Below are 127,406 nucleotides of genomic sequence, written 5' to 3' on the forward strand. Positions count from 1 at the left end.
GTGTCCAAGGAGGATGACAAACCCAACCAGCACAATGGACTCTGCACAGGAGAAGGCTGGTGAGATGTGGAAGTCTTGAGCATGTCTGAGAATCCATACCAGCTCTATTGATTGTATATCAATAAAATCATCTTCACATCGCCTGGCTGAATTCCCACTTTTGACTCTGCTATACAGAACTATGCCATTCTTAAATGGTGCGCTAAATGTTCATACTGCTCTTGTAGGCAATCCTGTCTTCCTCTTGGACACATTTCTGAAAAGGAACTACAAGTCTCAGCACACAAGGGAACCAACTCAAAGTCGTGTTTTTTTCATACAAAAGGGATTTTTTAACTGCAAAAAGTAAGCCATTATAACCCATGAATGATCTTTCATCTATCCACTGTTGCTTCCTGCTCAAAGCTGTCTTTCCACCATATTGTCATCCTATTTTATTAAATGAGACTAAAAGTGTTACAAGGACAAATAAAGCCATTATTGATCATGGAATTGCACCTACCACTCAACAGGCTGCTGTATTAGGACCTTGGACTTCAGAGCTGAAGGCAAGTTTATGGTATTCATGAAGACAACCAATCAGAAACTGTATTTCATGCTGCGCTGAACAAATGGCAGTTGGGTGCTAACAGGTTGCCATTACTATGAGATCTTCCTGCACTTTTGTTGAAATGTAATAGTTCCTCTTTTTGCTATGTGGTCACATAGGGCGTGCTCTTATCTCTGCCTCCAGTACAGCATGGGTGGTTCAGGGACCCAGCACTCCATGCAGGCAGATATGTGACTTTCTAGTGACAGATGTTTCCCTCATATACTGTCACTGCAAACTACTTGTAACTACATAAGCAGACTACTGTAACAGATAAGAGTGCAGAAGTCTGAGCACAGAGGAGGGTGCTTGGCTGAAAACTACTTGGAGTATGCAATGGAGGAACAGAGAAAAGAAAGGGAGGGATTGTGTACTGGAAGAAAAGGGGGCACTGAGCTAGAAAATGGGAGGTATAAGCTGAGGAGGGGTAAGAGGGACTTTGCAGAATGGACTCACTCTGGAGTTAGGTGCCAGTGAACTGCTACCAGAAGAAGCAATGTAGCTTTGAAGGCTATTCCAAGGGTAATAAAGAGCCTAAAAAGTCCTATAAAATAAGATTATGTTAACAACCGTCCATCATTTCAATACTTCTGTCCTCAGCACACAGGGTTAAAGCAGTGCTACTCTTGCAACGTGACTTATAAAGACAGACAGTCCATCCAATGGCATGCAAGGGCTTGTAGAAGGGATTTTAGGCACTGGAATTTGCTGGGCTGCTATTGCTCTGCATTGGATTCTCATTTGTGACTCAACAGTGCAAAGAAGGGGTTTGATCAGTGTTTTGTCACTTTGTGCCTGTTTGGTGGTGTTGTTCAGTCTGCCAGGAGTGAGACACTGTGGCTGCTTCAGTAAGTGGACTTTAATTCTCTTTCTTTTGTATTTCTTCATTGTTCTACCTGTTATTTTTTTTTTTAGTTTTTTTTTTTTTTTGATCAGTTATAGCTTGGAATGTATTCCTAATGTAAGCTAATGTAGCTTAGCAGACAGTCATTAGCTGGGGTAGACAGAACGTTTTCCAGTTGCTATTCATTTTACCGACAATTCTTTTAGAAGGGTGCACAGTGAGTGATGGTGATGATGTTGAACAGATAGATTCAAATATTTATGATACAAACTGGATTATAAACTAGATATGTATCCATTGCTTAACTTTGTGTTTGTGTCTTTTTGATCATGGTGGAGCACTGTCTACATATGTGTTTGGGTTTAGTGTTATAAAGGAAACCAGTTCAGAATGGCAGAATATAATGCAGGGGAAAACAAGTCCTTTAAATGCAGTTAAGTGTTTGGAACACATCTAAAAAAGTATCAAACATCTACACCAAATGAAAAAACATCACTAATCTTGGATGGTTTGATTCTCATACAGCTTTGCTTTTTAGATACTGAGTATTACTAGAGAGGTATTATTAGAAAGTATAGATTTTAAGTGATTCCATATGTAGGGGGACCAGCAGCAGCCTAGTATGTGGCTGGGTGTGTCCTCCAGTGGGCTGCAGTCTACAAGTTTAGCTCTGATTCTACAATATATGGTGCACAATCCAGCAGAGGGGAGAGAGGGAGTCCCTGTGGACTGAGGGACATTGTTCCTGGGAACAAGTTAGATAACTAGCAGTGTTCTCACACAGGATCTGTGCTGGGAAAACAACACTGTGGGAGAAAACAGAGAGGCACTGTTCTCAGCAAAGGCTGATAGATGTGACTTTGCTCAATTGCTGCTTGGACAGTCAAAAAGGAAGCCCTCCAAGATGATTTCAGGGTGTAATGTTGTGCAATGTGTATTTTAAACATCATACAGACCTGATTGTTAGTTTATGGTGAAAATATCAGCCAGAAGCCCATTGACAGCCAGTGAAGCATGTAAGGGTATATAGACTGGCTCCACTGCTGGAAGGCAAATGGAGTTATTGCTTTGAAGGCATGTGAGGGCTTGCCAAACATCTGATGTTTTATCCCACACACTTCCATATCTGGTCATTTGGAGATGGGTATCTAGCTTTTTTTCCTGGAGTCAGAATAAGCCTAGTAAGAAAAAAATTTCACTGCATTAACCCATTAATAGTCACATTTTCATCTCAGTATACCTGTATGCTGCAGTCTCATACTGTATACCATGTTGTTGTTTGCCCTGGTTTACTAAGGGGTACCTGTATGGCTTTTCTCCTACATTCAATGGCTTCCAAACCTCCATCTTGGCATATCTCCCCCCCCCCCCCCTACTGGGTGTCATATCATTCTTCATCTTTCCAAAACCCTGTAAGATTTCCTTAGTATATATCAGCAAAAGAATGATGGTGTTGTTTCCCCACCCTCCCTAATTCCTTCACCCCCCCCCCACCCACCCATTCCACTTCCCATTCTCTCCCTCCCTGTTGATTTGTTCCTTCTCTCATTTCTTATTGCGTAGCACAGTCTCACATTCATTTTTCATTCTTACTCTCATTCTTTTCTTTCAACACTTTCTTACTCTTCTTATATCCTTTATTATGAATCATTCTCTTATTCTTTGTCTTCTCTCTCTCTCTATATATATATATATATATATATATTTATATATATATATATGTATGCTCTCTTTTATTTTCTCTCTTATTTATTTTCTTATTCTTTCTCCCTCTCATATTTTTGAGTACCCTTCAATCTCTCTCCCCTGCTCTATAGTAAATCCCCATAATTTGTCTTTAATAAAAAATGTTGTCCTCACTTTTTTAAAGTCTTTCCATCATTTAATCCCCCCTTCCCACCTTACACTACTATTCTCCCCTTTCTTTTCTTCTTGTCTACCCATTTATTTCCCATACATATATCCTCTGCTGTGGGCTATCATTTTAACATACAGGCATACCCCACTTTTAAGTACGCAATGGGATTTATTTATCAAAGCTGGAAAGTGCATAATCAGGCTCACTTCTGCATAGAAACAAATGAGCTTTTAACCCCAGCTTGTTCAATTAAGCCTGGTAATAAAACCTGGAAGCTCATTGGTTCCTATGCAGAAGTGAGCCTGATTTTGCACTTCCCAGCTTCAGTAAATAAACCCCATTGTGTATTAAAAATGGAGTATGCCTGTATATATATATATATATATATATATATATATATATATATATATCTATATCTATATCTACATATATCTATATCTACATAGATATATATATATATATATATATCCTTTTATTATCATTTCTATGTCTTTCTCCTGCATTGTCTTTCCTCCTTTTTCTTCTCTGTCATTTGCTACTCCCTCTGCTCTTCCCAGTCTCTCTCTCCCTCTCTCCCTCTCTCTCTCTCTCTCCCTCTCTCCCTCTCTCTCTCCCCCTCCCTTCCTCTCTCTCTCTCTCTCCCCCTCTCTCCCTCTCTCTCTCTCTCTCCCCCCCCTCTCTCTCTCTCTCCCTCTCTCTCCCCCTCCCTCTCTCTCTCTCTCTCTCTCTCTCTCTCCCTCTCTCTCTCTCTCCCCCCCCTCTCTCTCTCCCCCTCTCTCTCCCTCTCTCTCTCCCCCTCTCTCTCCCTCTCTCTCTCCCCCTCTCTCTCCCTCTCTCTCCCTCCCCCCCCCTCTCTCTCTCTCTCCCCCCTCTCTCTCCCCCCCCTCTCTCTCTCTCTCTCCCCCCCTCTCTCTCTCTCTCCCTCTCTCTCCCTCTCTCTCTCCCCCCTCTCTCTCTCTCTCTCTCCCCCCTCTCTCTCTCTCTCTCTCACTCTCTCTCCTATCTATGTTTCTACCACACTTCCTCTTTTAAATGCAAAAATAGTTTGTGCAACAATATTTTTGGAGATGTTTGTTATACTGATAGAATGATTTTTTTTTTCCAGTGCACACAATTCTGAGAATGTTATTTTGGCTTTTGTTTTACTTTTGTTTTCTTACTACATAAACTGTTTATGTATTATACAATAAAAATAACAATAAAGATCAAATAAAAGTAGTTGTTAAAATGGTTTTTAAATTGCAGGTGCTTCACCCTGCTGCATATTGTTACTGACCACAGAGATGTTTAGGTGTATGACTCAGTATCTTAGTCATTCGCTTATCTTCTCCAGCCAAGCTCAGCTCTGGTTAAATATCTTGTAGTTTTCGTGGCTCTGCAAAATCCATTCTTCACTGTCCATGGTAAATACAAATTTAAAGGGGTAGGCATGACATACAGTATAAACTGTCTCAGGAGAGGGCAAAGCATTAACATTATGGCAAGAAATGTGATTCATTTACTCAGTCACACCTTTCAGATACTAAGCTCACATCCTTGTCACAAGTAATCATATAATGCAATAGTAATAACATAGAAAGGGGAGGGGTGTGCAGTTTTTTGAGTAAGATCGCATGCAACCTGTTCATTCTGTGTGAGGGCCTCTACCAGAATTACTATCTAGGTAATAAATAAATTAGGAAAGACTTTTGTTTCTGCCAGAACACAGGCCTATTTATAGACAGGTCCCTGGAGAAAAATTAAAGTGGATGTCTCAACAGAATGAGGGTCTAAGGCCTCGTACACACGACCGAGGAACTCGACGGGCGAAACACATCGAGTTCCTCGTCGAGTTCCTCGTCGAGTTCCTCGTCGAGTTCCTTGTTAGGCTTGTCGAGGAACTCGACAAGCTTGCTTTGCGTACACACAGTCAAGCAAAAATCTCCTCGTTCTCAAACGCGGTGACGTACAACACATACAACGGCAGGGGAAGTTCGATTCCACTGGCTAAACTCTTGGGGCTGCTTTTGCTAATTTCATGTGTTTGTGTGTTAAATAAAAGTTTGGTAAGAGACGATTTGCACTTTTCAGTCTGTTACAGCTTTAAAAATGTATTATCTCCAATCCATTACAAATGCTACTTTTACTCCTGTCTCATACTTTAATCTGAGCAAGCGCGGGTTTCTTAGCATACAGACGTCCGAGTTTCTCGTTGAAAACCAGCCCGACAAGGATCTCGACGAGCCAAATCAGACTACTGTCGAGAAAATAGAGAACTTGCTCTCTTTTTGGCTCGTCGAGGTTCTCAACAGTTTCCTCGCCGAAAATGTACACACGACCGGTTTCCTCGGCAAAAAAATATCTCCCAGCAAGGTTCTTGCTGGTTTTTGCCGAGAAACTCGGTCGTGTGTACGAGGCCTAAGGCAAATATCAAAAAGTAAGGTCTTAAAGGGAACCTACATTTAAAAAAAAAAGTGGAGATGTTCTATCTTATAAAGAACACCTAGAAATGAGAATTGTTACCTAAAGCAGTACCCTATAAAATCTACTTTCTGTCATGACTTACTCCAGAAAAATTAGCCTTATAACTGTATACAGTGTGGGATCTAAGACACTGCTGTCTCTGACTGCTAGTCTCACAAGATGTGATATTCTTGTGATGCTCATTGTTCCCTTTGCTGGAGAGAAAGCTGCACCTGAGAACCTACCGTGCAAGCATCTTCCTGCTTCTGCTTCATTCAGTCTGTGGGGCTGTGCTTCTTCCACTTCTCCTGCTCCTTCTTGAATATTCCCCACCAGTCATCAAATCACCAGTCATCAGGAACACAATTCTGATATAATGAAGCAAAGTCATGTTCTTGTACCAAGATGGCTGCATCCACACCGAGACAAACTTCAGAACAAGGCATGGTAAGTCTGTATTTGGATTTAGTATAGCTACAGGGAACCTACAAAAAAATATTGGTGACTAGTCCTTTGTCTTTTTTGGAGCACACCTTCCACAGTTCAGGTTCACTTTAAGTTGGTTTAAAACATGACTATGATTTTAAAAAAAGTACTTCAGACATTGCATATTTTTACATAGTTACATTGGTCCAGCTTGAACCAGTTTACCTATGTATACACCACACCTGGCCGATAGCCTAGAAGCTGGAAATCACTGCTACTCCAGTGATCGTTGCTTGCTTCCTGTCCCGTGCAAAATGGCTGACCTGATGCATTGCAAACACAGGAGGTTGGCTGCTCAGCATGGGCTCTATTCAGAGAATGCTTTGCATTTTCTGAATGAATACAAAGTGCTCTCTGACTGGAAGTGCAGTCAAAACGCACTGTTCTGTTCTGTGGAAATGCACAGGGCTGCCCTTCATTTGGAATGACACCACTATGCATGTAAAATTGCAGTGCGCATGTGGGAACTTGCGTTTTCCCTGCCTCTGCTTTTGTTTGCGGAAACGCAGGCACAGCAACTCATTGAAATGAGTGGGCGGCCATGCATATGTGACCTGCAAACATGCACAGATGTGAACCTAGGGTCACAATGCATTATGTACCTCAAATACACCTTAAATACCAAAATATGCACTGCACCATGAACCCCAAAACAATCACTGCACCTTATCCTTCACCCCAAATAGACCGAGGACATATTTTCTAGTACACTCAGGCCCGGTGCTACCACTAGGCCTAGGGCGCCTGGCCACTGGTGTTTCTACTCTCTTCTCTCTGCAGCAAGCAACTAAGTCTCAGCATCAGCAGGCAGCCACTGCTCCATTCGCACATAGTGTCAGAGGCGTGGCGGCGGCGGAGGACTGTGTCTGTGTCTTGACTCCCGAATGTATGGAATAAAGCAAACATTCATTGATGGGCATGGGTAGGCTGCATTGATGGGCACTGGTAGGCTGCATTTGATGGGCGCTGGTGAGACTACATTTGATGGGTGCTGGTGAGACTACATTTCATGGGCGCTGGTGAGACTACATTTGATGGGCCCTGGTGAGACTACATTTCATGGGCGCTGGTGAGGCTGCATTTGATGGACGCTGGTGAGGCTGCATTTGATGAGCACTGGTGAGACTGCATTTGATGGATGCTGGTGAGGCAGCATTTAATGGGCGCTGGTGAGGCTGCATTTGATGAGCGCAGGTGAGGCTGCATTTGATGGGCGCTGGAGGGCTGCAGTTGATGAGCGCAGGTGAGGCTGCATTTGATGGGCGCTGGAGGGCTGCAGTTGATGGGCGCTTCATTAAAAAGGTGGAGTTTACATGGGCAGGGAAAAGGGGATGGAGCCAGGGGGGCAGCAAAATGAGATTTCGCCTAGGGTGTCAAAAATCCTTGCACCAGCCCTGAGTACACTTAACATATACATCGATCTTATCTCTTCAGCAGTTCAGAGCTCTCAAAAGGATCAATAGGATGTCACTTGTCAATATGTAGGCAGATCTTCAGCTCCTGGGCAGCATGCTTCTTACTGATGCTAAGCTCTGCAACCCACTGCATTCCAGTCCTGGCAAAGGCTGCCATCACGTGCAATTACTAAAGGGTACTCCATACACAGTGGCTGCTCAGATTAATACTGCAGTCCCATCTGATGCCGCGTACACACCATCACTTTATGTGATGAAAAAAAACGACACTTTCTGTGAAGTAAAAAATGACGTTTTTGAAACTTCAATTTTCAAAGACGAAGTTGCCTACACACCATCGTTTTCTCACAATGATCTTGCAAAGTGAGGTTACGTTCCACCACGTTTTACCATTGATGCTCGCTTCATAAGTAGCTTCTGGGCATGCGTGGATGAAAAAACGTCTTAGAAAACGACGTTTTTTGCTACACACGGTCAATTTCTGTGAAGTAAAAAGTGCACTTTTGAAAAACGACACATAAAATTGAAGCATGCTTAAATTTTTTTTGGTCGTTTTTTACAAGACATAAAACGACGTTTTCCCACACACACAGTCAATTAAAGTGACGTTTTTAAAAACGTCATTTTTTTTCATCACATAAAGTGATGGTGTGTACGCGGCATGAGAGTGTAGACCAGCAGAAATTGCCACAATTCTCTATAAGCCAGCTCTAATAGGACCCAATATAATCCCTTAATATAATTTCCCGGCATTATCCTAATACTTATTGTTACCTTATTTCTGAATATTCGTTTATAGAAAATATAGGCGTCAAGGTCTGTTAAATGTTCTTAATGGCAAACAAAGTGATGGAAACTTTCCTAAATATGGGTGCAGCAAAGTGATATGTAATACAGCGTTGTAGCAATAGGTCCATATAGACCTTTGCCATATTTGATGTCCATAGGTGAGTGTATTTGGGCTGATTTATGAAAAGTGGTAATTCTGTAGCAGTCCTATAAATAACAGCTCTTATTTTGCCAGAGCAGGTCAGAGGGTGAATGCTGATATCTGATTGGTTAACCAGAACAGCAGCCTTATGTATGCTTTGCTGCTGTTTTAATAAATCTGCCTTATTGTTCAGTTTGTTTAGAGATCGTGTTGCTGAGCACTCCGTGTTCTCTTAGGGTGTGTACTTTGGAAGCAGAAGGGCATACAGCTGCCTGTCGCCACCTTAAATAAATTATTTCTGTAGCATCTGTTCAGTCACTGTCTAGTAATCAAAACTGCATCTGCATTGTTAATTGATATATAATCATACGGAATATTTTATAATGAAAAGCACAGCTTTGATTTCAAAGCCCCGTCTTTCAATGCCCTACCTGCTCCTATACCCATTGCAAAAACAAGAATAAAGACATTGCAAAAATACAAGCCCTATGTCATTACTATCTGGTAGTGTCGCTGATAAGGCAGTACAGCCAGCCCTCTTGTACTGGCCCCAGGCACCATCAGTTCAAAAAGGGGGTCCAGGCACCTGCTGAGAAGGGGGGCCAGCTGTACTGTCTTATTGCAGCCACTATCTTCTGCCTCTCCCTGCAGCACTGCAAGCTTCTCTTCCTCTTTCTCCCTCTGCTGGTGGATTGGTCCTAGCGCATGCACCCCTTCCATCTGCTTTCCGGGCACCCCCTGTTTGCCCCCTTCCCCCCAACACTTCTGGCTTCCCTCCTCTTCTCTCCCGCTGGAAGTTACTGCGGGCACAAAGGGGGACGTTTTAGGAGAGTGGGGGAAGGGGCTGGTAAATATGTAATTTACTGGCCGCTTACTTTCTGCAATGAACAGAGTGAGTGATCGGTACCCATCACTCTTGTGTCCATTTATCAACTGCGTTTACAATGTTTCAGTTTGTGAATGAGCGGGAAGCCTCTGAGCGTTTCCAATTCATTAATGTGTGCTGCTAAAGCTGCAAAGTGAGGGATTGATAAATCTATGTTCGCAGTCACTTTCGGCGGGAAGGGGGGGCCCTGTCAGGTAGGCTGTATGGGGCCCTGTCAGGTAGGCTGTATGGGGCCCTGTGATTTCTAACAGCAGCCCTGCTGTCCAGGAAAATGTGGGGTTTGGTTCATCCCAAAGAAGGGTAAATGAGACAAGAATGTCACTTTGCTTTAAAGTAAAATGGGGGTAAAATGTAAAGAAAAGGACTGCCCATATGTTCTTTGGTTAGCTCTTCTCTCTGGAGAAGACAGCTGCTCTGGAAGCCTAATGCCGCATACACACGATCGGAATTTCCGATGAAAAATGGGGAGATCTGGTGTTTAAAAGAGGAATATGGCCAAAGCTTTCTTGGTCATACTTCTCCTGTGGGTCACAGGAGTGCACTTACTTTTGTTCTCCTGTGACCCAGAATCAGCCAATAGTGGGCTATCACCAGCTGATGTGGAAGTAACCACTTCAGGCTCTAGAACATGGGTCTTCAAACTACGGCCCTCCAGTTGTTCAGGAACTACAATTCCCATCATGCTTAGTCATGTCTGTGAATGTCAGAGTTTTACAATGCCTCATGGGATGTGTAGTTCCGCAACAGCTGGAGGGCCGTAGTTTGAGGATCCCTGCTCTAGAAGAATACCATCAATATTGTCTGGATCTACCCAGCAGTCTGATTGACAGCTGTCTCTACCTCACAGCATGCGGGTGAGTGACAGAACCAGCTGTGTCTGTCCCCTCCACTGCTCGGCGCCCCAGTGAGCAGAGTGGACAGCGGTGACTGAAGCCCCATACACACTATCAGTTTTCCTGCAGGTTTTCTCTTCAGGTTTACCAAAACCATCTAATATGAGGTCAAACCTCAAGAGTTTCAATTTGTATGCAATCAGGCAGGCCCTTGCACTACATGGTTTTGGTAAACCTGAAGAGAAAACCTGCAGTAAAACTGATAGTGTGTATGGGGCTTTACAGTCACTGCCCCCCATTCCGAACTGGCCAAGAACTGAGCGAGCAGAAGCATGGGACAACTGCAACATCAGATCGATGTAGCGGCATAGAGGTGAGTATGGAGGTTTGTATTTTTTATAACCCAAAACTGCTCCTATAATTTTAACACACAGAGGTACACACAAACTGACTGTTGGGTATGATATTTTGAAGAAGCCTGTATAATAACTTTAAAGCAGAGGTTCCGCCGATTTTTTTTTTTAAGTCAGCAGCTACAAATACTGCAGCTGCTGACTTTTAAAAAATGGACACTTACCTGTCCAGCGCGCCCGCGATGTCAGCAGCCGAGGCTGAGCGAGGATCGGGGCATGCCGTCATTGGTCCCCGCTCTCTCCTGGGAACAGTGTTTACCAGAAGACAGCAAGGGGGGGGGGGGGGGGGGTGACGTCACAGGCTGGGTTCCCCGCGGGGATCAGACCTGGAAGTGGTGCAAATACTGCAGCTGCTGACTTTTAAAAAATGGACACTTACCTGTCCAGAGCGCCCAAGATGTCAGCAGCCGAGGCTGAGCAATCGCTCGGTCCTCGGCTGCTTCCGCCGCCATCCTTGGTGAGGGAATCAGGAAGTGAAGCTCAACGGCTTCACTGCCCGCCTCCCTACTGCGCATGCGCGAGGATCGCGGCGCGCCGTCACTGGTCCCCGCTCTCTCCTGGGAACAATATTTCCCAGAAGACAGCGGGAGGGGGGAGTGACGTCACAGGCTGGATTCCCCACGGGGATCAGACCTGGAAGTGGTGCAAATACTTCAGACAGGTATCTGCACCCCCCCTCCCCCCTGAAAGGTGCCAAACGTGTGACCGGAGGAGGGAGGTATAAAAAAGCGGAGGTTCGCTTTTTGTGTGAACCTCCGCTTTAAGTGACTGAACAAGGATCTTCATGATAGAATGACTAAGTATTATCCTAATAAAAGCTGCAGATTAAGGCCAGGTTCACACCTATTGTTTTTTTTTCTTTCAATAGATTTTTATTTTTCAAATACAGGATACAATTACAGTATGACCAAAGGCTGGGTCTACATCATCATAACATTCAACAAACAAGGCATAATGTCAGCAACAAGGCCTCAATTGATTTCATATTGCCCAACTGTGGGCTGATTAAAGGAAGCATACAAGCTTGCTAACAGGGGAAGGGGAGGAAAATAAGTGAATATAGTGGTCTCTCGCTCGGGGGAGTCCTACCTGTCCCGGGCACCCCTAATGGGATCATTCTACCGCGTTTCCCCGAAAATAAGCCCGGGTCTTATATTAATTATGCCAACAAAAGACACAGTAGGGCTTATTTTCGGGGTAGGTCTTACTATGTAATGTGATGTCTTCTCTCCCCCTCTCCCTCCCTGCCTGTCAGGAATCCCCAGTGTGAACTGAGTTAAAATGCTAGTAAAATCCTATAATCCACTCTATTACAGTATTATATAATGTACAATGTGTGTGTTTCTGTAATATAATTGTGCCAAATACCTTTGTTATAGAGCCGCTCTGTGCTTCTGTTACCCGCCGGAGCTCTCTTCCCCCGCAATTATATTACAGAAACACACACATTGTACATTATATACTACTGTAATAGAGTGGATTATAGGATTTTACAAGCATTTTTAACTAGGGCTTATTTTCAGGGTAGGGCTTATATTGCAGCCCTCCTGGAAAATAGCGCTAGGTCTTATTTTCAGGGTAGGTCTTATTTTTGGGGAAACAGGGTATGCCCTGGCCAGGCCCCCCCCCAATCCGCCCCCTCCAATAAAAGTATTCGTCAGAAAATTTGTGGGTTCGAATTTGACTTCAGTGCACCTCTAGCTCGTACTCACAAATTCAATTAGGCCTATAGTGTTGCCAAATTGTCTTTATAAAAAAACGAATATAAAACATTACCCTCTAGTCATACAACTATCTTAAAAGAATAAGAGGTAGGAAAGAGAAAGAGAGATGGGGGAAAGAGAAAAAGAAAGGAAAGGGAGCATGTGCCTAACCAAAGCTGGAGGATGCAGGTTGCCAAGGTGTACCCGAGTCGCCAAAGATATACCACAGTGGGACGCCCATGGTTCCCACACGGCTTCGAATTTTTGTTTCGTGTTTCATAGGATGCTGGCCAGCTTTTCCTGTGCCATGATCCACGAAATCTTCAATGAAAACCCTGAGTTGTTTCCAAGCCCTAGCAAAGGTAATTTTAGCCCCGAGGAGCATAAATCGGATCAGCTTCTGATTGGGCTTGGATATACCCGGAACCCGAGCATTTAGGAGAGCAACTTGTTTTAAATGCACAGTTTTCATTTGTCTTTTCAATGCACATGATGTGTGTTGATGCACATTGTACACATATGTTGATGTGCCTTTATAAGGCATTTTAATGCGTCATGTGTTTTCATGCTGGCAAAGAAAAAACGAATTAGGCTTGGTACCAGGGGCTGACCTATCATACATGTTTTTTATGCATTAGGCTGGGTTCACACCTCAGCACAGAGAGGCTCACAGCAGGAGTCTGGTGCATCCCTATTCATCATTTCAGGTTCCATTTCAGCCCAAATTTTGGGCTGAATTTGGACCTGAAACGGACCAGAAGACGTACAGGACTCCTGTACAATTCGCACCGGAGCGGCTCTGAAGATGTGTGAACCAGCTCCATTTGGCATGTCATTTTTTTTTGGGGGGGGGGGGGGTGAATACCCTCTTCTTTGAGGGCTCCAGCTCCCACTTCCTCGCAGGGCTCTGCCTGTGAAGCCACAGCCGGGCACCCACAGTCTCAATTCCGGTGCCGAGGAGTGGGGCTTTCGTGCACCCGCATCGCTGGACTGTGGGACAGGTGAGTTTTTAAATTATTAAAAGTCAGCAGCTGCAGTATTTGCAGCTGCTGACTTTTAATAATTTTTTTAGGCTGAACTACGCTTTAACTGTGGGTCACAGGAGTGCACTTAGGGGTTGATTTAATAAAACTGGAGTGAGCAAAGTCTGATGCAACTCTGCATAGAAACCAATCAGCTTTGAGGTTTTATTGTTAAAGTATAATTGAACAAGCTGGAATTAGAAGATGACTTGCTAGCTACCAACCACAGCTTCCCTAGATTCTGAGTGCTCCAGTTTTAGTAAATATCCCACTTAGTTCTGCACTCCTGAGACCCTATTCAGCCAAAAGTAGGCTAAAGTCTGCTGTTGGCTGCCATCACTCAGCCAGTCCAGGTTCTGGAGACATCCTGACTTTAATGTCGGCATCCACCCAGATTGGACTGGCATCTGGCTCAGTCTCTACCCACTGGGCAATATCTCAGCATTGTACTTCCAGCACTGTGGCTATGAGAGCTGTGGTTCTCATAAAGGGAACTTATCCTGTCATTCATCCTCCTTTTCATCCCCAAATGCCTTGTTTTCTGTAATAAGAATACACGGCATTCTGTGAACAGACAAGAGCAGAGAAAAGGATCACATCATTTATCTGCCCCTCCTTTGCCCTCCTCTCCCCATTCACTGAACTCCTTGTATTCTGTTCATGGGTATAAATTCATGAAAAAACACTAAACAGGACTGTGCTGAGCATTTAACACATCGCACAAGAAGTAACATTTTTATCCTTATTAATTTGTACAGATGTCTCTGGCTGGAATTCTGATTTAAAGGAGTTGTAAAGGAAAAAAATGTTTTTGCATAAAATTAATCTCTGCAAGGTAGACAGACAGAATAGTGTAATGATTCTGTTAAAAAAAAGAGTAAATACCTATTCAATTCCTTCATCTATATCACCTCCGGCATGCTAGTTTCTGTTCTCTCATTCACTTCCTGGTTTGCGGCGCTCGTTCATGTAAGAACTACATTTCCCAGTATGCATTGCGGCACGTCCAGTAATTCACACCTCCTTGAAGTCTCTAACACGTAGAGAGCGTCCTGCCACACAGATGTAGTTCCCAGGAGGGGGCAAGCACGTCACTGACCACCGCAGTAAAGCCCCTCTTCACGGTGGTCAGTAAAATCAGACAAGCAGGAAGTGAACAGAACAGAGAAGAAATAGAGCAACTTCTGAGCAAAAACGAACAATGAGGAAGTGAAAAGAGGAATGTCTGCAGGTAAAGGATGCTTATTATGAAAACAACATTTTTCCTTTACAACCCCTTTAAAGCTAATATTAGATTTTAGTAATTGGGTTGACATTTACCTTAACTTCACTGGTTAAAGATATAATAAAGCTGGACTCTGGGGTAAGCAAATATTGTCTAAATACAAGAGGCAAGTGTATTTTTATTTCAGTCTTGGTGTGGTTTGTGTATTTGTTCCAGTTCTGTACAGCAATCCAGTGTGAAACCTTGTCCCTGTGTAGGAGCTTCCTGTAATAAAGACCAGTCACTGCTGCTCTCTCTCCTTGTGCAGGGGACTGGTCTTGTCCTTGCCCCCTCCAATAGACAGCCTGCAGTTGGGCCCCTCCCACAGCTATGCTCAATGCATACTATCAAGAGGTAATATCTGGGTTTGTAAAGGCATCTGCTGATCACAAAGTGGATTTATATCCTTTGTGGCTATTGAGGAATATATTTAAGCCCTGGTTTACACATGTCAAATCGCATAACAATACGATGTCTCTGTAATCGCGGCTGAAATCGGGACTGACAAGCGGGAGTGAAATCGTGCGAATTAAGCTTAACTCGCACGGCTTCATTCCCACAGCTCAGTGTGAACCTAGGCTAAAGGAAAGCTTGGAGTTTAGCTTTACCTTTGCAGACTACCATTGTGGTAAAACAAACAACATACAATGCAACATAAACAACACAATAGTGACCAATCAGATATCAATATAGACTTCTATCAGAAAAATATTAATTCAGTTTGATTGGTATGTATTTTGTGCTTATTAAATACATCTAAATTACCATTTGTAATGTCTACCAGCGGTATACATTTTTTTAATTAGTCTTTACAATTTTCATTTATTTTACATCTCTGGATATTGTGAGCATTAGTCCTGTAGCTGCTTACACTGAGGATGACGGAAAATAAAAATCAGATTTGGAGCTTTCCACGATGTACATATTTTAGGCGCTGCACATTACATGAATGACAAGCTGTTATCACACAGGAAGGCTTAGGTTACAGCCCTTCAGGAAAATATGGATGTAAGATAAATGCATGGAACATTGGGAATGCTGTGCAGCCTGGGTGTGCTCTGTACACCTCTATGAAAAAAAAAAATTGTACTTACATTTTTTTTTAAATTCCTAAACTTTTCTGGATTCTGATAGCATTAGATCATATCTTCAGCAAAAGGGTTACATTATAAACTGTGATAGAAAGGGTGATTCCACTTGTAGTTATCAATGTTATAAGAATAATAATTAGGGTTGTTACTGATCAAAATGTTTCTGTTCGATTAATCATTTTGTTTTTTAATCGATTAATCGACTAATTTCGATTAATTATAGCGCACATACAGATCCAACTACTTTTAGCTGATCTCCTTGCAGGCTGATTCCCAATGCAGCTACCAACCACTGGAAAAATGGATAGCAGGATACAAAAAACATAAAGGCAGCGCTCAATGGGAATAGCATTAAAACGTTTATAGTCTTCGAGTAGGTAACAAAATACATATTGCACTGGAGATAAAATCGATGTAGCTACATAAACTGTAAAAATGGTGCGAGTAATACCAAAAGGTACAAAAAGCAGTCATAAAAACACCTAGCTAAGTATGATACTGGTATAAAAATGTGTACAACGATACCACTGCTGAATCCAGATGAGGAGAGGTTAACATCAGTCCGTCGGCATGTAGATGTCCCGTGAAGGGAACTATCACAACTCCCAGTGGATGGTTGTAGAATCCCAGGTTGATAGAGGGAAGTGATAGAGGGAAGTGTAACAGCCCTTGCGTGTGGCAGATAGTAAGGTCCCGCTGGCATGCAGATATGAAGGCACAGCAAAGGAGCCCTTCAGATGGACACGGCAAGCCACGCCGGTGTCCGTGACGTTACTGGATCTCCGACGGAACTCCCTGAAGGCCCAGAAGCCGGCGGAGAGGTGAGTACCAATCAAAAGAATTTTAATCGATCAAAAAGATTTTGATCGATCAAAGAAAATAAAGATTAATCGATTAATTAAAAGTTAATTTGCACAGCCCTAATAATAATATTGTTTTATTCTATTGTTCAGTATTAGCTAGACTAAGCCTGGCAGGTGTGGGGAATACACTTTGATAAAACCAGTACATTTCTGGTGAAATATATTTTGATGAGAACTCTTCTCTCATCCCTGCTGGCAACATTCTAAAGCCAAGTAAAGAAAAAACAAAATCATATTGTCGAATCTATAGTTACCATGATGGCATCTATGGGCCAGCGCCTAGGGTAGGAGGGGACCGCCAAACCTCAAGAATCTGTAATATTTTTCCTATTTGGCTTTTCTCTCCTGGTCTCCTCTAGACACTAGTGGCTAAACTGGGCTGGAAGACTTTGAAAGGAAGGGTGCACTGGGGATTTTGAGAGTAGTTCAAAGGCTTGCCATCTATTGATCCTTTCTCTTATTTGTTTGTTTGTACAATTAAAGTGATACTGAAGTCTCCCTTTGTTTAGTTAAAAATAACAAACATGTTATACTTACATCCGTTTCTCGGGTCCCTCTTCTGTGCTCCTGGCCCCTCCCTCCTGTTGAGTGCCCCCACAGCAAGCAACTTGCTAACGGGGGACCGGAGACGAACCGCAGCTTTGTTTGTCCATTTAGACACAGAGACATGGCACCGGCCCCACCCCCTTTCTCTCCTTATTGGCTGACTAACTTTGATTGACAGCAGCGGAAGCCAATGGCACCACACTGCTGTCTCAGCCAATGAGGAAGGGAGTCGCGGGCAACCGAGACACTCCTGCATCATCGCTGGACCTAAATGGGCTCAAGTAAGTATTAGGGGGGTCTGCTGCACACAGAAGGCTTTTTAACATAATGCATAGAATGCATTAGGATGAAAAACCTTCTGCCTTTCCAACCCCTTTAAAGTAGCTAGGCATATAAATCAGGCTGCAGGTTTGCTCCGATAGAACATTGCAGCATTAGTTATTTACTAAAGTGCGTATGAGTCTTTCGCGCTACTGAAGAGTAAGGCCCCTTTCACACGGGACGGATCAGTAATGATCCACCCCGTGAACCTCTGCTTGCTCAGCGGGGATCGCTCCATGGATCCCAGCTGAACCGGCGGATGACAGGGCGGTCCCCACACACTATGCAGGGATCGCCCTGTCTTTTCTCCGCTCTCCACTATGGGGGGATCGGATGAACACGGACCGTCTGTCCGTTTTCCTCCGTCTGCAGAATCGGGGGAATGCGGAAGCGGGCGAGATCGGGTGTCAGCGGATGAACATCATCTCATAGGGACCAATGTATGTCCCTTTTTCATCCTCACACGGATGGATGAAAAAGCGGACATACAGTCCGCAGGTGTGAAAGGGGCCTAAATAGTGAATGTGAATGTGAGTGATAAAGTGCTCAAAAGCTGCAAAATCTGTCCGTGTTCACCTTACACAAATGTGGTCAATCTATATATAAAGTGATCTAGCGCTAAAGAAAAATCCACTAAAAACACATCTAAAACCAATATCAAATGGGTCCAATAAAACGTGAATAAAAATGGATGAATAATGAACAATGCCTTATGATTCACCATAGAGGTCAGAGTTCTGGAAGACTGATTGTGGATTCTCTGCTTGATTCATCACACTTATTGTGAAAGGATCCCTAGTGAGAGCCGCTTTGGAATTTTTTCCACCGTTTTTACATAATTAGTCCGTCACCTGCCCCTTAGGAGGAACATTCCCCAATCTGGGACATTTATAGTGACTTTCTAGGACTATCCATTTATTTAATACAACATTTGCACATTATATGGATTGTTTTTATTGTTCATTTTCCATTGTTCATTATTCATCTATTTTTATTCACCTTTTATTGCACCCATTTGATATTGGTTTTAGATGTGTTTTTAGTGTATTTTTCTTTAGCGCAAGATCACTTTATATATAGATTAGTTGTTTACTAATATAATTGCATATACTAGGAGGAGCATACCTTCAACAATAGACCTTCAACAATTTCTGCAGATTGGATCAGGAAACCATGAGTATAGGCACTGGTCTCAGAATGGCCTCTCCAAATCAGCCCAGAATAGGGACAATGTTGTTACGCTACCCCCAAAAGAGCCACTGTAATTTAACTGGTCCTTTTCCAGAGTTAGTGCAGAGGCAGCCAGGCACACAGCAACATTGTTACTCATTCTGGCTCAATAATCAGTCTTAAGCCTCGTACACACGATCGGATATCTGATGGAATCTAATCCGATGGATTTTTTTGTCGGATATCCGATGAAGCTGACTTTCATCAGTCTTGCCTACACACCATCAGTCAAAAATCCGACCGTGCCAAAACGCGGTGACGTAAAACACTACGACAAGCTGAGAAAAATGAAGTTTAATGCTTCCGAGCCTGCGTCGACTTGATTCTGAGCATGCATGGATTTTTGACCGATGGACTTCCACACAGACGATCGTTTTTTTTTTTCTATCGTTTTTTATCCATAGGAAAAATTTAAAACATGTTCTATTTTTTTTCACCGATGGAAAACAAACCGATGGGGCCCACACACGATCGGTTTGTCCGATGAAAACGGGCCATTGTTCCGTTTTCATCAGACAAACCGATCGTGTGTACAGGGCTTAAGGGGTGTATTTTCTGACTTAAATTGCTGAAGAACTTGGGATAGGAAGCAGAGTGAAATGGGATACTCCAGACTCCCTGATTTATTGCAGGAGGAGTAATCCAGAACAACCAAAAGCAATCAACAACTACTCTACTGATTACAGAGGAGTCAAAAAGAACTAATAGAGTGCTACACTTTAAAGCATATTGTGTAAGGTGGCACTTCTATGGGGTCCTACAGACTGTTGTGGACAATTGAAGATTTCACATCTGCCCTATGTTCTTCATCCAATGTGGAGTTTTGCAGGCATGAATGTGGAAGGGTATTAAGGTAACATGTGAAGTTAGTAATAATGACCAGCAAGTTTTCTACTACATAAATGTGAATGACACATGAGAGATTTCATTGAATGGTGTTGTGGTATGATCTCATGATGGGATCAAAGTTCTCTTCCTGTAAGTCTTGCTGCTGTATAGTAACATTTGGATGAAATTTATTTTTCCATTCTAGTGAATAGATAGCTGTGTGTCTAAAAGCATGACCTTGTGTGTCATTACAACTGACAAGCTTTCTGTCAACTTCCTGGTTGTCTGGAGAGGTCAGGAGGCAACAGAACATGCTGCTAATCCCCATGTGAAACAGCCAAACATAGGAAACTGCGTCATTGTATTGATCTCGTTTGGTGAACATCAGCCATGATTGGTGAATTAGTGTGTTGTAGATATAAATATAAGCTTTAAAGTTTATAATTTCATGAAATAATATGAAGTTGGGGCATGGAAAGTTACAGCTGCTGGAATAGTTTTCTTGGTGGCTAATGCATTATAACCATTGTTTACAGCTATCCTAGCTTTAGGAACATTCTCAGTTTTTACGTTTTTGTTCTGGAAATGTTTCTGATTTTAAAAGTTTCTTCACACAAAACATTGCCTTTACACAACCTTGGGTGCTGTTTATGGCTCGGTTTCGCTACCCAATATGCTTGAGGATTCCTCTTGCCCATTAATAGAGAAGAACAAGTGGTCTTGTATTAAACATCTATGAAGGTTGAAAAAAGTAAAAAACTCTCTCAAAAAATTGCGGACTTTATGGGCACAACATGAAGCAGTAATATAAAAAAAAAAATCTTTATTACAAAATTTTAAAAACCACATACAATTCCAAACTAACAACACCCTTAGCTTGACAAGGTCAATAGATACCCAATAGTGCAAAAATGTGGAGGCATGGATCCTTGCAAGGTGATGGTAGATCTGTGATTTCGCAAAACATAAATTGCTTCCTCAGGACATACTGGTTAGGTGCTGCTTGACCTTGAAAACCAGATATGGGGGTGACACAACACACAGACAACTGGGAGCTAATTTAGTCTATCCACAATTCAGAGTGTTAAAGGCATAGAATTCTCCTACCATACACCCTGGACAGGGGAAAGGAAAGAAGAATTCAACTTCCTGAAGTGACCAACTAGACCATGGGTCTTCAAACTACGGCCCTCCAGTTCTTCAGGAACTACAATTCCCATCATGCCTAGTCATGTCTGTGAATGTCAGTGTGTTACAATGCCTCATGGGATGTGTAGTTCTACAACAGCTGGAGGGCCGTAGTTTGAGGATCCCTGAACTAGACTAATAAAAGTGAGATAAAATGGATCACTATAAGCAAGATATCAGGGGTAGATGAGTCAAGTAGACGGTTTTAATTATAAGTGTAGTGAAAGGTCTTAATATGTCTCGGACCTGAAGTTAACCCTTTTATTTATTGGACAAAATGGCCAATGAATCAGGACAATATATGGAAAGGCTCCCCAGTGGGGTTTTTAGGCAGCAAAAAGAATAAAGGATGCAACAGAATACAAATTATGTAAAAAAATAGATAAATTATTTAATGGTAGAAAAATATAAAATAGTAAGCTCTAGTATAGTTTACACTAAAAACGTTTACACATAGAGTGTTGCACCAAAGTACATGACATCAATTAACATAAATGGTTAATGTGTGGGTCAAGTGGTTCCTGACGCGTTTCAACCCGTATTGGGGTCTTCTTCGGAGGAAATTGAGGTGCAAACTGTAACAGAAATTAAAATGTATAACAGTAAAATGATCTTAACACATAGTAATGAGTGCTATGGAACAAGATAAACTTTGAATATATATAGTTACCCACTCACAGCATGTAGGTTTCAGTTGTGTCTAGACCAGAGTTGACTAAAATCCGCAGGAGGACCCCTGGTTGAACATCTCCGCAAGGATGGCTAAAATCCCCAGACGGTCTCCCAATGTGCCATATGAATCAGGAGAAGCCTTCTAATATTATGTGGGAAATCCATTGTCTGGGGACTGAATAGTGGAGCCAAGCCAAACCCTGGTAGGGTAACGGGTACCTCAGAGTGACTCAAACAGCAGGTGTCCCCGCCAGCTCATGTTGTATTAAACATCTTTATTGTATGACAGATAAATGTCAATTGACAATTAATATTTATTTGTTGATAAATTCACACTGTAATTAACCTAATTGATTGGCATTGGGTTCTGCTCAATGTTTTTGATTCATTCCACCTGGCTATTCTGTTTTCTTGTGAAAAAAGCTGACTATTAATACACATATACTGTAAAAGCTTTCTGTAGTATTGGTCCAACAAATGGTAAACTCCATGCAAATATTCATTTTCCTTTTTTCATACACCTGCGATCTGTTCACTGTGCAGCTGGCTTACAGGTAGTGTAAGCAAACAAAGACTTGTAATACAAATACTGTCTCTGTGTTTCAGGTATTGGCTGATGTGGATTGCTTCTCTATCCGGATCCTTACAGACACACCGTTGTAGAAGAAATCAACAATGTCTCAATCAGATTCTGATAACTCAGATACACCAAAGAGGAGGTTTGAATTAGAGGTTGAAGACAATGACACGAAAGCCGCCTTTAGTAAAGGAGAAAAAGATGGAAAAAGAGACAAGAAGCCACCCATGGAATCATCCATGCAGGGCGAAGGCAACAATTTCCCACTTGAAATTCATTTTGACACAAGTTTCCTTCCATCACTACCAGCCTCCAAAGTCAAGTAAGTCCTTGTTGCATTTAGGAGCACATTGCAAAGACCTAGGGTGAGCAGTAACTCATAGCAACAAATCAGCTTTCCTTTGTTTAGCGTATTCAGACTAAAATAAGATGAATATTAGACTGCTATGATTTTTTGCTCAGATATATGTCTATAGGATACGTTCCTTAAGAGTACATTACATCTAATGTATGTATTTACAACTAAAGTTGTATGGTGCAAAAATTATTCCAATGACAGTGAAAGAATATTGACAATGTATCAGATCATCCTGATCATCTATACATAGAACTGTGGTGGGGATAATCTCTGTATTTACTGTACTGAGGAAAGCATAAAAGGAAGGTAATTTCTGGTGTCTGTATTTTTCCTGCACTCAAGTTTTACAGGTGCACTTTTGGTACAAGAACATTGACATTATGAGACTTAAAAATGATGTTTCTATATCATTAAGTTTATAACAATGTGCTGTCTCAATGTATCGTTTAGCTGTGGCTAGGAAACGTAGCTGACAGTTACTGAGGAAGCACAGTACAGTAAAACCTTGGTTTGAGAGTAACTTGGTTTGAGAGCATTTTGCAAGACAAGCTAAATATTTTAATACATTTGGCCTTGATATACAAGCAATGTCTTGATATAAGAGTAGCGTCATGTCACAACTGAGTATAAAAAAAGAAGAGAGGAGCCTCTAAGTGTAGCAATATGGTTACATTTAATGAAGGTACAACATTTAACTTATTGCTACACTTATGCTGCGTACACACGATCGGTCAATCCGATGAGAACGGTCTGATGGACCGTTTTCATCAGACCAAACCGATCGTGTGTAGGCCCCATCAGTTATTTATCCATCGGTTAAAAAATGTGAAACTTGTTTTAAAATTAACCAATGGATACCTAACCATCGGTTAAAAATCCACGCATGCTCAGACTAAATTAGGGGACGGGAGCGCTCGTTCTGGTAAAACTAGCATTCGTTATGGAGATAGCACATTCATCACGCTGTAACAGACAGAAAAGCGCGAATCGTCTTTTACTAACACAAAATCAGCTAAAGCAGCCCCAAGGGTGGCGCCATTGGATTTGAACTTCCCCTTTATAGTGCTGTCGTACGTGGTTTACGTGACCGCGTTCTGACACGATCGGTTTTTTAACCGATGGTGTGTAGGCACGACTGACCATCAGTCAGCTTCATCGGTTAACTAATGGAAAAATCCATCAGACCGTTCTCATCGGATTGACCGATCGTGTGTACAGGGCATTAGAGGTGTCTCTCTTCTCTTTTATACCCTGTAAAAAAACGCTTTGATATACAAGTGCTTTGGATTACAAGCATGTTTTCTGGAACGAATTATGCTAGCAAACCAAGGTTGTCCTGTAGATGCAAACTTCTATACTTTACAGAATAACAGAATACTTTTAAGTCCTTTTTTTAAGTCATTTTTCCTGCCACTTTTACGAGCGTCATGATTTTTTTATTTATTTTTTTGCAGCTTCAAAACACCTCTCCATGTCATTCTATGTGTCCATACACAGTATGGTTTTTAGAAGCTTTTAGTGACATTTTGGTGCTGTAAAAAGACCAGCGTTGGATCTGTAAAAACGCTCCTAAACGGATGTTAATGCTGTATGCAGCGTTTAGGCACGTCAATCGTTTTTAGGCTGTAGATATGTGATTAATTGCTACTTCCATTGCGGACCTGAGCTGGAGGAATAGTTTTTAGAAGCCAGAGCATTGCGCCTGTGATCCACTAATCACTATTGCAATGCTTTAAAAGCTCAAATGCAAAAAAAAAAAAAAAGACAAGGCATTAAATAAATGCACATTTTTGATGTTTTGCAACATAATTGCATTTATTTATTTATTATTGTTTTTTGTGAAAGGTGGAATTCTCATTTAAAAAAGCATGGCCACTGACATGTCTGCAAATTGAAATATGTGTGGAGTCAGTCAATTCCCCGTCTGTTAGTTTGGGTGTAATATAAGGAATGATGTATCCCTTATCTGGATTACTTGTGGAGGTCTATGATTTTAATAACTGCATTGTGGGTTAATGTGCCTTATATGCCAGTGGAACAGTTTGACCAATAGACCTGTGAATGGTTGATACATTGGATACTTTGCTACATTGAATTGTATTGAATTCAGTAGGAAAAACTTTTATCAAAACATGATATTCTCTCTGCAAAATAATAATAAAAATCTGCAAGTTTTCCTCCTCTGAAAGGTTCCTGGTAAGTAAAGTTTTTTTTTTTTTTTTTACATCTGAACAAAACTTCTGTTCTGTGTTTTTTTTCCTACTGCCTGCACATATTTTCCATCTTACTTCTCTGTGTCCTGTCTTAACACTGGTGATTTAAGATTCTTCCACGCCCCTTGCAAGCTGAATCCAGGGTAGCAGCAGCGACCTGCAAACAATGTTCTCAGCCTTCACATGACCATTGATGAATTACTCTTTATCCCTCTTTTACTCCCTTTGTTTTCTATGTTTGGGACTCTGCTGTCATATATTTAACATTTTTTTCCCCCAAACTGATCTGTTTTCAATATTTGTTTAGTCATGCTACAGTTAGTAGCTGTATTTATACAAATTTGTTCTCCTTTTGGAGATGAATATTTGCATATATACTATATAAAGTATTTGCATGAAGCATTGCCTGATGTCTCCTTACTTTTATTTTGTATTTCATTGAAGTCACTCCTATATCTCGTCACATGCTGGTCTGAATCACCAGCTTTATCCTAATAAGTCCAGTTGGCTTTAATAGTACTGACCATAGATAGGTGCTCTCCAGCAAAACTTTGTGAGGCATTGGAGGTACGTTGGATAAGTACCCAGAAAAGTGTTCTTATTTCATAAAGGACTTCTTGAGGATATTTCTCAGGGAAGTTTGGAGGACGTCTCTGTTTTCCTGCAAATGTTGTCACACACTTTAGATTATTTTTATACTGTATAAGATTATATGATAGATAATAACATAACCTTTATATCTAATTTTAAACTGCTAAAAACACCAGGTTTAAATAATTGAATCGCTGGGAATGAGGCTACAATTAGCTTTTAGGATGTAAATATTAAAATGTGTGAAAGCCTGAGTGCTTTCACACTAGGGCGCTGCGATTGAAGGATGTCGAAAAAAGTCCTGCAAGCAGCTTCTTTGCAACGCTTTAGGAGCAGTGATTACACCTCTCCTAAAGCACCCCTGCCCATTGAAATCAATGAGTAGCGGAGCTTTTAACCCTTTTCGGCTGCTAGCGGGGGTTAAAAGCACCCTGCTAGCGGCCAAAAAGCGCAGCAGAAAATTACTAAAAATAGCGGTGCTTTACCGCTGACGGCCGGGTGCTGGTAGTGTGAAAGTGCCCTATTACTGAGAATCAATGTGTAGCAGACTGATAGCACATAAAATGTCAGTGCAGTTACCTTTTATGAAAATTTATGATCTATCTATCTATCTATCTATCTATCTATCTATCTATCTATCTATCTATCTATCTATCATACGCGTGCGCACAGGGTGTGCCAGGTGTGCCTTGGCACACCCTAATCACCCAGTGTGGTGCAAATTCCCCCTGTTATTTTACCAAAGCCCCCTAAGGGGGCTCACAAAAAATCAAATTGTAAAAAAATGATAAAATAATAAAAATAAAAACTACTGACACCGCCCACTGCCCTACTGACACCAATCTCTGCCCTACTGACACCAATCTCTGCCCTACTGACACTGACCCTTGCTCTGCTGACACCGTCAGTATATACTGTATACACGTAAATGTGTTTGAGAATTGGGGATGCACAAATACAATTGGCTGTGCACACCTATCTATCTATCTATCTATCTATCTATCTATCTATCTATCTATCTATCTATCTATCTATCTACTTTCTGCTTCACTGATAACCACCCATCATTGGAGAGGAGATGAAGGGTATAAGTACCCAGCATTTCATGATACCAACCACCTTTAGATAACATCCACACAATATGAAGTCCTATAACATGTTTTTGTGGAGAACAAAAAGTGTGGTACATCTCTAAAATACATGAACTTTTCTACATAATTTGTATCTAGAAATGTTGCAAGTACAGAAAAATGCCCATTGATCCTGACAGAAATCCAGTGAGATCCTAACTTCCTGTGCACTACATGTGCTGCACTGAAATCCCAAGTAGTATTAACAAACCTGTCTGGTTCTCCTCTGTGGATGACAGAACACATTCCCTTATATGTCATGGAGATGATGAGGGGGAGACATTCTGTAGTCCAGGTCAGGAGTGTAGATAAGCCACACATACCTGTGTTGGAATTGAGGCATATTCAGCAAACAATGCTAAAGTTTGGATGTCAAATCTGAAATGCATTAAAGTCAATGGGAGCCGAATGTTAAAGAACAGTAATAGTCATTTTCAAAAGCAAACATTTTTTTTTTATTTATTCTGCTTGATTAGGAGCAGCAATTTTCGTTTCCAATATTTTTTATTAAAGTTTACAAATAAAAAAATACACAAAAAAAAGGGAGGAAGACAGCATTCGTCATTGTCAGGAGAACAAACATACAAATACAAGTTATTGCGAATACAAACACAACGCTAGCACAACTTTTTGCCTTGGGTGCTCCTACTACATCTGTCGCTCAACAAGATCCAAATCAGACCCAACTCAGGGCTTCCTAACTGGAGCACTTTGGTTGAGGGGGCCTGCAGGCGGGGAGCTTATCAAAACCTGGAAGCCCCCTTTAACAAAAAGGAGGCACAAGATACCAGCCCCCACACATGTGAATGATTAAGGAGTAGATAGTACCCCTACTCATTCACAGAAAAAGTGTAATGTGCTAGTGTAGACACACACTTTTTACAAGTTCCTTATAAAAAAAAAGTGTCCTACAATGTACAGCCATCATCAATCATGTCATCCATGTCTGCAGATCCATGTCTTTCAGGATGAATGATGCTGACCGATGGATAACTGCTCACACTGAATACCATTTCTTGGACCCCACCACAAAAAGTAAACAAAGTTACGGGGTCTCTTGGGTGATGTCATTGACCAAATATAGTCATGTGCCAATATACTGTATAGTCAATGAATTTAGAACTATCCTTACTCCTTTGGTCATGGCTGGGCATTCCCTACCAGTAAATGAATTGGACTGGGTGAGCTGCAACTGCTGCTTCCTTAGCAACCACTAAAGCCGTGTACACACGATCGGTTTGTCTGATGAAAAAAGACAGATGGACTGTTTTCATCGGACAAACTGATTGTGTGTGGGCCCGATGTAAAAAATAGAACATGTTTTAAATTTTTACAATGCATAAAAAAACAATAGGAAATTCCGATCGTCTGTTTGGAACTCCATCGGAGAAAAATCCACTAATTTTCAGAATCAAGTCGACGCATGCTCAGAAGCATTGAACTTCATTTTTTTCAGCTCGTCGTAGTGTTTTACGTCACCGTTTTTGGCACGGTGGGAATTTAGTCTGATAGTGAGTATGCAAGACTGATGAAAGTCAGCTTCATCGGATATCCGATGGAAAAATCCATCGGATTTGAGTCCATCAGAAATCTGATCGTGTGTACACGGCTTAACAGTAAGGAGGCTGTCATGTATGGTAGCTGTATTTCTATGGCTACTATACATGAGGCTCACCTCTAGTGTTGAGCAGAATATGCCATATTCGATTTCGCGATATATCTCGAATATATATTCGAATATTCGAGATATATTCGCTAAATTCGAATATTCGTGATATTTTATCGAAAGTAAATGATTGCGATTTTTCGCTATTGCGAATGCGAAAATAATTGCGATTTTTTGATAACTGCGGTAGGAGCACTCTGATTGGCTCAGAATATTCGTGATATTTTATCGAAATATCGCAACATGCGAATGCGATATTTATTGCGCAATTTCGAGAAATGCTGGAGGAGCGCTCTGATTGGCTCAGAATATTCGTGATATTTTATCGAAATATCGCAACATGCGAATGCGATATTTATTGCGCAATTTCGACAAATGCTGTAGGAGCACTCTGATTGGCTCAGAATATTCGTGATATTTTACAATACAAAATAATTGCGAATATTCGGCAAATGCGGAAGGAGCACTCTGATTGGCTCAGAATATTCTTGATATTTTACAATACAAAATAATTGCGAATATTCGGCAAATGCGGAAGGAGCACTCTGATTGGCTCAGAATATTCGTGATATTTTACAATACAAAATAAAAAGTGTTTTGCATTGGTGGTGATTCTTTACTCTATCCATCTGTCACAGCCATTTGTCAATCAAACACCTTGAAGATTGAACACGTTCATGCTGCATGCTTTGGACTTTTTTTCACTTCACATATCAAAGACATTTTTATGAAAGATTATTTTTCTATTATTGGGACTATATTTCTTTATATATTTGTTTCACTGTGTATTTCACAAGTTATTTGCGCTTGCTTATTTTATAATTTGCCCACATGTCTTGTCACTAGACATATTTTTTATTCTTGTAGAGCGACTCCATTTTCTGTCTTGTATTAATTTATGTTGTATAACATTTTTGAGTTGCTGCTGTATTCTCCCCTTTTTTAAGGTATGCGCAATTTTTTCCTTCTTACAAAAAATAATAATATCAAACATACAAATATTCATAACATACACATACACAAAGCCCCCCCCTTTTGCATCAGAGACAATCAGAGTTCTCCTACCACAGTTATCGAAAATTCGCAATCATTTTCGCATTCGCAATAGCGACAAATCGCAATTTTTTTTTTTTCAATTTGGCAACATAAAAGGATCGCCTCAGCTTAGCTACTCGGCCCAGGGTCTCTAATCATACCAGCAATGCTTTTAGACGTCGATAGGATGTGATCTGTTTTAAAAATCAAATTGAAAAAATGCGAATATTCGGAATTGCGAATATTCACCGCGAAATTCGAAATATAGCGCGATTTCTCGAATATGCTATATTCGAGTCGAATATTCGCAATGCGAATATTCGTGAGCAACACTACTCACCTCCCACTGAACAGGTAGAAAGTCCATCCCTAGTCAGGAGCGGGCATCCTGTTCATTGGTACAGTACAGTGAACGTTTCCACAATTGGACAGGAAGTGTGTTACTAGTAGGGTCCAGTGGCGTATCTAGGGTATGGCAGCCATGGCAAGTGCTGTTGAGTGGCTGGGCAGCAAGGCACTTACCAGGGTCTGAGGGTCTCTTCCCTCCTCCCGAGCATAGGCAGGATCCAAGTTTTCAGCACCTTTGTTAATGTACAATGGCAGCGCTATCCCTGCTGCGTTAAACCACTGCCCTCCCCTGTTCTCCTAGGCTCTCCCTTTCCACCTGGTCAGATTGGCAATGCACAAAGAAGAAGGAGGAACATAAGTTTTTCCCTCTCCTCTGTAAAAAGGCCTTAAGTGATGAAGATTTAATCACTCCCAGTATTGGTTCTGCATTTACCTGGCCTTGGGGGGCAGAGGAGGGATCAGGGGTCTAATAAACCCCAGATTTCCCCATAAAGAGGATATGTCATTACCCAAGGTATTACAAGGGATGATAAATATCACTAGTTTTGTTAGCTGTTTTTTTTTGTGAAGGTTATCTGAAAGATGGTTTTCAAATGTTTCGACAGGGGCGCAGTTTCAGTGCTCGCCATAGGTGCCATTTTCACTAGATACGCCTCTGGTAGGGTCACCAGATACAAATAAAGCGGTCACATTTATATACTTGGAAACTGCAATATATTCCTTTTTTATTCTTGAGTTTACATATACTTTAACTCCATCCTTTTTTATTCAAAGGGCCCCCGTCATTGATCCTAAAGATGTTTACACAAGAGACAGAATCTTTGAAGCCGTTGTCAATCATGACACAGAGGACCTTGCTGCACTAAAAACCTATTTGCACAAATCTATGAAACATCTCACCAATGCAGAATTTAAAGGTAAGAGTTCTGGAAGTTCTTCCAGACAATTCCGGACTGTTCACAGATAAATTGGAATGCCAGCAGAAGACGAATAGCTTTAAAGCAGGCTAAAGGCAATGATTACATATACATACATTGATGGAGAAAACAACAATAGTTTTGAGTCAGTATTATTATATTTTGCTTCTGTTAACACATGTTTAAAATGTTTAAACATGTTAGCTATTCATATAAGTTATTTGTTATAAAAAATAAACAGATTAAACAGGGTGCAGACATGCTGTAGTATGGAATTTTGAAAGGGTGAGCATGTCAGATTTTGATTCTTATTAGACATGTGCACACGGAATTCCGTTTTTGTCCGAAAAATACATTTATTTAGTTACTCCCGAAATTCGTTTTTATTTATTTTGTTTCGTTAAAAAATGTATTTGTCCGAAAATCTGTCAATTGAAGGCTTATGGTGTCTGTCGAATGTTCTAAGAAGATTTGACGGAGCAGCTAAACTGTACGACGCCGCAATCGTACATTTTGGGTCGAATGCTCCGCCCACAAGCTATAGTAGAATTCTAATGTTGTATATTTAACCATAACCATCATTATAATTCTTCTATAGCCTATGGGCGGAGCATTTGACCATAAATGTCCGCTCGCGGCGATCGTATGTTTTTAGCTGCTTCATTGAATCTTCATGTCTCTATACTGTTGAATCTTTTCTCTCTATGTCGAATAATCTTGGACTAATAGAGTTAGGTTAGGCACAGATCGCTATTGTCACAGTCATGTAGAATCTTCTATCTATAGCGAACTGTTGTCGCAAAGAAACGAAAGAAAAAGCATTTTTTATGTCAGATCTTTCGGATTTCAGATTCTGCGTGTTCGTTGTCATTTGTTAAAACGAATGGGAAAATCCCAGAAATTCGGACGAAAATGCATTCGGACTAAAACGAATGCACATTTCTAATTCTTATGTCTATCTGATTGCAGCTTGTAAGTAGGCCTCTAAAGGCAAGAGGAAATAGGGGAATTAATTCCTCCACTGAAAATTTTAGTTTAGTATATATTTAGTTTATGTGTAAATTTAATCTTGAGCTATTGACCTTTTCAAACAACATTTTTCTCCATGCTTAAGGAAAGCCTGGAAACGTGAAAAGTAAGTGGTGTATAGGAGCTCATATGTAGATAGAGGCTTGTTAGAAGCCTTGGAGTGAGTCAAAGGTTTTACTTTAGGTCAGGCTGGAGGGCTGTACAGAACAGATCTCTGGTTATAGAAGCTTGGAGAAGTTTCCAGAAGCTAGTCGGCAGAGCCCAGGAGGTGCTGATCTGAATATTTATGGTAATCTGGCGAATCCTCAGGAGCGAGGCCTGGCAGGATGGCTAAACTAGCTCATAAATATGGAGGAGCCTGGCCAGTGGGGGAGCTGGGTGGAAGATGGATGGCTGAGGTGCTGCTGTGTAGCCTTGGAGGGAGCCCTGGAGAAGGGGGATTCTTCAGCTCCACTGCCCTGCAGTCCACTGGGGAAGGGCAGCCTGCATAGCCTGGAGAGAACCTACAAACCCTGTTGCCTATAAGGGAGAAGTCTGCTAGATGCAAGTTTTGGGCAAGTCTTCAGGGGACAGTTTATTGCCTACCCAAATGCTTTGCCTTGGGATCAGATACCACAGCCAGGTGGGCTGGTATTTTCCACTAAGCATACCAAGATCTCCTACAAGTTGAGACTTTGCTGAAAATCCATTCAGGGGGACGCAAAACTCATAGGACGGGATTATTTTGCTTAAGACTGTGCTTTTTCTGAGAGAATACAGTCAAATATCTATTGTTTGCAGTGTGCCAGAGAAGGAAGTCCTCATTTTATTATTCTTCGGGTCAAGTTGGACATCCCATAACCCCTTTTTCCCTATCCAAGTTGAAATCCCTAATAAATCCTAAAAAAAAAAACAAGTCCATGGACTATTTATTGTCTCTGCTGATAGTAAAAATGCGTGTTGCCTTGCTGTGCAGAATATAGGGGGGCCCAAAAACGCACTTTACTACATAAAGAATGAGGCTTCAATTTTATATGATACTACATATTACATTGTTCAGCCATTCAGTCCACTTCATCTGTCTAAATAATAATTAAGCTAAAGGTTAATGCAATGATCCAGCACCACAGGCAATAGTTAGCCAAGAAAGAGGTCAAGTGGGGAGATCAGCTCAAATCAGAAGAACATAACAGAAATTCCTGGAACACAAGAAGAACAACAAAAACGTTGCTGCTGAATGGCAGACGGTTTGTGCTTCAATGCATGTATGGGTGCACTGGTGGGAATGTATTTGGTTGTTAGACATTTCTAGGAGGGAGCCCTTGGAGTTACGGTAAAACCTTGGATTGCGAGCATAATTCATTCCAAAAACATGCTACAAAAGCACTTGTATGTCAAAGCGAATTTCCCCCTTAGAAATAATGGAAACTCAAATGATTTGTTCCACAACCATTTTTTCATAGGTTCTTCAGTTTATAGTCCATATAAAAAGATTATAGCAATGTGACCAGGTTGTGTAACCATAAAATGTCCTTTCACAAATGGGAACCTCCACAAGGGTATTAGAAGCAGAATCCAGCAAGAGCTACAGGGTATAAAAGAGAAGAGAGGCACCTCTAAGTGTAGCAATATGTTCCTTAATGTTGTACCTTCATTAAATGTAACCATATTGCTACACTTAAAGGCGCTTCTCTTCTCTTTTATACTCAGTGGGGTAGATTCAGGTAGTGCCGCGCACTTTTTACGGAGGCACTGCGTTACGTTTTTATGCTGCGCCTCCGTAAATTACTTGCGCTACGCTTGATTCAGGAAGCAGTAGCTCCGTAATTTGCGGAGGCGCTCCATAAAAATGGCCGGTGTAAGCGCGCGTAATTTAAATGATCCCGTAGGGGGCGTGGATCATTTAAATTAGGCGCGTTCCCGCGTCGAACGTAGTGCGCATGCTCCGTCGGGAAACGTTCCCGACGTGCATTGCGGCAAATGACGTCGCAAGGATGTAATTTGCTTCAAAGTGGACGTAAATGGACGTCCAGCGCCATTCACGATTCACTTACGCAAACGACGTAAAATTAAAAATTTGCGACGCGGGAACGACGGGTATACTTAGCATTGGCTGCCCCTGCTAATAGCAGGAGCAGCCTTACGCAGAACCCGACGAACGCAAACGACGTAAAATGCGTACGCAGGGCTCACGTAGGGTTGTGAATCGGCGTTAGTATGCAATTTGCATACTATACGCTGACCACTACGGGAACGCCACCTAGCGGCCATCGTAAGAATGCAGCCTACGATACTACGGCATAAGAGCCTTATGCCAGTCATATCTTAGGCTGCAGTCGGCGTATCGAGCTCTCTGAATTAAGAGCAGTCGATACGCTGGCGCAACTAAGCAATTGCACTGCGTAACTATGGTTACGCAGACGCAATTGCTTTCTGAATCTACCCCAGTTGTGACATGACGGTACTTGTATATCAAGACATCGCTTGTATATCAAGTCAAAATGTATTTAAAAAATGAGCTTGTCTTGCCAAACGCTCTCAGACCAAGTTACTCTCAAACCTAGGTTTTACTGTACCTTATTGTCACACAGGGCTTGGAAACACAGGACACAGAAAACCAAACTGAGGCATAACCAGGGGTTTTAGCAGAGGCGTAGCTTGAAGCTTGTGGGCCCCGTTGCAAAAATTCACCTGGCCCCTGGGCTGTTCTCACCATGTGCGCCTCTCCATTCAGGAAATGGCTCACAGCTTGTCCCCAGCCAATAAGAACGGAGGGGTGTGGACCGTGGAAGATAAAGTGGAAGCCCAGTACTGGAGCTTGGCTGGGGGGCCCTTGGTCAGATCGGAGCTGGACTTTGTGGAGGATATGATAATATGACAGGGAGGCTGCAGGAGCCCCCTGGAGCTAGGAGTGGGGTTGCGATTGTGACCCCTGCAACCCCTTATGCTACGCCCAGGGGTTTTAGGATACCGAGAGAGTGAAGAATGGACAGCAGAATAGGACAGAGAGAGGCAGGCTAACCACTTGCAAGAACGATTAATAAGGAAACACCAGAATATTCAAATCTAGCAGCACTACAACAAACAAGACAAAGTGTACAAAAAAAATTGAGACAAAAAAAAAAAAAAATGGTATCATAGGAGTGGGTGCAGAAACAAAAAGAGACAGGGAGAAAATGGATACAAAGGGTAACCCAAACAGGGAGAAGAAGGCTGTAAAGAAGACAAGTCATCCATGGGTTCAGTTATGTATAAATGTTTTGGCTCAGCATAAGAAACACTTTGGAAGAAAAAGCAAACAAAATTTTGCATGCATTTTTTACCTCACGTTAGTTTGGCTTTTACATACCTTTACATCAGTTGTGTTTCCTACAAAATAACATGCTCAAACATGCACATGCTTGCTTCTCTGTACAAGCCATACACAACTATAGCAGTGTGAGCTATGTGAATGGCCCCACTTGTTTAAATTGCCAAAAAGGAAATGACAGAAGCCAGCAGAAGGGTTAAAAACAAAGGCCCAGATTCTCAAAGGGCTTACGACGGCGCAACGCAATGTGCGCCGTCGTAAGTCCTAATCTGGGCCGTCGTATCTATGCGACTGATTCTTAGAATCAGTTACGCATAGATAACCATTAGATCCGACAGGCATAAGGCTCTTACGCTGTCGGATCTTAAATGCAATTTTTTTTTTCGCCGCTAGGTGTCGCCTCTGTCGTTTTCCCGATCGAGTATGCAAATTAGCAAAATACGTGAATTCCCGAACGTACGCGCGGTCGACGCAGTGAAGATACGACGTTTACGTTAGATTTGCGACGCGTAAAGTTGCCCCTGCTATATGAGGGGCAACCAATGTTAAGTATGGCCGTCGTTCCCGCGTCGAAATGTAAAAATTTACGTCATTTGCGTAAGTCGTCCGTGAATGGGGCTGGACGCCATTTACGTTCACGTCGAAACCAATGACGTCCTTGCGACGTCATTTAGCGCAATGCACGTCGGGAAATTTTAGGGACGGCGCATGCGTAGTACGTTCGGCGCGGGAACGCGCCTAATTTAAATGATCCACGCCCCCTACCCGGATCATTTGAATTAGGCGGGCTTGCGCCGGGGGATTTACGCTACGCCGCCGCAACTTTACAGGCAAGTTCTTTGAGAATAAAGCACTTGCCTGTGAAACTTGCGGCGGCGTAACGTAAATGACATACGTTATGCCGCCGCAGTTTTACACCATTCTACCAGAATCTGGGCCAAAAAGTCTAAGCTCCAAATACCAGACACATACAAGTAAAATACTCCTCACAGAAAGTAAAGTATGAGAGATCAAATTTAGGTGAGCCTATTCTTGCAAGAGCAAAGTCAGAGAAGTGACACTCAGCTAATTCTAGCCATACATGTAGAGATTTATCATGTTCAGCTCACAGGCTGAACAAGAGACATTTAATAGATTCCTCCTGGCTATTGTAGTCAGACAGCTGCAGTACCCGTGGCTGAGCACCCACCCAAACAGTTGAAGTTTGTCTATCTAGGTGGTGGCAGCAGAGCTACCAACGACTTAAATTTCTGCTGTTTTAGCAGGAATCTAACAAAATTTGATCCGAGCATGGCCAGCTTAAAGTGGTTATAAACTCTTACATATACCTAGTGAAAAGACTAGCCTTCACAGTGATACAATTCTCCTGCATTAGTTGTATCTGTTTATCTGCAGCCCTCTCTTCCCCTATTCAGTTCAAAGTCCAGAATTTACACAGTTTATCTGAGATTAAAAAGCCAGGGGGCAGTTTATCTGACATCACACACTACACAACTCAGAAAGGAGCGCTAAGTGTAACCTGAGACCTGAGTGGAGAGAATGAACACACCCTCTCCTTACAGCACAGAAGGAAGCATGCACAGCTGAGGTTGTCAATCACAGGTGGTGTGTCGAAGGCCCCCTCACCTGTGATTGTTTGGAGTCAGGAAAACCTTTCAGCAGATAGCAGAAAAACTAGACAGCAGAGAGGAATCACACTTGGTGCTTTGGATTGAGGCAAGTACACACTAGGGAAGGATATGCTTTGTTCTTTTTTAATGTCAGAGGTTTTCAGTCCTAGGAAAGTTCCTAGGAAGACTCTCACAATACTACTACGTTTGTAAATGTGGGATATGTACTAATAATGATAACAGTCAACTTTCCTAAGCTACATGATCATGAGTTATAATTAATGACAGAAAAAAACAGATCATGGATATAAGCATAAGAAATTAGGTTTCTCTAAAGAATTTTTGGGATAATCTTTGTAATGAGATGAGGACTGTTCAGTCCAAGAACATCTTAGAGTAGATCCAAGTACCACAGAGGTCTTAGGACACAGGTGTCAAACACAAGGCCCGCGGGCCTAACCCTCCAGGCCATTTCATGTGGCCCTCCTACCTCTTCTGCAGCTGCAGGAGAGCTCCAACCCTCCTCTGGTCCTACTCCAGGCCCTTACTTTCTGCTTTCGAGCAATGCATCCAGCTTCTTCCCAGCAGCAGCATAAGGAAAGGGGGGTGCACTGTGATGAAGGGAGAGTGGTGGACTCAACTTCTGATGGTAGGGTGACTCTTGACATCTAATGTAAGGGGAGGGAATGCGCTGGTCATCTAATCTTACAGATACAACCGGCCCTCATAATGCTGATGTGGCCCACGATGAAATTGAGTTTGACACCCCTGTCTTAGGAGCTGCACCAGGCAGTTCCAACCATGAGGAAACACCAGAGCAGGCCCAAACACAAGCCAAATATTATCTTATGGATTGCCTTTGATTACCTTGAATTTTCAGAAAGAGTTGGTGTCCAAGGTGTGACAAAAGGCCGTCTGGCCTGGTCTCCTGGTCTCCTGGCCTGGTCTCCTGGCCTGGTCTCCTGGTCTCCTGGCCTGGTCTCCTGGTCTCCTGGCCTGGTCTCCTGGCCTGGTCTCCTGGTCTCTTGGTCTCCTGGCCTGGTCTCCTGGCCTGGTCTCCTGGTCTCCTGGCCTGGTCTCCTGGTCTCCTGGCCTGGTCTCCTGGTCTCCTGGCCTGGTCTCCTGGTCTGGTCTCTTGGTCTCCTGGCCTGGTCTCCTGGTCTCCTGGCCTGGTCTCCTCCCTGACTGCATCCCACAATCCTCAGAAGAAAACTTATGATTGTAATAACCCCCTTTTAATAATGAATAAGCAATAAAATGACCCAAGTTTATTATCAGAAAACAGAACGGAGCTGCAAATTATAATATTTTCCTAAAGTAAGTAACTGGTTACATTTCGTTAAGTGATACAATAAAAGTTGAAATAACTGAGACAGAACTAGGCTGTCAGTCTTAAAACTAGTGCAGTTATTTAATTTCTTAGTTTATTGGATAATTCAGTTTTCACTTCAGATTGACTTTAACACTTAACAGATTATTTCCGGCTTTTATCTGCCGAGTGCTGAGCTTCATGAAAAGACACTTTGTCTGAGCTCACAAGTCATATGATGGACCATTACCTCATGATCTGAAACCCATGCTTAACAGGAAACTGTTATATACTTAAAGTCCATTTTCTTTTCAATAACACCCATTATGTAACTGAAATCCTCCCTCCAAGACAATCTAAAATACAGATTTTTTTCATGTTCCAGCCCGCCCCCTAACTCCATTCTTACCTAGACAAGAATGACATTTTCTTCTCTCTTGATGCTGGGATGTGATGTACATATCCCAGGAGGCATCAGCGGGAGGATTCCCACATCCACCTTGAATGTGTGGATGAGGGGACTGAGTCAGTTTTAGTTTTTATTTTAGCCTGCTGGTTAAAGGGGTTGTAAAGGTTCGTTTTTATTTTCTAAATAGGTTCCTTTAAGCTAGTGCATTGTTGGTTCACTTACCTTTTCCTTCGATTTCCCTTCTAAATATTTGTTTTCTTTCTCTTTGTCTGAATTTCTCACTTCCTGTTCCTCCTCAGTAAGCTGTTCTGGCTTACTAACCCCCAGCCAGAATGGCTCAGGTGATGGTGGAAAGCTTACTGAAGAGAAACAGGAAGTGAAAAATTCAGACAAAGAAAAAAAAAATTTAGAAGGGAAATCAAAGGAAATAGTAAGTGAACCAACAATGCACTAGCTTAAAGGAACCTATTTAGAAAATAAAAAACAAACATTTACAACCCCTTGAAACTAATAAACAGAATCATTTTTGGGCTGCTTTACTCTTTAAATCTAAAGTGCAATCTCTATTCTCTCTCCTTTAGATCTACTGCAGCAAATTAGTAGAAGTCTTGTTCAAACAATCCACTAAGGCCCAGATTCACAAACGAGATACGACAGCATATCTCCAGATACGCCGTTGTATCTTAGAATCAGTTACGCATAGATTTCCCTTAGATCCAACAGGCGTAAGTCTCTTACGCCGTCGGATCGTAACTGCATATTTACGCTGGCCGCTAGGGGCGTGTATGCTGATTTACGCGTCAAAATATGCAAATCAGCTAGATACGCGAATTCACGAACGTACGCCCGGCCAACGCAGTACAGTTACGCAGTTTACGTTAGGCTTTTCCCGCCGTAAAGTTACCCCTGCTATATGAGGCGTAAGTGCGGCGTACCAATGTTAAGTATGGCAGTCGTTCCCACAACGAAATTTGAAAATTTTACGTTGTTTGCGTAACTCGTCCGTGAATGGGGCTGGATGTAATTTACGTTCACGTCAAAACCAATACGTCCTTGCGGCGTATTAGGAGCAATGCACACTGGGAGATTTCCACGGATGGCGCATGCGCCGTTCGTGAAAAACGTCAATCACGTCGGGTCATGGTTATTTTACATAACACACGCCCCCCTGTTCCAAATTTGAATTAGGCGGGCTTACGCCGGCCGATTTACGCTACGCCGCTACGCCGCCGCAACTTAAGTGCTTTGAGAATACAGCACTTGCCCGTCTAAGTTGTGGAGGCGTAACGTAAATCGGATATGTTACGCCGCCGCAAAGATACGCCGCTGTACGAGAATCTGGCCCTAAATTTTTATCTACTCTAATTGTTGGTAGATCGAAAGCAGGTTATTCAATCAAGGTGTATGACCAACAGTGTTAATTTCGTAGACTAAAATATTTTCGTCTACTAAATTAATATTATTTTAGTAGACTAAAATACGACTAAAACTAAAACAATTAAGATTACTAAAATACGACAAAAACTAAAATGGCATTTTAGTCAAAAGACTATGACTAAAACTAAACTGAAATTTGACATCAAAATTAACACTGCACTAGCATTTAAGAATACATAGGGGGCATCTACTAAGCTTCTAAAAGAAAAAAAGAAAAATAAGAAAAAGTCTTTTCCTTAATTTTTTTTCTTGATATTTAATGTTGGTAATCAATTCAGGAAATACATGCAATGGCATTACAGTCAATATAGTTTACAGTTTTTTGTTTTTTTATATTTGCAAGTTGTACTTTTGCTTGTCAAAAAGCAATATTTTTGTTTGTTTATGAAACTTGGTATTATTTATAAAGATGCCATATAGCATAGTGGCTAAATCTGTGTTGGTAGTGCATGTTCAAACCTTAAAGGGGTTGTAAAGCTTACATTTTTTTTTTAAATAACAAACATTTTATACTTACCTCCACTGTGCAGCTCGTTTTGCACAGAGTGGCCCCGATCCTCGTCTTCTGGGGGCCCTCGGCGGCTGTCTCGGCTCCTTCCCACTTCTGATATCCCGCCTGGGAAGCTCTCTTCCAAGGGGGTTACCTTGCGGGCACGCTCCCATATCCTGTAGTTGGCGTCCATAGCCGCCGACCACAGCATTCGGCCCCGCCCCCACCCCCGACCCTTGCATCATTGGAGTTGATTGACAGCAGCGCGAGCCAATGGCTGCGCTGCTATCAATCTATCCAATGAAGAGCCGAGAAGACCGGGCCGAGATCAAATGCGTTCTCGACACAGGAATTTTGAGGACTCAGGTAAGTAAACCGGGGAGGGCTGGGGGGCCGCTAATCCGCAGATGTTTTTTCACCTTAATACATAGGATGCATTAAAGTGAAAAAACATGAACCCTTACAACCCCTTTAATACCAGAAATAATAAACATGTTATTAGATTTTCACTCCAGGAGCTTCTATGGAGTTTGACAATTCTAAAGAAATACTTAAATAATGCATTAAAATTTAAAGGGTCACTAAAGGAATTTTCTTGTTTTTTTAGCTAAATAGCTTCCTTTACCTTACTGCAGTCCTGGTTTCATGTCCTCATTGTTCATTTTTGCTCTGATGTTGCTGTAATTCTTCTCTGTTCTGGACACTTCCTGGTTGTCTGTTTCCTGATGACCACAGTACTGGGAGATTCTAGTTTCATTTTCCAAACCATTACTGCTTTATGGTTCTATACAGCACAGAGGCAGGATAACATGCAAAAACGAAACTACATGCAAAAACGAAACTAAATGCAAAAACAAAACTGCAGGTACATTATATGATTGATTTTTATCTATTTTTAATCAATTTTAAAAGGAATCAGTTAACTATTATGTCTCTATACCCTGTAAACAGTCATTTCAGCCAAAAAAAATGTTTCCTTTACAACTCCTTTAACTAAACCCATTCAATTTTAGTCTACTAAAATACGACTAAAACTAAAACAATTCAGACGACTAAAATACGTCTAAAACTAAAATGGCATTTTAGTCAAAAGACTATAACTAAAACGAAATCTAAATTTACCGTCAAAATAAATATTTATGACCAACCAAGGTTCGTTTTTCTTTGTTTTTTTTAATAACAAAACTCCTCTTCTGGGTTCTCCCTATAGTGCTGCCTGCCTCTCCTCTTCTCTGTCTGCCCCTATAGCAAAGTGCTTGCTACGGGGGTTGACTTGTGGACTCAATCATGAGCCAGGCTGTGTGAAACTATAGACACACACAGTGTGGCTTGGCTCCATCCCCCCCCCCCTGCTCACTTCTCATAGGCTTTGACTGACAACAGTAGAAGCCAATGGCTCTCTCTGCTGCTGAGACTCCTGTGAGAAGAGAGAGGGGAGAAGAGCTGCTGCAAACAGGCGGAGCTCTGGATTGAGATTGGGCTCAGGTGGGGCCGGGTGCCTCTAGAACAACTTTCCTGGGCTATCCAACCTAATCTATGATTTGTAGATTGAAGATTATATGATTAGATAGATTGTAGAGATCTGTAAATCTTTACAATTAATATAACAATAATATGGAAAGGTAAGCTTGAAAAAATGTGATAAGTCATAAGTTACTGAAAAACGCAAAATGTTCCCATAAAATACACAATACTTCCCCTTTAACTTTCAGAGGCAAACCAGCAGCGGGTATAATTTTCATGTCTCCTAAAGATGTCTTTATCCCCTCCTAAATTCTACAGTAACACAGTATAATCAGCAGTTTTGTAAAACCATAGCCTTTTTATTCCAGCCTGCCATTATTATTTACAATTATAATAGTAGGTTTGTGCTGAAGTCATAGGGCCAAATCCTCAGCCAGGCGGCGTAACTTAACTTTCAGCAGTTAAGTTACACTGACTTAAAGTTTTTACCTAAGTGCCTGATCCACAAAGCACTTACGTAAAAATTTCAAGCCGTGTAAGTTAAGTGCCGCCGTCGTAAGGCGTTCCTCCTCTCCGGGGGGCGTTTACAATTTAAATGAGGCGCGCTCCCGCGCCGGCCGTACTGCGCATGCGTGTGACGTCATTTTCCCGACGTGCATCGCGCGAACGTAATTGACGCCGGGCGGCTTTGTGGATTGCGACGGGACACTAAAGTTGCGACGGGTGAAAAAAAAGACGCGCCGGGAAAACAAATAATTTTTAAAAAAAAATGACAGCGTCGCTCAGCATGCATTCCTGAGAGGGAGAACTCCATGCCACTTTTCAAAGAAAAAACCGGCATGGGTTCCCCCCCCCAGGAGCATACCAGGCCCTTAGGTCTGTTATGGGTTGTAAGGAGACCCCCCCTCCGCCGAAAAATCGACGTAGGGGGTCCCCCTACAATCCATACCAGACCCGTATCCAAAGCACGCTACCCGGCCGGTCAGGAAGGGAGTGGGGACGAGCGAGCGCCCCCCCCCCTCCTGAGCCGTGCCAGGCCGCATGCCCTCAACATGGGGGGGGGTTGGGTGCTCTGGGGCAGGGGGGCGCACTGCGGGCCCCCCCACCCCAGAGCACCCTGTCCCCATGTTGATGAGGACAGGACCTCTTCCCGACAACCCTTGCCGTTGGTTGTCGGGGTATGCGGGCGGGGACTTATCGGAATCTGGGAGTCCCCTTTAATAAGGGGGCCCCCAGATACCGGCCCCCCACCCTAAGTGAATGGATATGGGGTACATCGTACCCCTATCCATTCACCTGTAGGCAAAAAGTAAAAGTTAATAAACACACAACACAAGGCTTTTTAAAATAATTTATTATTCTGCTCCGGATGCCCCCCCTGTCTTCGTTATTAGCTCAATTACCAGGGGGGGCTTCTTCTTCCACTCTCCGGGGGTCTTCTTCCACTCTCCGGGGGTCTTCTCCGCTCTCCGGGGGGGGTTTCTTCTTCCGCTCTCCGGGGGGGGGGCTTCTCCGGACTCCGGGGGGCTTCTTCCATCTTCTCCCCTCTTCCGCTGTTGACTCGGCGAACCCCGGTTCTTCTGCAGATGTCCGGTGCCTTCTTCTTCAGCGCTGGCTGCCTGCTATGTTTGTGTGTTAGCTCAATTAGTAACAGGCAGCCGGCGCGGTCTTCTGTGACGTCAGGGTCTTCTGTTCTTCTCCCCTCTTCCGATGTTGACTCGTCGCCTCTTGTCGCTGTAATGATGGAAGCACGCCTTGCATCCCATTTATATAGGCATCACCGTCCCATCATGCTCCGGTAGGTACCCACGTGGTGGGTGCACGTGGGTAGGCACCCACCACGTGGGTACCTACCGGAGCATGATGGGACGGTGATGCCTATATAAATGGGATGCAAGGCGCGCTTCCATCATTGCAGCGACAAGAGGCGACGAGTCAACATCGGAAGAGGGGAGAAGAACAGAAGACCCTGACGTCACAGAAGACCGCGCCGGCTGCCTGCTCGTAATTGAGCTAACACACAAACATAGCAGGCAGCCAGCGCTGAAGAAGAAGGCACCGGACATCTGCAGAAGAACCGGGGTTCGCCGAGTCAACAGCGGAAGAGGGGAGAAGATGGAAGAAGCCCCCCGGAGTCCGGAGAAGCCCCCCCCCGGAGAGCGGAAGAAGAAACCCCCCCCGGAGAGTGGAAGAAGACCCCCGGAGAGTAGAAGAAGAAGCCCCCCCTGGTAATTGAGCTAATAACGAAGACAGGGGGGGCATCCGGAGCAGAATAATAAATTATTTTAAAAAGCCTTGTGTTGTGTGTTTATTAACTTTTACTTTTTGCCTACAGGTGAATGGATAGGGGTACGATGTACCCCATATCCATTCACTTAGGGTGGGGGGCCGGTATCTGGGGGCCCCCTTATTAAAGGGGACTCCCAGATTCCGATAAGTCCCCGCCCGCATACCCCGACAACCAACGGCAAGGGTTGTCGGGAAGAGGTCCTGTCCTCATCAACATGGGGACAGGGTGCTCTGGGGTGGGGGGGCCCGCAGTGCGCCCCCCTGCCCCAGAGCACCCAACCCCCCCATGTTGAGGGCATGCGGCCTGGCACGGCTCAGGAGGGGGGGGGCGCTGGCTCGTCCCCACTCCCTTCCTGACCGGCCGGGTAGCGTGCTTTGGATACGGGTCTGGTATGGATTGTAGGGGGACCCCCTACGTCGATTTGTCGGCGGAGGGGGGGGTCTCCTTACAACCCATACCAGACCTAAGGGCCTGGTATGCCCCTGGGGGGGAACCCATGCCGGTTTGGATTTTACAAATTGCCGTGGAGTTCTCCCTCGGGAATGCATACCAAATGCCGTCGCTTGAATGGGCCTTTACAAGGTGTGACTAACTTTACACTTTGTAAAAGCAACCCTAGTTTTACACCAGGCAAACTAACACTTACGGCGAAAAAACTAGGCACAAAAGCTTTGAGGATCGCCCTAAGTGCTAATTTGCATACTAGAAGAGGCATTTCGACTCGAAATGCCCCCAGTGGCGGATGCGGTACTGCATCCTAAGATCCGGCAGTGTAAGTCCCTTACAGATGTCGGATCTTCTGCCTAACTATGGAAAACTGATTCTGAGGATCAGTTCCAAAGTTAGAACCAGAGATACGACGGCTTACGCCGGAGTATCTCTTTTGTGGATATGGCCCATAGTTCCTTGGTATAAATGTTATGTAATGGTCGGTAAAAAAACGTATGATTACTTTTTGTATCTTCTGATTTTGCATGCTATTAGGAGTACATATCTTAAATGCATTCCTTAAAGGGGAGTTCCACCCACAATTTCACTTTTTAAATATAAATACCCCTGTAATACACAAGCTTAATGTATTCTAGTAAAGTTAGTCTGTAAACTAAGGTCCGTTTTGTTAGGTTGTTACAGAATTTAAATAGTTTATAATCTAGAAATAGACCGTGGCCATCTTAAGTGTGGGCATCATGAAGCCAGACTGTATGACTTCCTGGATTTCAGCTTTGCATATCTCGCACATGCTCAGTGCACAAGCAATGTAATAGGTTTCAGTCAGGTTTGCAAGGACTACTGGGAAACATGATGCCTATCCCAGAAACCCTTGCAAATAGCCTAGGCAAATAGGGAGGAGGAAGTAATGAAGGACTACAAAATAAAGGTATTTACAAGCAACAAATTAAAAAAAAATTGTCCATTCTGAACACTATGAGATTAGAGCATGCAGCACAGACAAACATAAAAAAATGGGTGGAACTCCACTTTAATAGGCCATGCATGAGTCATAATCCATGCTTTGGTCATCTTGGTCACCAGTATAAAAAGCAATAGAAAATCCAAAATGTCGCAATCGTTGCTAGAACAGGAGAAAAGTGGAAATCTAGAAATGATGACAACTATCAAAGAAGGGATTCCCATTCACTTGTTGTGCATCTCTGAAAAGAACACAGACGACAATACAAAAATGAACAAGGGTTTTGACTAACCTCTACTCCTAAATCTCAAATCACCTAAAATGTTTTTCCTATAGATACACTTAAAGGAACACTAAAGTTTTGTTTTTTATTAGATCAATTGATTGCTGTAAGCTAGAGCATTTAAATATCACTTACCTCGTTTTTCCTTTTGACCTCCAAAATACAGTAATCCAGGTTTGAAAATGCCATTTCCTGTCTCTCCTCTTCTTGCTTTCCACCAGCATCTGAGCTGTTTTGCATGGTGGAAAGCAGAATGTGCTCACCCCCTCCCTATGACTACAGCCCTGTGTGAAGATGCTCTCTTATCCCTCACAGGCATGGAGGCTAAGCCTAATGGGAACTGTAGTTCCCATTAGGCCATGATGTAGCAAGAATGAATGCGCACCGCAAACCAGGAAGTCAGTGAGAATAATGATTCAGGAGTGACGGTGGTGAATAAAACAGCTCGATTTCAACAGGTATCAAACTAGTTATAATGCAAAACATTACTTTTTACTTTATCAGCTACTGTCAGACTTTAATTTAAGAGGAAAATATTTTTGTCTTTACAACCCCTTTAAAGATTGTATTTTTCTATGAATTATTATAAGGGCCGTCGTTAACTACTTGCCGACCAGCCGCCGCAGTTATACGGCGGCAGGTCGGCTCCCCTGCACGAGAGAATGTAGTATAACGTCACCTCGCGTAGCGGCCACTAGGGGCGCGATCGTGCCCGGCGGGTGCGATCACCGCAGGGCACCCGCGATCACTCGTTACAGAGCGAGGACCGGGAGCTGTGTGTGTAAACACACAGCTCCCGGTCCTGTCAGGAGGAGAAATGCCTGACCGTCTGTTCATACAATGTATAAACAGCGATCAGTCCTTTCCCCTAGTGAGTCCATCCCCCCTACAGTTAGAACACACCCAGGGAACATACTTAACCCCTTCCCCGCCCCCCTAGTGTTAACCCCTTCCCTGCCAATGGCATTTTTATAGTAATCAAATGCATTTTTTTAGCACTGATCGCTATAAAAAATGCCAATGGTCCCAAAAATGTGTCAAAAGTGTCCGCCATAATGTCGCGCCATTACTAGTAAAAAAAAAAATATTAATAAAAATGCCATAAAACTATCCCCTATATTGTAAACGCTATAACTTTTGCGCAAACCAATCAATAAACGTTTATTGCAATTTTCTTTTATGAAAAATATGTAGAAGAATACATATCGGCCTAAACTGAGGAAAAAAATTATTTTTTTATATATTTGTGGGGGATATTTATTATGGTAAAAAGTTAAAAATATTCATTTTTTTTCAAAATTGACACTTTATTTTGGTTTATAGCGCAAAAACGAATCAAATACCACCAAAAACTGATGAAATACCACCAAAAGAAAGCTCTATTTGTGGGGAAAAAAAGGACGCCAATTTTGTTTGGGAGCCACGTCGCACGACCGCGCAATTGTCAGTTAAAGCGACGCAGTGCCGAATCGCAAAAAGTGCTCTATGGTCCGGGGGTTAATGTTGATTGGACCCTGGGAAAAAAATTATTGCCCCCCCCCCATGCAATTTTGCTCTCCACCTGCTCTGAGACATACAATAAATATCAGCTAGACTTAAAATCAGTTTACTGTATCAGATCAGGCAGTGATTGCAATTGGTTGCCAGAGGTTACAGCATATCATTACAGCTTACTGACTGGTTGTTAGAGGTTACAGCACACATTACGGCTCACTGATTAGTTGATAGAGGTTACAGCACATGATTTCCTCTTGTTGATTGGTTGCTAGAGATTACTGTACAGTAATACTGCTCACTGGTTGCTAGAGGTTACAGCACATCATCTCTTCACTGCAGAGGGGCATGATATACATATGAATGCCGCCTTTATTTACATATGAATGCCACCGGTCTCAGCTATTTACATGTGACTGTTGCAACTATTTACATATGAATGCTCCCGTTATTTACATATGAATGATGGTTATTTACATGTAAACACAGGGTCTACAGGTGAGTCATCTGTACACAACCATAGGGCAGAGCTGGGCAGCATTAGTAGCAGCACTTCACAATGAGATATCAGGACACAAAACTTCAAGGGACAAGGGAATTTAAACTGTGATAGTTGGCAAGTATGAGGCAGCTGCCTTGGGCCCCACAACAATGACAGGGCACAGGGCAGCTGCCCCTTTTGCCCTGCCTTAAAGATGACCCTGATTATAATTCATTGGAATTTCGTGCATGCATTGTACTGTAGCAAAGACTGCTCATGCCCATATTGCTATTTATTCTACAAATCAGACAAAAGAACTGTTCTTATTACCGTATTTATAGCAGCAAATACATTTTTTCCAATCATCCTGTTTTATTGTACGAGAAGTGAAAAAGAGATTCTGATTAGTTGCTATGGGCAACAAAACCATCCAACACTTTGGGTCATAAGACAGTCGGGGGTTGATTTATTAAAGGCAAATAGACTGTTCACTTTGCATGTACAGTTACACACATTTTCCCCAGAGCTTAGGCAATGTGGTGAAGCTCTGCTGATTTCCATGATTTCCATCATCCAATCATCTGCAAGAAAAAATGTTGTATTTTTTTTTTCATTTTCCTTGCACCTGATTGGGTATGCATTACAAAGTGAGGCTTTACTGCAGTCACTAAGCTCTGGGGAAAATGGGTGCAACTGCATTTGCAAAGTGCCTTTAGTAAATCAACCCCTTTGTATCTTGTGTTTCTTCTCATTGTACCTGAGCTGCTAGGCTCTGTAAGTCTTTATATCTGTCATGTTCTCTCTCAATTATTTTGGTTACTGTAAATTTACTGTAAATTTACTGGAAAATTTGTTTCAGCTAGAATGTCCTTTAAAACCTACAAATAAATCAGACTGAATTTTCATACTTCTTTTTAATATCCAGATCCTGACACGGGGAAGACATGTTTAATAAAGGCCATGTGGAATCTTCAGAATGGAATGAATGATACCATTCCTATATTGCTGGAAGCTGATGAGACACCTGGTAAAATGGAAGCATTGGTTAACGCAGCATATACTAATGAATATTATAAAGGTAAATGCAGATGGTGTTTTTCATTTTCCTGTTGAACATGTTTAATTTCTTTTCCATTTTACTCAAACATCTTAAAATCCTTTTCAAGTGATCCTTTCTAACTCAACAGCAGTCTAATGCCGCGTACACACCATCACTTTATGTGATGAAAAAAAATGACGTTTTTAAAAACGTCACTTTAATTGACTGTGTGTGGGGGAAAACGTCGTTTTATGTCTTGTAAAAAACGACCAAAAAAAATTGAAGCATGCTTCAATTTTATGTGTCGTTTTTCAAAAGTGCACTTTTTACTTCACAGAAATTGACCGTGTGTAGCAAAAAACGTCGTTTTCTAAGACGTTTTTTCATCCACGCATGCCCAGAAGCTACTTATGAAGCAAGCTTCAATGGAAAAACGTGGTGGAACGTAACCTCGCTTTGCTAGAACATTGTGAGAAAACGATGGTGTGTATGCAACTTCGTCTTTGAAAATTGAAGTTTCAAAAACGTCATTTTTTACTTCACAGAAAGTGTCGTTTTTTTTCATCACATAAAGTGATGGTGTGTACGCGGCATAATTCTTGGACTCTATTGTGAGTTTATTTTTTCATTTGTTTTTCATTTATGTAGCACCAGAATATTCTGCAGCAGTGTGATTTGCATAGGAGGTTTAAAGCCAGCAGAGCGCAATAGAAATAATTTGACATTTTATTAAAAAAGGAAAGAAAAAAGCCTGTCATGTAACCTGTCAAAGTTTAGTTGTTGAGCTCTGTCTGCTGTGTTAAAGTGGATGTAAACCCTCCATACACCCAATGAAGTGAACAGCCTCAGATGATACACAGAGATAAACCAAATCTCCCTACATAGGTTTTACATGTATATCTGTTGTCTTCACATCTGTATACTGTTTAGAATGTTCAGATCGTGTTAGAAGATTTTCTCTTCCTGTTTAACACAGAGTGTGATGTCTGGGCATACAGCCAAGATAGCTAAACTTGCTGATTGGAGGAAAGGCACACCCCCCTCTCATCATAGGCGGAGACTCTCAGAGGTGTTTTGTAAAAGGGACAGCTCCCTGCTAATCTATTTATAGCAACCTCCCACCGACAGAAATGTCAGGCTGATTTTATCTGATGTGTCAGGAGTTAGCTACGGAACTGCAGATATATGTGCCCAGCTCAAATTTTATGAATTGGGTTTATATCTACTTTAAGCAGAAAGAACTCTATGGGGAATATAGCACATAGCATAGACCTCATGCAGGCACTTATGAACTCTTCCACTTCACATACCTTCTGACCAGACCATGGATCTCTTTAAAGTGGGTTTGGATCCAGTTGCTTTGGGATATCGACTGCTAAGGAGGGAGCGAGACATTGACCTCCTTGTTACCAGAGGTTATGTCACCTTACCAGGTACCACACCTAACGACTAGTTGTTCTGTGTCTTGAACTTGTACTCAGTTACCCTTAGCAACGGATTTACTCTTCCTTGCTTTGCTGAGTTAACCCCTTGCGTTAACCCTAACCTGCTTCATACCCCATCTGTGCTTTACTGACCCAAAGTAGTGTAGTGTATCTGCCATAGGACACTCATGCACCCCTTTAGTGACCTCAGACCAGGCTCAGTTAACAAACTTTACTCAAAGCTCTGCAGCATAACAGGTTAAGTGCAAACAAAGTTCAATGCATTGTTCCCTAACTAGCTACTATAGAGTGTGACTGCCCAGGCATACCTTGCAAAGACAAGAGTCCATTACTTGGTATATGCTCATGCTGTGGCAGAATAACCACAAGAAGCTGCTGGGTGACTGCTGGCTGTAAAGGGTTAAATCTTCTTCTGTGAGCCTCTTGCTTCTGTTCCCATGTGGCTAGCTGGAGCAGAGCCCTGCCTGTAAAGCAGCTGGAGATTACATCATATTGTCTCTCTCTTCTTCCCATGCAGACTCCTGTGAGCAGAGCCTTCCCCCCTTTTATAACAACACAGGGAAAGATGCATAGTGCAGAATGAGTGGGAACTGCAGAACTAACAGTAACCCTTCTCTAATCTGGCCAGACTAGCTAGTTTACTAACATGGTACATTCCCTTTGCAGGAAGCACCCTACAGCCTGCCTACAAGCAGAATATGACTGAGAGTAGAAAGTGATATCCACGCTCCATTATAAATAATATTTTTTTTATTCAGTATCTGCATATTGCATTAGCAAAGGCTTGCAAACCTTATTTATACCTCAAATCATCATCTTTTGTAATGCTATACAAATGAATGTATATACTAAGTGGGGTTAGTAACATATTACATAAAAAGGTTCCTAATAAAAGTATATAGGGTTGTATAGCAAAACTTAATATTTACAAGAAACAAACAAGAGAGTGGGCCCTACCAATTGCTAACCATTTATTTCTTTCATAGTAACACACACTCTAATAATAAGCCATTAATGTCAACAGCCTTTGAAGACACAGACCTTTCATACTGTAAATATACAGTTCACAATTGTTAGATTTTTTTTTGTACAGGTAAGGCAATTCTGGTTCTCTTGGAATGATACTGAAGAACACTTATGAGTCCCTTGCCTCTCGTAATGATCACCCCTGACTTCCCATAGACCGATGACCTGGAACCCAAGTCGTCAACTCTGCTGGCTAATAAGCACCCATAAACAAACCTAGACCATTACCTAATGAAAGTCTGCCCTTCAGTGATGGTCATCTATTACTGCCATCAACTAAAGCAGTCATGATTCATCACCCCCAGCCCACACCCACCACCTAGTCTGATAGACTGTCTCACCTGACTCCCTTGGGACTAATTAGCACCCACCACCCATGTCTCCAAGCCAGCCTGCTAATCCCCCATGACTTCTCCCTGTAATGATGACCAACCTGAGACTGCTAATCATCTACCCACCCTTGACACCTCTCAGGCCTCGTACACACGACTGAACATGTCTGCTGAAACTGGTCTGCGGACCAGTTTCCGCGGACATGTTCGGTCGTCTGTACGGCCGACCGGACAATTTTCCGGCGGATCGGACAGGTTCCCAGCGGACAAATGTTTCTTAGCATGCTAAGAAACATGTCCGCTGGAAGCCTGTCCGTCGGACATGTTCGGTCGTCTGTACGACTCACCGGACATGTCCGCTCGGCCGAAAGCCCTCGCATGTGTCGAAGTGATTTGACGCATGCGTGGAAGCATTGACCTTCCAGGATCGCGCAGGTCGCCACGTCATCGTCGCGGCGACGGCACGGCCACGTCACCGCGTTTGCTGTCCACGGGAAATTTAGTCTGATGGTGTGTACAGCCATCAGACCAAAATCCGCCAGCGGACATGTCCGATGAAAACGGTCGTGGACCGTTTTCATCGGACATGTCCCGTCGTGTGTACGAGGCCTGACATAAATAAGCAAATTAGACTGCATGCAAAACCTTACTTCCCCCTTGGAATGATGACCAATGACCACACCCAACAGATCACTGCTCTCCTATTCCAACTGCTGAGAACCAGCAATAAAACCCCTGGACTTTTGACGCTTGCAGCTCTTACAACTGATGATCATCAGAATCCAACTTTCCCTACGCCCAACTGCTTCGCCTGAAACACAAATTAGCTCCCAGATGGGCTAACCATTTTATTTTTCCTGTCCCATTCACAATTAATTTTGTTTACTTATTTTCATATTTTTCCTCACATGATGCATGTAGCATACATTATATAATATAATTAAAAAAAATGTTATTTTAACAAATGTATTCAATATACTAGTACATAGGCACATAATTTAAAAGTAATGGCCTACAGATAAAGATCAGGATAGAAGAAAAAAACATTATGAGTTCAAATGTAACTTCCAGTAGCCTGAGAGATAATGGATAACAATCCCAACACATTTATGACAATTTCCCCTAAATGCTATAATTTGGACCTCGATAATGGAGAAAACAACACATTATCCTTCTAATCCGTAAATTACTGTCTTACCTCTTAATGGATTTAATTGTGGATGATCATTTGGGAATTGTCAAGCTGCTTTAAATATGTATAAAACCTCTTGTGAGATGGAAGGAAATGTAAGATTTTCAAATTATTTATTATTTTGTTCATTATGAAATCAATAACATTTAAACATAAAGGCACGCTGTAGTCAGACAAAAAAAATAAATGCTTGTTTTTTTAGTAGTTATGAATGATGCCATTGCCACCACCTTCCTGTAAATTTGTTTCTTGGTCTGTATAACTAGCGTATGGTAATATCCGGTCCGTCAAGCAATATGGTTGCTTTGATTCCATTATCTGGAACTACATTCTCTAAAATGTCTTATCTATGCTTACTAACATTTGAGCTCTGACATTATTATTATTATTATACAGGATTTATATAGCGCCAACAGTTTGCGCAGCGCTTTACATCAGGGAAGACAGTACAGTCACAATACAATCAATACAGGAGGGATCAGAGGGCCCTGCTCGTTAGAGCTTACAATCTAGAAGGGAGGGTCAAGTGGAACAAAGGGTAGTTAGCTGTGGGGGATGATCAGATGGACTCAAATGAAAAAACAGTTATGTGTGGGAAGGGTAGGCTTCTCTGAAGAGAAGGGTTTTCAGGGATCCTCTAAAAGCTGATAGAGAAGGAGATAGATGGATAGATTGGGGTAAGGAGTTCCATAGGCATGGAGAGGCTCTAGAAAAGTCCTGGAGACGAGCATGGGAGCAGGTGATGAGAGAGCTAGAGAGTAGGAGGTCTTGAGAAGAACGAAGAGAACGTACAGGTTGGTATTTAGAAACTAGGTCAGTGATGTAGCTGGGGGCAGAGTTGTGGATGGCTTTGTAGGTAATTGTTAGTATTTTGAATTTAATTCGTTGGATGAGCGGAAGCCAGTGGAGGGATTGACAGAGAGGAGTAGCAGAGACAGAGCGGTTGGTAAGGTGGATTAGTCTGGCAGCAGCATTCATGATAGACTGAAGGGGGGATAGAGTATGCAGCGGTAAGCCAATGAGGAGGGAGTTGCAGTAATCGAGGCGAGAGATGACCAGGGAGTGAATTAAGAGTTTTGTGGTGTCATTGGTTAAAAATGGGCGTATTTTGGAGATGTTGCGAAGGTTGAGGCGGCAAGATTTGGACAGTGATTGAACGTGAGGCTTAAAGGAGAGTTCAGAGTCCAGGACTACTCCTAGGACCTTGACATGTGGGGATGGGCAGATAGTTGTACCATTAATTTTGACAGAGAGATCAGGGGAAGAGGCACGTGGGGGAGGAAAAATTATAAGTTCCGTTTTGGATAGGTTGAGTTTGAGGAAGTGGTGCGACATCCAAACTGATATATCCGATAGTAAATTAGTGATACGTGAGGAGAATGAAGAAGTGAGTTGAGGGGTAGAGAAATAGATTTGAGTGTCATCAGCGTAAAGATGGTATTGGAAGCCGTGGGAGGCTATCAGCTGACCCAGGGAGGAGGTGTAGATAGAAAATAGGAGAGGTCCAAGAACAGAACCTTGGGGGACCCCAACAGAGAATGGAAGAGGAGAGGAGGAAGTAGAGTTGTAAGCAACGCTGAAGGTGCGGTTGGATAAGTAGGTGGAGAACCAGCGAAGAGTACAGTCACGGAGACCAAAATTGTGGAGTTTTTTGAGGAGGAGTGGGTGGTCAACCGTATCGAAGGCGGCAGAGAGGTCCAGGAGTAGGAGCACAGAATAGTGTCCCTTAGTTTTGGCTGTTAGTATATCGTTTGTTAGTTTTAGGAGAGCAGTTTCTGAGGAATGTTGAGGACGAAATCCAGACTGAAGGGGATCATGGAGGTTATTTTTAGCAAGGTGGACGCTCAGTTGGTTGTAGACTAGACGTTCAAGAAGTTTGGATAAAAAGGGGAGCAAGGAGATGGGGCGTAGGTTGTCAAGATTGGACGGGTCCAGTGAGGGCTTTTTAAGTATGGGGCTGACTAGTGCATGTTTCAAAGAGTTAGGGAAGATGCCAGAAGAGAGGGAGAGATTGAAGATGTGGGTTAGAGAGTGTAGAATCGAGCCAGAGGGCGAACGTAGCATTTGCGAGGGAACAGGATCCAGAGCACAGGTGGTAAGATGGACGTTAGCAAGTAATTTAGCGACCTCGTCTATAGTGGTAGGGTTGAAAGAGGGAAGTAATGACTGTACCTGTAGCCATGAGGCGTGAGGCGTGGAGGGTATCTGAACAGTAGAGATCTCGTTGCGAATTGTATCAATCTTCCGCTTGAAGTGATTGGCGATCTCCTGGGCGGTGAGTGAGTTAGTGGGTGGAGGCAATGGAGGACGAAGGAGAGAGTTGAAGGTAGAGAAGAGTTGACGGGGACGGGATGATAAGTTTTTAATAAGGGTGATAAAATAGGTCTGCTTGGCAGTGAAGAGGCTAGAATTGTATATTTGGAGGGCAGATTTATACTGGGCGAAGTCTTCCTGGGACTTAGTCTTGCGCCACAGGCGCTCGAGAGCACGGCTATGTTTTTTCAAACTTCTAGTATCATTTGTTTGCCAGGGTTGAAGGGGACGGGGCCTTATTCTGCGTGTAGTGAGAGGGGCCAGTCTGTCCAGTGATGCTAGAAGTGAAGTGTTGTAGACTGAAGTGGCTAGGTCGGTGCAGGACAGGGGTGCAATTTTGTCATAGAGGTGGTCAGTCTCAGAGTATAGAAGAGAAGGGTTGATATGGTCCAGGTTTCTACGAGTAACTGTTAGGCATTTGGGGGGAGAGGATGTGGAGGAGAGTGAGAGAGTAAAATTAATAAGGTAGTGATCAGAGAGGGGGTAAGGATAATTGGAGAGGTTGCATAGAGTGCATAGGTGGGAAAAGACAAGGTCAAGAGTATTGCCTTCAGAGTGAGTAGGAGCATGTATCCATTGCTTCAGGTCAAAAGAGGAGGTTAGACTGAGAAGTTTGGAAGTTGCAGGAGTGTTAGCATTAGTAGGGATGTTGAAGTCGCCAAGAATGATTGTGGGGATTTCAGAAGAGAGAAAGTAGGGTAGCCAGGCAGAGAAATCATCAAGAAAGGAGGATACTGGACCGGGGGGGCGGTAGATGACAGCTATCCTTAGAGAAACTGGGGAGAAGAGACGAATGCAATGCGCCTCAAATGAGGAGAGTGACATAGAGGGAGGTGGCTGAAGCACCTGAAAGGTGCTATGTGGGGCCAATAGGATTCCAACACCCCCTCCTTTGCGTCCACTGGGTCTGGGGGAGTGAGTCCAAAGAAGACCACCGTGAGATAGAGCAGCAGAAGACGCGGTGTCGGATTCATGAAGCCAGGTTTCAGTAATGGCGAGTAGATTAAATGAGTTAGCGATAAAGAGATCATGGAGGGGGGTGAGTTTGTTACAGACGGAGCGAGCATTCCAAAGGGCGCAAGAGAAAGGGAGTCTGGTCTTGGGAAGAAGGGAAATGGGAATTAGATTGTGTGGATTGCGACTGCATCCAGAGGGTGTAGGGCAATGGGTGCGTTGAGCACAGTTAGATGGAGGGCCAGGGTTTGGGGAGACATCACCAGAGGATAGGAGAAGTAGAAGGGTGAGGGAGGTAATGTGAGAATGCGATTTATATGAGGGGACATGCCCCAGCGATTTGGAGCATTGGGCATTTGGTTTTAGAATTAGCATGAGTTGGTGAGTGCAGTAATAAGAAGAGGACAGAAGTGAGGGTGATATATACAAGGTGTGGGGTGGTCGAAGAGGGGTGAAGGGAAGACAGTTTAAGGATAGAAGACACAGCTGTCAGAAGCAGTGGTAGACAGTGCATTTTAGAAAGGGGAGGAAAAGTAAAACCTCCCATAAATAAAAAAAAAAAAAAAGTGATACCTGTATTATAAAAGACAAGTCATTTAATACTTCCCCGCCTAGTACAATCGCTGAAGTGCAGAGCCGAAGTGCTTCCACTTATAGAAACGCCCCACTTGAAGAATGAGCCCTAGACGCTATGAGCCCCCTGCTAATGTTTCCCCCTAAAGGGAGGCTTCCATTTATACTGACAGAGATAGGGGGTGGGTGCATTTCAATTAGCTAATCAGGAGGTATTAAAGTTATGCTGATCAACAGGGCAAAATTCTTTGGTCAAAAACAGATCAGCAAGAGGGCAATAAAATTAATGGGCCGTGATTTTGGGTAAGTCAGAGGAGATAATAAAACATTGTAAGGTGGACAGATCTACAGAGGGTTAAGCAAAAGCAACATGCCAGTATTATCAAATAGACATAAACAAAACAGACAGCAATGTTTCAAATTCAGGGTGGATCTCAGACAGCTGAACATACCATAGTCATTTAAACTAGAGAAAACACATCAGTTTTCAATTCAGGGTGGATCTCAGACAGCTGAACATACCATAGTCATTTAAACTAGAGAAAACACATCAGTTTTCAATTCAGGGTGGATCTCAGACAGCTGAACATACCATAGTCATTTAAACTAGAGAAAACACATCAGTTTTCAATTCAGGGTGGATCTCAGACAGCTGAACATACCATAGTCATTTAAACTAGAGAAAACACATCAGTTTTCAATTCAGGGTGGATCTCAGACATGACATGCCTGATGTTTCTTTGCTATGTAGTACCTATGAAAGAATTAGAGTTTCAAGCAGACCTCTAAATACAAATCTACTTTCCTCTGCCTTTCCCCCCCTCCCTCTCTCACATTTGGATAAAGAAAATATAGTTTCCCAACTTAATAGCCTAGGTGAGAATGACGTTTTGCCCCCCCTCAAGATTCTGTGTATGCCCAGATGTGCAGCAGGACTTGGGGCACAGCAGAGCCCTGCAGCACATTTGCACACATACATGCTGAAGGTAGAGCAGGTATGGAAGTCTCAAACCTCTTTATGTCTGCAAATGCATGGAAACACCTTCCGCGCATGTGAAGATGTGCCTCAGGGCTCTGATTAAACTCAAATGCCAGGCAGTGCCCTCCATACCTGGTGCATGCACCAAAGCACATGTGTGTTGATTCTCAAACGGATATTACAAACAGGAGCAGGAATGTAATGGAAGCACTGAATGGGGTTTCTCTAAGGCTGGGTTCACATATCCGCGGCTGCGGTTCACAGCATGGGGTCCAGTGCATTCCTATACACCGGTTAAGGTACGATTCAGGTCTGAATTTTAGCCTGAATTCGCACCTGAACCCGGACCCAAAGACACACCGGACCTTTTTTTACCGGCCCTAGACATGTGTTAACTAGCTTCAGTGAGAGTCATGCTATTGGATGGGGGGAAACCCCCATCCAATTGGCATAAGTTTGAACCTGGCCTAAAACAGTGAGTAAAATTACTGACAAATGGGGATCGACTGTCCGATGTTGGGGTGAGAGAATTTTTTTTGAAAAATATTTTTATTGGAGATTTTTATACACATTAAACATCACATTGTAGACAAGACTATACACAGACAGCTCAACATCATACGACTCTTAAGGAGAGGTAGTTGGTACAACAGAGGGATAATATCATCTACCGTGCAAACATGTGAAATAGGCTGAAACCTGCAGTGAACGGCATATAGATACAGGGGGGGAGAATGGGAAAAAGGAGGTGTCACATCTCGAACCCTCAACCCGCAGTCTCGGATTCTTCCACCCAGACCCGCCATACCTTATCAAATTTCAGCGGGCAACCGCGATTGGCATACGTGTCTTTGTATAAGGGTAAGCTGGCATTCACCAGGCGCCGCCACTGCGCAAGGGACGGGGGCGAGGGCTTCTTCCAATGCATAGCTATGTTCTTGCGGGCATAAAAAAGCAACAGGCTCACCAGGGTACGTCTAGCTGAGGATCGGACAACATTCTCAATTATGCCCAGGAGGCATACCTCCATAGTGAAAGGAAGTGATGTGCCAGCAATCCTGTTGGTCAGTTCCATCACAGCCTCCCAATAGTGCATCACCTCTGGGCACCGCCAGAAAATATGGGGGAAGTCGCCCGGGGAGGCGTCGCAGCGCCAGCACTTCTGTGAGTGTGAAGGGTTCATCTTGTGTAACCTGTAGGGGGTGAAGTATGCTCTATGCACTATTTTGTATTGGACCAATCTATCACGAACAGACACCAACGTAGTGAAGGGAAGGTCCCATATGTCATCCCAGTCGTCCGTATCTAGCGTGGGGATGTCCCTCTGCCACCTGGCTCGCAGCCCGTCCAGGGGAGGGAGGGACACAAAGAGTAGATAGGAGTATAGGTGTGATGTGGGCTTTACACAACAATTAAATCTGAGTGTCCTCTCCAGCTCCGACTGGGCCACGATACAGGAGGACGAAGGGAACTGCGCCGAAAAAGCATGTGAAAGTTGGAGGTACCTGAAACCGTAGTGAGTGGGCAGGTTGAACTCAGATGAGAGCTCGGCAAAGGACTTCAACGTGTTCTGCGACACAATGTGGGAGATCAGTTTTACGCCGTGCTTCGACCACGCGAGGGGATCTAACAACCTATAGAGGTGATTCAGGGAGGGGTTTTTCCAGATTGGGGCGTTAGGTGAAATTTCAGTGGGCTTGCATTTTTCGATGGCTAGGCCGGTCCGCCATGCCCTCAGGGTGGTAAGCATGGAGGGAGTGAGAGAGTATGGCGCACGGGGGCCCCGAAACAGCAAGAGCTGGAGGGCCTCCAGCGAGCCAACCACCGACGCCTCGAGAGCAGTGGAAGTGTTGGTGCCATCTGGCCGCAGCCACCAGGCCGCCGTTACCAGTTGGGCGGCGAGGTAGTACTTGTAGCAATCAGGAAATGCCATCCCACCCTGCGTTCTCGGCCTCATTAAGGTGGATAGTTTGTACCTCGGCGGGGAGGACCCCCAGATAAAGGAAGAAAAGAGTTGGTTCAGTTTGGCAAAAAAGGCCCTAGGCACCCACTGCGGCGAATGACGAAAAAGATAAAGAAGTTTGGGAACTATTTTCATTTTAAGCAGGTTCACCCTCCCCCAGACCGATAGAGGGAGGTTGCCCCAGGCTTTAAACTTGGATTGGGCGTCCACCAGAACCGGAGTAAGATTAAGGGGGACAAAGTCAGAAGCCGAGGTTGAAATATGTACCCCCAAGTATTTGAACGTGTCCACCCAGCAAAGGGGGTTATCAGGGGGGGATGTGGATCTGGCCGCCTGGTCTATCGGGAACAGGAGAGATTTGGACCAGTTCACTTTGAGCCCGGTGACCGGGGCAAAGGTGTCCAGAACAGACAAAGCGCCTTGCAGGGAGGGGCCTGCGTCATTTAGGAAAAGCAACATATCGTCGGCGTATAGGGCCACCCTCTCCTCTAACATACCTACCCTGAGCCCCTTAATATGGAGGGATGTGCGAAGAGCCTCTGCCACAGGTTCGATGGCAAGGGCAAATAGGGCCGGGGAAAGGGGGCAGCCTTGCCTAGTACCACGAGAAAGCTGGAAGGGAACAGAAACTCCACCGCCCAAACGCACCGACGAAGTGGGGGCCCTGTAAATTACCTGCAGCCAAGTTATAAAAAGCAAGGGGAATCCCATCCGACGCAGGGTCTCCCATAGGAAGGGCCACTCGACCGTGTCGAAGGCCTTTTCCACGTCCAATGAGGCCACAGTCCTCGTTCCGGTGTTTAGGTGCTGGGTGTGAATGTTTGTAAAAAGCCTCCTAAGATTGACGTCCGTAGACCTTTTGGGCATGAACCCCGTCTGGTCAGAGTCTATCACCGTGGGCAGCATGGGGTATAGTCTAAGGGCTAGTAACTTAGTAAGCACTTTAAAGTCAGTGTTCAGTAGGGCAATGGGGCGGTAAGATGCACAGGAAGTAGGGTCCTTTGGAGGTTTGTAGATCAGTGTCAAGTGAGCATGATACATAGAAGCGGGGAGGCTGCCCTCAGCTAGGCATGTAGTGTAGAGCTGTGCCAATAAAGGGGCCAGGAGGCCCGCATGCGCTTTATAAAAGTCTAGAGGGAGACCATCTGGTCCGGGCGCTTTGCCCGGTGGGAAGGACTGGATGGCACTCTGAACCTCAAGAGCTGTGAATGGTTGCACTAGGGCCTCCCTCTCCTGATCGGAGAGCCAGCCCAGCGCCAGGGGGTCAAGCAGGTCACCCAGTGTCTCAGGTCGGAAGCCAGCGGGCAACCCAGAAGAGTAGAGGGTCCTGTAGAAGTCATTGAAAGTCTGCAGTATGTCTCGAGGGGAGGACACAGTTCCCCCTCCCGGAGTCTGAAGGATAGATATGGTCGTGAGAGGCTGGTCGTGTTGGGCCATCATGGCCAGAAACCGGCCATTCCGGTCCCCCTGTTCAAAAGCCCTCTGTCTGCCCTTATGTAGTTCCAGACGCGTCGCCTCAGCTGTATGCAGATGTAAGTCACGTTGGGCCGCCATCATCTGATCAAAATGATCCGACGAGGGGTCAGAGTTGTAGGTGGCAGTTCGGTCTGTAACCAGTTTCTCTAAGTCTCCCAGCTGCGCTGCCTGTTGCTTCTTGACACTAGCTATAGAGGAAATGTATTGCCCCCTTGCATATGCCTTAAAGGTGTCCCATACTACGTCCGGGGAGGCCGTACCGGTATTTTTTTCCCAAAATTCTGTCAGTAGGGGGGGTACAATAGTGGTCACTTCAGGGTGAGTGATCCACTGCGCGCCCAGCCTCCATAGTGCGGCACATCGCGAGGCCGGAGAGCGGAGCACCACCAACAGCGGGCTATGGTCCGACAGACCGCTAGGAAGATAGTCCGTCTCCAACACATCTGCTAACAGTGCAGGGTTGGAGAAGGCCAGATCTATCCTGGATGCGGTCTTGTAGGATGCTGAGTAACAGGAATATGCGCGCATATCTGGGTGCTTCCACCTCCAGACCTCCTCCAGGCCCACCGCCTGAGCCCAGGCCAGTAAGTCTGAACATCTTGACTTCGGTGGGGTAGGTCTGTCTAACTCATGGGACAAGATGGCATTGAAATCCCCCATCACCATAACCCTCCCAGGGCAGAAGGGCGTAATTTTGTCTAGTACTTCATATAGTAGGGCTGAGGAGAAGGGAGGGGGGATATACACATTAACAACAATGTACCTCTGTGACCACAATGTAAAAACAAGTATCACATATTTGCCCAGGGGATCCGTACGGACTTCTTCAATGACACAGGGAAAATTCTTATGAACCAGGATAGTCACCCCCCTGGCATACGTAGAATACGTGGCATGTATCGCTCGCTGAACCCAAGGCTTTTTTAAGGTCAGGATCTTGCTGCCCATGAGGTGAGTTTCCTGGAGTAGGATGAGCTGTACAGGACGTGATTTCAAATATTGGAAGAGGGTGGCCCGCTTAAACTTGGAATTAAGTCCCCTGACATTCCAGGAAAGGATAGAGAATGAGTCAGTCGGGCGATCAGCCATTAGGCATGGGGGGTGAAGGGAAGACAGGATACCCATATGAGAGCAGCTCGGGACACCTCAGGAGCAGCAAGACACCGAGTACACTGCTTGACACATAAGCCAGTTTTGCACATTCCATCATCCTCATAGAGTAAAAGACATTGAGCATAACACATACAGTAAACATAGAAAATAACAAATTTCCCAGGCACTGGGTGCCTATCCGACTATATCCCATACCTCTAGCAACTGCCCGAGGGATGGGAATAGTTTTTCCCCAAAAAACAGTCAACCGTTAAGGGTGTAAATGGGCCCCTAAACTGGGGACCCTACACAGTATCCGCAGGGCTATCCTCTAACAGCGAGGGTCTGCGGTCAATGTTCATGCCCAGAGAGCCCAAATGGGACAGGGCGCAATAGTAGGTCCAAAAAACAATAAGTAAAAAATAGAACAAAAATAAAAGGGGACAAAACGAGCACTGGGGGGGGGGGGTAGCGGCGCCTGCTCGTCACAGTTCCGTGAAGTCTAGGTGTTGCGCCGTCGTTTCTATGCGCTGGGTAACCAACTCTAAAGCAACAGAATGGGCAGATTCCAGGCCTGAGCAGGGCCCGGGGGGGCGAAGTGCGGGGGGAAGAGACCCCCGTTCCGGGAGGTAGCGGAAGGAGGACAGTCCATCAAAACGGGGGGGAGAAAGTAAATAAATGAAATGATAAAGGGATGGAGCGATGGGGGGAATCGTATCTCAGTTCACTATGTAGAGAGAAAGCCTCTGGAAGGGCAGATGCACATTCGCCCCCCTGTAGCAGCTGGAATTGGGATCAGGGACTGCATCAGCCATCTTGCAGCGAATGACATATGGTATAGTAGAAATAAAAAAAAAAAAAAAAAAAAAAAGATGGACAAATGTAAAAACCGCCAGCACTGACAAAATGAAGGCAAAACAGGAACAAAAAAAAGGGGGGGGGGGGAGAGCTGATCTCCATCTGAAACTCCAATGCTGTAGCCCACCACCAAGGATACCATCAAGGCGGGAGGTAGAGAAAGGGGTAACCCAGGGATAATCAGAAAACTGGTATCGATACTTGCCACGAGGTATGTTTCATCAGCGGGTCTCCAGCCAGGACATAGCCGCCTCCGGATCCGTAAAGAAGCGTGTGCGATCCCCGTCTATCACCCGTAACTTGCTGGGGTACAGCAGGCTGAACTTGAGGCCTTGGTCACGCAGGGTCCTTCTCACCTCAGTGAAAGAGCGGCGTTGGCGTTGCACCTCAGGTGAGTAGTCCGGGAAAAGCATGATCTTGGCTCCCTCAAACATCAAATCCCTCTTTTCCCTGGCAGCCGCCAGGATTCGATCTCTGTCACGGTAATTGAGTAGGCGGAGCAGGAAAGGCCGCGGAGGGGCCCCAGGGACCGGAGGCTTGGGAGGAACTCTGTGTGCCCGTTCAACCACAAACGTAGGTGGCATAGCTGGTAGGCCCAAGAGGGAGATGAGGAAGGTTTCAGTGAACTCAGCAGGCTTGGGGCCCTCCGCCCGCTCCGGGAGGCCCAGGATCCTGATATTGTTTCTCCGGAGCCTATTCTCGGTGTCTATGGACTTTTCCTGAAGGGCTCTTACTTGTATCTGCAGGGCATGAAGATCTCTGGAGTCTGCCCTGGTAGAATCCTCAAGCTGCGAAATGCGGCCCTCCGCCTCGGCGAACCGGGCCCTAAATTTGTCCATGTCATGCCTAATGAGGCTCACATCTGCCACTAGGTGATCGATCTTCACCATCACCGAATCCCGGCCCTCCTTGATGGCTGCCAGGAGTTCAGCATGAGAGGCGGCTTGCGATGCCGACGGATTAGGCAAGGCTGGGAAGTCGACAGACATCTCTGTGGCTGAAAGCCTCGTGGGTAAGATGGCCGCTGCCGCCCGCGCTCCAGGCGTTGAAGACGAACGGAGCTTACCCGGCGACAGCGGAGGGGCTCTCGGGGTAGCTGGTGCCTTCTTTCGCCCCAGGGTGCCTGTCAAGCGGGTAGTGGAAGCAGGAATCTGCGCTGGAAGTCAGTCAGGATGAGGGTAAGAGCGGAGCCCAGCTAACACACGTCTGCTCCCGTTCACATCGCGGCCACGCCCCTTGGGGTGAGAGAATTTAAGTTCTAGTGATCACCAATGTCTTTTTGATATTAAAACAAGAACTAAAAAATCATATACAAAAACAAAAGTTTTAGATTTCAAAAGGACAAATTTTGCTGAAATGTGGACATTTCTAAAAAAAAGTAATTGAAAGGTTGGAAAAAAATGAGAGGAGTAAGTAATCAGCGGGCACTATTAAAGTCTACCATCCTGAAAGCAACTATATTATATGTCAGGCAAGTTAGTAGAAATAAACAGAAGAAAAAAAACAATATGGTTCACTAAAGACGTATGTAGAATAGTAAAGGGAATGAGCATATAAAAGAGTCAAGGAAACAGGAGGAATAGCTGAGGAGTATAAAAATAGACAAAAGGAGGCCAAACACATTATCATTGCTGGCAAAGCACAGGAAGGAGATAAAACCTGTTAGGTACATTAGTAATAGAAGGAAAAATTACAGTGGAATCACTAAAATGAAAAATGGGCACAACACAAGGGAGACCTGGATGTAGCAAACCAGTTAAACAATTACTTCTGTCCAGTCTTCGCAGAAAAAAATTGTACTAACAATAAAAAGTTGGGGAATCGTAATGACGGTTAATTTTTAGGATTTCAAGAGAAAACCAAGAGGTGAATGGTAAGCTGTCTAAAGTGTAAAAATTACTATTTCCCTCAGGACCAATTAAAGAACTGACATATATGAACAAATGGGGAGAGGAGATAGCTATACCAATATCCCTAATCGAATGGGAAAAGACAATATCAAAAATACACAAAACCTCAATAGCCTTAAAACATCAAGAAAGGAATTATAAAATTCTGATGAGATGGTATTGGAATCCAGTAGCTCTGAATAAAATAAATGAAGAGAACTCGGAAAAGTGTTGGAGATGTGCTGAGAATAGAAGAACATTGGTACACATTTGGTATGGGTGTAACAGAGTGAGGAATTTTTGGAATAAAATAACAACAATTTATCAAAAAGTGTCAGGAATAAAAATGCAGCCAAATATAAATAATCTATTGCTGTCTATAACATCAAGATCAGTAGAAAATGCAAAGAAAGATATTTTTCATCACATGATTACAGCAGCCAGAGCTTTAATAGCCCGTAAGTGGAAGAAAACGGAAACTCCTACAATAGTAGAATGGATTTGTGAAATGAATGAAATATATTATATGGAAAAGAAGATGAGGATAAAGGGATATGTAAAGAATCAACTACCCAAAATGTGGCAACAATGGGATGAATTCCAGCTAATTTAAGAAGTTTTTTTAAGAGTGAATCAGGAGGGAGGAGGGGAAAGAGGGGGGAACAAAGATTAATAAGGGAGGAAGGGAGAGGGGAAGGGAAAATAGAGAGAATTTTTCATTTATTTTTTGTGAATGAGGAGAATGAGGGTGAATGATACATAGAAGCAATTTTCTTGAAAAACTCATGTAAAGTGAGGAGAGGGAGACGTAAAAAAAGGAAACGGAAGGTTATATATCCCTAAGAGCAAAAATTTGTTTCCTTCTTTTCAGATAAAATATAAATGTTGTTAAATGTAGAAGGTGTAGATGATTTTATTGGATGGTATGTATTTTGTAATCTTTGAAAAATGTTATAAAAAGATATTGAAAACATTTTTAGGATTTCTGGAGACAGAGGTAGCAGAGGTACTAGCTCGGTAAAACTTAATAAACCAATGGGCCCTGATGGTATTCATCCCAAAGTTCTAAGAGAACTTCAAGATATATTTGTTGAACCATTAACAGATCTTTTTAATCAAACTCTTCTAAAAGGAGAAGTTCCCCATGACAGGTAGACAGCTAACATTATACCTATCTACAAAAAGGGCAGCAAGGTAGAAGCAATTACAGGCCAGTGAGTTTAACATCAGTTGTAGTCAAGTTAATGGAATCGCTCCTGAAAAGAAGAATCATTGATCAATTAAAAATACACAACTTGCTGGACCCAAATCAGCCTGGTTTTATTGAGGGCAGATCATGTCAGACTAATCCAAATTTTGTTTTTATATTACCAATGTTTTGCAGGATGGTGCTGTGGATTTCAGCAAGGTCATTTTATACAGGTCCACAAAATTATCTAATTTAAAAGGTATACAAGCTAGAACTTAAAGTGGTTGTAAAGGCAGAAGGTTTTTTATCTTAATGCATTCTATGCATAGCGGTGATGCTCCGTAGCCATAGCCAAGGTCCGTTCGCACCATAGATCCTGGGCGGTGATGCAGAAGTGCAAGGAGTGTCAGGCCTCTACCATACAGACCTGATAGGTGGAGGAGTGCTGCAGAAATGGTTGTTCTTCTGGAAGGTTTCTCGTCTATACATAGAGGAATGCTGGAGACCTGTCAGAGTGACCATTGGGTTCTTGGTCAACTCCCTGACTAAGGCCCTTCTCCCCTGATCGCTCAGTTTGGCCAGGCGACCCACTCTACGAAGAGTCCTGGTGGTTCCAAACTTCTTCCATTTACTGATGATGGAGGCCACTGTGCTTATTGGGACCTTTAATGCTGCAGACATTTTTTTGCACCCTTCCCCAGATCTGGGCCTCGATACAATCCTGTCTCTGAGGTCTACAGAAAATTCCTTGGACTTCATGGCTTGGTTTGTGCTCTGACATACACTGTTAACTGTGGGACCTTCTATAGACACACAAATCATGTCTAATCAACTGAATTTACCACAGGTGGGCTCCAAGTTGTAGAAACATCTCAAGGATGATCAGTGGAAAAAGAATGCACCTGAGCTCAATTTTGAGTGTCATGGCAAAGGCTGTGAATACTTATGTACATGTTTTTTTTTTTTTTCAATTTAAATTTTTTATACATTTGCAAAACAAACTTCTTTCATGTTGTCATTATGGGGTATTGTTTTTAGAATTTTGAAGAAAAATAATAAATTGATTCCATTTGGGAAAAAGGCTGTAACATGACAAAATGTGGAAAAAAATTAAGCACTGTGAATACTTTCCGGATACACTGTAGTATCCTATGTTTAGATGAGAAATAGAAGCCCTACACAAGTAGAATGTGTTCATTCTGTACATTTCAAGGCTTATTTTTTAGTTTTGGCTGAACTGTATCTTTAAATTGTTATGTTATGGAACACGCCTGAATATTTCACAAATGCATAAGTCACTTTCTAGAGGTAATTAAGAGAAACATTAGACAAGACTGCTGAGACATCAACTGGTCCTCCTGCAATGGAGTGATGTTGTTGATTCCAATGCTCTTTCCGCCTAGGAAATGAAAGTATTCAAGCTAATGCCTATTAGATTTCTGTCTCTATATCTGCTTGAATTGTGCCTTGGGAGTAATTCAGAGACAAAGGGCGGAGATATATGTATTATTAATGAAAAAAACAATAGAGAAAGAGATACCATAAATGTTTTAAGAAAAACTCCATTCCTAAAGTGAATCTACATTTTTTTTTACTTCATCACTCAAAATGATCGAAATTGGCTATAGCAAGGAAATGCTGTCTACACTTATCCTAAAATCCCTTCGCTACCATCCTGGCAGTCTTAATTAAACTTTGCCACTTATCTTTCCCCCCCCCCCCTCATCCCAGTGTGTTTACTGGCTTCCGGGTTTCACCAGTGCCACCAATGTCACAGCCAATCACAAAGGTGGAGCTGTCTTGTGCTGCTTGGTGTTTGTTTGTTTGTTCATGCCAGCAGCTGAGCCCCCTCTGCTTATTTGCCTCCCCAGTGTGTTCCCTAGTGATTTTCTGCTTTCCGATGCCCTGCTGCAGTGTGATTCATGTGGTTCTCAATGTCTTCTCCCTCCAGCATCCTGTCCAGCCCCAGGATGCCTCCTGTAGCCCCCAGTGACCCCAGTGCCCTGTATCCTACTCAGCCTGTACTCCAGCCTGTATCCTTCTCCAGTAACCCTGTCGATTCTAATCTGTATCCTGCTCCAGTGATCCCATGCACTCCATCCTGTATCCTGCTCCAGTAACCCTGTGCACTCCATCCTGTATCCTGCTCCTGTGACCCTGTGCACTCCATCCTGTATCCTGCTCCTGTGACCCTGTGCACTCCATCCCGTATCCTGCTCCTGTGACCCTGTGCACTCCAGCCTGTATCCTGCTCCAGTGACCCTGTGCACTCCAGTCTGTATCCTGCTCCAGTGAATACTGCACTCCACCATGTTGTTCTTTGGCAACCCTGCCTGCTATAGACCCTTATAAACCACCTCCATGTTCCCAGCACTATTGTGCTGCAGAATACATTCCTGTATATTTGTACTCAGTCTCTGGTAGCTGCCTGCTTCAGTGACAGCAAAACTCATAACCCATCTCACCTCCTGGCGCTAAGGTTGGCTCCTTAGACGCTGTGACTTGACCCTTCTATGGGCTCTCACCTTTGCTCAACAAGCTGGAAAGCTGACTCTTTCCTAACACCACCAGCAGGTATCCAGTCAGTGCCGTTCTCTGTGTTCCCACTGTCTAGCCTCAGCTGCTGCTACCCAGTCGAGGTTAGTCACTCTGCCCAAGTGGAAACAGAACACCCATATGTGACACTGGTAGGCCCAAATCAATGGGTGCTTTCACATGTGCTTCCCTGAAATTAGGAGCTTTGGATCACAGCCTGTTGTACTTTCTTTTGGACTACCACTATGGTCAATACTGGTGCCTATGGTCAAAGAGGTGTCAGTGGAGGAGAGGCAGCCATTAACACCAAACAGAAGTATTCAAATGTGCAAACAGGAACACCCTGTGATTTAGGACTACTGGAACTTTAGAAAAGACAACTAAGCATATCTGTTATCAATATAATATGTTAAGGGGATAAAGACAACTTTGTTTATATTTACAATTTATTTGTATGAGCTCTTATAGGTAACTGTGTCCTGCCTTTGGGATTAAAAGTTTTAATAAAATTAAATGGATATGTCACAGAGTTTTTCTAAATGTAGTCTAGACGGCCCTATGAAAATAATTTTCTACTTGACTATAGTGAATTTTCTACTTTTTTCTGGATCATGGTTTAAAGAACTCAAGATAGATTTAACATAAAAGCCAAGCAACTAGCATTTTCAGAAGGGGGGCATCAATAACGTTTCTGTCATGAGAGGTTTCCTTTGGGCCTGATTCACACTTTGTAAAAAATATACTAGTGAATAAGGTAAAGTTGTGTTCACTTCAATTATCTAAACACGTTCATGCTAAAATCTAATTTTTCCCCTTTGTACATGACTGGTGTTAGGATACTGAGTACTTGTAGCCAGCAACAGCAGAGGTGACCAGACTGGTGTAGCTGTACTTAAGGAAACTAAAACCAGAATGCTTATGATCAAACTAAAATTTATTAAAAGAATAGTTTGGGAATTGCAAAAAAACACACACATGATCACCTAGGTGGATGCAGCATCGGTCCTATGTTTTTGGTCTTAGCATCCCATCGCCTCTAAGACCGAGAACTGGGCATTCAAGAGCACTGATCGTTCATTTCACTGTCTTTACTGAGCACAGACCTTATGACGGTCAGTCACTGGCTCTCTGCTCTGTCCCTCCAGTGGGGAGAGAGTTAGAGTGGCTGGCTCATGCTCTCAGTAGCACGTTGAGAGGCTAAGCCGACTGCCAGTTAGGGATCTGTGTGGATCCCAACATTAAAGTCGGGAACTCTCTAGAGTCTGGACCGGCTGACTGACATCAGCCAATAGTGATGTCACGTACCTGGTGGGGAGCCTGATGTGCTAAGCAACTTGAGCAAGGCCTCTGCTAAACTTCTGGCTCAGATCCCCTGACAGAGTAGACTGTTGTTCTTGCTAGCAGTAAAGCTGATAGGATGTCCAGGCCAGGCAGTGGGAAGCTGGTGGTGAACCACAGTGGAGTAGGCAAGCTGGGTCATGGCAGGTCAGCAGCAGGTGGGACAGGCTGGCACTGGTGGCAGCAGAGTGATGAGGTACAGACTGGCAGCGGACAGATGCTTGCAGCAGAGGACCAGCAGCAGATTGAATAGCAGAGAAATCCGGATAAGCCAGGTCAGATGACAGTCAGATCAGGTTCTGGGACACAGACAGAAGTGTAGCCAGGGTACAGGCCAGAGTCTGTAACAGATAAGCAGTGTAAAAGCCAAGGGAGCAGGCAGAAATGGAGGTCAGGAGACAAGCTGGGGCGGGTGCAGACAGTGTTCAAAGAATAGTCAAGATCAGCTGGGTCAGTAACTGGAATTAAGTGCAAGATAACAGAATGCAGGTTGCACTGGAATGCTGTAGACAAGACAGCACTGGAGCAGATCACTGACTCAGTTAAATAGCCCACTTGGCTCCATAAACTGTCACAGATGCGCATGCCTGCACAAGCAGATCTGCATATGGATGTGCACGTTCACATTTTCTAAGTGCACGTGAATGGCAAGGAACTGGCCTGTGACTGTACACAGGAATCATTCAGAGGGGCCACCTTGGTTATTGTCATGCCCTTTATAATTATGAAACTATATATAATACAATATATACAACAAAGGGGAAAACACAGTTAAGCACATTATGACAGGAAATGGCGGAACAGACAGGAGGTTGGATCAGGAAGGAGCCAGACCTGGGATCAGGTACAGGATGCAGGTATTGGAACAGGAACAGGATTGTATAGGAATCAAGATAACGGTCAGTAACAGGATCAAAGTCAGGAGCAGTAACCAGGTACATGGCACACAGGCAAAACACTGAGGTTCAGAATGAAGCTAGAAGAGGAGCTATATACCTTCCTTAGCAGCAATCATCAGGTGGAGAGTAATTATTGGGATCTGCTGCCTCTTGGGAGACAGCTGCTGATGGACACCAGAAGTACACCTGTCAGCTCTGGGAACCACAGCGCCACCAGCAGGTGATCCAGGTCCAAACAATTGGGTATTCATATTGATGGCAGCTGTAGCTGTTTTATTACGGCTACATAATTAAACATATGATTTGTTTTTCTATGTCACCCCAGGACAGACAGCACTCCACATAGCTATTGAGAAGAGAAGCTTCCAACTAGTCCAGCTGCTGATGAAACACAAAGCTGACGTCCATGCCAAAGCGGAGGGCGCATTTTTTCAGAAGAAGAAAAAAGGAGTCAGTTTTTACTTTGGTAAGATGTCACAAGCATGTTCTAGATAACCTGAGTAATTGCAGGAGTAACCAAAGTCAACCCTAAGGCTCCTTGCACACAGAAGCTAAAAAAAAACAATAAAAAACGCCAGTAGCTTTGCAGGGAGCCTTTTAACGTTTTTTAGCGTTTTTGCAATAGCGTTTATTAGCGTTTTTCAGTGTAGCGTATTTTAGCTGTTTTTTTTTTCAATGGATAAAAAAAACGCTTAAAAACGCTGGCGCCAGCGTTTTTGAGAGGTTTTTTTTCGCCGAAAAACTGCACTTTGAACGCAAATTTCGGGCGTTCAGAAAAAAGCCAAAAAACCCCAAAAACTCATTAACACTAAAAAACGGGCACATAGGCTAACATAGGCCCGGATTCACGTACAGCGACGTATCTTTGAGCGGGCGTAACGTATCCTATTTACGTTACGCCTCCGAAACTTAGACGGGCAAGTGCAGTATTCTCAAAGCACTTGCTCCGTAAGTTGCGGCGGCGTAGTGTAAATAGGCTGGCGTAAGCCCGCCTAATTCAAATTTGGAAGATGTGGGCGTGTGTTATGTAAATGTTATGTGACCCCACGTAAATTACGTTTTTTACGAACGGCGCATGCGCCGTCCGTGGACATATCCCAGTGTGCATTGCTCCAAGGTACGTCGCAAGGACGTATTGGTTTCGACGTGAATGTAAATTACGTCCAGCCCCATTCACGGACGACGTGAATTCGACGCGGGAACGACGTCCATACTTAACATTGGTACGCCGCATGTACGCCTCATATAGCAGGGGTTACTTTACGCCGGGAAAAGCCTAACGTAAACGGCGTATCTGTACTGCGTCGGCCGTGCGTACGTTCGTGAATTCGCGTATCTAGCTGATTTACATATTTCTAGGCGTAAATCAGCGTACACGCCCCTAGCGGCCAGAGTAAATATGCAGTTAAGATCCGACGGCGTAAGAGACTTACGCTGGTCGGATCTAATACAAATCTATGCGTAACTGATTCTAAGAATCAGGCGCATAGATACGACGGCTCAGACTCTGGAGATACGCTGTCGTATCTCCTTTGAGAATCTGGGCCATAGAGTTCAGTTTATGGGCTTTTTAAAAAAAACGCCAAAAAGCCAATAAATTGCAGTTTATCAGCTTCTGTGTGCATGGAGCCTAAAAAAAACTACTGTAAAGAAGGCATCAACAAAAAAATGTATCTAAGTTTGTTGCATCAAATTCGGTATGTTATATATATTTTGCATTAATTTATAATTTCCTATTTACCAGTACCAATGCATAGAGGCTGTAGTAAGCCCTTTACTATTCCCATTTTTTCTGTCACATCTCTACAGCAAACCCTAGAAAGCAGCTGTGAAACTCTTGAATGCAGACAGCCGGTGTAACACCTAACTAACTTCAAACGTTAATAGAGCATGAGATTAATCTTCGTCGTTCCCAAAAATTGTCCCTAAATTTACTCCAATTATTTTTTTCCCGTTCGTAAATACATTTGTAGATCTGGAGGTATTGCAGTTTCTATTGACTAAAGTCTGAAATATTTTTATTCACAGGTGAACTCCCTCTTTCTCTAGCTGCCTGCACTAACCAGCCCAATATTGTGGACTATCTCTTAAACAATCCCTATCGTAAGGCTGATTTAAAAGCCAGAGATAGTCATGGGAATACAGTCCTGCATGCTCTGGTTTTAGTAGCTGATAACACAGAGAAGAACACTAAGATAATCACTAAAATGTATGATGACATTCTGAAGAGATCCATAACAATCGATCCAGAGATGTACCTGGAGGAAACTCCTAACTGGGAAGGTCTAACACCACTGAAGCTAGCAGCCAAAACTGGTAAAATTGAGGTTAGTATAAAAGAAAACTTTGTAAGCTTTATACATTAGCAGCCCCATTTGTTAAAGGGATTAAAGCTAAACGTTGGCCAAAAACACAGTTTAGCGCTGTACAGTACATTGTAAACATAAATGAACACTAATCAAGCGTGTACTATGTGTGGCTGCTGCTGCCTTATGTAATACTTTTAAGCTGGCCTTAGATGGACTGAAATTTGACTGGTTCAGCTCAATTTCGATCCATGCATGGCCGTTCCCACTTGACAGAGGTTTTTGTAACACTCCACTTCTGTAAAAAGGGCTTCTTGGAAAAAAAAATTCGATCAGCAAAAGCAGGCAATGAGCTGCAGCCAGTGACCAGTGTATTCTGGCAGAGGAGTAGTCCTGCTGTCAGAATATATTGGAACAACGGGGAGGATTCCTCTATCCACCATGCTTGTGTGGATGAAGGAATCTATTTTTTTTTTCAATCAAACCACTGGCTGATCACTTTATAAACAGCGCTGAAACGTATACGTAAACGTATTCCAGCTGAAGTATTCAGATCAGGGATGTCAAACTCAATTTCATTGTGGGCCGCATCAGCATTATGATTGCCCTCAAAAGGGCCGATTGTATCTGTAAAATTAGATGTCCAGAGCATCCCCATCCCATATATTAGATGTTAAGAGCCACCCCACCATCAGAAGTTGAGTCCCCCACTATCCCTTACATCACAGCGCACCCCCTTTCATTATGCTGCTGCTGGGAAGAAGCTGAATGCATTGTTTGAAAGAAGAAAGTAGAGGGTGGCTACAGGAGAGGTGCGAGGGCCACATGAAATGGAGGGCTGGATTCGGCCCGTGGGCCTTGTGTTAGACACCTGTGAATCAGATCCCATTTATGTTGCTGTTGCAGCATTACCGTCACCTCATGTCTGGTAAAACTTTGGCAGGAGGACAGGAAAGCAAAAAATGTTGGTAAATTTCTCCTACGGAGCCTTGGATAGAGGGTTTAATGGATGAAAAATAGGGTTTTCATCCTTGTCACCGCTGACATCTATTGCTCCATAGTGGTGCACAGAGCGTCCGTTCAGGTCCTCCTAAAAAACTAACAGGTGGACCTGGACGGTCTGCCCATGTGAAAGGGGCCTTAGAGAATTTCCCACTGAATGTAGACAGCAACAAGTACCTGACATAGGCTCTGCTTTCCCCATTCTACCGTTTATGTCTCATTTTTAGAGATTTCCTACCAATTCCTAACCCAGTGGCTGGGAGACACGAGATCTCTTGTACCACCAATTATTAGAAGGTCCAAGTCCTGCATGTTGTGCAAGTGGGGCCTGGCCATCTTTTGCCAAGCAGAATAATGTCCAGGGAAGTTGCAAGCCCTATGCTTTTCCTTCTAGTCAGGAACTTTTCTCTGCTGCTAGTTCTGTTCCTACCAGGCGAGGTACCTGTCCCTACAAAATGCATGCCAAACTTGGGAGCTAGGGACTTAAAAGGCTCTGCCTAACCCAAGCTGGCTGCTAGAGTATTATAGCTTCCCCATGTTCCTCTTGACTTCCTCTTAGTGGAGCAAGTAGACTTTTCCTGCCTACATATAACAGTCGATATACTTATGATGTGTTGTAGTTTCTCCCCTTCTCATAACTTCTCCCCCTACGGCTATACATGTACATTACCTATTTATATTCCAAAGGGACAAGGAGGTAACCAAGCTGCTTTGCTTAGCTGCAGTAGAGGAATGTCAGGAAACCCACCTGGCAGGGCTGTGTAAATGTAAAGATTGTGCAGAATTATAAGTCCTTTGGAGTTCGACTTTCAAAAAGCTTCTTGTGTCCCCCCACACCATATCATCTGTTAGCCTTTGTTATTATCCTTGTTATTTGTCTCACGTTTGTTAGCTTTCTGTGTTTAATTATGGTAGAAAAATCATGGCCGATTGACATTAAAAAGGATGTTTTAGAGGGCAATTTAACAAAATGAATTCCTAAAATGTGTCAGACGTCTGAAGATAAAATAAAGGACATTTAGGTAATGTCTAGCTACTCTGAATATCTCAGTGTCTCAAATGTTTCAGTGAAGGACAATAGGAACATGTTTTTATAAGTGTTAAGGACGATTGCCTGCAAGAAAAAAATTAGCCTTAAATATTTATTTTAGTTCTCAAATTAAAACAGAAATCAACATTTTATTTTAGAGAAGAATTGTTAACACAGTTGGTCGGATGGGTATAGATACGGTAATGAAAATGCAAGTTATTTCAACTTTTTGGCATTTCTGTTGTCTTTGAACCATCATACTAATTACAATGGATCAGCTGATTCTGACAATAGGATATTAGTGGTGTCTGTGTAGACCTTGCACAGAATGAGGTGGGTAATTAGAAGAAGAGTTTATTTAGTGTTAGGGCTTAATTTATGGGTTCAATTAGTGTTAGTGTTAAATTTTAGAAGTTACTTAAAGGTTAGGTGTTGCTAGGGAGTTTAAGATTTAAGGACCCCATTTAGGGGTTAGTGGAAGTGTTAGGGCTTTGGGAGATGTAAAATCTAAGTGCCAGGTTAAAGGTTAAGTATTAAATGAGAACTTAAAGTGACAAAAAAACAAGCATGTCATACTTACCTGCTCTGTGTAATGGTGTTGCACAGAGCACCCCTCAATCCTCTTTTTCTGTCCCCTGCCAGCGCTCCTGGCTCCTCCTCTTCAGTCAGTGCCCCCAATAGTAAGTTGCTTGCTCTAGGGGCACTGGTACATACAGTACTCGCTCTTGACGCCCGATCTATGCATCCATAAGACACACAGAGCCACGGCTCGGCCCGTCCCCACCACACCCCTTCCTCTGTCCTCATTGGCTCACTGGCTGTGATTGACAGTAGCAGGAGCCAATGGCTGCCACTGCTGTCTCAGCCAAAGAGGAATGAGAGACCCGGGAGAAGCTAAGGGGAGTATTAGATGGGGCTGGGAGGGGGGTCATTGCACACAGAAGGTTTTTTACCTTCATGCATAGAAAGCATGAAGGTAAAAAAACTTGTGCCTTTAAAACCACTTTCAGCACTTAAGGACCAAGCCCATTTTTCAAACTTGCTGTGTACAAGTTAAAATCTGTTAGTTTTGCTAGAAAATTACTTAGAACCCCCAAACATTATACATGTATTTTTTAAGACACCCTAAAGAATAAAATGGCGGTCATTGCAATACTTTATGTCACACCGTATCTGCGCAGCGGTCTTACAAGCGCACATTTTTGGGAAAAAATACACTTTTTTTCTTTTATATTGTGAAAGATAATGTTATGCCGAGTAAAGTGATACCCAACATGTCATGCTTCAAAATTGCGCCAGCTTATGGAATATCGACAAATGTTGACCCTTAAAATCTCCATAGGCATTGTTTAAAAATTCTGAAGAATCAAAAGGGTCCTGGTGTACACCTTGTGTATATCTAACCCCAACAGCAGGTGGGCTTATGCGCTTATTGTGTAGAGTTACCCTAGAGGTGGTAGAAAGTACCTTGCACATTTAGTAATTAACATTGGCTGGCTTTTGGTGGGGCCCTTCTTTAGGTGGCGCACTGTGCTTTTAAGAGTTTGGTTGGATGGCAGGAGATAGATCACTAAGTAGGAGCAGTCTCTTTTTGGAATAGCAGTGTGTGGCAGGTGTTTAAAATGTGCAGCCTACCTTACCACTTCCTGGCAGGTGGCAATCTGTTATCAATGACTTGGCGATCAGCAGGTCTGATCGATTAGGTCCCGTTCTCTCACACAGGCCACAGTCTCTCCGCTCCAGTTGTGAACACGCAGCGATTCTTTCTCTCTCTCCCCTCAGTCTTTGAAGTTATCTCTGGAAGACTCAGATGCAGGTCTCCTCGATGTAGATGAACAGGCCCAGAAACCAGTCCCCTTAGCTCCTCTCCATGGGCTTTGATGAGGTACACATGCTGACAGTGGGTCTGTACCCATCGCTGATGCAATCTCAGCCAATATGCCTGGGAAAACAGTGGAGCTCTCCTCCAGGATCAGGGATTTGTGGGAGATGAAGTCCACAGCTTGTTAAACTCCATTAACAAATATGGTGCAGCACCCCTTTAAGAACTACATTTCCCATAGTCTACAATTCTGCAGAGCAGTCCTTTCTAAAGTTTCCATTGGTTTTACTCTTGCTCCCTCTGTTTGGATCCTGCCCTGCCAGGAAGGGATGTTAGTGGAGGAAGCAGAGGTTTTACACTGCCCGCTCTCACACAGATCCTGCTTCTGTCACAATTCACAGTGCAGCAGTGAAGAACCAACAGTGAGAGCCAGCAGCTGCACATAACTACATAGTACACCCAGTGGGGGGGCAGTTTGAGGCAGCAGTGGATGAAGCAAGGAGGGAGGGTTCCAGCACACTACAGCTGGCGCTCTGTACACAATAGACCACTGGGGGGACTCCAGAGGGTATAGAGGAGGGGGAAAACGCTTTCCACTTAATGTCCCAGGAAGTTTGGGAAGAGGGCGCACTTATTTCTTTTAGCAGACTAGGGAAGATGTAGAAACAGGCTTTTATTACTGTCCCAGTTGCAACCCTTTATTCCTGTCCAGTATGACAGTACTGTGCAGACAAAAATAAAATCCTGGCAGAGGTTCTAACCTTTCCTCATTCTAAACAAAATGTGTGGTCCAGATTAACTGGGGAACAAAAGTATTATAAAATGTCCACATTTGCTGAGCAGTCATCCTCCAAAAAAAGAATGCTTATTGAAGGTTGGCTTCATTGTAAACAGTGTATATTGTTTCTTATATGAAACTTATCAGCTGTCTGTCTTTCAGTTGTTCAAGCACATGCTGCGGAGGGAGATCACAGAGCCAGAGTATAAACATCTGTCTCGGAAGTTCACGGAATGGACGTACGGCCCAGTGCACACCTCTCTGTATGACATGTCATCTGTGGACTCCTATGAAGCTGACTCTGTGCTGGAAACCATTGTATTCAACAGTAGTGCCAATGTGAGTAAGACGATGTGGGTTAAATTGTTTCAATGTGGCAAAGGGCATATTGGAAAATAAATGTTTTGGCATTTTTTCATATTACCCAAATGGTCTAAAATGTGGTCAATCTTTAGGGCCGGCGCCACAATTGTCCTGCACTACTTTTCCACAAAGAAAATATGTGGCATTTAGCAGGATCATGCACAGCTTGACTTTTGACCAATTTGGCAAGATTTAACTGAAATTTGAGCTGTGGGCAGTGCCCCCCCCCCCCCCCCATCCTTGCGTCCGGCCCCCTGATCTACATGCAGGGCGCCGGACACATGGATTGCTTTTTTTTTTTCTTAACCACGTGAATAGAGCCAGAGGCTCTAATAGGTTTAAAAAAAGGATGGACTCGAGCACACCCACTTGTGTGACAATGGCAAATTAATATTAATATATATATATTTATTTTGTGTTGCCCCCCCCAAATATTGAGCACCAGCCACCACTGTGGGTATCTTTGTCGGCAGCTCCAGCAAACTTTGAGTGAAAAACCAGGTAGAATATTGTCAGCCTAACAGTGACTGCATCCTATTAGATAAATATTGTACAATAACTGGCAATGCAGATTCCTCCATCCATGTTTTTTTAGCTTTTAGATTTCTCTTGTTGAGCCTGGGGGCTAAATAAAAAAAATATATGTTAGCCATACATTTGTAGATTTCTCTTGTTCAGTCCAGCAGGCTTCATAACAAACAGCAGGGGGTGGAGGGATCTGCACTGTTGGCTGTTGTATTTAGACAGCCACAACACCAGTGGCTGTCTGAATACATGAACAGTGACTGCATTTGATTAGATGCCATCAGACAGTCAATATTGGATACATAGTTATTTATCACTTGAAGTGGAATCATCACTGCTTTACTGATTAATATTGTAACATCTGTATGTCCATCCCCATGAGTAAGCTCCGGTGGGTGGAGTGAAATGCATTGGGGACGTGGCCCGGTGGGGGTCTAGGCTGAAATTCATATTCACTATCACACAGCAAGCTTTGACTTGATGTGCGGCTCCCGGGACCACCTATAATTTTCTATATTGACTATATTAGTCTGTAAAGCCCCATACACACTTGGGCCCGGATTCACAAAGCACTTGCGCTGACGTATCTCGAGATACGCCGCGTAAGTGCAAATATGTGCCGTCGTATCTGTGCGCCGTGCCCACAAAACTAAGATACGCCTAAAAACAGGCTTCATTCCACCGACGTAACTTGCCTACACCGGCGTAGAGTGGGCGCATATTTACGCTGGATGCATGTGGCGCTCCCATTGATTTTCTATTCAAATATGCAAATGAGGGAGATACGCTGATTCACGATCGTACTTGCACCCTACGCAGGCTACGACTGGTGCGCGTAAGTTGTACGTACGGCGTAAAGTTATGCCCCATAAAGGAGGTGTAACTCAGCAGCATCCATGCAAAGGGCTGCACCAGGGAATACAAGCCTGCGTATTTTACGTTGGACGTGAATATGACAAGGCGTAGGTTACATTCACGCCGTAGGCAGTGATCCGGCGTATCTTAGGCAGTTGTTCCGACGTGATTGTGAGCATGTGCACTGAGATGCGTCCACGGGACGGCGCATGCGCCGTTCGTTATACGTATCTGTCTGGCGCTCGGCCCATCATTTGCATGGGGTCACGCCTCATTTGCATGGCTCACACCCACTTCCACCTACGCTGGCTTACGCCTAGGAAACCCAGCGCAGTTTTGGGAGGAAGTGCTTTGTGAATTCCATGCTTACCTCTCCCCTGCGCTGCGTCGGCGTAGCGTAAAGGAGATACGCTACGGCGGCATAAATGTGCGCCGATGTCTGTGAATCCGGGCCTATTAGTTTTCCTGCAGGTTTTTCTCTTCAGGTTTACCAAAACCATATAATATGAGGTCAAACCTTAAGGTCTCGTACACACGACCGAGTTTCACGGCAGAAACCAGCTAGAAGCTTGCTGGGTTTTTTTTTTTGCCGAGGAAACCGGTCGTGTGTACACTTTTCGCAGAGGAAACCGACGAGGATCTTGTCGGGCCAAAAAGAGAACATGTTCTCTATTTCCTTGACGGGAATGGGAAAATTTGGCTCGCCGAGATCATCGGCGGCTTCACAAGGAACTCGACGAGCAAAACGATGTGTTTCGCCCGTCGAGTTCCTCGGACGTGTGTATGAGGCCTAAGAGTTTCAATTTGTATGCAATCAGGCAGGCCCTTGCACTACATGGTTTTGGTAAACCTGAAGAGAAAAACCTGCAGGAAAACTGATGGTGTGTATGGGGCTTAACAGTTGTTTAGATATTGATATTGGATTAAAAAAAAAAACATATACCTTGATGCCTGTACCACTGCACAATTGGAGATAAGTGCCGCAATCACAAAACTGCAATACTTTTATTTTTTTCTTGAGAGATTACAGTTTTATAAGCACTGTTTTCTGCTGCATGCTTTTTTGCTTTCAACTAGAAGAGAAAATACAAGAAGAATATAAAATATTCAATGTTCGCCTATTCTCACAACAGATATTTAATTTGCACAGAACAAATGTACATGACATTTCAAAGAGCTATTTTATAATAAATAACAAACCCTAAGGCCTCGTACAGACCATCGAACATGTCCGATGAAAACGGTCCGCGGACCGTTTTCATCGGACATGTCCGCTTGGAGATTTCGGTCTGATGGCTGTACACACCATCAAACCGAAATCCCCGCGGACAGACAGCGCGGTGACGTGGCGGTGACGTTGACGCCGCCGCGTCACCAAACCAGGAAGTAAAATACTTCCACGCATGCGTCAAATCCATTCGATGCATGCGGAGATATCTGTCCGCTGGACAGCTTTCCAGCGGACATGTTTCTTAGCATGCTAAGAAACATTTGTCCGCTGGAAATCTGTCCGCTAGCCTGTACACACGATCGGATCTGTCCCCTGAAACTGGTCCGTGGACCAGTTTCAGCGGACATGTCCGGTCGTGTGTACGAGGCCTGACAGTAAAAAAATTCTCTTATTTGCTCTATTTGTCTGGTAAATATATAATTGAAAAAGTTTTATCTGTCTTATCTGTTCAATAAGTGAAAAAGAACTATCACATTGACATTCCTGATTTCTCTCTCCAGAATCGGCATGACATGATAGTGCTGGAGCCCATCAACCATTTGATGCAGGAAAAATGGGATTCTTATGCCGGCATGATATTCTGTGTGAAGTTTTTCCTCTATGTTTTGTACATGATCATATTCACAGTGACAGCGTATCACAGACCACTTGAAGGACAGGTGAGAAATTAAACAAAATGTATTTACATGTGCAGGGGAAAAGTGTTAGGCCCCTTCCACACGGGGCGGATCCGCTTGCAGTGGTCCGCCAGCTCAGCGGGAGATCTCTCCGTTGATATCCGCTGAGCCGGCGTAAAGACAGGTCCCTCTCTGTTCAATGAGCGGGGAGGGGGTTGTCGAGCGCCGCTGCTTGCTATGGAGAGATCGGATCTCACCCGATCCGATCTACCAGGACGGATGGCGACGTATCGCCATCTGTCTGATTTTAGCAGATCGGATGTCAGCGGGCATGCCACTGCTGACATCCGACGGTCCATAGACAAGCATGGAGTGGCTGTTCAGATCTGCAGTGGACCAATCTGCTAGATATTGGGAGTCTTATTTAAACCAAATAATTGGGGACATTTATGCAGGGCCGCCATTAGGGGGGTACAGGTAGTACACCTGTAAGGGGCCCTTCTTTATTTCTTTTTTTTTTTGTAAAGGACCCCCCCGCTTCTCAATTCGCGGCAGCCCCCCCCGCTTCTTAATTTCAGGCGGCAGCACCCCCCCCCCCCCCGGTTCTCTGCTCCAAGGGGCCCATGCCTGAAGCTGTGTAAGGGGCCCCATAATTCCTGATGGCGGCCCTGCATTTATGAAAATCACTTAGGGGTATATTTATAAAGTAGTCAATTATTCAAACTGCTAATGTACTGTGTATTAAAACACATTCAGAAAGATATACCTGTAGTAAATGTCACCTTTAGTGGCCCTTAAAGGGATTGTAAAGTCAGAAGGTTTATTATCTTAATGCATTCTATGCATTAATATAAAGTATGTGTGCAGCAGCCCCCCTAATACTTACCTGAGGTACCTCTCTGTCCAGCGATGTCCACAAGTGTCTCAGGTGTCTGAGATTATCTCTCCTATTGACTGCTGTCAATCAAAGTCAGCTAGCCAATCAGGAGAGAGAGGGAGTGGGGCTGGGTCAGGTCTCTGTGTCTAATTGGACTCGGCTTGGGTGCCCCCATAGCAAGCTGCTTATCGTGGAGACACTGAACAGGAGGGAGGGGCCAAGAGCACCGAAGAGGCACCTGAGAAGAGGAGGATCCGGGCTGCTCTGTGCAAATCCACTGCAACAGAGGAGGTAAGTATAACATGTAAGTATAATCACTTTAATGCAGTCCAGCCCAAGTTTTTGGGGTTTTGCATGGTATGGGGAGTGGGGGTTAATTAGAACTTCTGTACATTTTTAAAGCAATCTGTGCCTATGTTTTTGAAGATGTTGTAGACACTTTAGAATTCTCTCACACCTCTGCCTTGCTTTTACATGACGACGTATGGCAATGGGTGGGCAGGTGAGTTTTCCATCAGGTCCACCTCCCCTGTGATTCATCATTGGCCTAACATGGGCATTTCCATATTTGGGTAATGGCTCCAACGAGTATCCCTACCTCTTTGTTTACATTCAGCTTACAGCCTGGGAATATACCAGCTAGTTGCTGAATGGGGCCAGAAATGAGTCATTGGTTGCTAGGAAGCCAGCGACCACCAGCATCCTAACAACTATGAGCCCTGTGCGGGAAGCTATCACGTTGATAACAAGTTCCAAGCACAACTTTCCCCACTCTGAGCACTGGCAATAGGTCAAAATGGCAATATTTAACCTATATAATTCATTAATCATTCACCACTTTTTCTGATGGTGTAGATTTTGGGGTGTAGAAGGAACAGTAACAGTGTAGCAGCTTCACCCCAGTGACTTCTTGTTTATGGCAGGATTCAGGGCCGATCCGCCCTATAGGCTCACTATGCAAGCCGCTTAGGGCCCCACAAAGTTGAGGAGGGCCCCCCCAAATTACTAGAGGCCCCGCCTGGTGAGAAGTCATTTTCAGCCACTCAGCCCGCTTCTCAACTCGCTGGCTGCATGGGAGAAGAGGTAAGAAGTCAGCACCCCCCGCTTCTCACTTTAATGTAAGATGTAACTTCCGACAGCAGAACACCCCCTCCCCCCGCTTCTCAATTTGATGTGTCATTTTCAGGAGCCCCCCCCCCCGCTTCTCAACTTTAATGTGACATTCTGCTTAGGGCCCCAGGGAGGTCAGGGTCGGCACTGGCAGGATTGCATACAGGATATGCACATTAAAGTCAGCACAGTGCTGCAACAGCTGTTTTTTATTTTCCTTTTACCTGTGCCAAGCAAGACAAGACCTTTGGGAGAGCTGGAATAGAGAAAAGAGCACCCACTGCCGTGCATTAGTTATGTAAACAATGAGAGCAATCGAGTCATGACCACAGTTAGTGCCAACAAATGCACAGCAATACAGACTGTAGTGGAAGTAAACCAACTACTGATTACCTCTTGTATAGACAGAGTATTGAATCAGTTCTGTTTTTAGATCAGTATTTCTTTTTTAACATGTATTTATTACAGATACGAGGAGTCTATCAATTTACACATAGTGCTTTACAGATATATTGTACATTCACATAAGCCACTGCCCTCGGGGAGCTTACAATCTAATATCCCTAACTCACATACATACATACACATATTAGGGCCAATTTGGAAAGGAGCCAATTAGCTTACCTGAATGTGATTGGAGTGTGGAAGACAACCCATGCAGGCACAGGGACAACATGCAAACTCCAAGCAGGTCGTGCTGTGGTTGGGATTCAAACTGATGACTCTAGTGGTAACCACTTAGCCACTGTGCTGCCCATTCTTTTTTTTATTTAACGAGTAAAGCAATCAGGTGTGTATAAAAAAAATCAGCTTATATCACAAAAAAACAACAATTGTAAAAACAGAGAGTCTCAACATTACAAATTATCATGCAAGATATAAACAAGGCTATGATCAGATAACATAAAATGGACTTTGGATTTTAATTACATCAAAGAAATTGCAGCAAAGGGTTGTGGGTGTTCGAGGATGGCCCCTAAGTATGTCTTTTACAACAAATGACATATGTATAGTAAAAAATGTCATATTTTTATTACAAAAGATTAAAAATTGTACAATTAATAGAGACACGTTGTCATCAAGTTACCAATGAAACCATAAAGGCACTAATGCCGCGTACACACGACCGTTTTTCATGACGAGAAAAATGCAATTTTTTAAATTGGTCGTGAAAAACAGTGTGTATGCTCCAGAGCATTTTTCTCGATGAGAAAAATGTCTGAAATGTCTGAAAAAAATTTAGGACCTGCTCTATTTTTTCTCGTCTTTTTTCACAAACCACACCAGATGAAAATACATATGACCCCAGAAGGGGAAATACTTACTGAGTGAGTTCGTCATATCAGCATGGGCTATGGGGAGGCAAAAAATGGGACGTAAGGCAGCGAAAAAACCCATCAAGGATGGAGCACACCAAGGAAAAGATTAGGAAAATATTGCACTGATGATAGGTGGTTCTGTGTCAAGGTATATAGATATATATCTCTATATGTATAAAGGGGTTACGAAGCATAATGGATATAGATTAATTTGCCACTTAAATATCAGAGGCAATATACCAATGCAATGATGTTCATCTTCAGTCCATACTAGTGTTAAACACATCTAGTCAGCCATACCGACCTTTAAGGGTAGGGACATAGCTGAAGGTGAAAAGCCATTTCGATGTTCGCATCATGGTCTGACAGTATTTAGTAATCAATCCAAACAAAGCTATAGAAGAAAAAGATCCAGTCAAAGACAGCCCAGTATAAGAAAGGGGAATGCAGCATAATGGACAGAAAACACATTACCCACTCTATTTCCCCAAAACCATATCCCCCTCCATATATGTAGGTAGTCAAACTTACCATCAACAGAGATTAGCATACAGGGAAGACCCCGGTAATATGCACATCATACAGAGGGTGCTTCCCGATATCTGCCATGTCAATTCAATTAGCAAACCAACGGTACCGATGTGCTTCCTCCCATTCTTATAAACGATTTAACCATTTAATGGGAAGAAACAAACCCGAACCTGAAAACAGTCAAAGAGCAGCTCCTATTTAGTGGGAGAGAAATACAGTAGGCATTTGGGGCAGAAATGGAACGGGGGCATCATAGAGACCAGGTAATTGTAGGACAAAGAGCATCCTGGGGCTAATACACATAATAGAATGGAAGACAAGATGGGGGGAAGTGTGTAGTGAGTACTGCAAGAAAATAGTAGGTGGATAAACCACAAGAAGAAAGGAAATGATCCATAGGGGAGCATCCACAAATCCCAAGACTAAGGGCCAGATTCACAAAAGAGATACGACGGCGTATCTACTGATACGCCATCGTATCTATGTTTCTAACTATGCGGCTGATTCATAGAATCAGTTAAGCATAGCTAGTCCTAAGATCCGACAGGTGTAATGGACTTACACTGTCGGATCTTAGGATGCAGTACCGCGGCCGCCGCTGGGGGCATTTCTCGTCGTAATCCAGCGTTGGGTATGCAAATTAGCACTTACGGAGATCCACAAAGCTTTTTCCCTTCGTTAAGCCGCCGTAAGTGTTAGTTTGTCGTTGCAAAGATAGGGTACCTTTTACAAAGTGTAAAGTTAGTACACCATGTAAAAGTGTACCCGTCTTTCCCGCGTCGCTGTCAAATTATTTTTTTTTTTTAATTTTCCCGCCGCATCTCTTTTTTACCCGTCGCGATTCACAAAACTCGGCACAACGTAACTTCGCGCAAAGCACGTCGGGAAAATAGCGCCGGGAGCATGCGCAGTACGTCTGGCGCGGGAGCGCGCCTTATTTAAATGGGACTCGCCCCATTCGATTGGGCCCGCCTTGCGCCGGACGGATTTAAGTTACACCGCTGCAAATTTCCAGGTAAGTGCTTTGTGGATCTGGCACTAACTTGTGTAATTTGCGGCGGTGTAACTTAAATCAGAAAAGTTACGTTGCGCCCGCTGGCTGTGAATCTGGCCCCATGCTCTTAGTATGTCAAGAGCATATCTGAATTTCAGTTTATACAATTATTTCAGAATTTCAGTTTATACAAGTTTTTGGATTTGTATTTATATTGGAATCATACTTAGAAATCTATTCTGTGTTTTGAATTATAATTATTGTTTTATTAATAGGATGCTGTGGTTTGGTTTAATTTTATGGCCATTCTTATTTCTTTGTTTGGATTTGCTAACATTTGGTAACAATTCTCTTCTCGGCTCCCAGTACTGTAATAGTTTTCCTATTTGGGTCCTCAGATTTAAAAGTTTAAAAACCCCTGCTTTAGGTATTCTTGGAATAATATTCAAATTATTACAAAGCAGTCCTCTGCTGTTCTTTGGTGTGGATAAATGTATGTTAGGCTGAGTAGGTAGCATTTATTAATGAGGATCCCCATAAAATTATACTGATAAAAGACAAAAAATTAATGCAAAAAAATAAGAATCAAATCAATTAATCAATCCATGAACCTAACTTCAGGCTCCACTGCCTGTTTCCCTCAGTAGGGATTGTGGCGCCGGGAGCTGCCAGGATCGAGCGATTGGCCTTGGGGGGGCTGACATCGCGGGCACCTAGGACAGGTAAGTGTCCTTATTAAAAGTCAGCAGCTACAGTGTTTGTAGCTGCTGACTTAAAAAAAAAAAAAATTGTGGGTGGAACCCCGCTTTAAGCCACTCAATGACATTGCTACAATCCCCTCTGCTATATTAAATAATGTCCACAGTGTATGTGTTTTTAATAAAAATGCATCTGTATGCTTTATTTTATAGCAACTCTTGGCACTCACGTGACCACCCGCTACTCTTTCTTCTGATCTGACAGTGGGCAGGGCTGAGAATCCCCTGCTGACATCAGCCAGGAGGAGGAGAAGAGGAGACCAGCGGGTTGTCACGTGAGCACCAAGCAGCGCTATGAAATGAGGTACGCATCGGCATTTAAAAAAAAAAACACATACGCTGAGGACATTATTTAATATAGCAGAGAAAATTGTACAAATGTCATTAAGACGTACTGTATGTATTTATCAACATTTAGGGCGCTTTCACATCTATATGCATGTGTTGTTTCGTATGCACTTAAATATGCTTTTATGTGTGAATTAAAAGCATTGTGTGCATTTAAAAAACTTGTCTTTGTGTATTATGCAAATTGAGACACAAAAGATAAATAAATGGAAATTGGTCAAGGTGCAGATGCACTAGAAGTGTAGTAAATGTTAGGAGGATTTGTGTCTATATGTAACTTTAGCTACTTTCTTTGCAATGTGCAATGGTATGGATAATTTTGTTAAAAAATCGCTCCAATTATAACACCTTTAATTTTTTTAAAGCCCCCATTTCCTCTGGAAGGGACACCCAAAGACAACGTTCGTGTACTTGGAGAAATCATCATCATGTTTGGTGGGCTTTATATACTAATATGTCAGGTATGTATAAATATATTACTTTAATTTGAAGACTTATTGCTTTTCATTAAGCCTGTGACACTTGATGTTTTTACAGTCTTATCTCTGCCTTTTATTTTTCTGTGATTTGAGAACTGTTGGCGCAGGCCTAGGTCAGGGTAAACATTGCTTTATTTACACTCAGGCCTCGTACACACGACCGAGTTTCTCGGCAAAAACCTGGGAGATATTTTTTTGCCGAGGAAATCGGTCGTGTGTACATTTTCATTGAGGAAACTGTCGAGAAACTTGACGAGCCAAAAAGAAAGCATTTTCTTTATTTCCTTGATGGGAATGGAGAAAATTGGCTTATCGAGTTTCTCGACGGCTTCACAAGGAACTCGACGAGCAAAACGATGAGTTTCTCGGACGTGTGTACGAGGCCTCAGTGTAGAGACTTGTGAAGTGCAGACAGCATACAGGGTGAATGTAAAGAAAGTAATGCTTACATTGGCTGGGCTTGTAATGGGAGTTCTTAAAACACATGGAGATAATAAGCATACAAATAAATAAAAGAAATATCATATTTAGGGGTTTCTACGTAATTTTCTAACAAAAAATACAGATTTTTACATGCAAAGTGTCAGGCCCCGTACACACGACCAGTTTCCTCGGCAGAATTCAGCTTCCGACCGAGTTTCTGGCTGAATTCTGCCAAGAAACCCGGCCGTGTGTACACTTTCGGCCGAGGAAGCCGACGAGGACCTCGGCGAGGAAATAGAGAACATGTTCTCTATTTCCTCGTTGTTCTATGGGAGCTCTTGGCCCACCGAGGTCCTCGGCGGCTTCAGGGCTGAACTGGCCGAGGAACTCGATGTGTTTGGCACGTCGAGTTCCTCGGCCGTGTGTACGAGGCCTCAGGCCTCGTACACATGACCGAGGAACTTGTCGTAAATGAAACATCGTTTTCCTCAATGAGTTCCTTGTCAGGCTTGTGGAGAAACTTGACAAGCTTTCTTTGCTTTTCTTTGTCAAGACCAAATCTCCTCGTTCTCAAACGCGGTGATGTACAACACATACGACGGCAGGGGAAGTTCGATTCCACTGGCACAACCCTTGGGGCTGCTTTTGCTAATCTCATGTTACTACGTGTTAAAGCGGTAGTTCACCCTCACTGGCTTGATTTTACCATCGAGACAGGCATTGTAGCGCGAGCTACAGTATGCCTGTCCCGATTTTTTTAACCCCGGACTCACCTTGTAATCTGACATCGTAGATTTCGGCTCCCGCGGGGAATGGGCGTGCCTATGGAGAGGGAGGATGATTGACGGCCGGCCCTGGCACGTCACTCTCCCCGAAGACAGCCGGAGTAGGTCTCGGCTCTTCACGGCGCCTGCGCACAGGCTATGCGCAGGCGTCGTGAAGAGCCAAGCCTATTTCGGCTATTTCCGGAGAAGCGTGACGCGCCAGAGCCGGCCGTCAATCATCCTCCGTCTCCATAGGCACGCCCATTCCCCGGTATCTTCGATCTACGCGTACAAGGTGAGTACGGGGGTAAAAAATTCGGGACAGGCATACTGTAGCTCGCGCTACAATGCCTGATTTTAGGGTAAAAGAAAAAAAAAAAATTTTTCGTTGATAGGGTGAACCCCCGCTTTAAGTAAAAGTTTGGTAAGAGACGATTTGCACTTTTCAGTCTGTTACAGCGTGACAAATGTGCTATCTTCATTACAAACGCTACTTTTATTCTGAGCATGTGCGGGTTTCTAAGCATACACACGAATGTGTTTCTCGTCGAAAACCAGCCCGACGAGGAACACGACGAGGAAATTGAGACTCCCGTCGAGGAAAAAGTGAACATGTTCTCTTTTTTTCTCGTCGAGTTCCTCGACAGTTTTCTCGATGAAAGCATACACACAACCGTTTTCCTCAGCAAAAAAGCTCTGCCACCAAGTTTCTTGATAGATTCTGTGGAGGAAAACGGTTGTGTGTATGAGGCCTTAGAATAGGCCTGGTCCTTAAGTGGTTAAAGACAAAATGTAAATGAACAGCCAATGTACACTTTCTAATTATATGGTTAATTTCTTTGATCATTTTATTCAATAAATGCCAATTTTCTTATTTTTTTCAGATTATATACTTTGTGAAGAGGCGTCCTTCTTTACAAATTTTAATAATGGATGGCTATTTCGAAATTCTTTTGTAAGTTCTAAATAGTATGGCATCAAGATTATTATTTGTTAGTCTGTATGAAACATAACAGGTACAATAAGAAACAAATGCATGCTAACAATAAGTGCCGGTTCACACAGGGGCAACACGACTTCCAGCGCGACTTTGCGAGACGACTTCAGCGCGACTTGGAGCAACTTACATCACAACTTCAAGTTGCCTCCAGGACAGGCGACTTTGCCAGTGGCCAATCAAACAATAATCAGCTCTGTGGGAGGGAGGGGTTTGCCTGAGAAAACAATTTTCTCTTCCTGTAAAGTTGCTTCAGTTAAGAAGTGATCTGACTTTGGAGGCGACTTCTATTGAAATCAATGGGTACAGGTTGCCTAGAACTCGCCTTGAAGTAGTACAGGAACCTTTTCTGAAGTCGGAGCGACATCAGTAGTGTACATTAAGATGGCTCTCATTCACTTCAATGGAATTTCTCATGTCGCGTGACTTGGGGTGACACAAGTCGGATCCCAAGTCGCTGTAGTGTGAACCGGCACTAAAGGGCATATTTATAAAGCTGTGAAAAAATACTTTCACCAAACATTTACTGGTGATGAATCGGTCACCGCTATTTAAACACATGCTCCAGGAAGATTCACCTGCAGTGTCAGATTCATCAATATGTTCCTAAATGTACTGATTTTAAATACCCTACCTTGTCTAAATTCCTACCTTGTCTAAATTCAGAGGGCCAAGGCTTTTTTTCAGACCCGTTTTCCTTATAATAATTTTCTTTTAAATAATTCCACACAGGCGTCCCTGCCCTGGAGAACACACAGTAATTATTGCTAGCAGCTCTAGCCAATGGAAATAATCACATGAAAAATCCAATATGCTGGTTGTACCCAAGTTGATCAAGTGTACCATTTTCTTTTTTGTAATTTAGATGTGTTTCTTTTCACAGCTTTCTCCAAGCCGCTATTATTTTGAGCAGTGGCATTTTTTACCTGGCAGGAAGTGAAGTTTATGTTGCCCTTATAGTGTTTGCATTGGTTATTGGCTGGGTGAATATGCTGTATTATACCCGTGGATTCCAGCAGACAGGAATTTACAGTGTCATGATTCAGAAGGTCAGTTCTTGGAAAGTTTTTTTTTTTTTCTGTAATCCTCATTTGTTCCCTTTTTAGCAAACAACTCTGTAACATAATTGTTTGAGTAAAAAAAAAAACCTCTCTCTATTATGCCAATACACTCAGATACCATTCTTGATGTCTATATACAGTTGTGCTCATAAGTTTACATACCCTGGCAGAATTTATGATTTATCGGCCATTTTTCAGACAATATGAATGATAATACAAAAACTATCAATCAACTGTGTTTACACTTTTTAAGTCATAATGACAACAGAAACTACCCAAATGACCCTGATCAAAAGTTTACATAACCCAGTTCTTAATACCATGTATTGCCCTGTTTAACATCAATGAGAGCTTGAAGTCTATTGTGATATTTGTGGATGAGGCTCTTTATCTACTCAGATGGTAAAGCTCCCCCTTCCTCTTGGCAAAAAGCCTCCAGTTCCTGTATTCTTGGGCTGTCTTGCATGAACTGCACATTTGAGATCTCCCCAGAGTGGCTCAATGATATTGAGGTCAGGAGACTGATATGGCCACTCCAGAACCTTCACTTTATTCTGCTGTAGCCAATGACAGGTCGACTTGGCCTTGTGTTTTGGATCTTTGTCATGTTGGAATGTCCAAGTACGTCCCATGCGCAGCTTCCTGGCTGATGAATGCAAATTTTCCTCCAGTATTTTTTGATAACATACTGCATTCATCTTGCCATAAATTTTGACCAAATTTCCTTTGTATCTCACACATTTCCAAAACATCAGTGATCCACCTCCGTGTTTCACAGTAGGAATGGTGTACCTTTCATCATAGGCCTTGTTGACTCCTCTCCAAATGTAGCATTTATTGTTGTGGCCAAAAAGCAAAATTTTGGTGTCATGACTAGAAAATGACTTTGCGCCAGAAGGTTTAAGTGCTTTTTGGCGTATTATAAGCGTGATACTTTGGGGCATTTGCGTAGTAATGGCTTTCTTCTGGCTACTCGACCATGCAGCCCAACTTTCTTCAAGTGCCTCCTTATTGTGCATCTTGAAACAGCCACACCACATGTTTTCAGAGAGTCCTGTATTTCACCTGAAGTTATTTGTGGGGTTTTCTTTGCATCCCAAACAATTTTCCTGGCAGTTGTGGCTGAAATTAGGGTTGGTCTACCTGACCGTGGTTTGGTTTCCACTTCTTGATTTGAGTTTGAACACTGATTGGCATTCTCAATTCCTTGGATATATTTTGATATCCCTTTCCTGCTTTATACAGTTCAACTACCTTTACCCGCAGATCCTTTGACAATTCTTTTGCTTTCCCCAAGACTAAGAATCTAGAAACCTCAGTGCAGCACTGGATGAAAGGTGCAAGGGTCTGTTAGGAGTCCAGAAACTCATTGACCTTTTATACACAACACTAATTACAAGGATTAAAGGATGGTTACCTTTAATAGCCATTCAAACCCCTTTGTGTCAACTTGTGTGCATGTTATCAGGCCAAAATCACTAGGGTATGTAAACTTTTGATCAGGGTCATTTGGGTAGTTTCTGTTGTCATTATGATTTAAAAAGAGTAAATACAGTTGATTGATAATAAATGGCTCCAGCCAAACACTAACGATGAGTAAAATAAATGTTTTTGTGTTATCATTCATATTCTCTGAATAATGTCCAAGAAATCATAAATTCTACCAGGGTATGTAAACTTATGAGCACAACTGTAGTTTTACACCTACTGTAGCTCTATCATAACCCAATGTCCTTGGATCTGTCTTGGTGAGATACATTCACGAAGTGTAGGGTACTAGGATTTTTAGTTACTGTACTAAAATAAACAAAATGTCATGCATGACTTTCTCTCTCTAAAATGTGGGCAAAATAATGATAGTCATAACTGTGTGTAAATTGTGTATGTATCATTATGCATGATATTAACATGTATCTCTTTTTAATGTTACTAAATGCAGCTAAATAACATAATGTACCAAACAAAGACATATAGACATGTACTAATGAAAGGAGCTCCAGTTTCATTAACAGTGTAATAAGGTTTAACTTGAATATTTCTTGCGGTTTAAACATTTGAAAATTTAATTATTTGCAACTTCTAAGGTTTGTCTGCCCTCTGGTGGAAAATACACACAATCTTCATTATACAGAATGTTACATTTAGCTGGAAAAATATTTCCATAGAGATAAAAAGTTAAAAGAAAACTCAAACCTGGATATAGCTGGCTGTATAGATACATACAATTATTTCTTTCATCTTCCTAGAGCCCAGAGCCTCAAATGTCCTCTCCAGATGTTGTAGTATTATGCTTTTTTTCAGTCACAAATGTGGCAGAAACTGCACCAGTAGATGGCAGTGTGGCACCTCCTGGGTGAATTGCTATTATAGGAGTCTGCAGCTACACAACTCTTGGGGCCAGATTCACGTAGGGCAGCGGCGGCGTAACGTATCGTAGATACGTTACACCGCCGCAATTTTTCATCGCAAGTGCCTGATTCACCAAGCACTTGCGATGAAAACCTACGCCGGCGGCCTCCGGCGCAAGGCGGGCCAATTTAAATGGGCGTGTGCCATTTAAATTAGGCGCGCTCCCGCGCCGGACCTACCGCGCATGCTCCGTTTCCGAACTCCCGCCGTGCATTGCGCGCCGTGACGTCATTTTTCGAACGGCGAAGCGCGTAGCGTAATTCCGTATTCCCGGACGGCTTACGCAAACGACGTTATTTTTTTAATTTCGACGCGGGATCGACAGCCATACTTTATACAGCAATACGATTGCTGTGTAAAGTTAAGGCACCAAAAAAAACTACTAACTTTGCGACGGGAAACTAGACTAGTGGCGACGTAGCGAACGCGAAAAACCATCGGGAATCGCCGTAACTCCTAATTTGCATACCCGACGCTGGTTTACGACGCAAACTCCCCCCAGCGGCGGCCGCGGTATTGCATCTTAAGATCCGACAGTGTAAAACATTTTTTTTCTATGAATCAGTCGCATAGATAGAAACAGAGATACGACGGCGTATCAGCAGATACGCCGTCGTATCTCCACTGTGAATCTGGCCCACTGTGCCTATAGGATTCCCCCATCCACCTTCTAGGATCAATTCTTTTACACAGAATATTTTCTTGTTTTTCTTGTCTTTACCGGGACTAAAATATTGGGATTTATTTACTAAAACTAGAGAGGGCAAAATTAGTTGCAGAGAAACCAATCAGCTTCCAGGTTTTATTGCTAAAGCTTAAATAACCACTTAAGGACCAGAAGGATTTGCCCCCTTAATGACTGAGCCAATTTTGTACGATACGGCACTGTGTCGCTTTATCAATTGCGGGGTCGTGCAACGCTGTAGCCAAACAAAATGTATGTCCTTTTTTTCCACAATAAGAGCTTTCTTTTGGTGGTATTTGATCACCTTTTATTTTTTGCGCTATAAACAAAAAAAGAGTGACAATTGAGAAAAAACACAATATTTTTTACATTTTGCTATAATAAATATCCCCCAAAAATGAAAAAAATAATTTCTTCCTTAGTTTAGGCCAATATGTATTCCACTACATATTTTTGGTAAAAAAAATCTGCAATAAGTATATATTGATTGGTTTGCTCCAAAGTTATTACGTCTACAAAATAGGGGATAGACTTATGGCATTTTTTTTTTACCAGAAATGGCAGTGATCTGCGATTTTTAGGGGGACTGCGATGTTGCGGCAGTCAGATCGGCCACTTTTGACACTTTTTTGGGACCATTGACATTTATACAGTGATCAGAGCTAAAAATAGTCACTGATCACTGTATAAATGTCACTGGCGGGGAAGGGGTTAACACTAGGGGGCGATCAAGGGGTTAAGTGTTCCCTAGGGAGATGTTTCTAACTGTATGGGGGCTGGGCTGACTGGGAGTAGAGAGAGATCGCTGTTCATAATCACTAGGAACAGCAGATCTCACTCTACTCCCCTGACATGCCCCCTGGGACATGCATCGGGCACGCTCTGTGACCACACTGTGCCCTGGACACAGCAGAACACATATCAGGGTAAGGGGCCAAACGCAGCGGCTCTTTTCTGTGATCAATTACAGCTGTCACATTGTAAACAAGATTGCCGGTTGTCGGCTCTGTTTTCCTCACGCAGAGACAGCATTTGTGGAAAGGAGAGCCAATCTGTGTGGGCACAGTGAGTACATTATTTACACTGATAATCAGCGCCCTGATTATCAGTGCAGCCCCATCAGTGCAGCTTATCAGTGCCCACCAGTGTCCACCAGTGCAGCTTATCAGTGCCCATCAGTGTCCATCAGTGCCCATGAGTGCTGCCTCGTCAGTGCCTCTCATCAGTGCGGCTTATCAGTGCCCTTCAGTGTCCATCAGTGCAGCTTGGCAGTGCCCATCAGTTCCACCTCGTCCATGCCTCTCATCATGCCCATCAGTGCAACTCTCAGTACCCATCAGTGCAGCCTCATCAGTGGGCATCTGTCCAAAAAGAATTATCAAAATTTCACATGGGTACAAGTGCTGCATGACTGAGTAATTGTCATTCAGAATGTGACAGTGCTAAAAGCTGAAAAGTGGGCTGGGCAGAAAGGGAGGCGAATGTGACCGATATTGAAGTGGTTAAAGCCTAATTTCAGGTTTACTTTAACTTTAAATAGTTTGTTTGGGCCAACCTCACATTATTGATGGTAAGACCATATTTGGTATTTCTTCAAATATGACTATGATGTTAGATATATTATTGTCAAAAACTCATAATAAAAACCCTGTTTGGACTCAACTGACTCCAGTGACATAAAAGGGATAGGGAAAAGGAAATACACAGCCCACTGTGCAAGTGCAAAAAGTCAAAATGGATTATATCAAAAACACACAAATGGAATAGCCAATGATAAAAACTAAATCATTCACAACGTGTCAATCATACTGTGATAAAAACTCAATGTCCACCATTCTTGCCCCTATCCGGTGACAGTAATAGATTATATATATATATATACAGTACAGACCAAAAGTTTGGACACACCTTCTCATTCAAAGAGTTTTCTTTATTTTAATGACTATGAAAATTGTAGATTCACACTGAAGGCATCAAAACTATGAATGAACACATGTGGAATTATACATAACAAAAAAGTGTGAAACAACTGAAAATATATTTCATATTCTAGGTTCTTCCTTTTGCAGCAGACACATCTCTAGAACTGGTAAGAGGAGACTGTGTGAATCAGGCCTTCATGGTAGAATATCTGCTAGGAAACCACTGCTAAGGAAAGGCAACAAGCAGAAGAGACTTGTTTGGGCTAAAGAACACAAGGAATGAACATTAGACCAGTGAAAATCTGTGCTTTGGTCTGATGAGTCCAAATTTGAGATCTTTGGTTCCAACCCCCGTGTCTTTGTGCGACGCAGAAAAGGTGAACGGATGGACTCTACATGCCTGGTTCCCACCGTGAAGCATGGAGGAGGAGGTGTGATGGTGTGGGGGTGCTTTGCTGGTGACACTGTTGGGGATTTAATCAAAATTGAAGGCATACTGAACCAGCATGGCTACCACAGCATCTTGCAGCGGCATGCTATTCCATCCGGTTTGCGTTTAGTTGGACCATCATTTATTTTTCAACAGGACAATGACCCCAAACACACCTCCAGGCTGTGTAAGGGCTATTTGACCAAGAAGGAGAGTGATGGGGTGCTACACCAGGTGACTACCTCTTGAAGCTCATCAAGAGAATGCCAAGAGTGTGCCAAGCAGTAGCAAAAAAACAAAAGAACAAAAGCTGGACAGCCGCACTCCAAAATTTTCTTTAAAAGAGATGTCTTTATTTTCAACTGTGCATACAGTCACTGCAAGCCCACAAAAATCAGTATGGCCAACGTTTCGCACTGGCGTCAGTGCTTAGTCATGGCTAAGCACTGACGCCAGTGCGAAACGTTGGCCATACTGATTTTTGTGGGCTTGCAGTGACTGTATGCACAGTTGAAAATAAAGACATCTCTTTTAAAGAAAATTTTGGAGTGCGGCTGTCCAGCTTTTGTTCTTTTGTTTTTTTGCTATTACCGCATTGCCAGCACCCTGGTGGCTCAACAACCCCTGATCATCACGAGGCTCACCTGGAGCGGTGAGAATTCTGTCTGTGTGCCAAGCAGTAATCAAAGCAAAAGGTGGCTACTTTGAAGAACCTAGAATATGAAATATATTTTCAGTTGTTTCACACTTTTTTGTTATGTATAATTCCACATGTGTTAATTCATAGTTTTGATGCCTTCAGTGTGAATCTACAATTTTCATAGTCATGAAAATAAAGAAAACTCTTTGAATGAGAAGGTGTGTCCAAACTTTTGGTCTGTACTGTGTGTATATATATATATATATATATATATATATATATATATATATATATATAGAGAGAGAGAGAGAGAGAGAGAGAGGAATGTAAAAGTACAATATCTTCAACATAGCTCCCAACTGTCCCTGATTTCGAGGGACTGTCCCTGATTTCGGGCAATGTCCCTCTGTCCCTCATTCCTCCTCATTTGTCCCTCATTTTGATCTACATAGATGTATATAAAATGCACTTTTTATGTATCAAAAAGTGTTTTCTAGTGCTAAACCTTTCATCTGATTTCTAAATTGCTGCATTTGTAAGTTCTAGAAGTAAATATAAAGGAATAGTAGTGGTAAAAAAAGCACTTGTGGGTTTAACCAATCTTGTTTTTTTGTACAATTCTCCTTTAAGTTGGCGTGGCAGGGGGTGTGTCCTATGCCTGCATACTTTTGCTGATAGGTGTCCCTCATTCCCATCTCAAAAAGTTGGGAGGTATGTCTTCAATCCTGAACAGTAATAAAAACTTGAAACATAGAAATTGCATGCATGTGAATAGGATGTGGAGCTAAGTCGGCTCCTAGTAAGATCTGACCTGGATCCTGGGAAAGAGGCACGCTGGCATATTGTGGTGAGTGTTGTTAATACCTTGATGTATCCAGAAGGGGGGGGGGGGGAATTGCTGAGATATGAAAAGGGGAAGGGACGACACCCTACACCCTGGGTCAACAGTGGTCTAGAGGAGGTATATGGCATTGAAAGATACAGTCACTGAATGTATGTGGCTTGAAACGCCAGAGATTTGAATGCAAAACAATGTCCTGAAACCTCCCTCTCACTGTTGAAAACCTCGATTTGATATCCAGAGTATGCATGCAGGTTGACAGTCCTGGTCCATGGGAGACCATACATGGATCAAAGCATATAGTCCAAAGTCGAAATTGAGAAATTGGATACTTATCAGGTGCTGATGGAAAAACAAATCTTCAGTGCCAGTACCATTGCCAATTTCCAATGAGACCCGTCAGGCATTAGCAAATGTTCATATCCTCCAGTCACAGGGGCAAGGAAACAAGAGTGCCTAACTGGTTTCGCCGATCTCCGCCGGCTGTGCCAGGATAAATCAAGGTATTAACAACACTCACCACAATATGCCAGCGTGCCTCTTTCCCAGGATCCAGGTCTGATCTTCCTAGGATCCCATTCCATTTGGGAGCCAACTGTTGTGGGTAAGGGTCAGTTTTTTTACATTTTTTTTTTTAAATGTTTTAAAAAGGTGTATACATGTAAAGAAAAATCAGTAATAACAAACATCAAAAATGCTTGCACAAAGGGTGAAAAGAATAATAAAATGTTACCATTGTGTTACAGACCATCCTGCGTGACGTGCTTCGTTTCCTCTTGGTCTACCTAGTCTTTCTCTTCGGTTTTGCAGCAGGTATTTATCTTATGCCGAGAAGTTCTATTTAGAAATATATTTAGAAACTCTTTGTAAGGAAGCAATCTTATGTGTCAGTTCTTTATATCAGTGCTTTATTCCCAAAAGTGGAATGCCATGCAATTCCTTGCTTACTCTTCATGGTTGTAACCAGTAGATGTCACTCTTGGCCTTGTAGTTTAGGGAAAGGCAAATTCATAAATCAAAAATGTAAATAAATAAAATGTATGTTTCTAAACTTTCCCAATTATCTATAAAGAAAAAAAAGTTTTGGCTGGTGTTAAAGCGGAAGTAAACCCATCGATCTAACAGTTTCAAAAAGCAGTTAAATTTACGGCATGCCGGAATTGCTAACTGTCACATTGGTTGTGCTCTCAACCAAACTGTCAAACCATCCAATGGCTGGTGTCATAACTGATCACATGTGCAGCATCATGGCAGTTGAAGATTAAACATAGGCCAAGATGGCAGCTTCCTTGCCTGAAAATGATAGGTGGGTTTACTTACACTTTAAGTTTTAAAGTGCGACTCAAGATGAACCTTTCTGTGACCAAAAAATATAAATAAATAGGATGTATAAAAACAAATGAGCCAGTGCAAGACACTTTAATAAACTCTGCCATCTAAGGCTGGATTTACACCTATGCATTTTTAGTGCTTTTTGCATTTTGCACATTTGCACTACAGTCCATTTAACATGGTTTCCTATGGAACACGTTCTGTAGTGCAAATCTGCAAAATGCAAAAAGCACTGAAAATGCATAGGTGTGAATCCAGCCTAAGTCGGACTCAAAGGGGGGCAGCATCATTGTGCATGCTCTCACTGTTGAATATTTTGTTTTCCATAACATTTTATTGATATTTTCCTCGAAAATACAACAAAAGAAATAGCGCATCAGGGAAATTTAGACAAAATGTTTAAAAAACACAGAACAGTAAGGCCCTGTACACACGATCAGTCCATCCGATGAGAATGGTCCGAAGGACCGTTGTCATCGGTTAACCGATGAAGCTGACTGATGGTCTGATGTGCCTACACACCATCAGTTAAAAAAACGATCGAGTCCAACGCGGTGACTCAAAACACAACGGCGTGCCGAGAAAAATTAAGTTCAATGCTTCCAAGCATGCGTCGACTTGATTCTGAGCATGCGCAGGTTTTTTACCAATTTTTTTGCGTACTAACCATTGGGTTTGACCTATCGGTTAGGCGTCTATCGGTTCAATTTTAAAGCAAGTTCTAAAATTTTTGCCCGAAGGATAACTGACCGATGGGGCCCACACACGATGGGTTTGGACCGATGAAAAGGTCCTTCAGTCCATTTTTATCGGCTTGGACCGACCGTGTGTACGCGGCCTTAGGGGTGCACTGCTCACTAGAGTTGGGCCGTACACCCACCTGTTCGCTTTGCACCAGAACTCCCAAACATGTAAAAAATTCAGACCCAAGCCGCAAACTCTATTAACCTCCCTGGCGGTATGATTCTTTCAGAAAAAACATGCTGAAAGCGGTACCATTATTTGCAAGGAAATTTGGCGTTTTATATTGTAGGTCTGTCATTTTTAGAAATAACTCACTTAAATCTGACCAAACAAGCTTCTAATAGGCATCCCGGGTATGACATTTTTTTAAAAACAAAATGATAAATTATAATATAATAAATAATTATAAATAATTATAACAAATAATAATATAATTATAATAAAAATTATTCAATAATGTAATCAAATCAAAATCACTGAAATTTGCTCAGTTGCAGAATTGTTGCTGTCATTATTTTTTTTTTTTATGACGAATTTCCCCACAAATCGCTATCGCACAATTCTGCAAGTGATTATAATTTATTATCGCTGTTTTTTAGCTGATCTAAAACTATTTTTGACATAAAGGGACACTTTTGGTTGCTATGGACAATCTACAGTTTGCAGGGAGAAAGAAAAGTTTTTATTATATAAAATGACATGTAGGGCACAGGACAGACCACTAGGGACAAGGGGGGTGTGTTTTTTTTACATACAGTACTGTAATCTATAAGATTACAGTATACTGTATGTAAAATGTTTGTTTACTTTTTTGAATTTGGCGCCGTTCTCCGTTCCCGTGCGTCGTAACGTCGCAGGGAACGGAGATCGGCGTCACACGGAGGCACTGTGTGAATCGAGCGAAGTCTCGCTCGCTCACACAGCGCGGTGGCATCGCTGGATCCAGGGACAAGGTAAGTAAAACTCCCTGTACATCCAGCGAGGCGAGCCCGAGTCTGACTCGGGGTTACCGATCCTAGCCCAAAAATCTCACCCCGAGTCAGACTCGGGAACACCGCCCAGGAGGTTAAAGTCTATGGGACCCGAACTCGAAAAATCCAAAGTCCCCATTTTGAAGGCTTATATGCAAGTTAATGGCCATAAGGACAGTATGGGGGGATGTATCATTAAAAACATTTTTCTAGAAAAGATTGTTTTTACAGGAGCACCGATTTTTCTGATGCTGAAAGCGAAACAATAAAAATGAAAAATCCCTTTAAATATAGTGCCTGGGGGGTCCCATTAGTCTGCCTGTAAAGTGGAGCCTCTGTACCATGTATAGAACCTGCTACAGTAAAACTGAAATCTCTAAAGACAAAAAAAGTAATTTAAATTGCCATACAATAATTGGCAATACAATACCTTTGCCAGCAATACAAAAAATGTCTATAACAAGGAGTGGGATCCCTCCAAAATCTATACCAGATCTTTTTCCAAGCATGCAGGTTAGGAAAGGACCCCCCCTCCTCAACCATACCAGGCCACATGCTCTCAACATGGGTCATTGCTGGGTCAGTGATGTTACAAGGGGGCGGGGAAACTAGGCGACATTGCAGGGTGCCCCGCCCCTTACCAATATAAGAACTGTCAAATGGCGGAGCAAATAGTTGGTGGTTAGCCTTTTTGCTGGCAGACCGTTTTTTTTGTGTTTTTTTTCGGGTCTGGTGGTGGGCGACGTGATTGATGATGGATCTACATTGGGGGACATTGTTTTTTTTTTTTTTTTTAATAAAGGAATTGTCAAAAACTGTGCGTGTGTTTTTATTTCTTCTTGACACTTCATTTTGGTGAATGAGTAGGGGTACACTGTACAATACTCATTCACATGGGGGGAGGGGGTCTTCCAGATTCTGATAAACCCCCTGCCCACAGGCTGCAAGTGCGTAGTGCATTGTGGGTCACTCAGTGGGCGAACATCCCACCGAGCGATCCGCAATTTCGGGTGTTCACCGAACGTACGATCAGGCAATATTCGTGACAAACTTTTGCTCGGCCTGAACTGCTCGCCCAACTCTACTCTATACTGCTGACTATTTTTATATCATGTTTGTATAATTTTAAATATAGATGATATAAGACATATATATTTTTTTGCAGCTTTGGTTACACTTATTGGTGAAGCTCCTCAGAAGGCTGAGAATAGCACTGATGATGGAAAAAGTGAAGCAGGAACCTCATATTCAGGTCTTTACATCGCTACCTTGGAGCTCTTCAAATTTACTATTGGCATGGGAGACCTGGAGTTCAATGAAAACCTGAAGTTCAAGCACTTTTTCATGTTTCTGCTGATCTTGTACGTGGTACTCACCTATGTTCTTCTCCTGAATATGCTCATTGCTTTAATGAGTGAAACGGTAAATAAAGTCTCTAATGAAAGCAAGAGCGTATGGAAATTACAGGTGGGTTGATTTCTTTAAGTCAAACACAGCCATAACATTACTTTTATTACGTCCAACCACTCAACATGATACAGTCATATAGTTGAAAATTCTTAAGTTTCTGAACTAACCGACAAGTGACGACTGTCTGCTTCTAATCTGACTGTGTTTGAGGTCACTTCTGCCTTTGGTATCAGTGACAGACTCAAGGGAACTGGGTGCAGCCTATAGACGAAATGGGGATGTCAAGTTTTTTGCTTCCACCTTCTTGCAAGATCTGTGGTTTCTCTGTACAGACAGCCACTAAGTATGTTTCCAAAGAATGGAGTGCCTAAAGAACGCAGTCTACAACAAGATGACTAGAAAATGTTAGGGCAGAAGGGACAGAGCCAAACTGCATTCATGAACATCAAACAGTAAACAGAATCCCAATGGGAGACAAGAACATAATGGCCGGCACTGGAAATGTGACAGGCAATGTTCAGTGGTAAACCTACTTGGTCAGTAGACAATGTATTATCAATGTACACAGCTGTTAAAGTGGTTGTAAATCCTGTATAACCACTTTTACCTACAGGTAAGCCTAAATTAAGGTTTGCCTGTCGGTACCGTGAATTTCTCCGTTTAGGAGATATTCACTGTATCCGCTTGTACCAAAGTCATAGGCACATGCGCACTGAAGAAACGGCTCGCTCGTGCCGTTTCTTTAGCTGCTGTGCTATAACCGTCTGCTCCTGTGACGCCATTGCGGCTCCGGCCAATCACAGCGACGGAGCCCGCAAACCCAGATATAACTCCGGGAGACATGTTGCCAGTCACAGCGGTGTGCCGGGACCGCTGCAACAGCATCGTTCTAAGGTAAGTATTTTATAATGAGCTAGTATGCGATGCATCCTAACTCATTATGCCTTTGTCTTGTAGGGTGTTTTTTTTTGTTTTTGTTTTTTACTGTGGGTTTACAACAACTTTAAGTTGAAGTGATTGTCTCCTGTAAATATTATTATTATTTTTACAGGTATTTATAAAGTGTCAACAATTTTTGGCATCACTTTACATATTGAATATTCACATCAGTGTCCCTGCCCTTACAATCTAAAGCCCCTACCTCACCTGCATGCATACACATACTGGGGCCAATTTAGACAGGAGGCCATTACCAGGGGTCAAGTCCTGGGGAAAAAAGTGTGGGAACTCCCACCCAAGATCCACTCCCCCACCAAGAAAAAATGACACGCTCATATGCATAATTACTAACCGCATGTTTTTTTTTTCCGATCCACTGTACCTTAGTAATCCTTTATGTTACTGACCGCTTCCTGTATATGGATTCATCAGGTAGTGTGCGGGTATTCCGTCACTTCCTCGATGCCGCAATGTCTCCTGGCAGCTTTTGTCATTGTTCCCAGGAGACATTGCGGAGGTCTGCCACCAGTTATCGCGGGATTTAGAAAGAAGCAAGTTCTTTCTAAATCCCGCGATAACTCGCGGCCGACCTCCGCAATGTCTCCTTGGAACAATGACAAAAGCTGCCAGGAGACATTGCGGCATCGTTGAAGTGACGGAATACCCACACACTACCCGATGAATCCATATACAGGAAGCGGCCAGTAACATAAAGGATTACTAAGGTTCGCCTGCCCCTGACAGTGACTCGAGCTGGGCATCGCCGCTTAGTGAAGGATTGGCTTGGGCGGCTTGGCTGCTATCGACTGCTCTAGTCCTGCAAAGGGAACTGAGAGGGTAATCCACAAAGATCCGGCGTAACGTAAATTTTCCCATTTAAGTTACACTGCCTTAAAATTTCTACCTAAGTGCCCGATCCACAAAGCACTTACCCAAAAATTTTTGGGCTGTGTAACTTAAATTCCGCCGGCGCAAGGCGTTCCTCTTTTCATGGGGGCGATTCCCATTTAAATTAGGCGCGCTCCCACGCCGGCCGTACTGCGCATGCTTGTGACGTCATTTTCCCGACATGCATAGCGCAAAATTACGTTACGCCGAGCTTTGTGGATCGCGACGGGTCAATAAAGTTGCGTCGGGAAAAAAAAAAGATACGGCGAAAAAAAAAAAATTCAAAACAAAAAAAAAATCGCGTCGCTGGACAAAAGGGTCTGCTTTTACATGGTGTAAACAGTTTACACTTTGTAAAAGCAGCCCTAATTTTGCGTTTGCAAACTAAAACTTACGGAGAAAAAACAAAGCTGAAAAGCTTCGTGGATCTCCGTAAGTGCTAATTTGCATACCCGAGGCGGCATTTCGACACGAAATGCCCCCAGCGGCGGATGCGGTACTGCATCCTAAGATCCGGCAGTGTAAGTCCCTTACACATGTCGGATCTTCTGCCTAACTATGGGAAACTGATTCTGTGGATCAGTTCCATAGTTAGAAACAGGGATACGACGGCGTAACAGCAGTTACGCCGGCATATCCCTTTTGAGGATCTGGCCCTGTGTTCCTGCTGTGAAAAAAGTGCAGCAACACCGTTCCCACGCGTTCCCGCAGGACTTGAGCCCTGGCTATTACCCTCCATCATGTCTTTGGTGTTTGGTAGGAAACCAGAGTACAAGGAGGAAACCCATACAAGCATAGGGAGAACATGTAACCTTTATGCAGGTAGTATCCTGCTTGGAACCTGATGCTGGTTGTCCGTAAGCAAATATTTATCTGATTTCAGCACAGTTCTTCAGATAATCACATGATCTAATAAAAGTCATGCCTTTGCATTTGTATTTTGTTCTGTAATTGCATGTTTTCCCTTTGCAGTCTTTCCTGTAATCTTCTGTCTGTATTAATACCACAAAACTACATCTGCAAATCTATAATTACAGCCAGCCCTACAGTATTTAAAGTATAAGTGCACTTTTAAACAAATTGCACTGATCCTTTTTGCCCCCTGAAATGACCCTCTTGCTAGTTGAACGGGCCCATTCAATGTTTACACAATTTGAAAATAAACTTCCATAAATCCCCATTGACTTCTAAAGGACCTGCTGTGTCACCACAGATAATTTTTTGTGAGTGCATAGATGTAAACTGCTGTAGAATGAAACTTAGGGCCAGATCCACAAAAGGGATACGACGGCGTTTCTCCTGATACGCCGTCGTATCCCTGTTTCTATCTATGCGACTGATTCATAGAATCAGTTACGCATAGATATCCCTAAGATCCGACAGGTGTAATAGTTTTACACTGTCGGATCTTAGGATGCAGTACCGCGGCCGCCGCTGGGGGGAGTTTGCGTCGTAAACCAGCGTCGGGTATGCAAATTAGGCGTTACGGCCGATCTACAACGGTTTTTCGCGTTCGCTACGTCGTCCGTAGTCAAGTTTCCCGTCGCAAAGTTAGTCGTTTTTTTTGGTGCCCTAACTTTAGTCAGCAAGTGTATTGCTGTCTAAAGTATGGCCGTCGTTCCCACGTTGAAATTCAAAATTTAACATCGTTTGCGTAAGCCATCCGGGAATACGGAAGTACGCTACGCGCGTCGCCGTTCAAAAAAATTACGTCACGGCGCGCAAAGCACGGCGGGAGTTAGGAAACGGAGCATGCGCAGTAGGTCCGGCGCGGGAGCACGCCTAATTTAAATGGCACACGCCCATTTGAATTGGCCCGCCTTGTGCCGGAGGCCGCGGGCGTAGTTTTCATTGCAAGTGCTTGGTGAATCAGGCACTTGCGATGAAAAATTGTGGCGGTGTAACTTATCTAGGATAAGTTACGCCGCCGCGATTCTACGTGAATCTGGCCCTAAGTATTCAGATGGGGAGGGGAAGGGTGCGCTGCTTTAGCCTGAGGAGGAGGCAACAAGGATAATGGCATTTGCTTAAAAGTTTTCTTATCCTTTAAAGTATATGCAAAGCCTACACATGTTTAATTTTTTTTTTATAGAGTAGGGAGTAGTTAAAACCCCTGTTAAGTTTATTTTTGCAATTTTTGGCAAATCAGGCAGATTTCCATATACTTCCTGTCCAGCAGATTTAACATGAAGTAAACAAAAATCTTTCCAAAGTGTGGGTTAGACTGTACAGTTGTCACTTGTGCCCATAGGAAGAAGTCCTCTCTATTTTTGTTCAAGTGACTTTTTAAAATTCTGGATTTTCTGTTACGCTCAATCTTGATGACAATGGTCAGTACGACAAATGGAGAGTTTGAATCCATCCAGCTGGGGCATAGACTCAACTAAAAAATGGAAACAGCTGCTAACACTTCCCTGCATTGCTTGAAACTAAAAGGTACCCAAGGCAGATTGCGGTTCTGTCAGTAAGGGAGGCATTGGTCCTGTGTTCCTGCAAAGAAGGAGCATGATCAAAACCTTCCCCTAATAAAAGCACCTCCTACACAGTAAACAAGCACTGGCTAGGCACACAGTTAACCCTTTCATTGCCCTAGATCAGGGGTCTCCAAGGGCCAGATGTGGCCTCTTGCTAGCCTTTATCTGGCCCTTGGTTCACTATTTCTCCTACTGATATAATGCACTATTCTTCCCACTGACACCAACAAGGGGGCGCTATTTCTTCCACTGATACCAATGATGGGATACTATTCCTCCTATTGATAGGGGCACTACTCCTCCTCCTACTGACCACCAACCCTGAGGCCATATTTATTCTCACTGATGCTGGGCCCAGGACATTTTCTGCACCCACTGTCCACAATCCGGCCCTTCTAAATTCTAATGGACAATAAACTGGCCCTTTGTTGGAAAAGTTTGGAGACCCCTGCCCTAGATGTTTAACCCCTTCCCTCCCAGTGTCATTAGTACAGTGACAGTCACTATATTAGTGTTATTGGTGCCCAAAAAGTGTCAAAAGTGTCCAATTTGTCCGCCGCAATATCGCAGTCCACTATACTGTAAGTCACTGATAAGCCATTACTAGTAAAAAAATAAAATATCCATAAATATATCCCGTAGTTTGTAGACACAATTTTTCTAAATATTTTTTTTTGTTTGTTTATAGCACAAAAAATAAACAACACAGAGGTGATCAAATACACCAGAAGAAAGCTCTATTTATAGTGGGAAAAAAGTGACATACATTTTATTTATTTGCACGACTGCGCAATTGTCAGTTAAAGTAACGCAGTGCCGTATTGCAAAAAATGGCCCGGTCATGATGGGGGTTATAACTTTTGTAGGTCAAGTGGTTAAGAACTTTTTAGGTTCAAAGGACAATTTGCCCAAAGAGGAGAACACAGATACATATAAACAAATCATTTACATATAATCAAAAGTGCTGAGTTAGGCATAAGGATGCTCAGCTGTGATATTTGCTGTTGCTTTTGGCACCATTAATAAAGTAGTATTCTGTATTTATAATTTTTTTTACTTTTTATCATTATTTCACAGAGAGCCGCAACAATCCTGGATATTGAGAGGTTCCTGCCTAAGCGCATTAAGGAAAAGTTTAGGTCTGGCCGGTTGCTTACAGTGGGGTCAAAGCCTGATGGAAAGCCAGATAAAAGATGGTGCTTTAGGTAAGAACAAATAATAACACATATACCTATTAACTGAAGGCAATAAACCGCTCTGGCTGAACTAAACTAAACCAAACTAAAAAGGAAATTACAGTAATGGGTATATTTTACTATATAAACTATAATATCATCTTCTATTATTAATCTATGGGGTTGATTTACTAAAACTGGAGAGTGCAAAATCTGGTGCAGCTGTGCATGGTAGCCAATCAGCTTCTCACTTCATCTTGTACAATTAAGCTTTGACAAGAAACCTGAAAGCTGATTGGGTTCTATGCAGAGCTGCACCAGATTGTGCATGCTCCAGTTTTAGTAAATGCTACTATGCATATACACAGACTATCATCAATTTATTACATGCTATACAGTATATTACTAGTATTATAATTATCACCTTCCCCTCTACTATCACAGACATGTTTAAAATAATCCTGGAGCTGTAATCTGCAAATTGTAGTAACCCATAGCAACCAATTCTAAGTCAACTGCAATAGTAATGTAGCACCCTCCTAGTTAGAATAGGCTGCTAGGCCAAGTTTTGTTTTATCTCCTCTGTAATCAGTGGAGCAAAGGTTGAATAACTAAAGCTGCACAGAGTTTTACAGGCTGCTGCTCTGTTATTCCTGTTATTCCCCCCTTTCTAGAGCATAGTGGGAGGGCAGAGACTGCAACCTAAATATTTATGGGACTTCAGCCGATCCCTGGGGAGATGTGCCCAGAAGATGTGGAAGAGTCCAAAAATAGTCTGAGTCCTGTGCAGCAAAGGCAGCTTGCAGTATGTGGGTGTAGGGCAGTGTATCCTGAGTTCAGCCTGTTGGAGGAGACCCCTGTTGAGGGACTTGCCCTCTTAGGCAGAAGGCGGTGAAGGAAGCCAGCCTAAAGACACGAGGTCCCAGCTAAACTTAGCTGGGGGGGTCTATTTGCAAAGCAACTCAAGAATCCAGAGGGTCAGAAGAGAGCGCATGGGATAGAGCCGTTGGGAAGCTGTGGGAGAAAGCCCAAGTTGTCCAAGAGGCAGTGTGAGTCTATCACTAGAAAGAGCCTGAAGGGTTATCGCCAGGAGGAAAGCAATTATCCTGGTGGCTAAGTGCATGCAAGACCCCAGTTTTGCAATGGTGACAGTGAGTTACCTGAGACTGTGAGTGAAGTACAGGTCATATGCAGCTAAATATTTGATAAGACTTTGCTGGGAAAGTGAAGACAAAGTTGTGCATAGATTCCAAGAGTTGTGCACATCAGTCAGAAATATAGTAGTCCTCAAGTTGTTAAAGTTCACGTTATACTGCTCTGGGGTATCCTATGCTCCTTCTCCCCATCCAAGTTAATTGTTCTTCAATATAAACACAAAAATAAATCCCTAGTGATCCTTGAGCCAAAGGACGCTGAAAATGCTGTGTGCCTGGTTGTGCATGCTGTGAATGGGAGAAATAGGCCCAAATTACGAGTGGCTCCTGTGGGGGGGGGGGGGGGGTACTGCTACAGTAATAAGAAATATAATTGGTTGATATGGGATATTACTTTGTGAACATTATGATTGTTCTTTCCTTGTCTACAGAATAAGCCTAGTCGTCTGTAATCTCCAACCCCAGTGGCAACCAGTATCAGTATAGTGACTCTCTTATCTAAGGCCAATTTTTAGAACCTCCATTCAACTGCTGGCCAAATAAAAAGCCTTAGGCCTCGCACACAGGACCGTTTTCCTCGACAGAATCCATCAAGAAACTTGGTGGCAGAGCTTTTTTGCAGAGGAAAACGGTCGTGTGTATGCTTTTCATCGAGAAAACTGTAGAGGAATTCGACGAGGAAAAAAGAGAACAAGTTCTCTTTTTCCTCGACGGGAGTCTCAATTTCCTCGTCGTGTTCCTCGTCGGGCTAGTTTTCCATGAGACGGGAGCGCACCTTCGGTAAAAGTAGCGTTCATAATGGAGATAGCACATTTGTCACGCTGTAACAGACTGAAAAGTGCAAATCGGCTCTTTCCAAACTTTTACTTAACACGCAGTAACATGAGATTAGCAAAAGCAGCCCCAAGGGTTGTGCCAGTGGAATCGAACTTCTCCTGCCATCGTATGTGTTGTACGTCACCGCGTTTGAGAACGAGGAGATTTGGTCTTGACCGTGTGTACGCAAAGAAAGCTTGTCATGTTTCTCCACAAGCCTGACAAGGAACTCGTCGAGGAAAACGATGTTTCATTTACGACGAGTTCCTCGGTCGTGTGTACGAGGCCTGGTTCATTATATTCACTATGCATCGAATAACAGCTAGAAAAAATTGAGCATTGTCAAAGACACTGGAAGGGGGTCCCAGCTTTTATGTGATCCACATCTACAAAAAATGGACCATTAAGTTCCCAGAAGGCCCTTCTATGTACAAATAATATGTCTGCCCCGCCCCAACCACCGTCAACAATTATACTCCCTTTCCTCCGTTCAACACACATGTCTGTTTTTGCTAGTTTTACCCCACACAATATTTAAATATACTATCTTTTGTTAGAGATTATTCTCTGAACTATCAACAAATTATATATCTTATATTGCTACACTACAGGGTGGAAGAAATACAGTGGGAATCATTTGGAGAGAATATGTCCTGCATTAATGAGGAGGAGCCTGGTGACAAAGAAAATGCACACAAGCTTTATAAACGACCAAAAGGTAAGAAGATTGAGGAATGATATCCTATACGTACATTATACGTACATTGCTTGCTATGTTACTATGTTTATATTGCATCATAGGTGAGCATGTAGCCTAAATATACATCCTGCTCATACTGATGATGATCATTTAAAAGTAATATTTCATCAACTTAATCAGTTGAATTGAAATGTAAAAATTGAAAAGCGATAGAGTGGTCTTAACAGAGTGTGAATATTTAGCGATTGCTTCTAGGTGTAAGTGCTTTTGGGTATATGCTCCCTGTTTCCTCCTCCTGTGTGACAGTGCTCAGGTCTAACAACCAAGCACTAGGTATGAGCACTGTCATGTGACAGAGGGACCGATGTCATCATTCCCCCTAGTGTCTGACATCTGCCAACATTGACGATTTTAGTGCTGACTGTGATGAAAGAAGGAGCAGCAGAGCGCTGGTAATTTGAGCATACTGTACATGGATCGGAAGGCCCCTTTACACAGACACTATGACTGTACCCTGAATGGGAAAGGTGACAATGTCCCTTTAGGCTGCCTTTTCGTGTTTTTGAGCAGTGAAAAAAAGGGAAGTTGACTTTAGTAATATCTCACAGATTCAAATTTGAGAATGCAGCTGTTACTTTCAGAACTGATTGGTAAATGTAGGTGCAATTCACAAATCTAGAACCCCAGAAATAGGATCCTTATTTTTAAAAAGTGACAGGTTTTCCAGTAAAAAAAATATTTGAGAATTAACTTTACATGGCTAAAAAAAAAAGTACTTATCCTGGTGTGGAGCTTCCTGAATTGAGCCTTAGGCCCCTTTCAGACAAAGCGGATCCGTCCAAGCAGACCCGCCTGCTTGGTGGGGGATCACAGCAGGCAGGTGGCAGGTCCGCTCCGCTATGCAGAGCAGACACGGACACAGCCCACTCTCCTCAATGGAGCAGTCGGATGGAAATGAACTTCATGTCCATTTCCATCTAAATGTCATGCGATCCAATCTGCCGGATATGTTTGCCATTGATCTGTTTTTAGCGGATTTTACCAGATCAGATGCCAGATGAGTGTCAGCTGGCATCTGCCACCTGGAACCTTCACTTAAAAGTGGCATTCCAATTAAAATTATTTAGCCTAAATAAAGGTGCTTAATGGACTTTTGTTAGTATCAGGATTGCTTCTCTTCCTATACAAGTGTAAGTAAATGCAAAAGCATATTAAAACATGCCAAATGTGATCAGAAAGAGATCAGTTATGGGTCAATTATCCCTGTCAATGCATTCTAAATGATTTCAGAAGCCTCTTAAAGCTTAAACTGGAAGTAAACCCTCCCATCATTTTCAGCCAAGGAAGCTGCCATCTTGGCCTCTGTTTGATCTTCAACTGCTATGATGCTGCACATGTGATTAGTTATGACACCAGCCATTGGATAGTTTTACAATTTGGTTGGGATCACAACCAATGTGACACTTACATTCTTGGCAAATTCCGGGAATGTAACTGTTTTTTGAAAGTTTAGATAAAATAAAAATAAAAATCAGCACAAGAGACATTATTTACTGTTAATCCGATGTGTCCCTTGTGCTGTTGGCTTCTGAATTCCTTGCAATCTTCCTCCTTCGATGCCCATGAAGTATGAGCAGATGATCGTGAGGTCCTCCCCCCTCCAGTTAAGCTGTGGTTTTGGCTTCTATGAATGTCAGAGCTGGGCCAAAAGGGCAGACATACTATAGATAAAACAATCTTGAAGAGTGTATGTTAGAGCGCCCTCCATTCTTTTAACCCCCATCACCCTTAAAATGATAACGGCGCAGGGTTTGGTGCATCGTACAATGAAAATTCCAGTGAATTAAGTTGCCAGCAGCACAACGGACACATTGGATTAATAACAAAACTTGTGCTGATTGTATTTGTATTTTTTCGAAATTTAGGCTTTAAACCGGTAGGCAACGTGTAGAGGAAGCAGGAGAGAAAGAGGAACTTACGTAGCCCTGGTATCAGGAAGTACATCCCACTTCCTTCATACTGGCTCTATAAGGTGGTATGTGTGTGCCGTGTATGCAGTGCATTACAGTGACCTTAGTGTAAGGTGTATCAAGTGATTTATTGTATTTTAGCACAGCATCAGTGTTCCATAAAGCATTAGTAGCTTTATGGTGTCTTTTGTTGGCTGGAAATGCACTTTCATTCAAAAGCATATACGCCCTAGAGATCCTGGAAAGGCAGTGCATGTGGACAATAATATTACTATCAACATGTAATTCTATATCTTTGTTTCATTTTATCATTTAGCTCAGCATCATTTTGAAAAGTAACATTTCGTACTGAAAGGTTTAACAACATACATCGAACAGGAAATGTAACATGTCATTTCATTACTTTTCAGGATGGAGTCATTGGGTCTCCCGAGCTCAAGAAAAGGCAAAGGAAGAAGAGTTAGAGCCTCTAAAGTCCGTGTCCACAAGCCCATCAAATGATGAAAAAGTCTGAAGCAGGAAGCTGAGGCCTAAGGATAGCCATGACTCCTCATCCTGGCTATTCTCTTCATCAAATAGACATCTCATCAATAAGGGAATATAATTAAAAACAAAAATCCTAATTGAATTTAAAATGTGGACTTTAATATGATGCTGTAAAACAATAAAGCTGCAAAGGTTGCAGTGATACTTAAAATAATTAAATAATTAAAATGCCGGGCCTTGTAAGTAATGTTACCTTCTCCATAGCAATCAACAGCAGCTGTTATTTTTGCAGTTTGCAGATGAAAATGTTTGATCTGATTGGTTGCTGTGATCAATACTGACATTTTTTTTCTTTCAGCTTCTTTTAATGCCAAAGACAAAGCCATCCTTTGCTACAATTTCCGAAAGTTAGAAGCTATTACATTTAAATCTTCTATAACACAAAGTATTCTCAAGGTCCTCTGTTACAGACAAATTCTACAGGTTGATGGTAAATGAGGACAACTGACCACTACATAGAGTCAGCACTGAAATAAATGATTCCTATGGGGAAAAGAACCAATCCTGATTGAGCTTAGAACGTTCAGTGTTTTAGAGAGAGGATATAAAGGATTTCATTGCCGACTTCTTTTTGAAAATGATAACTGCCTGGATGTCATGCTGTTCCACTGGCTTCAGTTCTTTGAGACACTAGCTTTAAACAAATACATAGTATGTAGATCGAGAGTTCTGACCTCACTCTAAGGCCTCGTACACACGACCAGTTTCCTCGGCAGAATTCAGCTTCCGACCGAGTTTCTGGCTGAATTCTGCCGAGGAAACTGGTCGTGTGTACACTTTCGGCCGAGGAAGCCGACGAGGAGCTCGACGAGGAAATAGAGAACATGTTCTCTATTTCCTCGTTGTTCTATGGGAGCTCTCGTCCCGCCGAGCTCCTCGGCGGCTTCAGTGCTGAACTGGCCGAGGAACTCGATGTGTTTGGCACGTCGAGTTCCTCGGCCGTGTGTACGAGGCTTAACTCTCTAATTGACATGCTTTTTCCTGCCAGTGTTTCAGATAATATTAAAGCCCACCTCTGGGCACATTACAAATGAAACATAATTGCCCCATCATTAAAAGTCTTTTAGGACCAGCTAGCACATAGTATTACTCACCTTATTTTATGGCGCCATGATCTTCCTTCAAGTTGGTTTTGGTTGTGATGGCTGCCCTGCCAAAGCCACTCTCCATGCCAGTCTTTGACTGATCTTGTTGCCACCCCTCTCGCCGACACTGTAATAAGTTCTGGACTAGCCTTTTTTTTTGCACTTCTTCGTAAAGTGTGTTGTTAGACATGTATTCCAACGGGCATAGTTCACACCAGTGCGCTCAGTTCAGTGCTTTCAACAAAAGTACAACCAGCTGATTTATTATCATTTTTTGTCCAGAATGCATCAAAATGCATATAACTGCACCAGAATGCCTAATGAAAATAAGGACTTTCAAGTGTGAAAATATAAAAAAAGGAACAAATGTACTGGACTGCATTAAAAACATGTGAAGAATGTGTGTAACTGCATTCGCAAAAAACGCATCTGGAATGCTGAAATTGTGGTGTAAGCAAGCACACGCTCGTTTCCATGCACCCTTCTATGTCCAAAACGTACTACAGTTGCAGTCAGCAGCAGGTGTCAATGTTAAGTTAATGACACCCCAAATGCAGGTTGGCAAATGCAGTGCGTTTGCCTGTACTGGATCGCATGGTACAAAAGTGCCATGTGATCTGGTTGCTTAGCATTTTTTTAAGTAGTGCATGCACTACTTTTGCTGAGTTCCAGGGGAATTCAGCCCTTACAAAATGAGTGGGCTCTTCCTGGTGTGAACCGACCTTAAAGCCAGAGACATCCAGGAAATGAATATTCTTAAAGTGGAAGTAAACCCATCCATAAAACTGTTTCATTTCCGGCACGTGCTGGAAATGTAACACTCCCATTGGTTGTGCTCTCCACCAAACTGTCAATCAAACCATCCAATGGCTGGTGTCTAAACTGATCACATGTGCAGCATCATGGCAGTTGTAGATTAAACAGAGGCAAAGATGGCAGCTTCCTTGGCTGAAAACGAAAGGAGGCTTTACTTACACTTTAAGGGAGTTGGGCAGAGGCAGGCCCTGGTTTTCTTTCACAATAGCTTTCCTTTAAAGGAATAGATCTCTGAATACTTACCCTGAAAAGATTTACATTTGCCCCCATATTTAGCTTTACATACTTTAGGTTCAGTTTATTGAGCTTATTTGTTTACTTGCCATACCAACCACTTATTTTCTGCAATGAGATCTAAAAATGTATCAGCTTAATACATATTATATTGCATTTTTGGTAACTTGTTTGATGAAAAATTTTGGGAAGGCATTACAATTATATATCTCTAAATCATGAACCTCATTTTTTACATAATCTAACATAGGTTTGTTAATGATCTGGTTGAGTATTATGGTTTCTATTGGCCTATGAATTCTGCATTGCCTTATTGCCATTAAATCTGACCCCCACAGGTGCATGCTTTAGTTTCAAGATACCTATATGAGTGTCATTTGTAATCTGCGGTTTACGTGTTGACAGTGGATATTAAATATATGATTCTTATCTCTTTATCCACACTGCTGCACTGGTTATAAATAGAGTCTGCCTTTATAACTGTTCTGTTTATATATTATTTTTGTATGGAATCGTGCATTTTTATCATTCTGTATTGTACATTGTATATTCATAATAAACATTGTTGGCAAACCACTGAGATGTTCATTTGACAGACCTTTGATGTTATAGGGTTACCCTTTTAGGAGAGAACTATGGGGGCAGTCTTTCCTGACTTCCTTGGAATAATGCTAAGGCAAGAGCTGCCGTTTTGACCTTCAGGACTATAAAATGGTAGGATTATGGAACCCCGGCCCTCTCTTATTCCCCATAACATATGGGTATGCATAGCTCCTAACAGTGGCGGCCCGTCCATAGGGGGCGCTCGGGCGCCGCCCCCCCAAGCTGTAAAAAAAAAATAAATAAAAAAAAAAAATAAAAAAAAAATGTCACTTTAAGAGTGACCAGGCGCCGGACATGCGGCGGTCTATGGGAAGCTTCCCAGCCTGCAATCAGCTGATCGCAGGCTTGGAAGCTGATTTGCCCGTGTTTAGGGCGTGTGCAGGGGGCAAGCTGTGCGCCCGCACACACTCCCACTGTCATTTGATTTGCTAGAATGCATGGGTTTGTCATGGGATTGGCTCGGCGGGGACCGGAGGAGAGGTCAGTGGGCGTTGCCATTAATATTATATCACTTCCGGTATTCTGGTGATATCTGGAGCGCGTTTTGGGGCATCATAGAGGAGCGGCGCCAACCATTGAAGGTAAGGAACAGACCGGCTCCTTCCCCCACGCCAGCACCAGCAGCACCCCCGCATCCATTCCTAACTGTCCCTGATTTCGAGAGACTATCAATGTCCCTCTGTCCCTTATTCCTCCTCATTATTTGTCCCTCATTTTGGTGTGATCTATATAGTTGTATATAAAAAGCACTTTTTATCTATCAAAAAGTGTTTTCCAGCGCTAAACCTTTCATACAATTTCTAAATGGCTGTATTTGTAAATTTCAAAAGGCAATATAAAAGAATGGTAGTGGTAAAAAAAAAAGCACTTGTGGGTTTAACAAATCTTGTTTTTTTGTACAATTCTCCTTTAAGGGGGCATGGCAAGGGGTGTGTCCTATGCCTTCATACTTTTGCTCATAGGTGTCCCTCATTCCCATCTCAAAAATTCAGGAGGTTTGGGTATGGTTTTGTAGTCCTCATAGATGCAGTAGCTGAGAACAATGCATATGATAACCACACAAGCAGAGAGCACAGGAAGTTACCATATCACAAGATTTTTTGCAAAACCAACAGGTATGTTTTTAAAGTTGTATTAAAGTAGAAGTCCAGTTCAATCCTATCTAAACCTAAACCTACTTCCATCCCCATTCTAAGCCCAATACTAACTAGCTTGTAAAGGAAAGATGTCTATACTTACCTATTCTCAGGGCGCTTCGGTTTGGTCACATGATTGGCTCCCGGGGCGCCAGCTTCAGTGGAGAGGAGGGACAGCCAACAAGGGATGCCGCATAGTGGGTCATTACGAACGGTAGTTTTACCAGAACGAGCGCTCCCGTCTATTGCTTCTGAGCATGCACGGATGTTTCACATCGTTAAAGCCCACACACGACCATTTTTTACAACCCGAAAAACATCAACGTTAAAAACATCATTAAAAAATAGAGCATGCTCGAATTTTTTTTGCCCGTTTTTCAGAACCTGTAAAAATGCTCTGAAGCCCACACACGATCGTTTTTAATGACATAAAAAAAAACGTTGTTTTTTACAACACGAAAAATGATCGTGTGTTCGCGGCATTAGTTCCAGCATTTTACCAAGCATCAAAACAAGCACAATTTAAATGAAACTGGCAGCTCATCTATAATGGAGACTATGACTGGAGAGGTGCAGTATAGGCCATTGGTCACTATTGTTTAGAGAGACTATAATTAGAGGGGCAGAAGTGGTCAAATTAGTTTACAGAGACAATATTTAGGCCTCGTTCCCATGGGGCACACACAAGTGTATGCCCATGGCGGAGGGCCATGTTTACCTGCACATGGATATACAGGAGCCATGTGTACCCCTGTGCAGTCAGTCCCATTTCTGTTAGTTGGGATGCAGCGGATGCATGGACACAGCTTGTTTCCTAAGAATCAGCTGTTTTGCAGATCTCTATCTGTTTCTGGCCTCTGACACTTCCAATGTGCTGAATATGTAGTCTCATGCTGTGCTGTTTCCTGCAGCCTACATACTGTAATGAAGTTGGAGATGTTAGAGGAAACCACAGGGAAATTTCCATCATAAGCAACTGTCACCAGAACAGGTGTCCTCATTGGATGATTTACCTTCACTTCTTGGTCTGATGATGGCAACTCTAAAATTTAGAATTTGGAATCAAGGCAGGAAAATTAGAGAGTGAACCACCCCAGTGGAGACACAGACAGCAGTAAAAGCTTGACAAAAGGTCTAACTTTCCCCATTCTATTTATTAAAGCAAGTTATGCGTTGCAATTCACTTAGGTATTCTCAGTGAGAATTAAGGACAAATATCCAAAAATGCTTACTCTCTCCATTATGCCTGCTAAAATAAAAAAAATAGAACAATGTCACAGGTGTATAATGCTCATAGAAACAGTTAAGTTGCAGTTAATGGAAACCTCAGAGCTTCAGCGCGGTCTGCCGCATAGACAGGAAGGAAGCAGAACACAGATGATAAGAGCTGAAAAGCCACAGAATACAAGACAGCCTAGATAGACAAATACAGCACACTGGCATTGTCACTACTGCAGAGCCATCATCTGCCAATTCACAAACACTGTTATGAAATCCTCTGTCTGTGTCTGGTGCAGTGTGAATGCGTGACAGACGGGGAGCACTCATCATCAGAACGAGTTGAGAAATTTGACTAATAAGGTCAGGGTTTCGGTTTAGTTTGAAATAGTTGTGTATGTAAATTTTGAGGACATTAAAAGTCCTGGTATTTCTAGAATGCCATCATCAATGATTACATTTTCAGAAAGAAACCCAGAAGTATGGGAACTGGAAATGCACATCGGGTTTTTTGATTGGTAATTGACCATGTGCTTGTTCTCCCACCGGTAGTTAGATTCTACTAGTTATGATGGAAACACAGTGCAGAACAAGGCATAATAAGTCATAAATGAAGGGAAAGCTTAGCTGTAGAAAGCCTGATTACTGACGCTTAGTCTTTTGCCTTTTGTTATACCTTTTATTCTTTAAAGGGTTACTAAACCCTCATGTTTTACAAAAAAATTAAAATAACAAACATGTCATACTTACCTCCACTGTGCAGTTAGTTTTGCACAATGTGGTCCCGATGCTCCCTGCTAGTAGCTCCTCCCTGCATCGGGAAACCACCTAGGAGAAGCGCTCTCCTTGGGGGTACCCGCGTGGGCGTGCTTCCGAGTCCAGCTTTTGTGTCCATAGACACGGAAAGTTGGACTCGTCCCTGCCCCCCGGTGCCTGCGTCATTGGATTTAAATGACAGCAGCGGGAGCCAATGGCTGCTATCAATCTATCCAATCAAGAGCCGAGACCCCGGCCAGAGAGGGTGTGTGCGTCTCCGGCATGGGAACACACGGGCTCAGGTATGTAAAACGGGGGGGCTGGTGGGCTGCACAGTGACAGATGTTAAGGATGCATTAAGGTGAAAAAACATGAGGGTTTACAACCCCATTAAGTGGGTGATACCTTGAATTACAGTATGTAAAAGAGATGCTGCCACAAAAGGCATAGGGGTTGGTTTACTAAATCTGGAGTGTGCAAAATCTGGTGTAGCCGTGCATGGTAGCCAATCAGCATCTAATTTCCTGAACTTATATAGAGTAATCTTACCACAGTTATTCTTCAGAAAATGTTCACTTATTAAGCAAAGATGTAAAAAACATACAAATAGGCTACTGCAAATGATCACAAATAAAATCCCAAACAATAGCAGTCACCACCTTAGTTGGAACGGATTTCAACAAAAACAGTGCAAAAATGTTATGCTCAAATCACAAAGCACAGCAAGTGCAAAAGTAGAGTACCTAGCTCCCTGGTGCCCAACATGCTGCACACTGGCTCTCCACGTGTGGTCCCTGGGCTATTGGGCACCAGTCATATTGCAGTGTGGCAGCAGAGTGCCGTGTGCTGGAATCCGCCACTGAAAGAGAGAGACTGCACTTTGAATGCTGTTATCTCCAGTAAGGTTCTGGCCCAGAGAGACAGAACGGCGCAGGAGCATGTGATAGATACATGATCAACAATGGATTGGGGTTAACACTTTCACTGCCATAACCACCAAAATGGGGGGAATGGGGGGTTAACACTTTCACTGCCATGACAACAATAGTTGGTGGACATGGGGGGTTAACACTTTCACTGCCATGACCACCAATGCAGAGGAGGTCATTTTTACTACCATGACCACCAATGCGGATGGGGAGGGGGTTAAATTTTACTGCCTTAACCACCAATACCAGCGGGATGCAAGGGTTAACTTTGCTAAGACACCCAATGCAGAGGAAAAGGGGGTTAGCTTTCTTTGCCATGACCACCAATATGGAGGGATAGGGGATTAACTTTCCCTGCCACTGACCATCAATGTAATGTGGTTGTTGGTGTTAAAGGGGTTGTAAAGGTTCAGGTTTTTAAAAAACAAAAACAAACATGTCATACCTCCGCTGTGCAGTTGGTTTTGCAGAGTGGCCCCGATCCTCCTCTTCTGGGGTCCCTCAGCAGCACTCCTGGCTCCTCCTCTTCTCGAGTGCCCCATCGGAGAAACACTCTCCTTCGTGGACACCCATGCTGACGTGCTCCTGTGTCCTTGGCCCTGCCCCCGGTGCCCGCATCATTGGATTAGATTGACAGCAGCGGGAGCCAATGGCTGAGCTGCTATCAATCCATCCAATCAGGAAACTAGACACCTACTGGAACTGGTGTGCTCAGTCCTGTCGTGGAATTACGGAGCTCAGGTAAGTATAAGGGGTGCTCTGGAACACTGCCTCAGCACAGGAGGTTTTTCACCTTAAAGCGGAGTTCCACCCAAAAGTGAAACTTCCGCTCATCGGATTCCTCCTCCCCTCTGGTGCCACAATTGGTATCCTTTCACACTTCCGGGAGTCCAGTCCACGGCCCGTGACATCAGCGCAGGGCTTCCTCCTCCTCCCTCATCCCTCCCCCGACAATGGGCCAGTAGGAGAGAGGAGCAGGCCTCGTGCTTGCGCAGAAGGGTTCCCCGCTTGAAGCCGAAAGGCTATATTGCCGGATACCATTACCTGCAATGGTGGCGGCAGCACCCGACAGCTGATGGAAACGTTGCTGGACTCCAGGACATGTAAGTGTTCATTTATTAAAAGCCAGCAGCTGCAGTATGTGTAGCTGCTGGTTTTTAATTATTTTTTTGGGGAGGAACACCGCTTTTATGTCTAGAATCCATTAAGGTGAAAAACTGCAAAGGTTTACAACCTCTTTAAACTTCACTGTCGCTGACCGCCATTGTGTGTTATTAGTACTGACACCAGTGCTGGGGGTTATTATTGCGTCCACAAACACCAGAGCTGTGTTTTTTTTTTCGTTGCGCCCACTGACACCAATGCTTTAAGTTATTATTGCATCCACTGACATCAATGTTGGAGGTTATTATTGTGTTCAAGGACACCATTGGAAGGAGGTTATTATTGCAGAGTTGTATTAAATGTTTATTTGTGAGATAAAGATTTATATCAATTGTGGGGAATTGTGGTAAACAGATATGAACAATCAGTTAAAAAAACAATCCATAACCATTACGGTTAACTTTATAATTTACCAATAAAAATACAGCCAATGCAAACACATATTGACTATATGACTATATGGTTTTCATAGGGCTTCAACAGAAGTTCAAATATATGTTTAAAAAAATATAAAAACAAAAAAAAAATCTGACTCTTATGCAGCTAACTGTTTAATAGACATATTTTTCTAAAGAAATGATATAGACCCAAGTTAATAATAAAGGTGTATCTACTAAAACCCAAATAACTCAAAATGATCAAAAAATCTGTAAATACATCGTAAAATATAAATCAATATATCAAAAGGCTTATACCAAACAAACTACTTATAAGTAATAAGGATAATAGAACTAGTGGTGCCCTAGGGCACATACCAAAACCCCTCACAGATTTGACAAGGGACAGACCAGGTAGGTAAAAAAGTACAAAATATTTTATTGGTGTAATAAACGTCCCACACTCCGCTTGAGTGCTTCCGTCATATACCGCTTCCTATCAGTCCTATCAGTCTGGATATAGATATCAGATATTCCAGCTGCTCACAAGCACACAACGAGACAATACTTGTTTGTGTGCTGGACATGAAGTATTTAATAAGAACCAAGAATACAACCTTATATACAGTTTAAAGAGGAGGTAACCAGAACATAAATTATCATGAGCTAATTAACTAATCATTTAACCAGACTAGGTGACTCCTAGATATGACCTTTTAGAGTAGACGTCACGTCTCCGCTCACCTGCTATACAATACACATTATCATAAGTGTAAACACAGGACATCTTCACACAATAGCAGGGTCAATTAGCACAGAGAACAGACAGATGGCTGGAGGTGAGGACATTAGCATCTAACAGTATGTGTCCCAACAGTATGAATGAGTCACTCTTACAATTAACCCGTTTAGTTCAGAATCAACAAACAGTAAATAGTTCTTTACAGATATCCTGGAATATATTGTGGATAATAATTACATAATAATCCCATCTCAGGTAGTCCAAGATATCATTTCTCAGTCATCCTATGCCCCTAGTGGACATAGGATGATTTTAGACATAAGAGGGTCCGGGGATGTCCCGGGTGAGTCTGTCACAATTGGGAAATATATAACATGCATGAATAATCACATAAAAAGAGTATGCAAATAACAGGAAATAAAAACACTCAATAAGATACCCAACATGCACATCATGGATGATAGACGGTGGTTGCCCAAAGGAACAATGTTGGTGGGGCCAATCACTGTACATTCCAGGTGTGGATGCCTTACATATTTCAGACCTCAAAAGGGTCCTTCTTTGGAGGTATATTTAAGTCAGTTGGGTATTAATAGTGCAGTGGAGCCTCGGATTGCGAGTAACGCAGTTTTAAAGAGCGTTTCGCAATACGAGCACGGTATTTTTTTAAATCCTGACTCGTTATGCGAGTGTTGTTTTGCAAAACGAGCAGGATTTAAGCCACAGCGGTGTGCAGTACCGTGTTTGGCCTTAGGTGGGGGGCGCCGGAGCAGAGCCGAACGGCACCGATCCGAGCCGATCAGCACCATTCAGAGCCGTTTGGAAATGCTTGGAAAGACTCAGAAATAGTCAGTTTCCGAGCCTTTCCTTGGTTTGCCGAGGTCAGCCGAGCTGTCTTCGGGCCTTTCCGTGTGTTTTCAAAACTCTCCGTCACCCCTTACCTCTGGCCACATGCGGTTTTGCATGCCATTGAAGTCAATGCGGAACAAATTATTTTCGTTTCTATTGACTTCAATGGGGAAACTCGCTTTGATATGCGAGTACTTTGGACTACGAGCATTCTCCTGGAACGGATTATGCTCGTAATCCGAGGTTCCACTGTATATCAAAACAACATTTCTACATATGGTTGCTCCAGAAAAATTGGGAAGGTATGTAAGATGCATAGTTACAAAGTTACCTTCTCAATTTTTCTGGAGCAATCATATATTTTAATGTAATTACTGCAAAGAAAATGTTGTTTTGATATACTATTAATTGTACACTCTTACTTTATAGAATGTGATACCCAACTGAATTAAATATATGTCTGAACAAGGATCCTTTTGAGGTCTGAAACATGTAAGGCTTTTACGCCTGGAATGTACAGTGGTTAGCCTCACCAACATTGTTCCTATGGGCAACCACCGTCTATCATCCGTGACGTGCATGTTGGGTACCTTACTGAGTAATTTTATTTCCTGTCATCTGCATATTTTTTTATGTGATTATTCATGCTTGTTATATATTTATGGCTGAGTTTTCATTATTTGAAAAATAGTTTGTACAATTGTTTTGTATAGTGTATGGCTAGCATAAGAGTCATACGGTATACATTTTTTTGTTTTTCTTCTTTTTTCATAAACATACTGTATATATGAACTTGCTTGGAAGCCCTATGAAAGTAGATATTTTTACAATAGTAGTATCTTGAGATTTTCTTCTATGGGCTCTGGTTTTATAAAAAAATGTGTTAATCTTTTAAAGTGTAGGGATTTAAAGTACTAATATAAGAAAAACCTTTTATTTCATTATAGATAGAGTCAGGCCCCGTACACACGTCCGAGTTTCTCGGCAGAATTCAGCCAGAAACTCGATCGGAGCTGTATTCTGCCGAGAAACCCGGCCGTGTGTACACTTTCGGCCGAGGAAACCGACGAGGATCTCGTCCGGCCAAATAGAGAACATGTTCTCTATTTCCTTGTTAGTCAACGGGGAAACTTGGCTCGCCAAGATCCTTGGCGGCTTCACAAGGAACTCGACGAGCAAAACGATGTGTTTTGCTCGTCGAGTTTCTCGGCCGTGTGTACGGGGCCTAAGGAAGGGTTGTAACCCCTGTTAGTTTATTTTTTGCCATCTGTTTTCAATTGGGGAGATTTCTCTTCACTTCCTGTCCCATAGTCAAAACAAGAAATCCCTGCAAACTAAGGTAATTCCTTGGGAACCCCCAGGTCACCAGAATTATTGTAATTATTGTCCCTATTCGAAGATTTCCCCTCTATTGGGAATTTTCCCTCTATTATTGGGGATAACCCAACATTTGGGATTTCCTTTTACTTTCACTTTCAATGATAAACAGGACAAATAGAGAGGGTAAATCTCTCTATATATATATACAGTGTTGTCACATGAAAAGATGTAATACAAAATTGTGAGGGGTATGTGAGATACTATATATATATATATATATATATATATATATATATATATATATATATATATATATATGTATATATATATATATACATACAGTATCTCACAAAAGTGAGTACACCCACCACATTTTTGTAAATATTTTATTATATATTTTCATGTGACAACACTGAAGAAATTACACTTTGCTACAATGTAAAGTAGTGAGTGTACAGCTTGTATAACAGTGTAAATTTGTTGTCCCCTCAAAATAACTCAACACACAGCCATTAATGTCTAAACCGTTGGCAACAAAAGTGAGTACACCCCTAAGTGAAAATGTCCAAATTGCGCCTAAAGTGTCAATATTTTTGGTCGCCGCCATTATTTTCCAGCACTGCCTTAACCCTCTTGGACATGGAGCTTACCAGAGCTTCACAGGTTGCCACTGGAGTCCTCTTTCACTCCTCCATGATGACATCACGGAGCTGGAGGATGAGACCTTGCGCTCCTCCAGCTTCTGTTTGAGGATGCCCCACAAATGCTCAATAGGGTTTAGGTCTGGAGACATGCTTGGCCAGTCCATCACCTTTACCCTCAGCTTCTTTAGCAAGGCAGTGGTCATCTTGGAGGTGTGTTGGTCGGTATCATGTTGGAATACTGCCCTGCAGCCCAGTCTCTCAAGGGGAGGATAGTGCTCTGCTTCAGTATGTCACAGTACATGTTGGCATTCATGGTTCCCTCAATGAACTGTAGCTCCCCAGTGCCGGCAGCACTCATGCAGCCCCAGACCATGACACTCCCACCACCATGCTTGACTGTAGACAAGGCACACCTGTCTTTGTACTCCTCACATGGTTGCCGCCACACAAGCTTGACACCTTGCTATGGTGGTACTCATGCTGGCTTGATCCCGAGCTGGGCTATGTTCATCTATAAACACACGCAGAGCCGCTTGGCCCCTCCCCCTGCTTCCTCCTCATTGGATTTGATTGACAACAGCAGGAGCCAACGGCCCCTGCTGCTGCCTCTGGGCCATGTGAGAAGAGAAACAGAGATCAGAGCAGCTGCCCTCGGGCACAGAGCTGAATCAAGATCCAGTGCTTTAAGTGGGCCGGAACCCAGCGTTACTCAGTACCGCCACTTCCAAAAATGGCCCTGGAGAGTACCAGCACCTCTCCGTGCGCCCAGTACGTGGGTTTCCGGTACCGGAACGCAGCGGAGAGCTAGCTACAGCATTGTAGTGGCTGGCCGGCGCTGGGCGAATTACATCGCGCACCGTCTCTCTCCTCCATAATGTCATTGGCTGGGCCGGCCATCAGCTAGTGGAGGGGGGCGGTCCGTGTGCAGAGTACGGCTTGAGCCGTACGTGCAGGCGCAGGCAGAGAGTTGACCTCACGTTAGGTGAAGTCAACTCCTTTCCGCGCGCCTGTGAGGAGCGATCAGTGCGGCGTGGTGAATGTGAGCGGGTGACTGGCCCTCCTAGGAGTCAGGACGGTGCAGCAAAGTGAAAAACACCGGACTTTGCTTTGGATCTGAACTTCTGAAGTACAGAGTACTGGTGAGTGTTTTGTTGCTACCTATGGCTGCTCACAGACTGATATGTATACACTTCTCCTATCAATTTATCATGGCTCTTTTCAGACAGCCATGCAGACTTGCCCTGTTATTTTCCTTTTATGTTTATTTTAAACCGTCTTGAAAAGTAGGAAGATGTTCATTGTATGATTATTGTTGCAAGCTTGCACATGGACTGCTCAGAGTGACTGAAGAATAACATCCATTATTCTATCTATTTTCTGTAGTGTCTGTCCCTTGTCATGCTTTGTGCCAATTTTATCTTCTCTTTTTTTAGTTTCTGACATCATCAGCTGGTTTATGTAATTTTAGCAGAAAATGCACCAATATATTGCAAACCATAGCTGCTAGAATAATGGATGTTATTCATCAGTCACTCTGAGCAGTCCATGTGCAAGCTCACAGACTGATATGTATACACTTCTCCTATCTATTTTCTGTGGTGTCTGTCCCTTGTCATGCTTTGTGCCCATTTTATCTTCTCTTTTTTTAGTTTCTGACATCATCAGCTGGTTTATGTAATTTTAGCAGCAAAATCAAATGTTATGCCCCGTACACACCATCACTTTATGTGATGAAAAAAAACGACATTTTCTGTGAAGTAAAAAACGACGTTTTTGAAACTTCAATTTTCAAAGACGAAGTTGCCTACACACCATCGTTTTTCTCACAATGTTCTAGCAAAGCGAGGTTACGTTTCACCACGTTTTTCCATTGAAGCTCACTTCATAACTAGCTTCTGGGCATGCGCGGATGAAAAAACGTAGTTTTAAACGACGTTTTTGCTACACACGGTCAATTTCTGTGAAGTAAAAGTTGACGTTTTGAAAAACGACACATAAAATTGAAGCATGCTTCAATTTTTTTTGGTCGTTTTTTAGAAGACATAAAACAACGTTTTCCCCCACACACGGTCAATTAAAGTGACGTTTTTAAAAACGTCATTTTTTTTCATCACATAAAACCACCGTGTGTACGCGGCATATTGTTTCTTCTAAGAGAGGGTTTGTAAAATATATATATTTTCATGTTCAGTATTGGGGGGGGGGGGGGGGGAGCACCGGCGCCTAATAGAGTACCGGCACCTCTTTTGGCCCACTTAAAGCACTGGATAGATCCCAACAATTATTGTTGCTGTTATACAGATAAATATTATAAATATGTAGAGCTGTTCATAAGAGTTTTTTTTACCTTAATACAAAAAATGCATTAAGATGAAAAAACAAACAAAAAAGAGCATATGCCTTTACAACCACTTTCACATCTTCCTGCCCACCATATAACAGAATGACGTGCGCAAAGTGGTTAAATTAACCTGACTGTACGTCATATGACGTCCAGCAGAATAAGCCACGATCGTGCACCTGCAGGGGGCACGGTGATCGGTGGTATGGTGTGTCAGTCTGACACACCGCAACGCTGATCATGGTAAAAAAACTCTGACCTAGGCTCTTTACCACGTGATCAGCCGTGACCAATCACAGCTGATCGTAGCATGTAACCAGGAAGTGCCAGGAAACTTCTTTTTTTTCTTGGTTCGTGCTGACAGGGGAGCCGATCGGTGGATCTCCTGTCAGAGGGGGGTCTGCGCTGATAATCAGCGCATTGATTATTAGCTCTTCCCCCATCAGAGGTGTTCTCCACATCTGCCAATCACTGGCCACCAGCTGCCAGTCAGTTCCCACCAAAGTGTCAGTCAGTGCCCACCAAAGTGCCAATCAGTGGCCATCAAAGTGACAATCAGTGCCTATCAGTAATGCCTGTCAGTACCCATCAGTAATGCCTGTCAGTGT

General features: G+C 43.0%; 1 protein-coding gene across 2 annotated transcripts; it reads left to right on the plus strand.

Annotated features, from left to right (window-relative positions):
• Positions 1-640: 640 nt before the first annotated feature.
• LOC120927741 (transient receptor potential cation channel subfamily V member 1-like) lies at positions 641-113,115 on the plus strand. 2 transcript variants are annotated; one of them, XM_040338628.1, is made up of 16 exons: positions 641-1,437; positions 22,032-22,324; positions 30,118-30,260; positions 48,182-48,334; positions 70,674-70,814; positions 72,377-72,675; positions 77,449-77,625; positions 80,761-80,919; positions 87,180-87,275; positions 89,365-89,435; positions 90,361-90,526; positions 98,212-98,278; positions 101,678-101,979; positions 107,301-107,428; positions 109,980-110,086; positions 112,449-113,115. In XM_040338628.1, exons 2-16 carry the CDS (start codon positions 22,101-22,103, stop codon positions 112,550-112,552), a joined length of 2,337 nt encoding a protein of 778 aa, XP_040194562.1. In that variant the 5' UTR covers positions 641-1,437; positions 22,032-22,100; the 3' UTR covers positions 112,553-113,115. The 2 variants fall into 2 exon arrangements, with proteins under 2 accessions (XP_040194562.1, XP_040194563.1); XM_040338629.1 differs by having other exon boundaries at positions 641-1,111.
• Positions 113,116-127,406: the final 14,291 nt, after the last annotated feature.

This window comes from Rana temporaria, chromosome 2, assembly GCF_905171775.1.
Source record: "Rana temporaria chromosome 2, aRanTem1.1, whole genome shotgun sequence".
In the NCBI taxonomy this organism is placed as follows: Eukaryota; Metazoa; Chordata; class Amphibia; order Anura; family Ranidae; genus Rana; species Rana temporaria.

Bases quoted from the DNA above. Each gene is read 5' to 3' on its own strand.
- LOC120927741 (XM_040338628.1), top strand. From the start codon at position 22,101: ATGTCTCAATCAGATTCTGATAACTCAGATACACCAAAGAGGAGGTTT. The intron at 87,276-89,364 runs GTATGTATAAAT...TATTTTTTTCAG, and splicing joins TTTATATACTAATATGTCAG to ATTATATACTTTGTGAAGAG. The intron at 101,980-107,300 runs GTGGGTTGATTT...ATTATTTCACAG, and splicing joins AGAGCGTATGGAAATTACAG to AGAGCCGCAACAATCCTGGA.